Raw genomic sequence first — 118,265 nt, forward strand, 5'->3', positions numbered from 1 at the left:
TTAATGATTTAAGGTAGAGATATTATGAAACTTTGTTTTATGTAACTATATGTAATCTCTTTATTCAGTAAAAAATATCATTTTTTAGCAAATAAATTTTTAAAAGACATTTTTTTTTTTTTTTTTTTTGTAAAATTGACAAGAAACAACTTTCTTGCATTCTCCTTTGAATAACATTTTCTAACGTCCTGATGTTTGCAAAGAAATTCATTTTTGTATTCTTGAAGGCACACCATATTTTGATTATTTTCTGAAGTTGTCCGATTAATTTTATTTAAATTTTGATTCCAGAGAATAAGTGATATCTGACAGTTCAATCAATCAATCCCAATAAAAGACTAATTGCAAGGCTCTGCAAAATTAATAACAGTAAAATTTGTAATAAATGGATGACTAAAGGTTAGATGATACAAAAAAATTTAAAATGTATCAATTACTTCTTTTTCGCTAGTGAAAAGTTTTCTTCAGATTTTGGAGATCAAATCAAGATTGTAGAAGAATGCGTTACTGAAAGTAATACTACAAGGAAGGAAAGGAATTGAAGTATACGTATTGAATATTATTAAAAAAAAGTCCGACTTCTTCATTAAACATTTAAGATACATTATAAATATGTATCTTGAAAATTTCTATTTATTAAAGAGTATTTCCGTGTGATTTAATCGATTTTAAGAAAATGGATACTGTGTCCCTATTAATGTGCCAATAAATCCATTTGCTTAAAAACAGTTTTCATTTCCAGAGTCGAGAGGTTTCTTACATGGTAAAATACTAAGAAAAGTTTTTTTTATATAAAATTATATAAAAGATTACACTTATATGACATTTTAAATGTCTGAAGATCATATCATGTTGCATCAGTTGAGACCAGACTTGCGTGGATGTTATAAGCGTAAGTGCTGCCAAAGATATCGCCTAATCATCTTCATCTATGTTTTTAACGTAAAAGATGTACAAATATTTATTGCAACGCTATTTTCTTTTCTTTTCTCTTTCTGTTGATTATTATTGAAAGAATTCCAAGACCAATCTATCTTTTAATTTGAATCTAACAAACGTGTAACTAGCACAAAACGGATATTGTCTTGATTCTCAGTTTTATAACATTTTCAGAAGAATATAATTATGCCAGACTAAAAGATCCGCCGACAACTAGCAGTCTGACGCAAATACAAAATACGCTACTTGAATATGGGCCAGTGTCCATATTCGAATTGCAACTCTTGTAAAAACCTGTGCAATGATAAATAGGTCTCTTCTCTTAAATGATGTATGTGAATATGTGTTATTTGTATTGTTCTACTGCACTACACAAATACCTTCATGACCAGTTTTGCATGTTTTTCTAAAATGGTGTTTTGTAAGCTCTTTCTCATTTTATATGGTGGATGGTAGAAAGATGTTGAATCGGTACCTTTCCTTTACTTAGTCGTGAACCTCTTTATCCTGATTACACCACAGTGTAATCAGGATAAAGAACCAAAAATACGGAGACATTTATTAAATAACGATCGGAATTTGAAATGATAAAATGTTGCATTGCAATCTTCGATGGTAATTGGGGAAAGAACAAAAATACATGTTAGATATTTATTGATTTGATTTCGCTTATCCATCTGAGTCAGTAAAAACGAAGATGAGTCGAATTTGCTATGGATGGCTTCGTCCTTTTTAGGGGGCTTCTAGTGTCTCCAGATGTTATGGTTTGCGATTCATCAGCTGACGGCATTGAAGTGCGCAAGGATGTCAACACTGAACAAGCCAACTGAAAATTGAGCGAATTGAACAATAAATATCAAAATTGTAAAAGCAAACATTGAAGACTCAGAAAATAAATGAAATTCTGCTTACTTTACTTCACTGGCTCCCTTTTTGAACCTGAAACAGGTCAGCGAGAAATGTTGGGCCACGCCTTGTTCATGGAAGAGGCCACTCTCTATGTCGGCTTTCATCTTGCATGCAGGCCGTTCCTCAGACTCCCGATTCGATTTTAATTTATTTCTATTTTTATATACTTTTATTTGACTCGTTTCATCTTTGCACGGCTGAAATTTTGAAATTAAATTTTTAGTTTAATTAGTTTTGACTTTTTTTACGCTTTACCTTTTTCAATGACAGTATACGATCTTAATATTTTCTGATATAAAAGTTTCTTAATTCATTTCAATTGAATTTTATTTCCTTATGAGGTTTGCCATCTCGGGGAAGAAATTGATTTCAGGATTCCACAATATTTATTATTGATTGTTAGTAAAGTGAGATTTAATTGTAAAATAGAAAATAAATAAATATACTTTTTAGTACTCTAATAAAAGAGTGTTTTCAAAAACTATTTAAATTAAATTAAGTTTTTTAATCATGAAATCCTCCTATGGTTATAATTTTGGATATTTGTGAGCAGGTTATTTTTTTATTAACTCCATAATTAGCGAAACAGTTTTTTATTCAAATCAAATTTGTTTAATATATTGTTTAGTATTATTTATTAGATATATTATTTTATTTGTTATGTTACATAACATTGAATTCGAAATCATTTTTAACGTACGAACTAACAAACAAAAATATTTAAGCTATAATTAATACCACACAATGGCTGTAATAAGAAAAAAAATTATTTTGAACTCCATTATAGGGTTGGATTACACTAAAAAATTACAAGTACTTATTTATGTCCTTGAAACATTTATTTTCTGACTTCTTTATTTGCCAAGGTTTCTAAGCTGATCATGAAAGTTATAACATATTTCAATTGGACTGAGTATCCATCAATGTTATCTGAAAGTTTTTTTTTAGTTTTTTTTTATTTCATGTTGTTGTACAGAAGAAAGAGCAAAAAGGAAATTCTTTGGCATCTGTAAATTTCTGATTTTTGATGTTATACTGACTCTTACATTCCTATTAAAAAAGGAGAAAGAACAAAATACTATTGAAACATGCATAAATTATTAAATCAAGTTTAATCTTGATTTTTCAAAAATTAAATTCATACATATTTGAAATACTGCTGAAAGAATTATGAATCTCATTGAGAATTATGAAGTAAAAACTGATCTTTCTTTCCTCTACTTGGATACTCAGAAATGGAAAATTTAGATGGCGCCAAATTGTGTGGAATCGGCAAGTTTTCAAAATTCCTTTTGGAGAAGAACTTAATTTTTGATATAGGTCTTAATTGCGGAGATTAAACTGTACATGCTTTTTTTTTTTACTTAAGTATTTTTATTTGTATTAAGAACTGCCTATGGTAATTTTAAATACCCCAAATGTCCTAATATATGTGTGTCCATAAGCTTTATTTTTCACCACATGTCATGTGTTTTCATCATTGTTGTCATAAATCAGAAGTTCCATACATAAAAATAAATAAAATTTCACCCACATGTAAAAGTGTTTGTGTACAACGAATATCAGTTTATACCCTCAACGTTTCTTGATTGTGATTCATTCATCCAAAATCAAAGTGTCTCTGTGTTTCGGTGTTAAAAATTATTTTTGTCTCATATGTGTCCGCACAATCTTTACACTTCTTGAGCGATCAAACGCAACTTTCTCAGATGAAAACTACTTTTCCCGTGAACGCTTGATTTTAAGAAAGCTCAATCGATGAAATACTTTTGTAGCAAATCTGTCAAAAATTTGTAGAAACTCATTTCGGCGGTAAAAATAGAAATTCTAATAAGGTTTGCTGCTATTAAAATTCTTAAGTGCAGCAAACGTCTCTGTAACATAAGAAGCTTTTAAATTCGCAGAAACACAAGCGGCAAAATTTTTATACAGAGTCAGCTAACAACTGAAGTCAAGTTGGCCGAAGTCATGTGGGCATTCAATAAATCGACTCGATGATCGGTGATATTGCCAATTCAGTTCCCAACCTCTTTTACTCGGTTTTCTTTCCAGCAATAATACCTGACCTTCATTAGGCATTTCAACTATGTTGTTATGAGGAGCTAGATCCAGTGGCGGGGGGGGGGGAGGCAAGCCCAATTTCTCTTAGTGAGTAATTGGTTTTGCATTAAAAAAACACAAATAAGTATTAATTAACTCAGCAAAATTCTTCTCCCTCTTAATTTTCATTTTTATTCAAATAGTAATTTTTCTCTCGTTGTTAAAAATTTGGTAGGATACTTGTAAAAAAAAAAAAAAAACTTATCTCAATTTCTTTTAATCACTATCAAAAGATTGCGAGTCTTGATTGAGTCTATTTTTTTATATAAAACTCCTGAGATTTAATTGCACTCAAATCTAATTCAAGAAGAACAATATGGTTATATTTCATTCTAGTTTTTAGTATATAGACCGAAGAGCAGGTTGTTTAAGTGAATCATCTAAATTTTTTTAGCCTCATCATGGAAATATTTAATCGGACTTTGACAAGGAATACGTTTTTAACTACTTCGAATAAGGTTTGAATTTAACAAAATTCGTAATAAAATATTTCGCTTCGAACAAAAATGGATAAATCGAATAGGAAAACAAGAAAATAAGAAAATAACCTTATTGCCCAATTCATGTATGATATAAATTTTTCAATTTTCTTATAATTCCCCCTGCAAGTGATAGAAATAATCAATGAAAATAAAAATTTCATTTTTCATAAATCATGTTGATATGTTAGCCAAAAGCTAAAGAACCGGTGACAAAAATGCGACATTTTATTCACTTGCCACCTTGTTGGATATACCTTCAAAAAAGTGTCAATTATAAACTGAGTGAACGATATTTAAATCAGATGTCTGGAAAATCTGAGAAGTGAATGTCTTTGACATTCGTCGCATTGAGTTTTTAGTCGGCCGATGAAAGATTATGAGTAAAATGCGACATCTTATTGATTTTTCATTCTGCCAAATGTCATCTGCTGATATAAATCATTATCACCATCAAAACTTTAAGAAAAAATGTTAAATATCGTATCCATTGATGACCAATTATTCACAGTTGCTCAGAAGATTCGTTGGTGGGGGCAGCCTCTGGATAGATCTCGAAAATGTATCGGCTTTTATTTTCTCAAACTAATAATTATCTACGTGGTTTATGGAATAATAACTGAAACATAGTTAAAGAGGAAAAAAAAATATTTACGTATATTGTGGAACTGAAGTGAAAGAGATTGATTTTGGAGTGCTTTCCTCGCCTCTCTTTTTGTGCTGATCTGCAATGTTGGTGACGCATCACATTTTATTTGGCTGAGGATTCGAGCTATCAGATTTGTATATTCCCAGATTACAAGCAGACACTGAAATGGGTCCAAACTTCGATAAAGATTTACAATAAATCTACTTGCTTCATTTTCTCTGTCTAGACGCTTGCACTTCTGTGCAGACGTAGTTATGGACGGCTCTACCTACGATCGTGTGAAGACGATAATTCTTGGGGACACGAAAGATCCAGAATTTGACAGAAATCTACAATGAGCTGTAAAGGACCTCTAGCTGGCTCTGTTTTTAAAATTTTGTAATAATAGGCATGTTTACGTATTGAACCATTGAGATTTTTTTTTCCAGATTTCGAGACGGAAACTCGGGCAGTTTTTTGTTATTTGCACAAATTGTATATCAGAGAGTCAACACCGAAAAATAAACAATTAAATTTGGATGGAAATGAGTAATGAAACAAATGTGCATCGTTAGCGAATAAAAATGCTTACGTGTAAGATTTTAATTTTAGACGCTCGAGTGTTTTTTGCCGAAGAGCTAAACATCTGCCTCGCTAATAACTTGTCAATAACAGATTAAAAAAAAAAGCAGGAACCAAAATACGTCATTGACAATCAATAAGAGAAGTGTCGGACTTCCATTGCTTGTCGGTCAAATATCTATTTTTGGAGGAAAAAAGTATACTATAAAACACTATTTTTATTTGCATCTTCGTGCCAAATGTAGTTGTGTCCTGACGCAAATGTTTCATCCCAAAGACGATATGAATAAAACAGTGATTTAGAAACCGTTTTAACTTCACTTAAAACTTGAAGTTTTAATGTTTTAAATTGTTGTTTTTTTCGTATATATTAATTTCATAAATCTTGTACATAAGATGCTGCTGTATCGACACTTCATAGAGCAAATTTTACATATTCACAATCTCAAATGCATAAATAAAGTAAAAATTCCTATTAAATTATTATTATTACACATAAATTAGCTTCATAAATTTATATAACTGAATTTTCCTTTTATAAGAGAGCATCTTTGCCAGTATAAATCTTTATAATGACTGGTTTCCTGATCCCCATCAAACGTTACATTTTGTCTCCTGCATTTTATAAGCGAAGAATTTACTTAGCATATAAAATATGGGGAACGATTTTTATTCTTGATATTTTCGTGTTGTATATGTACCTCAGCTTATATGCGTCCTCCATTTGATTGATATTTTCACATTACATTTCATATTTCTCCAAATTTTATATCATGTTCTGATTGTAAAAATAATGATATTTTGCTGTTCTTTAATAATAATTATTATTTGTTAGTCTTGTGCATTCATTTTTTGAATAAAGGTTCTAAATGAAACATTGATAGAGCTTCTAATAATAATTAAAAAAACGCTCCAAACATTGTGATAAGTTATTAGTATCATAAAAATAATTAATGTCTGGTTACAAGAATAAAATTTCCATCGATGTTTATAAAAAATATTTATGTACGTGTGAATGTATCAATTGTGTGCTAATTGTATGCACTGTTGTTGTATATATATTTTTCATAAATGTTATGCAGTATTCTAAAATTGTTGTTACGTGTTTATGTGCGCGTTGTAAGCCTTCTTGAGAGAATAAAGTGGATATTGTCAAAGCTTTACATTTTTGGATCCCGTCTTATATAATTTTCATGGACTTGATTTGTTTCATATTTATGAAGATAGAATTATGAAATCGATTTTTAATGCGTTTCCAAATGTGCCTGAGTTTTGTACATTCTATATCAAACGCTACTTCGTATTTTAGATAATACAACATTTTTAAGAAGAGAAACAACTGATTAACAAATTTTGATTTCATACGAAAAGAACCATCTGATAGTAATTTTGTGAAGATTCCATAATATTTATATTAATGAGTACTACCAGATGATACATGCTCAGAAATATTTCGATTTATGTTGAATAGAAATTAATTTGTAAATTTTTTAAAGACACTTTTTTAATTAACATAGATACAATTGTTATCAACATAGATAGGGTTGTATTATTAATAATTAATTTTATCGTTTTTTATATCTTTTTAGATGCTAATTATTGCAAAAATAAATTAAAAATCACAGTTTTATAATATCATAATTTTTTAGGACATTATTAAAAGTTGGAGAATTTGTTCAACTATTTTTGAAAGCAAAGTTGAATGAAAGACTGTTTCTAGAATTTTGCATAAGTAAAATTTTGAGCGCAAAATCGAAAAAAATCCAAGGAAAAGGCATTAAATCAAAAAATGTTTAATGGCTTACTGATTTTTTAAGAAACTAAAGAAACCGGAGACATTAATATAGAAGAAATGAAAGACAAAAGATTTCAGGAAGTAAATTGAACTTAAAAGTTAATAATTTTCCCCTTTCGCACTTGGATTATTATTTTCAAAATTTACATTCAATCAGTGCCAAGTTGGACGATTTCATCAATTCCTAAAATAAATAGACGAAAAGGAAATTTGTTAAAAAGTATAAAATTCATAATTCATCAGAATATTAATTGACTCAACCTGCGTGAAACGGAATTCTTTATTTCATTCAGATCATTTTTCCAATTAATTGTACACGCATAATGCAAACTGCTTAAAAATAACGGATTTCGATTAGAGTGGAGATCTTTTGTTTTCACTTATTTTTCTAGAAAATGCCATGTTTTATGTTTATTACATTTATCATAGACGTGTGCTGTAAATGACGCTTTCCGAGGTTTAGTTTGCAGTTTTCAATTTCAGCTTTTGTCTACTTCATGTAGAATAAAAGCTAATTATTTTATGGATACCTAAATGCAAGTGCATTTATTTTTATTTTGTAGGAAACATATTGTTAGAAATGTGCTTAAAATTAAAAAAAAAATAATTAAAAATAAAAATTTAATTTATATGTTAAAAAGATGATGTAAAAATCATTTTTGTTCTTTCATATTTCCGAAAGTTATAGACAGAAAAATGATAAAATTTCGTTTTATTTTAATTAATTAAAATTTTAAATGATCGCACACACTTCCTCCAATCTAATCTGCAGAGCGTCAACATAGCAATGGACATCTTTATTACGAGTAAAAATTGCACAGCATCAATCGATACTCTGTCATATCGTACAAAAGGTTTATTGTCTTTCGCGCCATTAGATATCGCGCCAATATCATACAATATTGCCATAACATTGAACTTGACATTGTTGTAATATCGGGGAAATATATAAAATGGTACTTACAATTTTATGATATGGTGTGTTTATGTTATTATATTATTTATGATATTATGGAAAACATAAAAATTATGATATGACTGCAGTAAATTTTCACAAATTGAAATAAATCGAAAGCTTGAAATAAAGATTTAGGAAAGTGTTTGTTTATTTACATCTTGTAGGAAAAACTATTTTTAAATCTTTATTTCGGTTCGCTTACAAACGATACATTTAAGTGGCTACATTTATAAAAATTCGTTGTGAGCGTGCTACAATGACACAAAGAATGAAATATTAAAGTATTCCGCCACAGATCTCTTAATAATAGTTCTCACGAGATTGTATCTTGTTTGGATAAGAAGGCACGAGCCGGAACAAAGATGGCATCGTGGTTTGTTTCCAGAATCATTGAGGGGTTTTGTATTGATTTGGTGTTCATCCTTTTCGTTAATCAGACGCGCATGCATTGAATGACACAGAATCTGTAAGTTAGGAAACTGTAACAATGTTAAAAATAGTGAAGACATGACAGCTGTCGGGAATCATTCAATTCAAATGATAGGCAAAAGAAAAGTTTACTTTCATAAAGGATAAATGGAGTGGCAAAAATTGAAATCGTTCATAATAATAATAAATGAAATTTCTTCACGTTTCTTCTTCCGTGTAACTATCTTTCTTATTGTTTTGTTTTTCGCACTTTAAAAGTGTAACGCGATCACAACGCATGCGGAAAATACTTTTTGAACCATATCCTGAATTGACTGGAATCTGTATTGAACAGTGAATGTCTCCTTCGTTCGTAGTTTGGCCTCAGTTTCTGAAGACGGGAAGAAGGGCGGGATAGGCCGGCAGTCTCCCTCTCCTCTTCAGAGTTCCGTCCTTGTTCCTGGCTGGGTAAGTGGCAATCATGATGGGCAGCTGCAGCTTGATAGGCCGATCCAAGCCCTTCGGCTCGATTACGAACTGGAAAAGAGAAGTTCAAGTCTAAGCACTAATCAAATAATCTATTATGTAGTTACGCAAACAAGAAACATTCATCCAACCAGCGGAAGTCATAGCCCCGAAAGAGTTCGCTTTCTCTCTAATAAAGACGTCATTCCCATGATCTCCGCTTAAAATTGTGGATCACGGATGAGCCACGAGTGCTCAGGTTTTTATTTTCATATATGAGTGTTTTGTGCTTCGTAGTATAATAAAGAAAAACCAGCACTTGTATGCATTTAGCGAACAATAATCATGATTTCTGTTCTGAGTCTAGCGTTTTTACAGATATAACTAGCGATCGTTAAAATCCAATTGCTGACGACAGAAAATTGAATATGCATTTCTGAGGACCCTTTTTTCGGCCGATTGAGACCGAATCTATGAATGTAGTCACAAGATTAAATGCCAATTTTCATTTATGCCTTTCCTCCATGAAAAAGACAAGGATGCATGCATACATAGGGTTCTTTATATATCATGTTCACTATACTTGGATAGACCTCTAAATGTATTTCGTTCCAAACTTGGTGTATAGATCATATTCGAAATTTCATGGGACTTTTTCAACTAATTTTTGAGTTATCGCGTCCGTTAATATAATTTTTGACGGACAAACATAATTCCGATTTTTTTTTTTTTTTTTCCACATTCGGAAAAGTCCGAAACGTGATGATTAGTCAGAATCTCAAGTTCGTATCGTTTGACATCTCTCTGTATATTTTATATATATATATATAAAAAAAAAGGAAATTCTAAACTACTCTGCGAAACATCGTAGCTGATAAGGTTATAAGATTGAATCGAGCATCTCTATAGTACTTTTATAAATTAATTTCATAGAAGCGATAGCTTGAATGCAAAAAAGGTGTATAAATATCAACGCATCCCGTATGTGTAAGAACGCATTAACTAAAACAATGAAAATATTGTAAAATATATTTAAAATTATTTTAAAAATTTCTCATAAACTTCAATAATTTACTGTAAAATAATAGAGTTGATATCACTAAAAAGCTAGTTCATTTTTTAAAAATGATTTAATGGAAATTTGTGTACGTTAATTCCCCAGAGTTATCCAGAAAAAGTTTAAACTCTAGAATTATTTTAAATAAAAAATTAATTAACATTTTGAAAATCCCTTTTAAATGAGCATCTATTGTCCAAGAAATAATTAGGGTCTAAATTTGATGCTTAGTTCCATTTATTTTTCTTACAGAGCGTTTTGAACGATATCTGCATCAAGCATATCACATTAAACATAGTAATAAGCCAATCATGTTACTACGTTAAAATTACTCCAAGAATAAATGCATCAAGAAAAATCACTGGAAGCATTTTTATACAAAATTCTAAAAAAAATCATAGGATGTTTTGAATTTTATATTTATCACTGATTTAATCTATTTTAATTATCTACAGATGCTTGGAATTACTCTCCTTACATTTCGAAACTACTACTCCACTCAAATTCCACTTTTTATTCTTCGGACGCATTCGTCTTCCCACGAGTACCTCTATCGAAGCTTTCATTGGGCAACTACGTATGACGTCATTTAATGACGTGGGTAAGCAGCCATCGTTTTTCTAACTTGCAACAAGCTGTAACTAACTGATGACTTTAGAATCGATTGTTTAGGAAATACCAAAAATCACTTACTTTTTCCTTTTATAAAAAAAGGGTCAGCAACTTTTGGATTTAATATTTTTAAATAATTCCTTAATTAGACATTCCTGGCAACCATTCTATGCTGAGATTTCAAAAGAATCATTTTCCATAATTTCTCACGATGATCCAATCTCTAGGAACTTCAGAACAGCCGTTACCTACACAAAGTGTGGCATCCGTCACATATGTGGGCATTCGGTTGATGACGTCAAAACAAAATAAGAATGGCGCTGTTTCCATGCCAAAAAAAAAAAAAAAAAAAAAAAAAAACACTTTCGTGTCTTAATAGGGTACACTTGGGAGCAAAATCTTAAGAACAAGAATAATTTGAGCATTGTTGTAACCCTAGTTAGGATTTTAAACCCCTTTTTAAGATGGAATTTTGCAATCTAGTTACCGACAAACCTCCTCGTAAATGTAATTAATTTTAACTACATTATGAAAAATATTTTTTTTCAAATCTATTCTAAGTATTTAATATAAAAAACCATTAATATGTTTAAAAATTAAGTGATAAAACATATATTAAGCTTTTGTGTCTTATTTAATTTTTTTTTTAAATTACTTACTCTATCGAAATTTAATAAATGATTTTTACTATATGTCATTAATTATTAATAGATATTTCAAGTAGACATTTCTTATACATTTAGATAATATAATGCTTATCTTAATAGGGTTGTAATAAAACCTTACACCTTATTAAGCACTTTTACACTTATTTATTTGTTTTATATAAATGACTATTATAATACATAAAATTTCAGCCACCTCAATATTTTCTGAATTCATTGTAAACATAGAACTCACAGAAATGTAGACCGACTCGTTATAACAATGGAATAGTTTGAAGGCAAAAAAAGACAGTTGTAACTTTTCAAGAAAAATAAGAGCTAAAATATATCAAAAAGTAAAGAAAGAGAAGCACATTATTCTAATATTAGAGCTTGATATGTCGGTACATCCACGCCAGTTGGGGCAAGTGCACCGGCTGGACGATGTTGATACTAACATTAATAAACTGGAAAAGAATTGTTATGATGGTACCGGAATAGGGTAAAGAAATGGCCGTAACATGCAACACTCGCTTATTTCATTTCAACGAGCCGAAACAATGATGTGAATTCTTCGACGACGGGACCAGACCCATTTTCTTGGAAAGTAATGGCGAGAAGCAGCATTTACAAATTTCTAATTAATTAACATAAATAAAATTAATCTCGAAACAGAGCAATTATCATCTCCGACCTCTCAGTAGTTCTCGATGACTGATAACCGAACCTTGTTTTTATCTAAGCAAACTCAATCTAAATCGCGCAAACTCAAGCAAACTCAATCTAAATGTTGTGCCGAGGCATCATCCTATACGGGATCAGCATTAAGGTTCAGAAGTCGGCGAATGAAGGTCCTGAATAAATTTTCAAAGTTTTTCAGATAACCAGAAGACATCACCAAAAAAAAAAAAATATCACCGATCCTGTTTTTGAGTAAAATGTAAGGGTAGCTCAAATGAAAAGTGGACACTGGAGATTACGTCAATATAACTGCAGCTGTATCAGCGTCACCGAACAGGGATATACAGGGCTGTAGAAGGTGCGCACGAAGTTCAGCAGTGAAAGCTGTTTATGGTAGCGGAAATGGATCGAAAGTAAAGTCATGCTGTACATAGATCGGAACAACATGCGGTAATACTGTTTCTGACTCTTCGACTGCAATGGACCACTCTCGATTGATTTCCTGCCCAAAGGGAACATTGTCGATTCAACGAAATGCTGCGGCACTCTGAGAAAACTGCGGAAAGCAGCCAAAAACAGACGGCACAACAAGTGATCCACCTCCGCGACAACGCCCGCCCTCCCGTGAAACCCAGACGACCTTAAAAAAATTCCATCGGGAACATAAGCCCTATAGTCTGGATTTATCACACTGTGACTTGCACATCCTTGGGCCACATTACAGGAGGCGCGTTTCCATACGGACGAAGCTATGCAGGACTTCTTCAAGAACTAACCACCATTTTTCTACAGCAAAGGCATAGATCTATTATCTAAGCAATGGGACCTGTGTTAAAACGCCCATGGCAATTTCTTTTGATTTCCAATAAAGGTATTCTTTTCATTCAACTTGTCCATTTTTCACTTGGACAACCCTTATATATTCCTCTGTCACAAAGAAAACACAACCCGTTTTTGGCTATGAAACTGACGCAAGAGAACAAGAAAAAGAGTCTGTTAGAATTTTTAAGATTTACGCTAAACTTTTTGATGCAAATATGGCAGTGGGTGAACTGTAAGCTGTTAACCACTTCAAAACTCGATAAAATAGACCATTTAGAAATTACTTCCAGTTTTCTTGTTTAGTTTTCTGAAAAAAGCATCAAAGGAAAATTTTAGGAACCAGGAAACAGTGATGATTATATTTGAACAATTTGCTGTCATGATCCACCGTTCCAAAACTCGATTTTAAAAACTGAATGTAAACGAATATTCTAAAATGAAATCAAAACAATTTAACACTTTTTTGATAAGAAGGTTGAATATGGTTTGGGTGGAACTTGAGATGCTGCCATCTTTTCATGGTAAGTTCTGTGCCATCCCGTAAAGAAGGTAAAAACAGCGAAGAGATGCAAATTTATCCTTATCAAACAAAATATACTTAAAATCCTTCACGTTAAGAAATCCATAAAGAGATCATATTATGATTTAAAATGCTACAGTTTGTCTGATGTAACATAGTAAAAACCTCAATTTTTCAACTAAAATTCAAAACTTTTAAGCGAACTCAAACTGCTACTTAAAGTTTTATATTTTTCTGTCAATAAGCAAGTAAAAATAAGTATTCAGACGTTATTGGAAGCCAAATACTCTAGTATGTTTCTTTTTAGGATAAAGGTAATTTTTTATCTCCTATTTTTACATTTAAGCCATTTACTCGAAATTAAAATTCAAGGCATATCTTTCTCAGTATATCTCCGTTGATTGAAATTAGTGTTCTCTTATCGACTTCTACTCGTTTTTTTCCTTCACTCTTATAAATTATACTTATATTCTGTCAATCTCTTAATAGTTTCCGACATCAATCATGGATTTCTGAATCTTCGTCACAAAAACCTTTTAGAAAGTTGGATGGTTACAGCAATACTGGGGAAAACTTTTATTCAAATAACTAGTTAAGAATAAATAATTTTTTAAAAGTTACAAACAATTTATAACCCCCCCCCCTCCAAAATGAAATTTAATGTCATTTATGACTGAAGTAACCTATATGAAAAAAACATATATAAATATGTATATAAAAACACACACACACATATATATAAACGAAATGTATAAGTGCATTAAAAATAATAAGATTTTAAAAATATAACAGCAGTTATATTTTCCGATTTTGTATAAATGTCTAAGATGGAAAGCACCATAAATATAGTAAATTATAAAAATGCGCTATAAAAGACAAGTGAAGTTTGGTTTCATATGTTTCCATATATTCCGAAATGAATTTACAAAACAGTCCCTCTTCAAAATGGGTTGTAAAAAAGTGGTGCCAATAAAATTAGAACTATGCCGTTGCTTTTTCCTATCTCTTATCTATTCTCATACACTTAGCCTCACACACGTTTGTCTATCTCTCACCATTAATGACAACTTCTTCAATATCTTCAACAGGAGTTGAAATGGCCAAAATTGTCTAATTTAATTTGAACAAACAATACTCCCCTCTGTTATAAGTTAATTTATTTTGTATGATTACCCAAAACATTCATAGTAAAATCTTCAAATTTTATTGTATATGATTTTTTTAGCAGTTGTTTCAGGTGTCATCACGAATTCAATATTTGCCAAATGGGTTTATTTTTACCTTTTTTGGAATTTAAGCAAACTGTTTGAGCCATCGAAAGAAGCTTACAGCTAAATGTCAGCGTTTCGATTCACGATCACGTTCGTCCTCAGCCTTCCCCCCACCCCTCTCTTAAGACATTTTTCTCTAGAAAAATTGGGATTTTATCAAATCCTTGTTTACAGATTTGATACTAGCTTTTTATGCATGTGAAACTGTGGCTGGCTTCGTACCATATTTACGATGACGATTGCGATAATGATAACTGTTATTTTATCGAAGAGTAGTTTAAGTCTCTGGAGAGCAATATTTTTCAAAAAGAACTAATAATTTTGTCATACATTACGGCAAGGTCCCACGTGGGGCACGTGGTAAATGAAGATAGTGACGCTTCCAGTATGGTGGTTGGTTCTCGCCACCCTTGTGAGTACACGAAAAGGTGGGGGTCTGACTCCTGCCATCGATGACGAGCCTACTTCCTTATTGAAGGATTGTACCGTGGCCGGTGATGGCCCTTTGGACTCAACCCAGTTCCCGCCGGTGTTGCTGCTGCCCGGTCATTCAAGTGTTTTCGTGTGCCTTCCCGTGGGTCGGAGTAGCCAGGTGGTTACATTATGACAAGCGCCTGAATTTGAATGCTTATCACTTCGAAAAGTATCATATTGTTGCAGTGTCTGCCATTGATCGTCAAATGAAGCACATTGTCCGAAAGGGACTCCTTGTGGAAGAGCATAAGGAATGAAAACAACTGTGTCATATCCGAGAAAAAGGATATACTCACAATTCAAAATGAGTTATATACAAAAGAAGGATACAAAAAGAATATATATAAAAAGAAGGCATATACTCACGTAAACGTCGTACTGTATACGGATTAAATGGCATCCCCTCAAGTTGGTCGGTGGGAGAGGAGGAATGTGAAGGAGAGCGTTTTGCCACTGGTCACCAGAGCCGGACGCGATTCGACCCTTTTGCAGAGAGGCCAGCTCCCGACTCGTCGTCTGAACAAGTTTGTTTTTGGCTGTGTATTGAATCGTCTGTAAAACAAAATTGGAACTGTTTTGTGTGCAATCAATACTTTTTTTCAATAATAAAATCATATTCTAAGAAAAATAATGATAACTTTAATAATGATTACTCTTTTTTTTACCCCCTAATTTTTCTCTGAAAAGGGGCAACATAATTCTATCAATGTTCTAGTTCTTGCTTCTTATGTGAACATTGCAGTCACTCATAACATCTATACTTATATAAAGCTCAATATGTGTGTGTGTTGTGTGTGTGTGTATGTGTGTATGTTGGCGCTCTACAGGTCAAACCGTTCGACCTACAGTTACCAAATTTGATTCATGTGTACCTTGGAGGTCGGGAATGTGCACCTGGGGTCCCTTTTTTTGAATTTTAATCTGAATTTTAATTATTAATTAGAAACTAACTTTCTCGCCAACAAAATCTTTCCATATTCCCCACCGCCAAATTAGTAAGGCTTCAGTTTTTTTTCCCACGCTAATCAGACTAGGCTTAAAATTTTTCGGCCGATTATTTCAAACGATTCTATTTATTTTCTTAATGTTTGATGCATTTAAAATTAAACATTGTGAATTATTCGATCTTTCAGATTCATTCTAAAGTAATTCTAAATTAAAATAAAAGAAAATAAATAGGAAATAAAAAATTTTAATAAATATTAGGAAAAAAAAAATATTTAGGAAATATTTTTTTATATAACAAAATATTTAGGAAATAAAAAATTTCTAATCTGCGTAGCGTTACCCCAACTGACGTATAAAAATTCACGCATTTGCGTTATCAACTGGCGTTGAAAATTCACGCATGCGCATTGTGTTCTGATTGTTGAAAAGTATTATCAACGGATGCGGACGAGATTTAAATTATTTTTAGGTTAGTTGTATGCTTTTGTAATTAAATTGTATTTATGTTAGTTATAAATTTTTGTATGTGCTTATAGTTTTAAGTACATCGTTTTTTAAGTAGTTTTTTGTAACCTGTTTTCGACCGATTATTTTAAACGATTCTGTTTATTTTCTTAGTGTCTGATACATTAAAAATTAAACATTGTTATGTAATCGATCTGCTCATGATGAATCTGAGAAAATTTTGTTGAAAAATTCTTGAGATATTACATAAATTAAGAAAGACATTCTTTAGTGCCCATAAGGTTTAAACGCTCATCGACCCTTTTTTCAGTAATCATATTATTAAAAAAATGCTTTGTTTCAGTAAAAAATATTATTGCATTAATTGCAGATTAATCCTTTCCACTTTAATTTAAAGCATAAATTCTACGGGAGCTAATAGAAAATTAGAGAGATGCATATTACTTTATGACGGAAGGCCTTTATAATATTATGAGTGAATTATATGAGTATCAAAATTTGAAGCTTTAAAGTATTTTGATGAAGATGCTATTAAAATAGGAAATGCATAAAATATTTAATTATTAAAATTTTAACGAACATTAAGATTGGCGAACCGGCTGGTCGCCAAAGGCAGCTAGTTTTAAAACAAAGGCAAAACTTCAAAAGTGAATCTAAATGAATTTGATATTTCTAAATTCAGATCATTAATTAAAAAAACATTATCTGATTCTATAAAATCAAATAATTATTCATCTTAGTTTGCTAAATGAAAGAATTTAGAAAAGTAGATGAATACATATTGGAATGAAAGTCTTCCAGAAAAAGTAGAAAGGCGTGTATTTCCTGAATATTGCAGCAGCTAGATATATATTACTAGTTGCAATATTTTAAAGATAAAGTGGACAAATGTATGAACTCATTGAAATCTGTAGAAGTTGATGATAAAAGAGCGAATTTTAATTGATACAGCTCCTGTAGTGTCCAAAGCACTAGTTACTTAAATATTGATCTATATAGTTACTTTATATACTAGTCTACTGAAGTACGTAGTGCAATCTTTCAATCTGCAGCATTTGTACGGTTGTTGAACGACAAGTTTTATAGATCGAGACACATGCTACCTCTATCCGATGCGTGATCTATATTATCGAGAGAATGCACGTATTACAGCATCTAATACTAAACGGGTGCAATCAGAGAAGGCCGCATGATTACTTTCTGAGAGTCAATCGCCGTGATTGCACTGTTAATTGCTGTAATTTCATTGACAGATGCTTCATAACCATCGTTATACCAAAAGTGCGAAAATAGATAGAGTTTCCTATTGTGAAAAGAGAGCTTCAGAAAGGAGTATATTTGAAACAGAAAGGGAAAATTATTATTTTTGAAATGCAATATTAGCATTAAATTGCCCGTTCAGAGTTTTAAAAGGCCAGTGCAAATCAGACAACTGTTTAAGGGAAGAAATGGAACTAAATTTATTTTAAAATTCAAAAGCGCACTGGATAAAAAAATCTACCACTAACATGTACTTTGCCCAATAAATACGTTAAAGGGCATAAAATCTCAATTTTGCAAAAATAAGGGAATATAAATTATATTTTATTATATTTATATTTATATTACATTATATTTTATAACTTAATGTTTTCTTTAAAAATTGTTGCTCTATATTAAATAATGTTGATTTAGTTTTCCAAGCCTAATTGCTCTGGAGCTTCGAAAAATAATTCTAAAATCAACATTTTTACAGATAACCATTCATCTACCGAAGCTCTAAAGAGTGCTAACCTAGGATCCGATTTTGTTTATGAGATTAAAAATTGTTCGGCATTGCACTGCGCGGTTAGTGGCCGTCTCCTCAGAGAAGTGGGCTCACTGCTGCGAAACAAGGATTTTTACATCAGGAGAAACAATCGACCCGACTCCCTATTCAAGACACTATAGACAGAATTAAATGGAATAATATGTAAGAGACTAGGGAAAATTTTAGTTGAAGGATAACTCAGAATCTTTGAAGGAATTCATTGAGCATGCTGAAGCGAAATTCTTACTTAAAAAATAAAATTTTTCATGCTCTTCTTAAAGGGGCGTGAGCAGTTCTCTCATTGTTTCAAATGTTTTGAAGTCACTGCTATATAAATATTGTAAGATGGGATCATTATGTTTTCACTGCATCCATGAAATTTATTCTAAATAAATTCTCTGATAATTTTAAAAGAAAATGTGATTCAAAGATTTGCTGTTTATTAAAAATCGAAATTTTGAAACAGAAAAGATATTTCAAAATCAGTAATCAAGACTTTTTTTACTTTTAAAGTTGTATTATAGCCATCATTTTTTTTTTTATAAATGCTTGAAATTTTTATTTGTTCCTATAGGATGGGATAACATGTATTGTGAATGTTATCTATCTGGTTTCCTTAGAGTATGTTTATTTATTTATGTTCCTTAACAAGAGTATTGTGTTTCTATTTAATATTATTTTCGTTCATTTTATGTTTATTATTATTTCTACTTCTATGATACACATTTTGTTACATAATTTCCTTCTACCCATGATTTCTGAAACACGTATTCTGATAAATTTCCATCCTCCGTCAAACTTCGCATCTTTTCAGTAAGCTGAGAAAATGCGCAAAATGAAAAAGGCATAAAATGAAATGCTCTCCTTTTAAAAAAAGTGCACTTTCCTCTCTTCCATTGAACACATCATCTGGAAAAGGATCCCACCTTTTATTTATTATTTTCACGCTATCCGAGTGTCTCTCCCATTGCAAAGGAATGAATCTGATGATCAGAAAGAGTAAACGAAAGGTGGTTTTTTTCTTTTTTTTCAAATTATGGTCACTCCCTGGAATCCGTAATATTTTTGATTCATTTTTCTGAATCCCAAATGTCTGGCCAGAGTCGACAACACTGTTGATTTTTTCTACATTCATATAATTTGCAGTCATTCGGATGGGAACGCGGAGAGTATAAAATACCGACGCCTCATCAGCTAACAATTGAAAGAAGCTGAAAGGCCCGATCCACGAGAAAAAAGTCATTTTCATTGAAGTGTACAAGGAGGAAGTGTTTTAGGGGAGGCAGAGGTTAGTTTCTAAGCAGGTTAAGTCGCTCTATTTAATTCTTTATTTAAAAAAAAAAAGTTAGCTTACAAATGAAATATTGGACAGTAGCATTCATTTGCTCTAGTCAATAATAAAGAGTGATCTACTGTATCATTAAGCATTGTATGTGGAAGAATTACCATTGGCAATACTTCCATTCACCAGGACAATAAGATAGCACTCCTCTTCACCATGCGAAATTTATAAGAACCTGATGAACTACTTAACTCAACTCATTTGAAGCTCTTTTATTATTTTTTTTTCATGGAGTCGCTTCTAGTCTTCTATATATGACACTCCTCCTGCAGGTGTTACCAACGAGTTCAAGAAACTGTTCTTGATGTCACAAATGATGAAACTGATAGCGTGTAATCAATTAATTTTAGAGCAATGCAACAAAGTGTAGGTGTGTAAAAATAAATTTTGGAAAAATTTCAATCCATGCATCCGTCACTGACCACTCGTGGAATTTTACCATCGGAAGGGGTCTTCCCCAAATTTTCTCGCATACCCTTCCATGCATGGCATCGGCGTACGATAGTAAAGCGATATTTGGCGTGAATTTAGCATTTTTCCTAAATCTATCGCTTCATCCGGTTATTTGGCGATGACACCCTGGCATACGTTAATAGTGTCCGAAGATCGAATTTGTGTGTGAGAGACTTCAAAACTGCACTTGCAGTCGCAAAATATCCTACCAAAAGGGATAGATTTCAGTCAGTGCGTCTTTGAATGATGGCGTTTCTTAAAGGGCAGATCGACGGAACGTCAAGCCATCTTCCGATTTCTTCGACACGTAATTCGACACGTGTCTATACTATCTGTGTGCCGAATTTTATCTGTTTAGTTTTCTTCCTTCATGTTCATTTATATTCGAACAGCCGGACAGACAGACTTCCTCTCACCAGATTTTACATAAAATTTGGTAGAAATCTGGAAATTTGGTGTAAAGACCGTATACCAAATTTTAACCATCTAGCACAAAGCGTTTTTGAGTTATTTTTGTCACAGACAGATAGACAGACAGACGGACATTTTCCAAAAATGTGTTTCTCGAACTCAGGGAGGTGTAAAACGTGGAGATTCGTCACGATTTCGAATTCCACCTTTTTGACGATTACTATACTTTCTCTATACTACGTCCACGAGAAAGTAAATATGCGTCATCATTTCCTGATTCATTATCTATAGGGAAATGTTATGAACGCTGAAAATGCAATGAAAGGCTCTTTCAAACACCAGTCAGAAATATGAGAAAGTGGTATGAATCAATAAATATGCCTTTTAATATATATCATTGTATATTTTGTAGATAGAAACGTGAAACTTTTTGTGTTCATAGAAGAATCCAGAAAAATATTTTATAACCCGACATTGTTACGTATAAGGGCTGTATCAACAATAATGTTTTGAACTTTTTTAATTATTAACCTCCAAGAGTTAAAAATGTATTAATACAACTGGGTATTTTATTTAATGAAATTCTGTAATTAAAATTATACATCTAGGTTCAATATTTAAGAAAATAAATTCTTGTTCCACTTTTCTAGAGCACTCTGCGTGAAATAAACACGAAAGTTGGACATCTGCATCACATTTTGTCCCCAATCTTTCAAAAGATCGCATCTTTCAAAGTGACAAGTACAAAGATTAAAAAAAAAAAAAAAAAAAACGCTTTATTTGTTATTAACAACAAAGTTTGAGCCCAAGGGTGCACGTCCAAAATTTATCCTCAATTTTCTTCACCGAATCACAGAACGCGTGAAGCTGTATTAGTTGGTAAGAAAATGGAACTCTCAAGCTGATTTGGTCACATCTAAAAGATTATTCACCGCGGTTTTCAAACAAATTTTGATACAAATTTATAAAACTTGTGTAAAAAGCATATTTTGAATTTTCCTCTGCCTCTTTGTTGAATGGAATCCGTAAATGAACGTCCGAGTGCTTCGACAGATTTTCAGTGGTCCTATTGCATGCCAATATTGATTTTTAAAAATCTTCAATTTTTGAGGAAATACCACGCACTAAACCTATCATGAGTGTTTTGGCAATGTGTTTACAGATAAACTTGCATTTTCAGAATGCGTTGTTGTTTTTTGTCTCTTAGGTCCGAAGTGAGGTCATTCATCATTTAAATTAGTTTATGGTTACAGTACTTTTTTCTTGATGTATTTCTTATACAAAAAGTCTAGATAAAAAAGCAAAGAGCAAACGTTTTAATGAGAGTTTATAAATATTAAGAAAGCTCTCAAGGATGCGCAAATTTCTTTCGTCTGGATACCTGATGTCTCAGTAAGAAATGCAATACGAAAGTGCTTTTCAGCGAATAATAGATGAGGCATGAATGATTCATCACCTACCCACCGAGATGCAGTTTATTAGGCGGCGACTCGGTATGTAGTTGAACATTTCTATTCCCAACAGACGAGCGAGAATTATACTGCAAAGAATTCCCTTTGACTTTATTACTCCGAGCGATGCATTTTTATAACGTGGTGCTGTTGATCATGTATTTAGATACATAAAATTTAGAGTTAAAATCAAAAGTGTGAAATTACCGAAATTAAGCACCAACGAGCTTAATAGAAATTTTGCTGAAAAGTTTTTAAATTTGAACTATATTATTATGTGGTTAAAATTTTTATTTACTTTGAGTATTTTTATTAGCACTTAATGGTTTTAAGATTTTTATATTGATAAAATAATCAATCGCCCTCAGGTTGCAGAAGATTAATTTTTTCTTCTCTTATTAACTTCCTGTTTGAAAGGAGAAGAAAACTCCCTACTGAGTGATGAAGGAAGCTAGAAATTAGCTCAGTGTGGAATGGAGCTCTATGATTGCGCTCACATCACATCATTTGTACCTGCCGCAAGGAAAAGGCTCGAAACATTATGAAACTTTACTAAGAACAATAATTAATAAATGTTTTCTTTTTCTTTCTAAATTTGCAAGCAGAGTCACAAAATTTCTAATGATAAGAATAACAGGAAACACGAACTATAGCAACTTCAAAGTGGTGTTACAGTGAAATGCGATTTTTTTATTGCTTTTATAACAAACAAATATATACCGTTGTAAAACATACCTAAAAACAACATTGAAAATTTTTATTTCAATTTCAATTTTTTAAAAACAATATTGAAATGAAAGAAAAATTGAAAAGCAATTAAAATGACGAAATAGAAAATATAATTTGTGATATTCTAAGATGGCATAAAAATGTTTTGTTTTAATACTTTTGGAAATTGCCATTGGTGAACTGTAGTTACAAAAAGGTCTGTCAGAATGCTATTTTTGGTGCATATTTCCGCGATAAAATGCCGAGATGTTGCGTAAGGGCCAGAAAAATGGATATGTATTTTCGTTCTCTTTCAAAAGAAATTTGACGTAGTACTAAAATAGTAATTATAATCCCAAGATTAGATATAAAATTTGATTTTTTATACAAGCTAGTGCATTTTCGGACTAAAGCATGTGAAAATACAGACAGTCAGACAGACCTCGGTGGATTTGATTCAGGTCCACAATTCAGATGTTAAATTTGTGTATAAACTTCTTTTATCTATCTGGTTCATTTTAACTTTTATCTATCTGGTTAATTTTTTTGTAGTTATCGTGTTAACATATATTCGGATAGCCGGTCAGACTTCCTCTGAAAGGATTTCGTTCAAAATTTGACAGAAAGTACAGTGACATACAGTGACAATTTGACAGTGACATTAGTGTAAATCCATATATCAAATTTCATTCGTTTAGCTGAAAGCGCTTTTTAATTATTGAATTCTACGACAGACTCAATTCCTAAAATGTGTTTTTCGGATTCAGGGAGTTTTGTAACGAGGCGATTCTTTAAAAAATTTTTTGAAGATTACAGTTTTCTTCTTTGTATTCTTCGGATAGGTGAAAGTAAAAATATCGACATGTGGAACTAAATGGATTAACTTTGAACGATGGAATATATAATAGGTATTGCAATGTCTACATCAACCCCTGTTATTAATGTTAATATTAATAAGGGTAACAATAACTTTCATATTCATTTGATATATAAGGTCTTCAGAAATGATCAATGCATACAAGGTCTCACCTCGGTGAGGATGGCCCGCGTCCTCTTGATGGTGACCTTGCTGCTGTTCTCTATGGCGGCGAAGATGCAGACATTCTCCCCGGGCACGTACCCGCCCCTGTCCAGTCGGATTCGGCAAATGATGGTTCCAGACGTCAGGCATGGAATGCCCACCTTTTCTTCGATCTCGCAATGGAAGGGTTGCTGAAAACAGAAATTCAAATGAGAGGGTACGCGAAAGTAAACAAATATTGGGGTGATCTTTTGGGGCCAAACGTTCTCTCGTTAATGTAGTGTGGAAGTTTGGAAAGGGGTGCTCCAGCTCAGGTGTCATCCTCGTCATCAGACCAAAGCTCAAAATTAAGAGGTCCGTCCCAAAATAACTCTAGTGTTGCTTTAAAGTGGGGCGTAAATATATGCAAACTAAACCTGTTTGTGTTAAAACAAGCAAGTTTTTTTGCTTCATTATTAATTGCATACCGTTTTCGAAAACGCCAATATTTCAAGCAGTAAGTTGAAAAAAAAAAAAACACTTTTTGTATTATTTAAGAACTTATTTATACTTTATCCATTCCGTTCATATACGAATTAATATTTTTAATATTATCATAATCATTATATTTATTTTCATATTACTATCGATGTTGACACTGGTTTACCAGAAATAAGTTAAGTAGTCACTTCTTGGGGAAAAGAAACTTTCCATTTTCCTTTTCCAAAATTACATTTTCGAAATTTTTATGTTCTAGAATTTAACGAATCAGTAATTGATATCAGTAAAATAAAAGCCGAATCGAAACCGAATCAGCACTGCCACTATCAACGGCGATTTTTTTAAGTGCTACGTGTAAATTTGCTATTGGGACTCATCCGTACCGGGCATTTCTGTACATGTTATAAGCGTCCAATAACTCTTTGAAAAAAGCGGGTGATTAGTCTAGTTTTTTAGAAGCATATTAGCTGCTGGCAAAAATGTTTGGCAAGAAAATGTATTGGTATTTTAACTAAATTTTAATGCTTAAACATAAGGAAAAAGTTTCTGTGTGTGTGTATGCTAATGCTGCACAAATTAGACCGTTTTATTTTTACCTACAAAATTTGGTAAAATTCTCTAGTTTCTCTTACAACTCATGCCATTTCAAGAATTGCTTTTGCAACTATTTTCCTTATAAATTCATTTCAATGCCACTAACCTCATTGAATTGTACTCAAACTTAAGAAACAACATTTTTTTAAGTGTCTATATTTAAATAACATATTTTCCAGTGTTTTAACTTATTGATCAAACGAATCAAGAAGCAATAAAGCATTAATTGATGAAATCAAAACCCTTTCGTTTAATGCAAATCGTTATATTTATATCATGCACTTGCTATCTAAAATCACAAGAAATTATTACTTTTAAGAAGTGCAGGCAACATTTATATGAGAAGAAATATCATTCGTCCGTGATTTTTGTCATACATTTTTGAATAAATTCATTGAAAAGCGATTCATTTTTTCATCGAAGATAAAATGGAAAGTATTCAGATTGTATCAAAAAGCATGAAATTGTATTAAAGAATATGTCATTGAGTATTCAAAATCGTGTTAAACATCCTGCTAAATTCCACCAAAACTGACACATTTAGATAACGTTTAAAATGTTGTAATCTCTTATAGAATTGATTCAATAACACAACAGGTTTGTAAGACCGTTTGTAAGATTGACAGTTTTATAATCGATACGAAAATGTCCCGTACGGAAAAGTCATACGATCATAAATTCGTTTTCAGTTATAGCGGGAATTCTCGAAACGTTTATTACCACTCTTCCCAGGATGGTAGTGAAAGTGAAAGTAGATTCTCTGGTGTGCATTGTGGATGGGCAACACTAGGTATGGCTAGTGTGAAGCCCTTTGTATCCACAAGATACAAAAGGGAGACCTTCGGCAGATTAAATTTGGACAAATGTTCCATTTTGTCGGAATCAAATCGGAATTTCAAATCGTTTGTCCAGGACTAAAAAAAAAAAAAAAAAATGTTCATCGACGTCCTTTCGAAACAAAGTGAAATGCTCCTATTCTTTGTCAACATTTGCTTTTTAAGAAAATATTAATTAGATTTCATCTTAAAATGGTTAGTTTCTGGCGAATTCTGCCTTTTAGTATTCATTATACATAAAAAAACGGTCGATGCGATAGATTGGTTTAAAGGAAAATTAAAATGCGTTGTTATCTTTTCCTGCTTTTGATGAGTATTTTTACTACTCAATTCTTTTATTTTCAGAGATAGTTTGCCTTGTATTTTATTTTATATTTCGAATTTCTCCCCCAGGTAACTTCTCGAACCAGAATTTAGAAAATTTGGCGAGTTTAACTGAACATCAATACGCACCTCGATATAGTTTTTTTAAGTTCATTTATATTAACGTCCCGTTTTACAATTACACTAGGGTTATTTTGAGCTGCTTTTAGATGACGTGGACGACACCTGAGCTGACACCCTCCTCACCAAACTTTTACACCACATCAGCGGGAGGACATACGTAAAGTGGATTACTGATAGAATTAGTTTCCGAACCTGTTGAAAAACCTATGAATGAAGGAGAAAAACACCGGCTGAAATGTTCTCCCCTCGATATCCTCGTATATTATAGTGAGTAATAAAGGAAACAGAAAGCGCCTTTGGACACCTTCCTGTTTTTATTAATTTTTCTTTTTTCTATTAGTAATAATTTTGGAACTTTTTGGACGTTTTCACAAATTTTCCGCTTATAATCTCAATAGATAACTATTCCTTTATATCACCTCAATAGATAACTATTTCAGGTAATCCCCTTTCTAATAAATATAATTTAAAATTGCTGCGTCATTTAAATATTAATCTTCAAATTTTTTTTTTAGTCGAAGCATTTTTCACTCCTTTTGTCCCTTGGAACTTAATTACCCGTTTGATGACGTCAAACTTGCGATATAACGTTTAGTGTAAAGACTCGAATTTTGAGCAATATGTGTTTCGTTTATTATAAATATCCTTTGAAAGAAATTATTATTGCATACGTGTTGTTGTTTCACGTATTTTCCATTGATTTTCTGTAGATACTATGCATTTTTAGTGCCATTGTGCTAAGATACACTCGTAGATCTAAGGTGTTTTAATTTTGATATCATTGGATTGGATTGGATTGTTAGTTTTAATGGCACAAGAGCCAAAATAGGCTATACTGCGCCATACATATGGTCAAAATTTTGATATCATAGTTGGAAATAATTGAATTAATGCAGAATATGCATTCTTATCTACTTAATATGTATGAAAGATGGTGAAACGTGCACGAAATTTTATTCTTCATTTTTCACACGAGATGAAAATGCATTTCCATAATTATTATTATCGCACGAAACGATGTTATGCGTCCATTTCTTATTATTTTTATCTTTTGATGTCTCATTCTGCACGGTATATTTCTGGCTCTTCGTCTTATGCTTTTAATCATATCAAATAAAAGACTATTACTATGCTACTGATCCGTCTTCTACATCGTCATACACAACGATATATGAAATTTTTTAATCTCCAAAGAATTCGTAAATATTCAACTGCTTAGAAAGCGCGGTAAAATCCTTATTTAATGTTCCCTTTACCTTACCATATATGCCAACAGTGCTAAGTCACCAATCGAAATGGCTGACCAGAAAAATAATATTATGAAAGAATTACAGTTACCCGCTTTTTTTTAAAAATTCCGAATTTCCATCGTCTATCAATTAACTGAAAAATCACTTTATAATATAAAAATTTTTGCAAAAAAAACTCTATTGTGTATCCTGTTGCAATTTGACATGTTTAGTTATGATAAACTGCAAAAGTTAGTTCAACAAAGTCCTCCCCTACAAAACTGATGAAAAGTTTTATCAATGAATAGGATCACAGCAGCATTCATATTTGTACCACTGTTATTCTGCACGCATTTCTGCAATGGAGGCAAATCGGAAGCCACTTCCTTTCTGTTTTCTGCAATCATTCCATCGGGACATTTATTGGTGGTATCGTTAAGCAGCTCTTGTTCGGCTGAAATCCAAGCCACTCTGCCTACCAACTCCATTCATTGGATCTTACACAAATTTATCTGGAGAGACAATCTCTTTGAATGTAGCCAAGCAGCTTCTTCAAAAGCTTTTATTGTAGAAGAGCATTTTAGGCTGAACTCATTTTTTTTTTCAGATATACTTGGTGAATGTAGTATCAGAGAACAGGATACAAAGTAGAAGCAATTTTCTTACCAACACTCGATTTCAGAAAATCATAGCTGTTATTACATGATCTGCTTAAACCGTCACGTTACAGTAGCATGATGGTTTTTGAATATTTCAGTATCCTTTTGTACTTTTACCTCATTATCAAGCATCTTTTCCATCTGAAAATGACTGATTTTGAGTCTCTTTCACTGACAGTATCTAGAAAGGAATATTTTCTTTCATTCTTTTCGACATCTTAACCACTTGTGGTGGAAAGACGAGACCACACATGTCGAAATGTCTTTATCACAAAATCGATAATTAACACAAAAGTAAAAATAATGTCGGCTACCAGTTGACTGAGATTATTTTCCGGAGCACAATCTTAGGTCGAAATTAGATTAATTTAGAAGGTATAAATCTTTTTTCGATTTCTTTAGGGTGTCGTATAATTTGTGTGGTCTCGCTGCGAGTTACAATGGATTGTTTTGACACGGGCATCTGTGAATCTTTTGCCAGAGCAAGTGGTTAAAGTGGCTGAGTTGTAGAAAAGAGTTACTGATTATCTTTTCTGGACTTCATCAAAACCAATAGATTGCTATTGCTATCAGGATCTAAAACAGAGAGAATCACAAAGACGCCTTGCCTTTTCCTATTGCAATTAAATAATCAAACTGAATGTATCTCCCACAGCCTTATTATGTCAGCATCCTCCGCTTCTTACGCTGATAAGATAATTTCATAAAAAAAATGTGAGAATTATAATCGAAAAGAGGCGTTGTTCATTACTTATATCTAAGTGGAATTTTTGCTCCGACATACTGTCGCCTCTTCAAATGCAACGTTTGCCGCAGTCCTTCTCTGGAGACAATGAAAGGATTCCGTGCTTCCTTATACATGCTCACCCGAATAAACCTCAAACAGCACGACTGATTGGATATCAAAATACCTTATTATGTATCCCTAATATTTCTTCGGGAAGCGCTTCTTTCAACTGCGATGTTACTCGGAGAAGAAAAAAATTCTCCATCATAAAAAGCATTTTTCACGTGTAACGAAGTATTCATTGGATAAAGCAGATTTGCGAGATTTTCTTTTATCTGAAATCTCATTCTTTTTTCTCATGAAATGAAATTTTGAAAATAGCAAGTGAATCTATCGACTTCATGCAGACTCGTAGCATTGTGAAACCTCATACCGATATCAGTCTGTTTCTCAAGAAGAATTTCGCTCGACCCAAATTGCTCCAAACTCTGCTTTCCAAGCTTGACTATCCAATTTGGTTTCACAAAGGGCGATTTATTTTTTCATATCTGTTTACTCTTGCCGTCCGTGATGCAAAATGATACACAGCAAAAATTCCCCGCCTTCGGAAGCCTGGAAAATAGTAGAAACATCATGCTTTCTAATGATTCTTCAGACACGATTTAAATCTTCTTTTCATAACTCCTGTCTGTTCCAATGGTTATTTTATATCTAAGTCCTAATTAGAATTTATCAGATGATTAAAGAGCGTTTCGTATTCCTCCAGGATCTAAAGAGGACCCGTATAGCAACTCTTCCTAAAGGTATAAATGGAAGAGAGAGAAGAGATCATCAGAAGGTTGTAGCATACTTTGGGTGATTTATTTCACTTTCGCATTCGTTGATCGTTTGTAAAGGACTTTCACAAGATCTAAAGCGCCCTCTTTGTAATAATTATTTGGTCCAGGAGTGCCCAGAATTTGTTCGCAGGTTGGTGTGGGAAGGAAGACAACATTTGATGAAAATTATTGTTGCTGTGTTCAAAAATAAGATTAGATATAGGACTAATCTTATCTTATAGGACTAATCTGACTTTGAAGCATATCTAAATGGTGATATTTTATATATAAATCATTACAAACCATTTGTCAAAAAGTCCTTTTTGCTAAAAATTTATCTTTCTTGCCCTAACACTGCCCCCACATCATTTTAAAAGAGGAAAATGCAAAGTATTAAATCCATGCATGAGAAATGTATCGCTTGTAAGTTATTGGAGGAATGAAAACGGAAACAGCGAAGTTTTTCATACTCCCTACGTAAAGCAACAGCAGAAAGTTGGTACAAACGATAAACAAGTCTTCTCATGTTTAAATAAAGACATTAAAATAGTTTTCCTCGAATGAAGCGGAGAAAAAAATCTAATTTCCCTCAGCTATATAGCACACAAAAGTATTTTATGTACAACATTGTTGTTTCTTATCATCTGAAATTTTTTTATTCAATTTTAATTATTAAAAATCTGATACTATTATGGGATGTGTACACATATGTCACGAAAATCAAGCAAAATATAGGCATTATAATACACGTTTATTTGATTCGATTTATTGTCGATTCTTCATTTCCATCCCTATACACTTGATTTTACAAATTTTGCGCTTTCTCTTTGAAAATTCAAAATTTAAATATTTCCAGAACATAATGAACAGTTAGTTTGTTGATTTCATTTCAGTTTTACTCCGCATTCATAGTGTCTCATGATGTCAAGTATGAAATTTGATTTTAACGATTCTACAACATTTATAACAGTGAATTATAAATTAAAATCTAAAAAGCAGAAAATATAGGGAGCAAAAATTATTTTACTTTACAGTGCATTAATAAATGTTGCCATTATTAGATGTGAAGAATTAGAATTACAATTGTAGCTATTAGAAATGACGGACATTCAAACAAATTTTCATAAAAGATAAGGAAAATTCGGTCTTATCGAATTCGAATCATAGTCCATGTGTAAGAATGATCATTATGGTGGAACAAAATAGCTTTAAATTATTTTTTTTTCAAGATTTTACTTTGATAGTAGTGCAGAAAAGTTGCCTTTTAGGTTAAAAAACAATATTTAAACATTTGGTTATAATATTACATTATCTTAAATTTGTAAAAAAAATTTAAAAAAAAAATGGAAATTTTGAAAAGGGTTTTTACACTTTTTTTTTTAGATTTTAGTTTGGCAATAGTGGTGAAAAGTTAGTTTTTAGGTTCAAAAAGAATTTTTAACAATTCTGGCTGCAATACAACAATATTTCGAGGTGCCGAAAAAAGTTTAAAGTTTGTAAAAAAATTGAAAAATTATAAACTTTGATAAAATAGTTTTAGGAATTTTTCATTCATATAATATTGCAAAAGATGATTTTAAATACATATATACGAATTACAATTGGAAAAAATTATTAATTACAAAGTATAATAATATTTTTATTTTTTTTATGTTCAGTTTTGCGTTTCTTATTTCTGTATCCTTATTGATTACAAATGTTACAGCTGCAGAAAAAAAAATTTTCTACTTAATTGCCACATTAAACAGTTTTTTTAAATTAAATTTTGAGATATTCACACAGAGGACAGTTTTTCCTCCTATGTATCCTTCTCTTGCGATTGAACCACAGACATTTTGAGCCGATTCGGTCACCAGTCTCACAGCTCTTTCCACTGTTTGCACATGACGAGGAACCAGGAAAAGTCGATAACCGAGTCCCCTATACTATTTGGTTCAGCTTCAAATGCCTTCTATTTAAAGTTTTAACATAATATTAAGTCGCACGGTACTTTTATCGCTTCTTGTCTATTTGATGGATCTGATTGGCTTGCCTCTTTTTGTAAAGAACACTATTATTCTTCAGCGTTGTCATTGTCGCTAGTAATCGTTTCTGATGCATTAGTATTTTTTGCCCGTTCTTGATTAAACAACTATTCTCTGTAGTTCTTCACTCTTTCTTGCTTCTTCCTTCCACAAAGCGCTTGTGGTAGCAATATCAATATTACCTATAACCATTTTTCTGTTAGAGCATTGATCGTTTAGAACCGTTTTATTTCATAACTGGCACTTTTTTTTCTTTCATACAAGTCAGCAATATCAAGTAAACGTCTAGCTTCTTCTCTAAATTCTGTGAGGTTGGAATTAAACTTATCTGAACATTTTCTGCTTTCAGACTTTAATAAATTTCTGTATTTAGCATGATAAGCGTTTATCAATTGTGAAATTCTTTAGCTAGAAGCAACGGGAATAGAAACTCTTGACCATATTTGTTCGATTATGGGAACTAAAAGTGTCGCAAATTTCGCTTACAGAAGGATCCCTCTCTGAAGCAATTTTGAGGTTATGTCTGATATAACAGTAGCACTAGATTCGTCAGTAGCGTGTTCAACTTTAAGTAAATCACTAAATTGCCCAAAATTAGAACACTCCGATATTTGTCTTGTCTTTATTAATTTAGACTGAGCCATTTTTACTTATAGAAAAAGCACACAACCACAAACTAACAAATCAGTTACGTTTATCAGTTACACAATAGAAGGAGGGGAGAAGCCAACTCAATTGAACAGGTAAAGCTACTGGTTTGAAATCAGTAGCTTTATCCTTGTCACCGGATAAATCTCCGTCTTACCTCAATAACAACCGCTCCCGCAACGACTCAGTACCATGCCAGTGTAATAGTAAAACTGTTTTTATACTTTAATTCATATGACAATGCCTAATGAAAGCTTTTTATTTCATAATCGAGGCACTCAAAAATCCTTAAAAAGTTGCAAAAAGTATGTTTTTATAAAACTTTAACGTCTTTGCGGCACCTCAAGACTTACTTCAATATTTTTCATATTTATAATTTCTTTTATCTACACTAAAAAGCAACTTTTCCGCGCTATTTCAGATTAAAAATCAAAAACTGATTTTTTTTCTTTTCTTTCCACCCTAATGACAATCCTTTGCTCGCTATGTGGAAACAAGAAGCTTCAGTGAAAAGAATGTCCGAATGGGAAAAATAGGAAGCTCTTGGTGGCTATCGATAACTATGATTGAATGGATCCGCACAGGGGAAGGTGTGGGAGCGTTGCTCCCCGGATCCGCCCACGTTCGAAAGCTCTGAAAATAGATTTTAATCTCTGGAAAACAGATCGATTTCCCCTAACTTCTGGGTATCGTGGCAAGGATTTCCTCTGCCGAGAACAAAAGGAAAAGAGTGTGGTCGTGATTAGGAAGGATCGGCAACAACAGGTGGTTCTTGCTAAAAGTCTTTTTAATAGGTTTCTTTTTTTAATCAGCAAAACCTTTTATATTATCCCAACCGAAAGAAGTTGATCACAAAGTCAAATACGCGTGCCGTTTTGCTCACATTTCTTTTTTACAAAATAAGCTGGCTAAGAAGAAGAAAGAAATGTAACCGGTTCAGTTTCTTGGTGTGCCATTCAATGCGCACGAAACTTTTCAACGACGACCGAGCATCCCGTAGAGGGCGTGCAGCCTCCGAAAAAAGTATATTGTATGTGTATCGTTCCTTTCCGTTACTTTTGTGAGATTATTTTGCCATGTGCTAAGTTTACATTTTGCTATTTCATATGTATGAAATGCTTCAAAGAGATGAAAATGAATGCCTGTCAATAAATTTATAAAACGAAGTTCTTGTCATCATCAAAAATTTGAGATTTCTCTCAAACAGCGGAATTAGCCATTTTCTTTTAATAAATGGATCCGTTTTGTTACAAATTTCAACGCATCTTTAATTTAACCAACGTATTCATTGCAAGTGATTAGATGATTGACCATGAAATGCCTTTTTCAACTCACTATTTGATAAGACCAAAAGCATGACTGCAAATTAAAAAAATGCACACAAAATAAAACCGGAATTAAAAATCCCGATAATGAGGGTCACAAACATGCGAAAGATGAGTTTGAATTCCATCATCGTTTTTAATAACCTTGCTATAGATAGGCTATCAAATAAAAAGAAGAATATTTTTTGAAATGAACGGAAAACTTATTAGAAAAAGAAATCGGCATCACTTGAAAGATAATTTTGAAGACTTGCGATAGTAAAAAGATCCTTTTTCTGAGATAATTGCTTTGAAAGATATGGACATCATTTTACAGTAGCAATTCATAACTATTACTAATTTTGTGATGGTAAAGCTTGTTTTTGTGCTAGATGTTTCAAGCTTGTTTCTTGATTTTTTTTTTTAATCTTCATTTCTCTGGTTGAATGGTGGCATGGAGAACCTTCTTCAGAATATTTCGAACGATATTTTGCAGTTCTTTCGAAGTAAGGAATTCAATGCAGTTGTAAGAAATGTTCAAAGAAGCAGTCTGAAATTCGTAAAACTGTTTGTTTACATTTTATTATTCACATTCGATAACAAGTAATGTGCGGATTTCTATGCCGTGTACGTAGTATTATATATATATATATATATATATATATATATATATATATATAAAGAGAGAGAGAGAGAGAGAGAGAGAGAGAGAGATGACGGGACTGTATATATATAAACATCAATGTACACCATGTCTTTTGTACATAATTTTGCTTTGCCTCTAATAAAATTGTTCAGGGTTAGGGATTGCAATACCGGTATACCGGGATACCGAATACCGGTATTTTGAGCCATTTGTACAATTTTGTAATACCGGTATTCACAAGTTTAAATACCGGTTTTTGGGTATTTACTAAAAATTTTTTAAATTGCCTCCCTTATATGTTCAGGGATTGCCAACATAGCAAAATAGTATACGTTTTTGTTTTATGTCTCCCTAACGGACGAAATTAATTAGCTAATTAATGGCTTAATTAATCGCTTAATCTAACTTAGCGAAACATGGAATATCCCTGAAAAAAGATATTGTATTCATAATGACTAATGGAGCAACAGCTGTGAAAAAAGTTGGAAAGTTGATTGGTGCAAATCAGCAATTGTGCTATGCTCATGGAATTCAATTAGGAGTAATAGATGTATTATACCAAAAAAATAAAGAATAGAAGAATCCAAATACTGTGGATACAGAAACTTCGGATTCCAACTTTGAAGAGTGTGAGTGATATTGACAATGAAAATAAGACAATGTAATTGTTGAAGAAGACATTGGTAATGAGGATGAAATATTAACACATCAAGAATTGCTTCCTATAATTTATAAAGTTCGAAAAATTGTTAAGATATTTAAAAGTTCTCCTATAAAAAAATGACATATTACTAAAATATATACTAACTAAAAATAAAACAGAATATATGTTAATATTAGATTCTAAAAGACGTTGGAACAGTTTATTCCTAATGATGGAACGATTTTTGAAACTGAGAAATCCAATCCAACCAATAATCTATTTAAAGCTGTAAATTAATTTTTCAGATAGTAAATTCGACTTAATCAGAACTGCATCAGCTCTACTTCGAATAAAACTTACTATTGAGGCATTATGTCGGAGAGATTCTAATTTATTAACAGCTAATGCAATAATCAATTTCATGTTGCAGTCACTGAAAGAACAGCACACATCACTATCTGAAGAATTATATATTACATTGAAAAATCGCACAGAAGAAAGGCATACCGAAATAGAAAATGTCTTATGGTATTTAGATAATTATAATGATTTTAAAAATGAAAATGAAAAAGAGGAAAAGAAAATAATCAATTCAAATCTGATCAAATTTACAGTAAATTTTCTTAAAATTTTTTACCCACAAACCTATTTATATTCGGAAGAATTCGGTTCAGTTATCTAAGATTATGATGACACTAATGTCGATAGTGAAAAGGAATTGTCTCTTGAACAAAAATTAGAATTAGCGATAAATAAAAAAAATCAATAAACCATAATAAAATCAGCTATATCCAAAAACCACCCGACGAGAAATCGATTTGTTTGGAGATGAGGATTTAGAGGTAAATACTTGGAAAAAAAGATATCGCGCATTACTAACAGTACCACCGACTAGCGTAGATGCCGAAAGAGCGTTTTCGACAGCTGGTAATTTTTGCACAAGATTACTTTTCAGGCTTAATGCTGTAATATTTTCGATGCAGTACAATTGATGCAGTATGTTTTTTAATATCACATTTCAAAAATTTGTAATAGTACCACAGACTGAATATTCATATTTACACTTTTTTTTTGTGATTTAAATAAATAAGTTGTTCCTTTACTTTTTTTTGTGATTCTTTATATACTGTTATAATTTATAAGTTATAAATTTTTTTTGTGATATTAATACTCTAATAAAACTGGCAAATAAAACAGAAAAACATCTTTTTTTTTCTTTTTTTTTTCCCTAAATTTTCTAATACCGGTATAAAACCGGTATCCCGGTATTAAGATCCAAAAAATACCGAATACCGGTATTGAAATTTTGTTCCGGTATTGCAATCCCTATTCAGGGTGTAGTGAGTTCCGTTTCATACTCATTTAGCTGTTAAATGAATGGGAATGGCAGTATGGATGTTTGGCAATATTATGATTGAAGTTTAGTTAAAATATTAATGCCCCGTCTTAAAGCAATACTAGGGCTATTTGGGGACGGACCTCGTCATTTTGAACAACTGTCAGATAACGAGGATGAAACCTGAGCTGACAATTCCCTCGCCTAACATTCACACTACATCAGCGAGAAGCCATTTGGCCCCAGCGGAATGAGCGTGTCTCAGTTCTGCTTACACGGCGGTTATTCGGTAGAATAACAGTTTCAGAACAGTTTCTTGAACTGAAACCCACCGGTTCCGAAGCCGAATCTACGTTTCTCTCGTACAGATGAATGAAGTGACGTTTGACATCTTTCCGAAACATACACTCAACGCACATTCTTATAAAAGCTCATTTGCGTTAGAAGGAAATTAATTCAACTTCATTGCTGCAAGCGACATTATGCTTAAGTTCGACTGAGAATTTTTAATCTTTTCACTTTCTTAAGCTCAAAAAAAAAAAAAAAATGCAAACAACTAATATTGCAAATTTCGAAATTTGATTCCCCCCCCCCTCCCCGGAATTAAAGGAATTTTATGTCTCTAACTGACCACAAAATATTGTATGGAATTATCGAAGGAAAAAATTGTGTCTATCTTAAAAGGGCAAATGAGGTAAAACGACGGCAAAGAGTTTTTTCGCCGCATCTGCAGATCGTGAAAATTTCCAACCGAATCCGCTTAAGGTATCCGACCGTCCACTGCTTAGCCTAACCGTGTATGCGTAAACGCGATAATGTAACATGCTACTTAAGTGAAATTCTGTATATATGAAAAGGTAGATATGTAAACACATTTGAACGAAATCCATTAAATAAAAGCAAAATACTAACATGATATTCTTCACTCAGATAAAGAATGTGACATAATGCGTAAGAACATGAAAAGGAGAGTAGGCATTTTTTACAGGCTAGATACTATATGTATGAGGTGATAAGCGACTGAATAATGTGAAAATCATTCAAAATAAACCGGTTCCCAAGAAAGCGTCATTCAAAATTTTAATGAGGTTCTTAAATAAAAAATAAATAACGAAATAGTGTATCTGATTGCGTAAAAGGACATTTTAAAAATTCAAAATGTTTGGTTTTGTATGGCACAAATTTTATTTCTGCACAATTTTATTTTTTAATTTGAATACATTTTTTAAAAATATTTTTACAATAATGCGTTTTTTTCAATATTAGTTACTCAATTTCACGTACTGCGGTGATGTTGAATGCATTTCCTTGTTTGTTTATCCTATTTGCCATGGTTACGTGCCATATTTTAAAATTAAAATGAAGACAAGCGAATCAAGTCGAAAATTTCATTACCCTGCGACACTTCTAAATAGAGGCGAACGTTCATATGTTTTTTTTTCAGTCTCTTACCATGAGCAGGGAGGGCTCCAGGTTGAGGTCGATGGGATTCATGACGATGAACACTTGTTGATTCTTGTGTGTCAGTCCACAGGCTTCCTTGAGTTCCGCTTTGCAGTAGTACTGGACCCATCCGTGCTTGGCGAGGAACGTAGAAGGAAGTCCCAGTGGGAGGCCCAGCTTGAAGGGGAAAGTGTGCACACCCGGCGAAAGGATCATCATGCGACCACCGCCTATTTCCAGATGGAAAAGACATTAATGCATTTCTTTTCTATTATTATGCATAGGACGATAATAATTCTATAGGTTAATAATTATGGTTAAAAAAATCTAGTTTAAAGCGTTTGTGGTGGTGAGTTTTTGATTGAAACAGAAGAAACTAAGACAATAATGCCGAGATATGAATTCTTTCAAACAATCTAATTTTTTTCGAAAGAATGTGTTCCCTGCAGGCGGCATATACAATCGAACGAAAAATGTATTTGAAATAGTTTATGCTGTGAAAAGCAATTATCCGATAAATTCATTTTTATATTCTTATTAGGTATGATGGGTGTGTTGTCAGATAAGATCAAGTACCCCCGATTTAAATCACAGAAAAATTCATGGAACAAAATTCCATATATATTCGGCTCTACTATCGCCTTCTGCTAGCAAGAGGTGGATTACAGCGAGCATTTCAGGAAAATCCATGAAAAACATTGCCTCCTATGTTGCTACAGTTGCAATAATCTCCACTGCTAAAGCTAATGTCTTGTGGTATAAATGCTGGTGGACTTGATTTTAAAAAAGTGCACTGCATGTAAAATGGATACAAACTAAAATGAATAATGATGTTTGGAATGCAAAAATCCCGAACTCGATAGTTTATAGTATGAGTCAAAAGAGAATGCATCCCCTCCTTCTTTGGTGTAGATTTACAATTTGGGTTCACAAAAGTTTATTTATTCACGTCGTTGCTTGCCGGAATCATCGCATTTGTGAAACCTGCAAGGGTCGAAAATTTGATTCAGATCTACGATGTTGGTGATAAGTCCATGTGCCAAATTTCATTCATCTCACTCATAGGGTTTTTTTTAGGTTCACATACATTATGACTGGCAAAAAGAAATCCATGCCGATGGAATCTGCAAACCCGGTATATTTATTGATTGAAGCATACTAAATTTCGTCCCAAAAGTTATTGTGTTCATATGCGGATATCATTTCAAAAATTTTTTGGTCTCCAGATTCAGGGAGGTTTAAACTTAACTCAAAACTTAGAAGTCCCATTTTTTCCCGATTTATATATTTGGCGCATGGAAAAAGAAAACCGCATGTTGAGGAATCCATTAATGAGTAATGCGCCGCTTTGTTCTTATCCGCCATCGATTTTTCCGACAAATTATTCGGGCAGAAGATCTAATTGCATCCGAAAGAGGAGCCGTGATTTCATTCTATCCTATATAAAATATAAGAATAGTAAAAATTATTATCTTAGTTCAAAAAATTTCTGGGAAATTTTACTCCAGATTTGAGGAATCTCTTCATTTTACAACTTCCAACGCACACACACACAAAACTATTTTTGGAATTATGTCTATGAATCAAATGACTTCAAATGCGAGGAATTAAAAGGATTCCATTTGATATTCACATTTGAATCGGTATTGAAGAGGCGAAATTCGGCTCTCTCCGTGGTTTCATCAGGCGTGCCGAAGAATTTAAAACAATATTATAATAACTTTAAAATAAAGGTGTCATCGGCATATCCCAATACAAACCAAATTCCGAAGAACCTTTAGAAACACAACTTCACGTTAGCATGAATGATTTAAAAAAAAAATAATCTATTGAATTCTTTACTGAATTTCAAAGCAAATTGTATATTATTATTATACAAATTAACGATACATAGTTTCATCATTTTTAATAAAATTATTATTATAAGTTACTTTTCTAAGAGAATGAATACATTCCCGATCTAAGTTGAAAAATTTCAAAGGAATGGAAAATCTGTCTGCACGTACGCTTTTAGGTTTCTTAAGTGAATTCTTAAAGTGATAAACAGTGTTGCCATATCTTTATTTCAATATCAGTTTCACGAAAGGCTGCCATTATTAGACACTTCAGAGATCATCGGAAAACATTGCAAAAAGGAAACGTGTCAATATGCCGAAACTGAATAAAAATTATAAATAAGTGATCTAAGACATCAACAATGTCTTCACTCGAACTCCTACATTGTTTATGTTCAGAATGACGGCTGATAGAAGTTTCGATTAAATGATTCAGATTCAGAAATAAGAAGCTATTTAAGCCTCTTCTCTTGGAGAAAAGATCCCTCTAAAAGACAGGAGGGAGAATAAAAAGTTGTGGATTCTCTTAGAGGCGGAACAATGCAGGCTGACTGTTTCATTCCTAATGATGGCACTGATGAGGAAGTTTATTACGTCTGATGGTAACTGAGATTCGGTGCTTGCATTTGTCGATGGGTTTTTATTGGCGGCTATTTATTGATCCTTCTGGAACGGCGATACATTACATTGTAAGAAATTCAGCGACGCAGTCGATATGTTAAGTAAGAAAAAAGGAATATTAAATCGATTATTATTAGTCTGTTCCTTACGAATAACATCATTTAATGGCACATTTGATAAAAAAAAAGATTAATTCAAGGTTCCATAGTATATTTAAAACCGAATCACAAATTACTGAATGAAAAATAAATCATAGTGAAAACTGAAAATAAAAATAATTTTTATTTTTACTTGAAAAATTATTTAAAAAATACTTTTATCAATTTCGTGAGAAAGCGGACACTCACCTCCCGTGGGCGGCCCTTCTCCCAGCATCCTCATTTTGAAGTCGATATAATTCTCCTTGTCATTGTATCCGGAACCGCCCCGCTCCGACAAACGGACGACGCCCTCGCCCAAGATGTGAAAGAAAAGACCTAGAAAAAACACAAACAGAATCCGTCAGGATACTTTAAAACCCAAATTTCGGGAACGAGCGATGGAACATGCTACATTGTTTTACAAAGCTCCTCTTACCGTTCAAATTTAGCAGTCTGACTTGTCTTTATGTCCGAAATAAGAAAAAACAAAGTCTAATTTAATTACATTCGCTTTAAACAGTTGCCCATGCATATTCTAGTATAGGTATGTTATTTCAAATGCAAAATTGCGAGTGACTGTATGTTGTCTAGTTAAAAATTGCAAATTAAATCACCATTTTATTTAGTTTTCTTTTTTCGTAAACAAGTTTATTCACTGACGTTCAAAAGGTTCAAAAACGGTTCATCCGCTCAAAAGCGAGTTTTTGAACTGATGAAAATTGTAACATACGACATTTTGAACAGTATTTAAGAAAATCAAGGCTTATCTTTTTTCGTTGATTGTCCTGTTACGAAAGAAAACTAATATGTATGCATTCCTTCTGGAAAACACGAAAGAGAAATGAAGAAGCTATGTATAAAACAGAGAACGAGAGCAAACGCAAGGAAGGGAATCAAAAGAACGAATGTACACTTGGATGAGTTTTGTTTTTCTATATACCATTTAGGGACGCGCGGTTAACGAATTTTGATACGTTCGGGGAAAATCGGTGTCAGCAGTATATCTCCTATTGGTTGATTCGTTTTCGGGTATCTATCTTTGTTTGATTCTTTTTATCATGTGAGGAACTGATGTTGTTTTGATTTGAGGTTTTTGAGGCCTAAAACTGCAGTGGCAGAAAATTGGCTTATCAATTTTTCGCTTTAAAGGTTATTAGAAAATGATAAAGAAGGTTATCACATTTGGCAAACTATCCCCAACAACAAAAAAAAAAAATACAAAATACTTGGCGTTATCTGATAGTCACGTGATTGTTTAAAACCGGTTTAAGCTGGCTTTACACGAAAATAATTCTGGCTTCGAGAAAAAAATTTTACATCTCGATTGATTTCGAGATGGTCAAAAAACATAGCTTTTCTAAATGTTGGTAATTGCAAAATATGAGAACTTGATGCTTTTCTGTCGGATTGATATTACGTGACTTAAAAAAATAATGTTCTTACATGGTAACTTGAAATTTGGAATAGCAGGTTTCACTTTCTTTTTTATTCTTTCCTGTTTATAAACTTTCAGTGTGAACTAAATATGAATGTAAAAGGAAAAACAGATTTTTACATAATTTTGAAAGGAGGTGATGCATATCTACAATCCTAATGGATCTTTGCAATTAGAAGCAAATTTTATAGAATGACTTGTACAAGTGACGAGTCATGTGATAATGAAAGGTGTATCGGGATGCAGGAAGTCGCTCGCTTTCCAGAGATCAAGTGAAGGGTCGAAGGTCGAGTTCTTCATTTTATCTCCGCTGAAACCGGTTTCTCTTCTTCTCCCGCGTTGGCATTTTTTCCGCGCTAGTGGCGAGCCGCTACAGGTGCAATCGAAGTAGATGGAAATAATCTTCACAGCTTGCTTCAAAAAGTGAAATATTTTAAAACTTCCTCGACTAGTCTTGTGAGATTTGGAATCGGCGTCAACGATAGAATGAACAACTCGTATTATTTATTGAGATTAAAATATAGTATAAGATCAATAAGTTTAGTTCTGTGTCAGATTTCAAAATGAATAAAATGCAATTTCATATTTTTATTGAAAACCCAGTTACTTAGAAAACAAATAATAGGAAATCAGAAAAGTTGGTTATAATGCCTTCATAACGGATGTATAGATTTCAGCCACTAGCTCTTGCAATAAAGACCAGCGAAGTCGATATTTGAAATGCAATAATTTAAAACACAGCGTCATTTCAGATAATATGTGCTAAAAGCAAGAAATGCCAATTTGCGAAACTTCTCAAGTTAGCAATCAATATTCAATTTTCTATAAATAATCTCTAAATTAATAATAAAACAGCAATGAAAATCATTATATTAATAAAAGTAAAGAGAGTGGAAAAAACTCTGAATCTAATAACACAGTAAAAGAAATTTAAAGTATGCAAAAGCGTTTGTAGTTAACGTGCAGGGTATTCCCAATTTATAGAAAAATAATATTGTGCTATAGTTATATATTAAAATGATATTTGTATCATGAAAAATTGCAATTGTACAAGAATATAAAGTCGATCAGGAAAATTTGAGGATAAATCCAGCAGGTTTGAGACGCAACACGATTCGTCCTAGCATTGAAGTTGCGGTGGACAATCAAAATGGCAATAAGGCAGCCTAGTCGGATTTTAGTTTGCATCTTTTTCTGTCGTTTAGAATTGCATATATTTTACAACAATTGGAATTACCAGTTCAAATCAATATTCACATGTGAACTTAATAAATCGCAACAATAATATCGAGAAATTAGTAATCATTCAATTTACCCATTTATGCTCTGCGTTTCTGATATATGCTCTACAAAGTTTCCGCACATTTTTTATCATACTTTGCAAAATCAAAGCAAAATTTCTCCCTTGTGTTCAAAATGACAATCAGCAGAGAATAGAATCATTTAACATATGATCTGTTATTAGAAGGACAGCTAATCATTTGCAAAAATTGGAAATGAGGACTACTATTGGACAACGCTAATTTAGTTGAGACATTTTTTTACCTTTTAGTTTCCAACTTGAAGTGCGAAAATTACTTGAAATGCTTAAAAATATTAGTTTTCGACTGGTTTCCAATTTCTTCAGCACTCATTTTGAATTTCCATGCATAAATTATTGTTCAAGTACTGATAAATAATTATCGAGTTAAGGATCTGTCTCTTTGAGAAGCGTAATGTAAAACAATTGCATTTTCAAATAATACTTTTCCTCATTTGGCACGTACTTAAGTTTCTATTATTTAAGACAGCGTTTCTCAACCTTTCAGTATTTGAGGCCCAGTTTTCAATCATAATTTTCATCGCGCCCCCCGCTTACAATAAAATGTGTACAGAATAATGTATATTGAGTATTTTGGATTCTGTTTTTAAATTATTTTTAACTAACTGCCGAAACAAGAGTAAAAGCAAGCCAACGTTGGCGAGAAACCACATCTTGCATTTTGGACAAGCCGTCAGTAAACAGATGAAACGAATGAAAGCGGGGAAAATTTAAATATTATATTTGAAATGAAAGCCAAAAAGGAAGATAACGTTAAAAGAATATGAAAGTAAAAAAATTCGTTAATGAAAGTTAACCTAGACGGGATGAGCTAAATTTAGAAAATGGGAATACATTTTTTTCGAATAATAAAAGAAATAAAACAGAACCACGACTAAACAAAAGTGAAAAAAATAAGCTATGTTTGTGGAAGGGAATCCACACGACCTATGCCGTCTCGAGCATGCGCGGAGCAAATGTTTTCTCATAGGAAGAAGGAAAATGTTCGATAATGCACGTTTCAATTCCAGCCAGTCTCATTCGAGTCGATCCTTTTATCGCTATCCAATCTATAGTGAATGTGTATGTTATATATGTTTTCGTGTTAATTGCAATTCACCATATTAAATATTCACGGCAGTAGATTTATGCAGACTCATGGATAAATTTTTAAGTGGAAGTAAGCAAACATTAGACGATAGTCAAGCATCAACAAGTACACAGACAAGAGTGGTTCCGAAAATAAAATCAAGAAAATATTCTCAAGAATATTTAAATTATGGGTTTACCAGTGCTGAAGTAAATGAAGAAGAAAGGGCCCGCCCTGTGTATCATTTGCTCAAAAATGTTGGCCTCAGATAGCATGAAACCTAATAAACTTAAACGACATTTGGAAACACTTCATAGTGAGTACGTCAACAAACCCAGAGAATTCTTCGAATTAAAATTAAAATGATATAAAAAGCAAAAATCATTTTTAAAGAAACTTTGTCTGTGAATAAAAAAGCTTTAATTGCATCTTCCAAAGTTCATATAAAATAGCCAGATGTAAAAAACCTCACACCATTGGTGAAGAGCTTATTTTGCCAGCAGTAATTGAAATTGTAAAAACTATGTTTGAAGATAATTTTTCAAAGCAATTGCAGTCCATACCTCTTTCAAATGATACTGTTTCTCGTTGAAATGGCGATAGAGCCGAAGATGTACAGTGTCAGCTTTTCTCGAAGTTGCGTGACACAGAGAAGCTTTGGCTTCGAAAGCAATGAGTCCTGGTCTGAATATTGTGTTAACTACGGCTGTAACCGTAGTAAATTATATAAAAATGAGACCCCTGAAATCGAGAATCTTTTCCGCACTTTGTAAAGACATGGGTTTTAATACATTCAGCATTACTATTTTATTGCGGGGCAAGGTGGTCATCACGTGGGAAATTTTTGCAACGTGTTTATGAATAAAGAGAAGAAATCGCCAATTTCCTAGCAGAAGAAAACAGACCGGAGGCCGAGAATTTTCGCGATGGTTTATTTGTGATGAAATTGAGGAACTTGGTCGACATATTCGAGTAATTAAATAACTTGTATCTTCAACTCTATGGAGCAAATATACATACAGTGGGTAAAAAAAGTTTCCGTACGGAAGACTAAAATAAAAATGAACTAGCATAATTTCTAATCTTTGCTTTTTATCTTTATAAACTACTCATATATTGTTAATATGAGTCTTTAAAAGGTAGTTTCATAATAAATTTGTGTTTTTTACAAAACTCAGCAAGTCCGTTTGCAATTTTTAAGATAGATGACGAAGTATCATGCAAAAAAAGTTTCCGTACGCAATATGCAAATTCCTCCTGACATGCTCTACAACTAATCCACAGTAAATATTCGAAGTTTGATGGTTTGTCAGAGTGAAGAATACGACATAACAACAGTTGTTTAATTCCAATGTTTCGCTGATCGTCTCCAAATGAAAATTCAAAAATCCATTCGAGAGTTAGTCATTCGGTTGCGAGAAAATAGATTATTTATGAAAAAAAAATCAGTGAAATGACTTACAAACCAAAGTCTACAGTGGAGTATATTATTAAAGATACCGTGATGTGTAAACATTTGAGGATAGAGATCGATCCGGAAGAACCCCGAAGTTAAATCGCTTGCATAAAAGAAATATCATATGTAAAGTGCAAGATAATCATTCGGATTAGTGCACCTCAACTTGCGACTGATTTAACGGTTAATTACAACATTAAATTCGCATCTTAAATTGTAAGAAATGTCATTTTAAAAAATGGTTATATTGCATGTGGGGCCCGTAAGAAGTCTGTTATAAGTATCTGCTACAGAAAAAGCGTCTCGAGTTTACAAAGAAGCATATAAGCAAGCCTCTATCTTTTTGGGAATCGGTCCTTTTTAGTGATGAATCAAAACTTAATATATGTGGGTCAGATGGTAGAGTTATGATCTGGAGGGAATCAAAACAGCATATGTTACTTAAGAACTCATGTGGAACTGTGAAGCACGGTGATGGTTGGAATATAGTATGGGGGTGCATAAGTGCTGCTGGAGTCGGATATTTATGTTTTATAAATGGAAATATGTATAAGTATATGTATAAGTATTTTCATCTTGACATTCTAAAACAAAACGTTTTTACCAATGCAGATAAACTGTCCCTTGGAATAGATTTTATTTTTCAACAGGTCAACGATTTTAAGCACATCTCCAAGATTTGTCAAGAGTAATATCTCTATAATGTTAAAAAAACATCTTCATAGCCCTCCCCAGTCACCCAATTTGATCTTTATAGGACATTTATTGGAAGAAATTGGTCGTGAACTAAAAAAATATGACACAAAGAACAAGGTTGAACTCAAAAGGGAGTCGAGTTCAGTTGAAGTTGGAGTCTATTTCTCCAGAAACAACAACAAAAAAAAACCTGGTGGGGATTATGCCACAACATTTGAGAGAAGCGATAAAGGCCAAAGGAAGGCAAATTGGTCAGCATGAAAAAGGTTTTTCATGTACTGTATAAATACCGTACGGAAACTTTTTTGTTCCTTATTAGTGGCATTTTTTTTTATTCTTTCAATTTAAGTATTTAATTTTCATCATAGTTTTTCCTTTATAATATTCATAAATAATAAATGACATTGTGTTAAACCAATTTTAAAATTATCATTTTCATAACAAAATATTTTGTGCCAAAAATAAAACTTTTATTAACAGTCATAGCTGCGTACGGAAACTTTCTTTACCCACTTCATGTTGGATACGAGTTATAAAGTAAATGCCTTTTGTAGAAAATTGGAATTGTGGAGCAGAAATTTAAAGCAAAAAACCTAACAATGTTTACAAATGTCGATGATTGTACTAAAACTTACAAGACTGAAGAAGAACATGTAAAAGTTGTTTTGTAATCATTGAAAATCTTTTAGCCATGCTGGTGAAGAATTTCAAAACGTATTTTCTTGCTGATGACAAACTGATAGCAAGTTATGAGTGTGTTAGGGATCCATTTCATAAGACTTACGAAGGACTCTCAATTGATGAGGAAGAAACATTCATAGACTTCACGATAAGTGACGAAGCTAAAAGACAATTTAATAATAAATCGCTATTTGAATTTTGGGCAGGAGTAAGGATGATTTTTCTGCACTGAAAACAAGAGCATTTCACATTCTATTACCGTTTTCAACATCCAACTTCTGTGAAACTGGATTTTCTGCTGTGGCTTCTTTTAAGACAAAATATAGTAACAGAACTGAGGGTGTCTATTTCTAATATTAAACCTTCCTTCGAAAAACCTTTGCTTTGCAAGACAGGCCCAAGAATGTCTTTAATAATTATTAAATTTGTTTTTAATTTAGTATGTTTTGATTTAGTAAGTTGTTTTACTTAATAAGTTATTAAATATGTCGAAATGTATTTTGTTTTCTATGTTTATGTGTGCATTCCTTTCAGTCAGTTAATCAATTTTTTAAAATAATATTTTATCTTGGATATTCTCGCGGCCCCCTATGGGGGCGTGCACCACAGGTTGAGAATCGCTGATTTAAGATAAATTACTCTCAATGGGTATTTAACCCCTTGATCATATTTTCCAAACACTTACAAAATGTAAAGCATCACTTTCATAAGCTTTTCGATGAGACTAGAGTTCTGAAGGTGGTTGGGCGTTTTTGATGCATGCTTTATATGGTATAACATATGGGTTTGTTGAATTGGAGCAGAGATTATGGAAGGAGGACCGTTTTGCTTTTTCGGTGGCCTTTTTGAATTCGTTTCTTTTCTTTGATTCTATTTCTTTAAAATGTTGTTTGAGAGACCCGTGTGAGTGTTGTACTCTTCTTCTTAATGCCCTGAGCTCATTTTTCTTAATTTCGAGCTCCTTTGTCCACCAATTGATGCTATGCTTAGTCTTGACATTTTTTACCTTGTAAGTTGCTTTGCATGCCTTGTAGATTTCAAGTTGTAAATTAAATGTGGCTGCAGAGAGATCTTCATGATTCTGAGAGGAGGCTATTCAGTTAAGAAGCTCTGGGATTTTTGTGCTGAGTTGCTGAATCATTTTACTTTACGCCATATGCTGTTTTAAAACGGTAGTAGCTCGAGCTTTTGCGTTGAGAGGAGATATGAATTTTGATGTATTTATGGTCACTTAGAGAGTAATCTTCGGGGACTTCCCGATTACAGATTGAGGCGAGGTATGCTCCTTTGACGATTGAAAGGTCTGGCCAGCCTTTTCCATTGTTAATTTCAAAAATAGGGGGAGAATTTTTGCCGTTTAAGAGAAACAAATGATTTGCTGCGATGAGATCTTCCACTAAAGATCCTCTGGCATTATCATCTCTATATCCCCCGATTCTACTGTGAGCATTAAGGTCTGCCCCGATGAAAGCCATTTCCGTTCCGATGCTCTTGAGAAGAACATCAAGGTCTTGTAAAGTTTGGAAATGTTTGAATGTGGTGAAGAATAGGAGGAAATTATTGTCAGTGGGCCTTTATCCATTTGTATTTTAATTGCTGTGGAGTTATCCGTAGAATGAAGAACAACTGGGCTTCGGCAGGAAGGAAGGGCGATCAAACCTGCTTTTTGGATGTTGGAAAGCCATTGATCCCATGAAGATGGAATTCCTGTGATTTTTACCTCATTTATGTAAGGTTCTTGAACTAGTATTATATCTGGAAGATGGGCCATGGCCGTTTTAGCCAGGATTGAAGAAGCTGTTTTTGATTTGGCTAAGTTGATTTGAAGGATGGTTAGACTAAGGTAGGATGAAGACTTAGAATGCCAGTTGAAACTGGTGAAGGAGTGAAGAAAAGGCTGTTGTGATATAAATGGCGTAGAGCTTGAGTTGGTGCAATTGTTGTTATTCATACTGTAGGGTCATCCGGTACCTTGCTATTTCTTACAAATTTGTGGGATATCTGTTGTGTGAGGCCGAATAGTCAATGTTGAATCGTGCACCTTTCTGCGTATTTTCTTCATGGCAGTTAATGCATGATTCCAAGTTGTTTCTGCAGTACTTAGTTTGATGCTCATGGCCACAATGAGCGCAGTAATGCTTCTATGACAAACATTTTGTCTGGATGTGTCCATAGCGTTGGCACTTGAAGCACCTCCGAACGCTGAAGTGTTCTTTAATGGATTGTGTTTTCCAATTTATGAGAACCTTCTTCTGGTTAAGTAAAGTTTTGATATACTCCGGTCTTCCTGAGACTACCAGGTGACTGCAGTCTCCTCTTCCCTTAATTCTAAAGCTCACCTTCAGAGAATCTTTGGGAGCTTCGATGGTGAGCTCCAGTACTTGCAACACCTCTACATCTGCGATCCCATTTGGGATATCATATACGACGCATCTAGGGAACCTGGTCGAGGGTTTTTTGCATTCAATTGTTTCAGCTAGCCACTGGTTTCCCTGAATTATGTGGATTAATTTCTGCGCTCCTCCTTGATCCGAGCAATCGACTGCGATCACCTTGTTCCTAAGAGGCCTAACTGTTTTCATGGCCATTTTCTTTTTCGTTGATTGTATGTTTTCTCCAACCTGCTTTTTAACATTTTCTTTGCTGTTCTCTTTGGGGAGCAGCAGTACTGTGTGGGTTTGTTTGGTGGCCGTGGCTTCAGCGTATGTTTTTGCTGGTTTCGCTTTTTCTTTTGTTATGGATTCTTCTTCAGCATCTTTTCCCTCCTTTTCTCTTAGAAGATTACGTAGATCACTAAGAAGGGCAAAGGCCTTTACCCTTTCATTATCATTTAGCCTACACTTATGATTTGCTTTTTTTCCCATCAAAAGTTTGGAGAGTTCAGCGAAAAGAAAGTCTGTTTTGTATACTGCAGTATTTCCCATTTCTTCGATTGGCCCATTCGTGTAGTTTTCGGTTATGGGTTTATCAGCCAATTGTGATTCAGTTGGGTTATTCACAACAGGGATCACCGACATTGGTATGGACAGCAATTTTGTCTGTCATAATTGCAGCTTTTTCCTGAATTAAATGAAAAGTTCTTGAACATATATATATATATATATATATATATATATATATATATATATATATATATATATATATATATATATATATATATATATATATATATATATATATATATATATATATATATATATATATATATATATATATATAAGTCGAAGATTTACAGAGAGTAGAAACAGCCAGGGCAGAGGCCATCAACTCTGGTAGAAGTGTGCTAAAGAAGTCTCAATTATGTGTTCTGTATAATCTAGGATTATTTTTTTATAAAAATGAGTGGGAGGGAAAGAGAAAAAGGGATATTTCCCCCTTTTTTTGAGAGTTTTAAGGCACGGAAGATCAGATGTGGTGTTACAATTTTTGCAAGGCCCTAACAATGGCTTGAAGCATTCAAAACTTAGATAAAAGGAATGAGTTTATGATAAATTGTTCATGTCGCCGGACATTTGTGAACGGTTTGCTCATGTGTTGGATCCACATTCAGAATTTTTTTTTATTACATCCTGGCCTCTGTTTAGCAATTAGAACTTTTGGGGGAAAAAATTTTGAACTTTAAAATGCTAATAATTTAAACTTTTAGCATGGATGACATGCATGAGCAGGCACGATTTTTGGAGGTGGGTAACAGTCAGAAGGAGAGAAGTAGGGGTATTTGAGGAAACAGACATTACCTGTCCGTAAAGTAAGTTGGGGTAACCCGGACTTAAGATGTACAGGAAAATTTTGAGAATGTAACAAGGTCAAGCTACTGGAATATTACTTGTAATAGTGTATAAGAGAATTTTAAAGATTATGATAGGAGAATGTTATTCGCTAATGAAAATAATCCTTTAATTAAATAACCTGGACTTAAAATATTTTTGATATATTGAGAATGCGTCGATGTTATGCCATTGGAATATTACCAGCAATGGTGAAGAAGATGAATATAAAATGCGGAGTATTAAAAATAACGTAAAGAATAGAATGTAAAGATAATGTTGGAATTATGTATGAGAAACTAAGATTTAAGATTTTAAAAATGAAGGGGGGAAATATAAAGAGAGGAAGAAAATTAAGAAGGAAAACAATAAAATAAAAGTCGCGTGCTTGTTATTTGAAAAAAAGATTGCAAAAGAGAAGGCGAGAGTTTTGATGTGTTTACAGCCTCGAAATAATTTCTATGAGAAAAGTTTACAATATATAAAAAGAAGACTGCAACCTGCTTGGACAGGCGTGTTTCAGGTAAAGCGAATGAAGTGCCCAAAGGGTTAAACCGACGCTCGCATAAGGAGTAAGGGAAAAGGAACGTTAATGCCTGCTACGCCATCTCACGGATCCGAAAGTTAAGCAAAGAATAACAGTGAAAACATAGGGGAGAGAAGAAAACCAAACTTAAGTACTAAGAACAACTAAGTTAAAAGAGTAAAACACATAATTTCCGAAAGTTCATATATATAAAATGCATGTATACGCAAGACTAAGATAGAAATACATTTACGCCTGATTTAAAGCGAAAAACTTGGATTCCTTTGTTTACACGATAGCGTAAAGCGTCCCCTGTGCGCCTCCATTTTTATTATGTGGCGTTCGGGGGCAAAAACAGTACATTACATCGGAAATAAGCAAAGCATTTACATGTAAGTTATATCAAAAGCTCAGACAACATAAATAAGTTGAGTTAAAAGATTAAAAAATGAAGTTCAAGACATGGTGATAGTATAATAGTTGAAATATATTAAGAATGTATATATGATAGTGTGCGAATGCTTTGTTTACTTACGAGGGAGACGGGAATGGGGAAATAGTTAGCCGATGGTTGCCTGAGTAGCAACTTTTCGAAAAATGATATAAAATTAACAAAATTCATAAGGTTAATGATATGGATATGATTTTATTAGGAATCGTACAGAGGTTTGTTCATCTTTTACATTTTTTCAAAAGTCTTAATAGTCTTTTAGTTATAACTGTAGAAAGTGAAACTTAGAAGAAATTCACAAAATATGGTGTATTTTTTCTCGGGAGGCTTTCAGAAAAAAAATTGTTGTGGTAGAACTACTAAGCATAAGTGAACATATCATATACCAAAATATTCTTGAATGTACCCTCTATGTGTGTATTAAAAATAATGAAAAAAATAATAATTAATAAGGACGATGGGGGGAGAAATATTGAAGGGCAGAAAGGGGACTGTGCATTTGCATTTGTATATTAGCATTGTTAAAAAAATATTAAAAATTGCCGAATAATAGTATAGAAAAAAACTTTGTACATTAATATACATAATTTAGCGCACTATTATCCAGCAGTATTAGGAGCCACTTACCCCGGCCGTTCTATATTTTTCTTAGCCTGACGTCATCAATGTAGACGTTTCATGGGATGGATGAATAGAATGACACAAGTAATCCAATAAGAAATGTTCAGGAAACAACACATTTGCACTACACACTGCAGAGAGCACTTTTGCAATTAATATTTTACGGAACACTTGCACTTGTGAAGAAGCGTTCGTTAAAAATGAAGCAAAGAAGTCGCAGACGCATAAAGAAGTGACGCCTACTTACGGAGCTCGCGAATGTACGTCCTGTCTCTCGGACAGTTGATCTCGGACCTAATAATAAGAACTGCATGTTGTTTTGAATCATCAAAATCTCGAGTGCATATCTTCAAACAAAAAACAATATCTGAATTTATTTTTTCGATTGACTCAGCTGATAGACCGCTAGGAACTCATGTATCTGGAATGAGAGTTCAAACGTGTTGCCAGTGAACTCCAAAATGTACACAAAGAGACAGTATTAAAGCAAACTCAGCACAAAATTTATTAATTAAAAAGGAAAAAATTCTTCATTGGGATTACAATACATAAGAAAGTGCTTGTTTACTATTTTGAAAACGCTTGCGAACCTTGGGGACAAGTGAGCGGTAGCATTACTTTGAAAGAAGTGGAGAAAAAATGAATTATACGTATATAACTTAGATCACTTGCTAGGAAAATGACACGCAAAAAAGACATTTTAAAGAGAAACAACGCCTTTTGGACTTGAGTTTTGGGCTGCACTCGAAAAGAAGGATCAGCTTTTATTCGAGAGCATCCCTGAACGTGGGGCTCCTGAACATGGAGACGTGCATTGATAACGAAATGGGCCGCGCTCATTTTAACGGCCACGATAAAGGAAGAAAGTGAGAGAAGTTATTTTTTTACATGAAATTCCCTTCTTTTCTTGCAGAGTCCCAATTTCATTTTCTCATATCGCTCGAACAAGAAAAATTTTCTCTATCGGAAAAATAACATCCCGAAAGCAATTACATTCCGGAATATCTGTCTAATGCAACAGGAAAGGAATCTTGGGTAATAATATCTGCTTCAAAGAAATGAAGCAAATTGGAATATCTCTGGCACCAATGGGACCAGACCATTTCTAAAATTCGATTGTTTTAGAAATTAGACTCATGATTCTGGAACATCAATTGAAATTCAATAGGTCAACAACCGACGTTAAATGGTTTCAATTTCACATCTCCGAAAAAAAAATGAAAGAAGAACATATAAATTACTATTCGTGTTATCACGTGTTTTTACCCAAGTTTAAAATGCATACAATGAAATTCAATAAAGACCGTCACTGACATAGACGAACGTGTCCATTTTGCAAAAATCTGCTCCTTTTTCTTTTTTTTTTCTTTTTTTTTTTAATCCTCCCCTAACCTTATCGTGTGCCTTCTTTCGTCGTCATTAGGAGTGAGTATGTCTGCCCAAACCTATATCACCTTCTCTCTAAATTATTGCAGATATTTTTAAATCTCAAAGGCATTTCGGATTGGAACTGATATCTTCACTCGGTTGTTTTTGATATTGGGTGCATATTTTGAAAGAATTTATTGTATTTTCAATAACAAGAACCTTCAACAAAAATAAAAGAAAAAAAGCTTAAAATCTTATGTCAAAACCCAAGTCAGCTATATTCACTTAAGAGAATACAAATTTGAAGCGAAAATAGAGATCTATTTAACACCATTTAGTAAAATCTGCGATACCGGATTGGCTGAACGTACATTTGAAAAAAATAAAATGTTTAATAAAACAATTCAAAGTATTTTAAAGAATAATTATTTCAATGCACAAGAATAAACTACTTTTTCGGTTTATTAATATTCACCTGACACAAAGAGAACTCGGGATGAGACGTGATATAGTAGTAGAATACATTAAGGATTCTCTCTTGTTAAAGCACAATAGACAGCTATAGTTCCATTTCCATATAGAATTTTAATTGCATATATATATATATATATATATATATATATATATATATATATATATATATATATATATATATATATATATATATACAAAAGTATTAGAATCAAGTTAATAGGAAAAACAAAAATCAAATATATATATATATATATATATATAAGTCGAAGATTTACAGAGAGTAGAAACAGCCAGGGCAGAGGCCATCAACTCTGGTAGAAGTGTGCTAAAGAAGTCTCAATTATGTGTTCTGTATAATCTAGGATTATTTTTTTATAAAAATGAGTGGGAGGGAAAGAGAAAAAGGGATATTTCCCCCTTTTTTTGAGAGATTTAAGGCACGGAAGATCAGATGTGGTGTTACAATTTTTGCAAGGCCCTAACAATGGCTTGAAGCATTCAAAACTTAGATAAAAGGAATGAGTTTATGATAAATTGTTCATGTCGCCGGACATTTGTGAACGGTTTGCTCATGTGTTGGCTCCACATTCAGAATTTTTTTTTATTACATCCTGGCCTCTGTTTAGCAATTAGAACTTTTGGGGGAAAAAATTTTGAACTTTAAAATGCTAATAATTTAAACTTTTAGCATGGATGACATGCATGAGCAGGCACGATTTTTGGAGGTGGGTAACAGTCAGAAGGAGAGAAGTAGGGGTATTTGAGGAAACAGACATTACCTGTCCGTAAAGTAAGTTGGGGTAACCCGGACTTAAGATGTACAGGAAAATTTTGAGAATGTAACAAGGTCAAGCTACTGGAATATTACTTGTAATAGTGTATAAGAGAATTTTAAAGATTATGATAGGAGAATGTTATTCGCTAATGAAAATAATCCTTTAATTAAATAACCTGGACTTAAAATATTTTTGATATATTGAGAATGCGTCGATGTTATGCCATTGGAATATTACCAGCAATGGTGAAGAAGATGAATATAAAATGCGGAGTATTAAAAATAACGTAAAGAATAGAATGTAAAGATAATGTTGGAATTATGTATGAGAAACTAAGATTTAAGATTTTAAAAATGAAGGGGGGAAATATAAAGAGAGGAAGAAAATTAAGAAGGAAAACAATAAAATAAAAGTCGCGTGCTTGTTATTTGAAAAAAAGATTGCAAAAGAGAAGGCGAGAGTTTTGATGTGTTTACAGCCTCGAAATAATTTCTATGAGAAAAGTTTACAATATATAAAAAGAAGACTGCAACCTGCTTGGACAGGCGTGTTTCAGGTAAAGCGAATGAAGTGCCCAAAGGGTTAAACCGACGCTCGCATAAGGAGTAAGGGAAAAGGAACGTTAATGCCTGCTACGCCATCTCACGGATCCGAAAGTTAAGCAAAGAATAACAGTGAAAACATAGGGGAGAGAAGAAAACCAAACTTAAGTACTAAGAACAACTAAGTTAAAAGAGTAAAACACATAATTTCCGAAAGTTCATATATATAAAATGCATGTATACGCAAGACTAAGATAGAAATACATTTACGCCTGATTTAAAGCGAAAAACTTGGATTCCTTTGTTTACACGATAGCGTAAAGCGTCCCCTGTGCGCCTCCATTTTTATTATGTGGCGTTCGGGGGCAAAAACAGTACATTACATCGGAAATAAGCAAAGCATTTACATGTAAGTTATATCAAAAGCTCAGACAACATAAATAAGTTGAGTTAAAAGATTAAAAAATGAAGTTCAAGACATGGTGATAGTATAATAGTTGAAATATATTAAGAATGTATATATGATAGTGTGCGAATGCTTTGTTTACTTACGAGGGAGACGGGAATGGGGAAATAGTTAGCCGATGGTTGCCTGAGTAGCAACTTTTCGAAAAATGATATAAAATTAACAAAATTCATAAGGTTAATGATATGGATATGATTTTATTAGGAATCGTACAGAGGTTTGTTCATCTTTTACATTTTTTCAAAAGTCTTAATAGTCTTTTAGTTATAACTGTAGAAAGTGAAACTTAGAAGAAATTCACAAAATATGGTGTATTTTTTCTCGGGAGGCTTTCAGAAAAAAAATTGTTGTGGTAGAACTACTAAGCATAAGTGAACATATCATATACCAAAATATTCTTGAATGTACCCTCTATGTGTGTATTAAAAATAATGAAAAAAATAATAATTAATAAGGACGATGGGGGGAGAAATATTGAAGGGCAGAAAGGGGACTGTGCATTTGCATTTGTATATTAGCATTGTTAAAAAAATATTAAAAATTGCCGAATAATAGTATAGAAAAAAACTTTGTACATTAATATACATAATTTAGCGCACTATTATCCAGCAGTATTAGGAGCCACTTACCCCGGCCGTTCTATATTTTTCTTAGCCTGACGTCATCAATGTAGACGTTTCATGGGATGGATGAATAGAATGACACAAGTAATCCAATAAGAAATGTTCAGGAAACAACACATTTGCACTACACACTGCAGAGAGCACTTTTGCAATTAATATTTTACGGAACACTTGCACTTGTGAAGAAGCGTTCGTTAAAAATGAAGCAAAGAAGTCGCAGACGCATAAAGAAGTGACGCCTACTTACGGAGCTCGCGAATGTACGTCCTGTCTCTCGGACAGTTGATCTCGGACCTAATAATAAGAACTGCATGTTGTTTTGAATCATCAAAATCTCGAGTGCATATCTTCAAACAAAAAACAATATCTGAATTTATTTTTTCGATTGACTCAGCTGATAGACCGCTAGGAACTCATGTATCTGGAATGAGAGTTCAAACGTGTTGCCAGTGAACTCCAAAATGTACACAAAGAGACAGTATTAAAGCAAACTCAGCACAAAATTTATTAATTAAAAAGGAAAAAATTCTTCATTGGGATTACAATACATAAGAAAGTGCTTGTTTACTATTTTGAAAACGCTTGCGAACCTTGGGGACAAGTGAGCGGTAGCATTACTTTGAAAGAAGTGGAGAAAAAATGAATTATACGTATATAACTTAGATCACTTGCTAGGAAAATGACACGCAAAAAAGACATTTTAAAGAGAAACAACGCCTTTTGGACTTGAGTTTTGGGCTGCACTCGAAAAGAAGGATCAGCTTTTATTCGAGAGCATCCCTGAACGTGGGGCTCCTGAACATGGAGACGTGCATTGATAACGAAATGGGCCGCGCTCATTTTAACGGCCACGATAAAGGAAGAAAGTGAGAGAAGTTATTTTTTTACATGAAATTCCCTTCTTTTCTTGCAGAGTCCCAATTTCATTTTCTCATATCGCTCGAACAAGAAAAATTTTCTCTATCGGAAAAATAACATCCCGAAAGCAATTACATTCCGGAATATCTGTCTAATGCAACAGGAAAGGAATCTTGGGTAATAATATCTGCTTCAAAGAAATGAAGCAAATTGGAATATCTCTGGCACCAATGGGACCAGACCATTTCTAAAATTCGATTGTTTTAGAAATTAGACTCATGATTCTGGAACATCAATTGAAATTCAATAGGTCAACAACCGACGTTAAATGGTTTCAATTTCACATCTCCGAAAAAAAAATGAAAGAAGAACATATAAATTACTATTCGTGTTATCACGTGTTTTTACCCAAGTTTAAAATGCATACAATGAAATTCAATAAAGACCGTCACTGACATAGACGAACGTGTCCATTTTGCAAAAATCTGCTCCTTTTTCTTTTTTTTTTCTTTTTCTTTTTAATCCTCCCCTAACCTTATCGTGTGCCTTCTTTCGTCGTCATTAGGAGTGAGTATGTCTGCCCAAACCTATATCACCTTCTCTCTAAATTATTGCAGATATTTTTAAATCTCAAAGGCATTTCGGATTGGAACTGATATCTTCACTCGGTTGTTTTTGATATTGGGTGCATATTTTGAAAGAATTTATTGTATTTTCAATAACAAGAACCTTCAACAAAAATAAAAGAAAAAAAGCTTAAAATCTTATGTCAAAACCCAAGTCAGCTATATTCACTTAAGAGAATACAAATTTGAAGCGAAAATAGAGATCTATTTAACACCATTTAGTAAAATCTGCGATACCGGATTGGCTGAACGTACATTTGAAAAAAATAAAATGTTTAATAAAACAATTCAAAGTATTTTAAAGAATAATTATTTCAATGCACAAGAATAAACTACTTTTTCGGTTTATTAATATTCACCTGACACAAAGAGAACTCGGGATGAGACGTGATATAGTAGTAGAATACATTAAGGATTCTCTCTTGTTAAAGCACAATAGACAGCTATAGTTCCATTTCCATATAGAATTTTAATTGCATATATATATATATATATATATATATATATATATATATATATATATATATATATATATATATATATATATATATATATATATATATATATATATATATATATATATATATATATATATATATATATATATATATATATATATATATATATATATATATATATATATATATATATATATATATACAAAAGTATTAGAATCAAGTTAATAGGAAAAACAAAAATCAAATATATATATATATATATATATATATATATATATTAATTAAGTTGAACTAATAATTTTAATTATATATATAATTAAAACTGTTAGTTCAAATTATCTTTTCAACAAAATCGAACATATTATCGAAACCTGCCTGCTTAGTTAGAAAACGGATAGTCTGGTAAGCATTCTGTTTCGCAACCTCCCAGAAATCGCAAAAAAATTATTTTTTTGGAAATGGTGGGCAATTGCTCCTTAATAGTTTAATGAGGGAATAACGCAAAGGTACACAATACTATACAAATCTTATTCTGGATGGAATTTCCTCTCTTCCCTTGTAAGTGAATCGCAATGCATGCGTCCCTTACATTCCGGTAATGCACGTTGTACAGGTAGTGGTTCCACTAAAATTGAAATTACAAAGTGTTGAAATACAGTCCTTGGAATCGCTATGAATAGGTAAAACACGGAGGTGCACATTGCTTGTAATACGTTTTTAGATTTCTTTGAGGCTTGCTCGCTATTTATGACTACATCTACGAAACATTGAACTGATTTTAAAAGGAAGAATCACCTTAGAATTATTCTTATTAACTTGATGTCGACGTCCCTAGTCCGCTACGCGGTCGGTTTGATGTGAAGGCTCGCTTGGCAATGATTTTCTTTTGAATGGAGATGGAAACTCTCCGTCCGTAAACAAAAGCTTTGGCAGAGCTGAATGTTCTTTAATCATATCAAATGCATTTTTTTTTTTTACAGGATCTGAAACAACAGGTTTCCTTTCTTATTTTAAATATTACTTTCATTACAAATGGTTGAGAAAACACCATTGCAATGCCGAAGGAAGTTCGCAGGGAAATCTGACTCCTTCTTTGCTTCTTAACAATGAAACAAAATGTGTTCCGCTGTCATTTTTTATTTGTTTCTTTTTCTTCTCTTTTCTAGGGAAGAGCCATTGAGCTCAGCTATTACGAATGATAAGCAAGATGGATTGTGATTCGAGCATAATAGAATTTCCGGATTGAGCTCTTTTCACAAATGTGGAATCTTCGGATAAAAGTAATAAGCTCGTTGTTTTTGACAGAACATCTCAAGGGCTAATGCATCAAGTAGATATTTATTAAAGATATACCGTTAGGAAAGATTATAAAACATCCATGAGTTTAACTACTGAGTAGACTAATCAAGGGGTTTCGAAATGAAATGTGAAGAATAAATAATAAATTCATTGAAAATGCTGAAATTTTGATTATTTCCATTGTTAAAGCGATGATAGTAGTGTCGTTTTTTCCTCGAATATTTGGTATCTTTGCACTTCGTATCATACAAAAGAAAAACAAGCATACATCTCTCACATTTTCTTTTTGATTGATTGGACCTGAAATTTTTGAAGTAGAACCGCAATTTTGGAGATCTCATACTACTTTCCATTCGATTTGTCACTTTTCCAAGTTATCACGTTCCACATGCGCTCGGATAAACGAAGGGTTCTGTCGGTGCGAAGGATTCGGACAAAAATAAAATTCGAAAATTATCCGTCATAGATTTAAAACAAAAGCCAGCAATAAAGAATTGTGAATGGTGATAAAAAAACAACAAATCCCCAGTTAAAGTTTTATTCCCATTAAAGCAGAGTACTTTATAAAATCTGCAATTGACATGATTAAGTTTTTCTCAGTCAAGACTGTAAGTGAGAGTAACTCAAAAAGCCGCTCTAATGGATCCTGTCACAGAGATTGGGGGAAAATCGAAGGCCAAACCGAAGTCTTCCTTCTGTGGACTCGAAATGATGCGGCAGTAACCGGCTCACAAAGAATTATTTCAAGATCCAGAAGTAAGCGTTAAGAATAAAGATTAATATCAATTGTTTATCCAAAGAGAAAAGAAAACAAAGAGAGCATCAAAAGTAAACTTTAAACAACGACGGACCCTACAAAATTAAAAATTGGTATCAGAAATATTAAAAACATTGGTAAGGGTGGAATATTAATAGAAAAAGCAGGAAATAGGAAAAGCAGAAGACATAATTTAAATAAAAGAAGAGAGGAAATAATGAAAGTTTAAAAGAGAATGTTAAAAGGAATGAATCTAAAATGAGTTATTTATAGAATCGAAGAAAAATCTAGAAACTGAAGAAACAATGTAAAAAATTTAACGTTGGAAATATTAAGCATGGGTATTAAACGAAATGACCTGGAGGAACTAATAATGTAGTTTCTTTAGATCTGGCATCTTTTATTAAGATCATAAAGAGAGGGCGGGATAGTTTGGAATGTTTCAACTTAAAGGAGTGCGTGCTGTTTGGACCTCATAATAATTTGGGCATTGCCCGGAGGAAAACTAAATAATTACGGAGAAGAAAACGATAAAAGTGAAGATTATTAAAAAGTGACTTATGCTAATTGTGACACATATTTGGTAGAAATTGAATTTGTTAGGGTATCTTTAAAGGCTAATTTCAAGAACTGCGGGCTTCTAAATTTAAATCATCCATCTTCTGCTTTTAGAGCGAGACATAATGAATCCGAAAATGATAATATATTGGCTATATTGGAGCCGTTTACTTATAAAGATTAATTAAATGGTATCTTAGTAAAATATAGAGGTATTTATTAGGATACAGCAGCCATTATTTTGAATGAAAATTTATTATTATATTCCTATTACCATTAAAAAATACTTAGTAGATTTTATGTTATAATTTAACGAAAAAAAATCATTTTGCACTACAGAACATTGTCCTCCAAGAGTTTCCGAAAACAAAATGATTTTTAAGAAGGAATTTTATCTAAACATTGAATTGTAAATTTTGTAATTCCAATACCAAAAATCTGGCAAGAGGTCCTTGATTGTATAAGATTGGGACTATTAAAAATAATTCTTAGCCAAAATATGGAAAGCGTTCATAAACTCATAAATTATGCAGTCATTTCAGATCTGGTTAAGCACAAAACAGAAAGAATTTGGAACAAGGACGAAATAAGGATCTTTGAGTTTAGGAAAGATTTATGAAAAACTCATTCAATCTTTTAAAAAACAATTTTGACATAAGATATAGAAAAATGGCCAGTCATTTAAACCAAGAGCTAAATATGATTTATATGATAAATCGAAGAAAATCCCAACGGGTGGATTGGGAAACAAATCCATGAAACGAAATAAGGATCTTTGAGTTTAGGAAAGATTTATGAAAAACTCATTCAATCTTTTAAAAAACAATTTTGACATAAGATATAGAAAAATGGCCAGTCATTTAAACCAAGAGCTAAATATGATTTATATGATAAATCGAAGAAAATCCCAACGGGTGGATTGGGAAGCAAATCCATGAAACGAAATAAGGATCTTTGAGTTTAGGAAAGATTTATGAAAAACTCATTCAATCTTTTAAAAAACAATTTTGACATAAGATATAGAAAAATGGCCAGTCATTTAAACCAAGAGCTAAATATGATTTATATGATAAATCGAAGAAAATCCCAACCGGTAGATTGGGAAACAAATCCATGAAACGAAATAAGGATCTTTGAGTTTAGGAAAGATTTATGAAAAACTCATTCAATCTTTTAAAAAACAATTTTGACATAAGATATAGAAAAATGGCCAGTCATTTAAACCAAGAGCTAAATATGATTTATATGATAAATCGAAGAAAATCGCAACGGGTGGATTGGGAAACAAATCCATGAGAAGAGCCGAGAAGCAGAATAGAGCTAGCTATTCGAAGATTTCAAAGAAGGAAAGACTGAAGAGACATATTACGCAGATTGGCTCAATATAAAAGAATGGTCGAACAAACCAAGAAAATTTGTTTCGGACATTTTCATGGAAGCATCATCCAAAGAAACAGTGTCGAAATATTTAAAAAACATTATTATGGAGAAACAAGTTGCACGTAATGTTAGATAAAATTAGAAAAGCAGATGACCAAATTACGGCCACAGTTGTGAAAAGTAAAAATTATATAAAATAATAATTGAGAAGGTACTGAAAAAAGAATAATCTCAGAAGTCGTAAAGTTTTTATATTCAATCCATAAGAGGTTTTAATCTCAACCGTACTTCTCTAAACAAGCCGGATAAAAACCACTTTTAATGTCAGCGTTTGACAAAAAAAAAAAAAAAAAAAAAAAAAATTCTTTCAGTTCCCTTCTATAGAATGTGGCTACGTACCATGTGGTCCGTGAAAGAAACGTGGAGTTTCTAATCCATGGCAGCTTTATTTTAAAAAAAGAAGACAGAATTTGAACTTAAAAGGTTACCAAAATCAAGAGAAGGTAACTTAAAAACTATTTGGTTAGATATTTAGCAGTTTCTTTTTTAAAAAAATAATATCCCGGTTTGGGAGCAAAAAATGCCACGAAATCCAATCAGTGAACATCCATGATTGAAAAGGAATTTGCAAACGATGCTTGCTAAAAGATGTTTTGAAAAAAAATCTGGCAGGGATATTCATTTGTAATTAAGATTATATTTGTATCATACGTTCATTTTTTGCGTTGAATATTTCAAAAGTAGTTCAAAGAAAATATAATCAGTTTTCTTTTAGTAGCTATTGCTTCGCCGGTCCATTTGTGAGAATTTTAGCATTGAAAATAATGAATCAACGTCGTTTAATGAAAAACTACTTAAAAAAAACGGAAAAAATTTATGATGGAAAAAAATCGTTTTCCTTTTATTGGTTGCAGGAATGTCGATAAGCATTGTCATCTAGTCTAAATTTATTTAGTAGGGTCAGAATAATAACTATCCGGGATATTGCACTTGATGATATGTGTTCCCTTATTTTTAAGCCATAGAATGAGCGATAAAATGAAAGGAATATTTCCTAGAGTTTCTTAGTGCTTGCTATTTTGATAAATTAAGTTCATGTTTTGGAACAAGATTTGCTCGCAATAGGTGATAATGTTTTCATCTGTAATCCTTTAGAAGTATGAATTCTACTCCACAACCGCATTTGTAAGGGAATCCGCCCTTTCACTCCCCAAAAATATATTTCAACACCCTTGAATGTAAACAAATACGATCTTTTGGTTAAGGTTTGCTCTAATTGAGATTTTCTTGGCTATTTTTATGAATAAATGTCGGTGATTTGAAGGACAAACTTTCAAGAATCGAAGATCAGAGAAACTGCTTATCAGTGACAGCAATTTTTTCTTCTTTCAGGAACTCAGAAGCCATCAGTGACATGATAGATTGCTAAAGATCCGGCCGTAAAGATGAAATTTTCAACATGAATTCGATAATAGGAGTATTGCCATAGCAAAACATTTAATTGAAAAAAAAAGAAACGTTTTAATACTAACTCCCAAAAATTACAAAATTTAGATAAAACGATAATAGAGGCAATGTCACGGAATAAGAGGCATTGGAAATACCAATGCCATATAATAAACACATAGTATGAAAATATTTTAATTGTGCTCATTTATTTTGCTATGCAATTTGTTCAATGAATTCAAGCGAAAAAAACTAGTAAGAAAAAACTTATGATATGCTAATTGGGCGCATTAAAATATTCAAATTATTAAAATATGAAACGAAATTAGTTCACGCAATTAAAGCATTTCAGTTACTTTAAAACACGTATCAAGCCCTACTAAGTAACAAATTCAACACAAAAAAAAAAAAAAAAAAAAAAAAAAACTGTCAAACAAAAAGAAAAGGAGAAATAACTTCAAAATTGTCAAAAGTGCGGGTGTGATAATTTTAATTAAATAGAAAATGAGCCCGATAATTCAATAAAAAAAGACATTATTATAAAATGCGTTTGAATTCATTTTAAAGATTGATTGAAATGAGAGAAATAGCTATTTAGGAATGAATTGAATGCCACTAAAAAGCTGTTTGCTTCCGATTTTAAGATGATTTAAAAATAATTATTGTAATAATTTATTCAAAAGTTATGCTGAAAATGCATAAACTCCCAATTCATTCTCTTTGAAGAATCGTAAGAAATTTTTCAATAGCACAGTAAAATCTTCCAGAGGCTAAGAAAGGTCTCGACCCAATTTCATTCGTCCATCCCTCGTCCTTGAAGGAATTATGTAAGATTTAAACTTACAAAGAAACGGATTTTCAAATATATAGAGAGAATTAATGTAACAAAGGATTATTAGAAATAGGAAAATATAAGGATTCCATCGTGAATCTGGTAAAGATGTGTTCTGCGCTGATAAAGAGTGGCCTTCTGCATTTATGTTTAGAAAATGATTATTTTTCACAAGCATGAAAATGAACAATAGTTTTGTTAATCTAACTGATCGCTGTTCTTATGACCAGGTTGTTTCTTCCCTCACATAGTGTACGGTATTAAACAAATTAACGACGCGTAAACATGTGTGTTCTTTGGCAAGTAAAAGTATTTTTGATAAAAATACTTATGGGTATATGAGTGGGAAAATACGTGCGGCACAAACGTTAAAAAGTGTCATGGAATTTGTAAATATTGCAAATAAAGAAAAATAAAAACGAGTATAATTTCATTAAATGTGAAAATGCATTTAACATTGTGTGTTATATAAAAAGGAGTTTAAGAACGCTTATAGATAGATTAAATCTAATCGATATTTTTTAAAGAATGAGTTGTTCTCAAATAATGAGGCATGAATATAAAATCAAAGAGCACCTCCGGGTTTCAGCCAGGGGCCAGCACTTCAGTCTATTGTAAATAACGAGCTTCTAAATAAATTGGATGAGAACACTGATTAGAAAGTACAGGCCTTTGCTGACAATGTAGTAATTTTATTGAGGAGAATAACCTCCTTTCCATTTTCTTCATAAAAGGGAGCCAATCATCAAAAATCGGAAGAATGGTCTAAAGAATTTTATTTTGAATAAAGTAGATGATTATGATTATAATAAGATAAGACTGATAAGCTTATTTTGAATGATAGATTTTTAGGCTGAATAAATCTTAACATTTAATATTTAAGTTCCATTATTTCCTATTTCTCAGCAATTAAGATTGATAATGAAAAAAAATGACTTATTCAAAAAAAAAAATCTTGGAATTGTTTTTGATACCAATCTAATCTTTATGGCTCATCTCAATAAACTGAAAGGAAAAATTAAAAGAATCATAGAAAAAGTTTGAAGACTGACGAAGACTACTTGGGGGCTTACCCAAGATCGTTAAGGAAATTTTTAAGATCTTAGAAAAAAATGATTATTTGTTGATGTATTTATAAATCAGATAAAATATCGTCATAAAGTATTCCAGATTCAAAGAATTCGTCTGTTCGCTATAGTCAAAATCTATGGGACTGTTTTGACTGAAGCCAATCAAATTTCAAATGAATTGCCACCATTAAAAAAAGAAATATAATGATTCAATGCAAAAAGAAATGTGCGAATAATTTTATTTTTTTAAAATTTGAATCTGGAAACAGCATAATAGTACATTGGAAGGTTAAAACTGTGCCTTGGCGATACTACGGAAAATGGCAATTATATTTGGCTCCCAGAAAGGTTTGAGAAAAAGCTTGAAATATTTCGTTTGGGAGACAGAGCTACAGTTTTTAAAGAAGCTATTGACTAAGTCTTTCATTTTGCATTTGAAAGAAGAATTTTTTTAATGTATATAAATTAGGATTCTAGATGAACTTTATTGCCCTTAGAGTCAACTAAGAACCTAACGATATTAAAGGATAAGATGTTAGAATAAGGATGGTTTGGATTAACACTCATTATGACTTTGATGAAAATTAAAAAAAAAAAAAAACTGGTAAAATGGCTCTTTCAAAGGTCAAAAGGATTCAGGTTCATAATTAAAGGAGTGATGTTCAAAAGTTGATTTTAAACAAACGGTAAAATTGGTGGACAAGTAATTAATCTTACTAAAACTAAAGAAGTCTTCTCTAAAATTAAAAAAAAAAACGCATTAGAGGAAATTTTCTTTAATCAAGTGTATTTGAAGGGATTATTTCAATCAGGGAGGAGCAAGTCAGTGTATTCTAAAATCGACTATTTGGTCAGTCCTCTACTTGTTAATGTAGGTAAGCTGTAAGAACTGTTGAACATGTGAAAATATAGTGCCAACAGTGGAAATAAAGACACAATAAATTGGCTCTTTGATTGTAGACAAGTCGAAATCCATGCTCTTGTCCACAATTCCAGTGTTGAAAACTCTTTAATAGGAAACCTCTTGAAATTGATTTCTCCTGAATTTTCTTCATTTCTAGCACATCATCATTCATCAATCGTTTGTATTGATCAAAGCAGCCTTTGACAAGTCCCTGATATCTATTCGCACACAAAATTCATCGGCATCAATCCATTTCGCATGAGAAAGTCTGAGGTCGGCGGTAGGGCCAAAAGGAAAAAGTCCTTTTCCTCCACATTCTGCAGTGCTTTGTCTCCTTCCATTCAGTGGGCTAACGGTTATGACCAGAGAATATTGTCAGTAGAATGATGCGTAGAAGCACTTTGCGTATTGCGCACGAAAGAAAAATTCGCGATTGTGAAAGTTTATGACTAAGTCGGTAGAAGGCTGCGATTATGCTGAAAACTTTCCAACGTTTGCTTGACGCCTTGCTACGAAGTCAGGACATGACAGTTTGATATTATACAATGGCAATTTGACGAAAATGGCAATTTGATGCATAAATAGAAGCGACATGGAAAGAATGGGGCTTATTGAAAGAGAGATTTCCCAAAGTAATAGAAAAGGATGAGTGGACTATTGTTTCATGAGAAAGAAAAAAGACTGAGATTACTTTAATAGTGTACTGTATCTTTTGATAAATATTATTCATATGGATGGATTATCCAATGAGGGCTTGACAACAGAAAAAAAATATATATTAGTCTTAATAACTTGAAAAAAACATAATGAATTAAATTTGCATGATTTTTTTTTTCAATTCTGTACATTGTGACGATTTTCCTAATTTAAAATGAATGATACCACATGGATTTTTTTCGAATTTTCTTGTATTCCTACAAAAATTGTATTATTTTTGTCATTTTGGATGTAATGACAATTTGTATGTAGTGATTGCTCCAAGTGATTATTACAGGGGGGGGGGAGTCCACTGTAATTTTTTTACTTGAATTTCTTCTAGTTTTCATGAGATGTACTACTATCCTCAACTCAATTGAAATATTCTTTTTGTTTAAATAAAATATTATTTAAACAAAGCATATACATAAAGTATTATTAAAGAGTGTAACAGATAAGGCTCATGGATTTTGGCCAGGGTAGAATGGAGATTGGTGGGGGTTGTAGTGCTTGGGGTATCTAGTGTGAATGCGTTCTCCTAGAAAGATTTGGTATGAAAGAAGGTATGATTCGAATTTGAGGTATCGCCAAATGCCTAACGCCAAACGCCAAATGCCTGCAAGGTGGGGGAGAGGGGTTAGGTCGTTGCTTCCTAGTCTGTTTCTTCTTGGATGGAGTTTGTTTTTCTTATAACTCTACGGTCCCTCACTAGGGAGCATCCCAAAAATGGAGATGAGAGGGTTCCACTGGAGTGTTTATACAATGATACTTTACATTCCATTTAAACTAGATGCTATGATAGGGTGGGGTAACTCTTTTGAGGCTCTACTTCTATGGTTTTGATGAAAAATAATATGTCGAATTTCACTCAGCCAAGCAGTTATATTTTTCATATGAACACGGGTGGACAGACTTCCCGTTGACGGATTGTATTCTACAAGTTTGGTTCAAAGACAACTATGTAATGATATATTTCATCAGTCCGCCTTTCCCCGTTTTTAAGTTGTCATGCTGAGATATAATTCTAAAAATTGTTTTTCTGGATTCAGACAGATTTATTACAGAAGAGCAAACGTTGACAATGTCAACATATGGTAGCAAGATTATCAAAATAACATGGATCCCCAGCCATAAAGGGAAAGGGGGCGACCAAAATGTCACTGCTATTATCTTAATCTCTAGGACTGTAAAAATTAATTAATTAGTCAAATTAATGTTGTGCATTGTAATAAAGTATTAACTTTCACTTTTTGAGAGCCCAATCTAAATATTTGCAGGAACCCTTAATTTAATTAAGCCACTGTTAGATACCTTAGAATCACAAGATGGAAATAGTTTATGGCTATTTTAATACTTTCTCTTTGTTTACGAGAAAACTAAGAAGGAAAAAAAAAAAAAAAAAAAAAACGAAATCAATCAAATGATGTTTTAGAAGGTTAACTCGCGTGCGATCCATTGTGCAAAGGCAGCGATGCACGCTTCCAAGCCCTAGCATCTCAGATGGTCCATGGCGCAGCAATTAACACTCTGAGAATACGTGCCAGATCGTGCATTATTTCCGGTTTGCTGGCCGAAAAGGAAAAGGGCGAATATTTAGAATTTCAAAGCGAAGGTCACTCACTCACTGTTCCGTTTCCGCAAACACGCACGAGGATCAACCTGTTCTCTCGTTAATATGCAACAGATTGTTGATTTGAGCGTTATTAACCTTCATTAGATTGCATTTTCTAAGATGAAGGTCGTGGGAACTTTGCTTTCAAAATGAAGAGTATTTAATAACATGGTGGCATAATAGCATTTTAGTCTGAGATAGTGCCGCAGCTACAGCACAGACAGTACAAGGTTATCTGGCATCCATAGATGAAAAAAAAAAAGAAAACTTACCAGTACTTACTTGCACATTCACGTGCATAATCAATCATAGCATAACCGAATTTGATATTGTATTTTATGTTAAAGAAACCTTTTGTTTCAACAAAAAGAAAAATCGATTGCATTCGGGACACAAATAATCTCTTCCAATTTATAATTGAAGTTAAATACAATGTTGCGATGCAATATTTATTGTGTGGAGCGGATACTCGACGGGTTAATTCGAAGCACATTGTTGCGTCCATCCTAATGTTAAAACAGACATTGAACAAAGAGACTGTAACTGCATATCTACCATTAAAGGTTAAAAAATGGGCCTCGTTCTAATCATTTGCTGGGGCTCCATATTGCGTAATTACGGCACTGCTTTCAATATATTTTCTAGAAGAATCGCTTGGTTGAAAAAATGACATAACTACTCAAAAGGCTCAAATGCATTGATGACGCTAGTGGCCAAATAGAGCCACTGGTTGGTTGTCCACACTAGCTTTCCTGACCCAGATTAAAAATTTTGATTTTCATAATTTTTAAATAACGATGTTTAGGACATGTTAAAAGCTTTAAATGCAGGAACGATTCAATTAAATTTTAAAACACCATGAATGGTCTTTCCAAAATATATTTCTTTTCTTATATATCTTCCTTTCTCACAAATTCTGGTATTCCGAAAAGAATTGTGCATCTTGAGTAGAAAACGCCTCGCCCCGCGTACAATAATTAAGTTAATAATTAAATATTAAGTTTCGTACTGAATTTAGCATTTATACTGTGATCCTTGGTGAATTGTTTTGGAGGTTAATTCTCAGTATGCAGTTAATAATATCGGAAAATTGAGTTCATATTTCAAAAGCGTTTTCCCCAGTTGATTTAAATCAAAATTTGATACAAAACTACAGATGTGGTCTCAAATCCACTTACCAAATTTGATGTACTTAAGTCATTGTGTTTACATGCTTCTGAAATTACAGACGTTCAAACCCTGTTGGAATGGTTTTAACTCAAAATTGAAAGTATCTTCACTATAGAGGTCCCTTCTGTGTACCTTTGGTTTGATCTTAGATCGGTTTGTAGTTAATTTATATTTGAACAATTGGGTGAACGGTCTCTCTCTAAACAGATTTCGTTTACAATTTGATAGAATTCTAGAAAATTGTTGGAGACAAAATTTCATCCGTCCAGCTCAAAGTATTTTTGTATCACAGACAGAGATTTTTCAATCTCAGGGAAGTCTAAAACTTGGAGATTCCTCAATCTGGAGTTTGAATTTCTTGGAGATTTTCTCTATAATTCATACACAAGTAAAGTGAAAAAAGACTCGGCTTCCGAAGGATTTCTTTGTAATTATTAATTTTCAGAGTACAAAATATATAGTGTTCTTACTTAACACAAAAAGGAAATTTTCGGATTCTGAGATTATATTTATTTTTTATGATCATGAAAAAAAAATTATATCAGCGCACATATGCAAATGAGTACTGGAAATGGATGACAGATAAGAAATAATAAAAGAGTTAACCGTCCAATACCTTGTATTTGGACGAATCACTTGTTTTCAAAAAGCAATTCGATTTTAAAACATTATTTTTCTATTTGCAAAAAGAATAAACTTATAAATAATACAAATTCCCTAAATGATGAAATATTAATACTATATTATCAAATATAATTGAGCGTGATCCTATATATTTCATTGTGTTCACAATTTTTTAATATTTATGAAACCAAACTCTATTTCAGTAATGTCCTATTTGAACTAATCTTTAAAAAAAAATGCAGGTGATTCGTTAAGGTGTATGTATACACTTGAAACTTCGAAAATCGTTCAAAACATCGAATATTTTTTTATTCCTTAATAATGTTCTCTGATCCTTTAGCTTTCAAACGATACCAAGATGTTGTCAATATTCGAAATATTTCTCGAGTTATAATTATTTTTCTTGAGGTGCTTTCATTAAAAACTCTAGTTACAGTGTTTTTAAAATTCATTTTATGAAGAATGATATTTTCCCACTATGTTGCTTCATTCAAACAATCATAACCTAACAAGAAATTAACCAAATACAGTTATTTATATATCAAAATAATCTGTATGAAATAGCAGTTGTTTTGTGCCTCAATCAAAGTTATATTTATAGAAATAAATTTTTAATAGCTGTTTAAAAGTTAAAATGACAGAAAAAATCTCGCTTTTTCTATTGATTGTTGATGAAAAAATTGTTTAAAAAAAACTATACATTTTTATAACTTGTTTGTGGCAGGCAACTTGAAGACTAATATTAGGCATAATTTCCGCCAAGAATTGTGTGTCTGTACAAATTAGAATTTAAGATATCATGTTTCAAAAAATAGGCTAATTAGCTCATTAAATATTATTTAATTAATTAATAATTAGTGTAATATAGTTTTTTCTCACTGAAATGAGTTTAAACATATATTAATAACTTACTGTGAAAAAAGTGGATTTTTAAAGTTAAAATTTAAAAAAAAATCTTCAAGTGTGTATGTACAGTAACAAATCATTGGACGTTTGTCAACTTATGAGAGAGAATTTATTGCTTAGTTACAACTAAGGATTGCAATACCGGTATACCGGGATACCGAATACCGGTATTTTGAGCCATTTGTACAATTTTGTAATATTGGTATTCACAAGTTTAAATACCGTTTTTTCGGTATTTACTAGAAATTTCTAAAATTGTCTCCACTATATGTTCAGGGATCGCCAACATAGCAAAATAGTATACGTTTTTGTTTTTATGTCTACCTAACGGGAGAAATGAATTAGCTAATTAATGGCTGAATTAATAGCTTAAATCTAAATTAGTGAAACATGGATTATCCCTGAAAGAAGATATTGTATCCATAACGACTGATGGAGCTACAGTTATGAAAAAAGTTGGAAAGTTGATTGGTGCAAATCAGCAATTGTGCTATGCTCATGGAATTAAATTAGGAGTAATAGATGTATTGTACCAAACAAATAAAGAACAAAAGAATCCAAATACTGTGGATATAGAAACATCGGATTCGAACTTTGAAGAGAGTAAGAGTGAGAGTGATATTGACAATGAAGATAATGACAATCTAATTGTTGAAGAAGATATTGCTAATGAGGATGAAATATTAACCCATCCAGAATTGCTTCCTATAAAAAGTTCGAAAAACTGTTAAGATATTTAAACGTTCTCCTATAAAAAAATGACATAGTATAAAATATATACTAATTGAAAATAAAACAGAATATATGTTAATATTAGATTCTAAAACACTTGGAACGGTTTACTCCTAAAGATGGACCGATTTTTAAAACTTAGAAATCCGATCCAAAAAGCAATAATTGACTTAAACCTATAAATTAATTTTTCAGATAGTGAATTCGACTTAATATCCAGAAATATATCAGCTCTACTTCCAATAAAACTGAGGCATTATGTCAGAGAGATTCTAATTTATTAACAGCTAATGCAACAATAAATTTCATGCTGCAGTCACTGAAAGAACAGCACACATCACTATCTGAAGAATTATATATTACATTGAAAAATCGCACAGTAGAAAGGCATACCGAAATAGAAAATGCTTACGGTATTTACATAATTATAATGATTTTAAAAATGAAAATGAAAAAGAAGAAAAGAGACCACCGATTCAAATCTGATCAAGTTTATAATAAATTTTCTTACAATTTTTTACCTACAAACCTATCCACATTCAGAAGAATTCCGTAGAGTTATTGAAGATTCTGATGATACTAATGTCAATAGTGAAAAAGAAATTGTCTCTCGAACAAAAATTAGAATTAGCGATAAATAAAAATATTTCAACGAACCAAAATAGAATACTGAAATCAGCTATATCCAAAACCATCCGACGAGAAATCGATTTATTTGAAGACGAGGGATTTAGAAGTAAATGCTTGGAAAAAGTATATCGCGCATTGCTAACAGTACCACCAACTAGCGTAGATGCCGAAAGAGCGTTTTCGACAGCTGATCATTTTTGAACAAATTTACTTTTCAGGCTTAATGACAGTACATTTGATAAATTATGTTTTTTTAAGATTACATTTCAAAAATTTGTAATAGTACCACAGATTGAATAGTGATATTTACACTTTTTTGTGATTTAAATAAATAAGATGTTCCTTTACTTTTTTGTGATTCTTTATATACTGTTATAATTTATAGGTTACAAATTATTTTTTGTGATATGTACATTCTCTAATAAAACTGGCAAATAAAACAAAGAAACGCCTGTGTTTTCTTTCTTTTTCTAAAATTTCTAATACCGGTATTTAGATCTAAAAAATACCGAATACTGGTACTGAAATTTTGGTCCGATATTGCAATCCCTATTTACAACAGTGCATCAAAATTTATAGTTCGTTAGAAAAAAGACAGATCCATTTGCTAAAGTTTAAATTGACAATTTTGGAGATTTTAGTGCCATTTTCAAACTCAACTACTTGAAGAACTGAGTTGTTGTAAAACATTTTGCGAAAACCACACTAGAGAAGGCTTTTGATTAATATATATGTTATATATTTTTAATAAACATGTTTCATTTTTGTAAAGATGGAATTTTGTAATGAATTTTTAATTCATTTTCTGATGATTTGATATTTTGTATATTCATAAATTTTACTTATAACACAAATTTTGAAATTTGCAGAGCTCAATACCCTGTTAATCATTATCAAATTAAATTTTACTACATTCAATGGGCTCCATCTGACAGACTTTCAATAAACAACAGACCTTCAGATTAAAAATCAGAAAATAATAATTTTAAAACATAAAATTATTAAATTGATTAAACTATATTCTCTAAAACTATTTTTTATTAATTTTACTTCCCTCATAAGCGAAATGAAAGATGTCAGTTAAATGCTCCCCCCTTCATCATCAGACCGAAAGAGCTCACTAGAGTAGACAGATGAATACTTTATTGCGAAAAGGATTATTTTTAATTATAGCCCTGCTAATTTTGGTACAACGTAAGTTATTTTCCTTCTGAAATGACTCCCCCCCCCCATCCCATTTTGCTCTCAAGGTGGAATAGAGCTGCAGGAGTTCTAACCTCGGGGAGCGAAGAAGCAGAAAATTTTATCGGGATGGATGCACCCATCCCTCTCCGGTCGCTGATGTTGCGTTGCAGTTGCATTCCAGCCCACGTGCATGCGAATGGCAAAAAACATGCATCTCTTAGAAAACCGCTCGAAAATAGATACTTCGTAATGGTTTCTCAAGCAAAAAATCCCCGACTCAGCATCTCGTTTAACTTACGAAAAAACTCACCCGGCGTTACTCAGGATTATTGATATCTGCTATTAAAAAATAAATGATTATTTAAATGCCACGTTCACTGAAACATTGTTCCTCCTGAATTGTTATTTGTGAGCAAACTACGAAGTATGTGCAACAAAGGCTAAAGTTCTCTCATAGGAAATGAGCAGATATTGTGGTCACATGGTGTACGAGAAAATAAAAATATATCATAAAACAAAATGGATTACGTTATATTCACTTATTTCTGCTAATAAGTAGGAGGTGCGCGCGTCTTGCCGCTCTGCAACCCAAAGCATTTGATCTAGAACTACAAAACTTGGCACATTTCTACTTTGGAGGGCACAAATGTGCAATTTTTTGAAATTTTAATAAGAGTTTTAATTACTTAATAATTAAACGAAAGTTTGGTGTTCTTCCAAGATAACTTCCAAAAATATTACAATAAAAAATCATCTTTAAATTACTTCAAAATTCGAAAAATTATCTTTTCAATAATACCTACTATTTTGCTACAAAATGTTGCAACTTTTAAAGGATGTTTCAAGCGTATTTTTATGACAGTTTATTTCATGCAAAATAAAAATGAAACTTAACATATCATATTTGCAGAAAAAAAATTATCCTTCATCAACGTGCTGCCGTTGCACTGACAAAAGCTCAAATTAGAAAAGTAAGAAGTGAATTCTCACTGGGAATTAAACCAAGAAAAGTTTAATTTTTAGTATGTGTCTGTATGAAATAAAATAAATATGAAGCAATGTTTTAAAGAAAAATAAATACTAGAAAATATATAAAACTGAAGTCTACGATCGCAAATTTCATGTGAGAACATTATTATTTTTCCCGATTATTTTTCTGAACTAATTTAAGTCTTTAACCAGTCAGTTTAAAGCGGTTTGAAACAATCACGAGACTTTTCTATCGGTCTCTCTCTCTCCATATTATATATATATATATATATATATATATATATATATATATATATATATATATATATATATATATAAACGCAAACAACATCATGTTCCCACATGATAAAAAAAGTTTCTGTGATTTTTAAAATATCTTCAATTGTTCTGTGTTATTTTAGGCAAATATAGTTTAATGCATTTCGGATATTCACTTTAATCTGTTGCCTAACAGCTAATTCCTAAATCGTTCCTAATAGGCCTGTGCATCAAGTAGTATCTAAAAGAAAGAAAGAATATTTTTTTATGTAGTTTGAGTCAAAGAAATGTGATGATGAATTACGTATTTCCTATTTTTATACAGATCCTCTGTTCTGTTTGTAATATTTAATAAAATATTATTGAATCACTAATAATTTAAATAAAAAGAAAAGTTAACTCTATTGTGTTTAAAATTGAGAGAGTTATGAAAATCTAAATATTACTATCTTATAAAAATGCAAGATTTAGCCCACTTCATTGACCATTTCAAACAATATTTGCTAATTAGAGACCGGTATTTTTGCAAGGCTGATTAGCCTAAAATTATGAAATTTTCGATTGTCTGAAATTAGCGACATTCAAAATGTATGTCATATTTGATCGCAGAACATGTAAGCCTTTTCTACTTTCATTTAGAGTATCAAGAACATTTAATTGAATACGATTGTTTATGGCAAAAGGACTGTGTAAAATTTAGACATATTATTTCAGAAATACCTTTATTAAGTGAAGCAAAATAAAATATCATTATTTAAGCCATTTAAATCCTTTGGAAGGTGAAACAGAAACATGAATTTTATGATGAATCAGACAAATTTTTATTCAATGATTCTTTTTAATACTGTATAAATTATGAAAAGAAACATGATGCACATAAAATTTCAATATTTAATTATCTCTTTTCTCTACTTATAATTTTACAAAAACATATTTGGTTTTAGGATAAAAAAAGTCTTTGTTTTAATTGAAGTTTAATCATTTCCATTTCAACTTAAAGTTCAAATTTTACGGAAGCTACAAAAAAGTAGAAAGATGAAGTGTAGATGTAGAAAGTATACAGTGAATAGAGCAGCGTAAGGCTTCTGAGACAGGACAACTATCAAAGTTTGCAGGTTACAAATATTTTTGTGGAGGCTCTCTTAAGAGGTCAAGTTACACAAAATATTGAAAACTGTGGTGAGCATAACCACTGTGAATCACCTAGTCGCCAAAAGTGGCTAGAATTCAATAAAGTAGCAATACATTTAATATTATTCGGTGAAATATCAATGCCTAAGCAATGAAACGCATTTTTTAACAATACGTAAAGTATTTTTATGTAAAAAAATACTTTCATATAGAGTAGTATAATATACAAAATTCCTTTAAGAGTCTGCTAATTTATTTTTAATCATTATGAGAATATCAACGACAACTCCCAATTTCTTCATGTCATAACTTATTGAAAAATTACAAAATGTACCAAATCATTTTTCAAAACCACTGAAAACTGATTTTTCTCTCACTTAATGATTTTTAAAGAATGTTCAAAATTTAATAGAATATTGCAAGTGGAACTCGAAAGTAAATAAATAAAATCATTAAGCTATCTGCAATATTTTCTTTCCATAGGAATGACAATCTATTTTTCAATAAAACGGCCTTTAATCTTAGCAGAAAAAATACTTTTAATTATAAAAAGATTAGTGGATTACTTCTGCGCTCGAGAGCGAATTTTGAAGAACATTAGCTTATACTTCGATAACTTTAAGAATTTTCATTTTTATTTTTGAAGGTCCAAACATTTAACAAAGGGATTGTTGTTTTCTTTTTTTCTTTCAAAAATGATGTTTTTCTTGAAACCTGGGACGCAATCCTAAAGGATGGTAAGTTTAAAATCATTTCTGTGGTGCATTGACGGACGTGGACGGTGAACGTCATGAGACACGTTTTCAGTTGAACAGAAAATGGATGACTCGTTTTAGGACGATTTTCAGTAACTTTGTGAAATCGCCTGTGTTCACTTATTTACTATGCCTTCCGTGCGGCTTCAATGTTTGTTCATAATGTTATTTAAGAAGACGTTATAAGTATTGTAATAAATAAATGAACACAGTGAAATGCCAGTAACCGGCTTTAAAATGCTTGACAAAATGATAACAGTATGATAATTTTTACGATTCATAAAATTTTTATTCTCTTCACTAGGTTATAATAACATTTTAATCGCGCAGTTGGTTTGTTTGAAATCTACCACTCACAATTTTGATGGCACATATATCTATGAAATAATGAAAACTATTTATTTTGAAGATAAAGTATTGTTGTTGTTGTTTTTCAATTATCTAAAAATTAATATCTGCGAGAAATTGAAGGAAAAAAGTCTCATTTAAGGTTGTGGGTCAAAATATTTGTGAGTATTTCCCAAGTAAGTATTTTTATATCGGAGACAGAAGGAAACCTCCTCATAAGCCAACATTATTTGACTCGTTTTGTGCTTTGGAGTTCGATAAAATGAGTAAAACTAAACTGAATGCTATCATTTCGATGTAAAGGCAAAATGCCTGATTCTATCTGTCTGAATTAAGGTGTAGACATATAAATAAAAAATATGAATATTATAATTTTTTTCAAATTTAAGAATATCTGAAAGGAATTGATTTATCGATATATCAAGGTCAAACTTTTTACGATGATACGATTTTGTCATCATCAAAACAATTTGTGCACTTCTAATACGAGGAATGAAAGAGAGAGAAACATGCGCACACATCATGCACAATGTCATTCATTGGGCAGAAGAAACAAGACAGTTCGAAATAAAACAGCAAAAGCAGAATGAGCCTTCAAGAGAAGGCTATTTTTTATGGATTCCGGTGGCCGGAGACAAAATTCCTTTTTTCTTCATGAGAATAATCTTTCTGCATCCGATTCAACGCGAAGAGAAGGCGGTTTCTGCACCTGTGAAGCGCGTCATCGATGGAGTTGTAACATTTCATGTTTCGAAAATAAGCCGGAAGTTCTGTCGATTAGGATTACGTGAGAGCCAAAACTCGTTTTTCGCTGCCAGGGAAGCAAAACGAAACTGCCATTTCTTCACCAGAAATCAGGACAGGCGATTTATATCTCTTTCATGAAAATGTTTGTGAATTTCTGGTTGCGAAACAGGAGCAGTGTAAATGCGTAGTATATAAAAAGAAATATTGTAATCGTCAAAAGAATTTCATCTGGATAAACCAAAACAATCATTTTTAGTGCCGTGTCTCTGTTTCTTTTACCCCTTGACATACGAATTCACTTCACTTTCTAATCGAATGACATGCATCACATTCATTGTTATTTTAATTCCTACAATAGTATAAGGGCATTCGAGATGACGTTGCTTTATCTCAAATTCCTGAGAGATTTCTGCATTTTAAATGACAATATTTTTTTAAATGCAGATTTAAAATTAAAAATGGAGTCATTCTATTCGGGAGTCTGTATATGCGAAAGGATTAATACGATAGCATCCACAGAGATGAATGAATTTTGGTATATGGCATGCGGTCTGCGCACCAAAATTGTAGATTTTTATTAAATTTTGGAAGAAATCCGTCTGCTTAAAAACGGTACGTTCTTATACAAGTGAATGTAACTCAAAAATGCAACACTAGGTAGATGATATATAGCATAAAATTTTATCAACAAAAATGATGCATTTGGGTCATATTTAACGCCGAATCCATTAAATGTTACCAGTCTCATAATGCGAAAAGGAACGAAACGCGAAAAGCAGTACCTAAAGCTATGAATTTTAGCATGGATCACACTTCTTCGCATGATTTTTTCTTTTGTTGTGAAATAAATCAGAGTGATATAATTCATGCTCTATATTAAAAGAAAAATGTTTTTAAAAAATCAAATTACAAATGTGGGAAGTGCTGACAGATCCCGTATCCTGTATGGCGCCATGCTGGCCATGTTGCGTCACATCACTAATCATGTGATGCTTTCCCGCCATTATTGGCAGACGAGAGTTGGGCAGTGAGTCTGTAAGACGTATAGCTCACGCTCATGTATTTTCATATGTTTTATGTTAGTATAGTAATGTTTTGTGCTTTAATTATAATAAATATATTTTCGTATTAATGCTGGTCGTTGCCTTTCCCCACACAAATATATAATATAAAATAATTAAAAAACAGCATGGTGGGAATATCCATCATCATGCCAATTGACATGTTACGTGCATCATCATGCAAATCTTCAATATCCCTCTCTTCTAAATTTCTGCACTCATTGTCGCTTTTATTAGCCAAAAAATCTCAGATAAGTTATAAAAAATATTCAAGAAATCGCACGTTTCTTCCAACGACAACAAACAACGGAATGGCAAGACCAAACCCGCTGTAAAGATTGTGACATTTGATTTGATTTTTTACGACTACGCTCCTTATTACGCAATAGTCGTTAAAAAAGTTGCCTGCAACAACCAATTTCAGTACACCTGTTTTGAGTATAATTTTTTGTTCACTAAATGTTATGATGGAAATTTGCATCATCATGCAAATAAGAGTTAACAGACCTCGATCTGATTTTGGAATCAAATCTATTAAACGATATCGGAACTCTTCCAGAATGTGTGTCCAATTCTTTACTATATGAGAAGTGCAAAATGCACGTACTTATGCGACAAAGTCGAATGCAACACGTTGCAGCTGATTTCTATCCTGTTTTCAAATAGATTCACATTTGCAGTAAAGTATGTGCTGGAAAATTTACTGCATTAGCAAGTTACCTTGATAAAATCTGATAAACAAGCAAAAAATTGAGTTACCACTATTACAGAATATGTTTTGCAAATGTAACAGGCAGTAATCAACAGCATAAGACTGTCATTAACTCGCTTTACAAGGAAAAAGAAAACAGGAAGAAGCTAATCAATGAAGCTCCCAATAAAATGATAATATGATCAACTTCTGCACAATGCTGGCACAAAAGGAAGCATCATCGGACAAATTCCCTACAAGTCCAAACTCGTCTCCTTGCTTCGAAGAAGAATCGATTCGTAGCAAAAAATGAATTACAATGAGATTTAAGATATAAATTAAAGATTAAGAACATGAATCTCTAAACAAACGACTTCACAGTATGAAACGCTGAGAACGGCACTTTAAAGGAGCGGTGAATACCGAGATAAAAAAAAAAAAATCTCCTGCATTACTTAAAAATTAAAATATATCATGCGCATGATCGAAATTCCGGTTTGCTGCCAGATTTGTTATTTAAGAAAAGATTTTCTTTATTTCAAAACACTTCTAAATGCGCATTTTTAAAAAAACGTTTTTTGTTGTTGTTTTTTTACATCTATATTGACAAATGCATAATTTAAATGAAAATATATGCAAAATATTTACTAGAATACATTTTAACTCTCCATTTCAACTTAAAAGCAAATTTTACTTTCTGATAGTTTTATTCAATAGGTGAAAGAACGGGTTCTTCTTTCTTTTAATCGCGTTTTAACTTTTAAAATAATATAACTTTGCTTATAAATTACGTAATGCGACAAGCTTTATGAAAAAATGGTTCAAAGCGCTTTACGGAGCCGACTGGCGAACCTAAAGCTATCAAATTTGGCTCATAGTTACTTTTTAAATAGCAAGTGCTCACTAAGAAAGTGTTCTCCAAATTTTTATTAATTAATATTTTTAATAAAAAATTTACCTAATTCGTAACGCTTATCTTGAAATGAATTTGCAGTTTACGTTACAGCATAATTTTTTATCGTTTCAATTACTGATTTTACACTCACGAATGTTACAAGATTTTAAAGCAAATTTTGTGAGCATATTATTGACGCTGTATATATATATTTTTAAAGCCTGCAAGAGTTGCTTCTTGGAAGTATTCTCGTCCTCTTTCTAATAAATGCATCAGCGTTAATTAGCTGCTTGTCCTTGACGAAAAATAGTTACGAAACAGCTAATTAGTACGCCATCTTTGGCAGTGGGATGACTGGATTGTGGGGTTTAGTGGCGCAAGAGCTATACCTGACCATACTGCGTCAGACATGTGATTAAAATATAAAAAGCATATTTTTATGTAAAAGTAGAAACTGATTGATAATATTACATGACAATGTCTCTTAACATTATTAACAAGATGTAAAAAAATGGCAACAAAATGATGATATATATTAGAAGAGATGATAAAGACTAATTGCTTTTAAAAATTTAAAAAGATTTTTGTGGGGACGCTCCCCCACAAGCATTTGAAGTTGTCCACTGTTGAAGCATTAAAAAATCTTAAATGATGATGATTAAAATCAGGACAATCAACTAAAAGGTGAAGAACAGGTAAAATCATTTGGCATCTCGAGCAGAATGGATCTCGATCGTCGAATAAAAGATGTTTATGAGTAAAACGCGTATGGCCAGTGCAGAGTCTAGACAATTTGAAGTCTAGCTCTCGCACTGGTAAACAAGGCCAGAAGGAAATAATAGGTTTTACAGGGCGAAGTGTGTTATTAATTTGATCATTCCATGACTTCTGCCAGAGTGAGTACAAACGACGCTGACCTGCATTTTTCTCATCATTAAATGAGATGTCTCAATGAAAAAGCACCCCTCAGGGGCTCACCTACTATAGGTCAGTACGGGTGTCCCAATCCCGAGGTACCCAGGGATCTTTACTCCCTTTATGTTTTACTCTCCACTACGTCTTCTGCTGTCTCCTTTTTTCTTCTTTCCCTCGAGGGTAGGTGAGGGAGCTCTCCATGAGAAGCAGTCGCCTCTCTGTTTGCTTCCTGCTTCTCATGGACAGCAAATACCCCCACGTGTTTGCCGTGCGTGGCGACCCATTAGACGGGTGGTGCACTGTGGTCCCCGGTGTATCAATCGGCTGGTCGCTATCCACCTGAGTGGTTAGTTTGCTTGGGATCAAGCGAAGGGGCTACTCCTTGGGCTTGGCGTTAAGGATGGTCACTGTCCCCGGGGGTAGCTCCCAGCGTATAGGTTCCGGCCAGCACCAAGGTAAGCCCCGAGGCTGGGAATGGCCAGAGCCGGTGGCTGCCTTCCCTTCTTGGGCTCCGTGGTGGGCGGTGCCGTCGGACCTGAAGTCTTTTCATATCGCATGGGGCCTCGCCGCAATGCTCCCTTCAGTGGGCATCTTTCTGTACCAAAACCTTTTGATATCTTTTTTATTGTAAAGCGTGTTTCAACGGAAAAAGAAACTTTTCACTCTGTATCACCTTTTTTGGTCGAAAAATCTCTAACTGGAAACATTGGAGAGGTGGCATCCGTTCGAAAGCTCCGATCGGGTGACCTACTTGTTGAAGTGTCGTCGCGACAGCAATACCACAAAATTCTAAAGCTGAAATCTTTTGGACCGATACCTGTTACTATTACTCCCCATGGTTCTATGAATTTCTCGAAGGGTATTATTACCTGCGGGGAATTTTTTAATGTTCCTTTGGAGGAGATTACTGAGAAATTACAAAATCAAGGAGTGACGCATGTCCGCCGCATTGCTATCCGGCGAGATGGACAGTTACAAAATACTAAACATCTTATTTTAACTTTTAATTCTCCAAAACTGCCAGATTCAATAAAGGCCGGCTATATGAAATTGCCTGTAAGGCCTTATATACCTAACCCTTTAAGATGCTTCAAGTGCCAGCGTTTTGGCCATTCAAAGACTAACTGCCGCGGGACTTTAACTTGCTCCCGTTGTGCAGTAGTTGGCCATGAGAGCACTGAATGTTCATCGAAAGAGAAATGTGTGAACTGCAAAGGAGAACATACTTCTTTCTCCCGTGATTGCCCTGCTTGGAAATTAGAAAAAGAAATAGTTACAGTGAAGGCCAAAGAGCAGGTATCATTCCCTGAAGCTCGACGAATTGTGAGAGCTAGAACACCTGCATATGGAACCAGCTATGCTTTTGCGGTTAAGGGGCAGCTAAAAACTGTGGGAATTCAATACGATACAAAAGATTTTAAACAGGGCTCTGGATACGATGTTCCAGTTGCAATTGTAGATACCGAATCCGATCATAACCCTGATTTTGTTCCAATATCAACCAAACGCAATAGAAAGAAACTCAGGTCTACTTCTCAAAAATCTTTATTACTTAAGCTTTCGAAGAAAAATAAATCTAAAACAGATGTGAAAAAGTTGCCTTCGTTTACAGTAAAGAATTCTGTCGCTTTGGGGCTAGCGACTGAGGGCTTAGTTCAGAACCGTCCTTAGACCGTCCTTATTTATACCGTCCTTAATAGTCCTGATCATATTTCACTCCATCCGTCAGAAGAGGAGGAGGATTTTTCTATGAGTTGCGATCCTTCGCATGCTCAAAACAGTGTTTTTAAAGACAAACCTCCCATTCCACTTTCTTAATGGGTACCTACATTTCCTGGAACTGTCGGGGTCTCAGGTCCAAAATTGATGATATTAAGAACATAATTAATCACTTTCATCCTTCTTGTTTGGCAATACAGGAAACTTTCCTGAACTCCGAAATTTCTCTAAAACTCCGTGGTTATAATATAGTCCGTAAGGATGCAAACACAGGAATAAATAATTCTGGAGGTGTCTGTATCCTAACTTCTAACATTTTTTCCAGTACACCTCTTAAATTACACACTCCCTTACAGGCTGTGGCAGTTCAGGTTCATACAAGAACACTTGTTACAGTCTGTTCTATTTATTTGCCACCACATGAAGTGATTAATCAACATCAACTTAATAATCTGATTGCCCAGCTTCCTTCACCTTTTCTAATACTCGGCGACTTCAATGGACACAGCACTTTATGGGGTTCTGACAGTACAAATTCTCGTGGGCGGCAGATCGAACAGTTTATTACAAATAACTGTCTCTGTCTGCTCAATAATAATGAGAAAACGTACTTCCATCAGCCTACACTTAGCTTCCATAATCTTGACCTTGCCATATGCTCTCCTGATATGCTACCATTTCTGAAATTCACAGTTGCAGGAGATCTTTATAATAGTGATCACTTTCCATTAATTGTTTCCCATGCTGATAGAGGCGGTGCGACTCCATCTCCTCCGCGTTTTCTATTCCAGCGGGCAAATTGGACTGCTTTTACTCAACTTGCAGAGATCACCGAGGCAATGGTTAAAGTATCAGATATCACAGAAACAATGCAAAAAGTTGTTGATTGCATTATTTATGCTGCTAATAGCACCATCCCAAAATATTCCCCAGGCCTGCGTAAATTTCGAAGACCATGGTGGAATGATGCTTGCCGAGATAGTTACAAAGAACAAAAGAAAAGATGGAATATTTTTCGTAGGTATCCATCAACCGAAAACCTTATTGCTTTTAAACTTGCCAGAGCTAATGCACGGCGAATTCGCCGTCTTAGTCAGAGGGAATCTTGGATTCGCTTCATATCAACAATTACATCCTCAACTTCGAGCAAATTGCTTTGGAAGAAGGTTAAAGCCTCAAACGGAATTTATAATGATTTCTCCTTTCCAGTACTGAAAACAGAAAATGGGACAGTTTCATCTCCCGCAGACGTTGCAAATACTCTCGGGAAGGCATTCGCACAGGTTTCCGCTGCTGAGTCATACAAGCCTACTTTCGTGGCTATAAAGAATCACGCGGAACGAAAGGTTTTGCGGTTTTCTACCCGAAGATCCCTCCCATACAATTCTGAGTTTAAAATGTATGAATTGATTTCAGCTTTCTCTAAAGCACACGATTCCAGTCCTGGCCCGGATGGAATTACCTATAACATGCTTCGCCATTTATCTAACACTTCTCTCTCAAATTTGCTGTACTTATATAATCGCATTTGGGTTGAACAGAAGTTCCCTGCACAATGGCACGAAGCTATTGTCATTCCAATCCTCAAACCCGGCAAGTACTCTTCTAACCCTCTGCACTACAGACCTATAGCGCTCACAAGTTGTTTGTGCAAGACACTAGAACGTATGGTGAATTCCAGGTTAATTTTCGAATTGGAGAAGAGAGCATGTATTCCGCAAATGCAGAGTGGTTTTCGCAGAGGGCGTTCGACATCTGATAATATCGTCTTTCTCGAAACTCAAATCCGCAATGCATTTGTCCGTCACCTAATCATCACCTAATTCCTAATCACCTAATTTCCATATTCTTTGACGTTGAAAAGGCGTATGATCGCACTTGGCGCTTTGGCATTCTTTCAAGTCTTTTAAATTATGGATTTAAAGGAAATTTGCCTATTTTTTTAAAGAACTTTTTATCTTTAAGATCATTTCGTGTTCGAATTGGCAGTTTTTATTCAAACCCTTTTATTCAAGCTGAGGGGGTTCCACAGGGAAGCATCCTCAGCGTCACACTTTTTATTCTTTATTTTAGTCAAATTCTCAAAGTTTTACCTTCATCTGTTCAAAGCACCTTATATGTGGATGATCTCCAGATCTCCTGCCAAGGCAGCAATATGCGCTCAATGGAACGTCAACTGCAAATTGCAGTTAATAAACTTATTGATTGGTGTGGTCATAACGGACATACGATTTCTCCGGAAAAAAGTTGTTGCATTCACTTTTGCCGGAAACGGGGCCTTCATTCGGATCCTGAAATTTATATTGGGAATGTCAAAATTCCTGTAGTGGAGGAATTTAAATTTTTGGGAATAATATTTGATCGTAAGCTCACTTTCCTTCCGCATGTCTTACATCTACGGAAGAAGTGTGACAGGTCATTGAATATTCTCAAGGTATTATCAAGAACTTCATGGGGAGCAGATCGTACATCTTTGCTTCGAATTTACGAAGCAATTATTCTTTCACGCATTGATTATGGATGTATGGTGTACGGGTCTGCAAGGTCTTCCGTTTTACGCAGACTGGATACCATACACCATTCTGCCTTAAGAATTTGTTCAGGAGCATTTCGTACCTCACCAGTGGTGAGTCTTTACGTTTTCTGCCACCAGCTGACATTAAATTTAAGGCGCCAAAAAATGTCTGTATTGTACTACCTTCGAGCTCTGTCAATCCCAAAACATCCTTTACACTCTTTGGTGCTTCCTGTTCATCTTCGGAGATTATACATGGCTCGACGTTCTCACATTCTTCCATTCTGTGAAAGAGTTAAATTACTCCTCGAGGATTCGGAACTACGTGATGTGAGTATCCACACCCTTGATTTATTCTCATTTCCTCCGTGGGATATCCCTCAATTTTCCTTTTTAAATCCTTTTCATGGGTTTGAGAAACCAACAACGGCCTCTGTGATTTTTCAAAAACTTTTTAGTTCCCATCGCTGTCAGTATTCGACTCATATACCAATTTTCACAGATGGTTCCAAGTCAAACGATCATGTTGGATGTGGTATCATTTTAAATACACAAGTAATCGGTTATCGTTTGCATACTTCTTTTTCAGTCTTTTCTGCTGAATTAACGGCTATTCTCTATGCACTACAAACAATTGCTGTCTCTACTGAGCGCAAATTTTGTATTTATACCGACAGCATGAATTCTTTGAAAACACTCTCTCATTTTCATGGTCAAATTCATCCCACCGCCCTGGAAATTCTGGGTCTCTTAAGAACTCTGGAAAACAGGGACTATGAAATTTTATTTTGCTGGGTCCCGAGTCACGTTGGGATAACAGGAAATGAACAGGCTGACAACGCTGCGAAAACGGCGTCTTTGTTTATGCAGCGTGAGGTACCATTTTACGATGCGAAGAACTTATTTGCGCGTCGTATTTATTCTATATGGCAGGAATCGTGGGATCAAGAGAGCATTAACAAATTATATTCTATCAAGCCCACAATTACATTATGGACTGCGCTTCCAGTGCGTGACTCGATGTCAAATTGACTCGACTCCGCATTGGTCACACTCGCGTAACACACAAACATCTTTTATTTGGTGATCGAGCTCCTCTTTGCTCCAGATGCCAAGATATTTTAACATTTTTTCACATTTTAATAGAATGTCCTGATTTTAATCTTCAGCGTTTAAATTTTTTTAACTACTCATCACTGGACATGCGAACGTTGCTGGGGGAAAATCCTCACAAAAACATTTTTAAGTTTTTAAAAGCAACTGGTTTTTACCACTGCATCTAAAACTCTATTTTAATTTCTATCAAACACATCACCGCATTGTTCTACAGTTCTATCATTGAACTTACTGCACCTTTTACGTTATTATTCGCTCTTTGAGCTTTTTATACAATTTTAATTTTCTTATTGACCATATGTATGGCGCAGTATAGCCTATTTTGGCTCTTGTGCCATTAAAACTAACAATCCAATCCAATCCAATCAATGAAAAAGCAAAGACGCATTCTTTGCAGCATTATCCGCGAGTTCATTGCCGATGATTCGGACATGACCCGGAATCCAACTAAATAGTATCTAAAACCCCCTGTTCTGTTGAATCCTTAGAAGACCCAGGATTTCCAAGGCAACCGGATGAATCTGATTTTGAGTATTAGAAAGTACTTTCAATGAGCTCATGCTGTCAATATAGATACAAAATTTAAGCTGAAAGAGAATGAAATCCTCTGAAGAGCATAAAAAATTGCTAATAATTCAGCAGATAGAACAGATAGCAATGTATCTAGACGATAACTGAATGTATCGGTATCAAAAACGATATCGCAACCAACATGATCGTCTGACTCAGAACCACCCGTAAAAAATTTTAAGTAATGCAAATACTGACAGCGATGAGAATTAAACAGATTCTGGTAGACAATAGGAGCAGGTACTCTGCTTCTCAAAACTAGAGAAGGGATTTAAAAAGCAAAACTCAGGAATATTCCACACAAGAAAGAAAAACAGATCACTAGTCAGGATCACCTTACCATGGAGCTCAGAATCATGAAGGAGAGATTTAGCTCTCTCACAAAATGGAAGAAATCGCCGAAGATTAACCAGAAATGTCATAGAGGACAAGGGGTGCTTCGGAACATACAAACCTCGAAGGTAGTACTGGGAAGATACTTTTTAACGTCGTAAACCAAGTGGTATATAATGATAGAGAACATAAAGACTAATCACTGGCAAGGTGCGAAATGCTCCTGAGCAAATTCGCAAAGCAGAATGGTGTCAAATCTGCGTAATATGGTAGAACGCGCAATGTCATACACCATACATTCATAGTCTGTACGGGATGAAACTATTGCTTAATAAATTCGGAGCATGGAAGTGCGGTCTGCACCCAAAGAGATTCTAAAAAGTACTTTGAGAATGTTTAATGACCTGTCATACTTCTTCCGCAGATGTAGAACATGCGGAAAGAAAATGAGCTTACTGTCAAATATTATTCCCAAAAATGCAAATTCATCCCCTACAGGAATTGCGACATTCCTAATATTGTACATTTGCAGGATCCAAATGAATTCCCCGTTTCCTTCAAAAGTGAACGCATTGACTTTTCTCTGGAGAATTCGTATGCCCGTTTTCTTCACACAATTTACCAGTTTATTAATAACTTGCAATTGCCGCTCAATCAAGTTCATGTTGCTCCCTTGGCAGGAGAACCGAAGATCACATAACGTAGCTTGAATAGATGAGGGTAAAACATTGACTAAAATGAAGGATAAAAAGTGTTACACTGAGGGTGCCTCCTTGTGGAACACCCTCAGCTTAAATAAAAGGACTGGAATATAATTTACCAACCCGAACACGAAATGCGCACATCGATATAAAGTGTTTTAAAAACATGGGCAAATTTCCTTTAAATCCTCACTTTGCAAGTGTAGAGAGAATACCAAACCGTCAGATATGGTCATAGGCCTTTCCTATGTCGAAAAAGATAGACACCAGATGATTTCGATGGCATTGCGAATTTGAGTTTCGAGTAAGACAATACTATCAAAAGTTGAGCGACGAAAACCACTCTGCAGCAGAGGGATGCATTATTTCCTCTCCAGTTCAAATATAAGACGGGCATTAACCCTGCTCTCAAGCGTCTTGCGTAGGCAACTGTGAGTGCAATAGGCCTATTGTGCAGAGAGTCCTTGTCAGGTTTGAGGTTTGGAATCATAATAGCGTCATGCCATTGCGAAGGAAACTTCTGTTCAATAAAAATGCGATTAAATAACAGATTGGAAAGTGAAGTGGCAGAAAATGGTTATACGTCATTCCATCAGGATCAAGACTGGTTTCGTAAATCTTCGATAAAGCAGATCGTGCATCCTAAATTCCGAATTGTAAGAAGGCATTTTCGAGTAGAAAAACACAACGGTTTCCGTTGTGCACTATTCTTAATTTCTACAAATGGAGGCTTATACGAATTAGAGCAGAAACTTGTGCAAATATATATCAGAGAGCATTGGTGACATCTAATGGGGCAGATGCCATTTCATTTTCTGTATCCAGAACAGGAATGGAAAATTCTTTGTAAATTCCATTAGCTGCCTTGACAGTCTTCCAGAATAGTTTCATAGAAGTAAAGGCTGTGATGGAAGAAATTAACTTAATCCAAGACTCTCTCTGACTTTGCCAGTGAATACGACAAGCAGTAGCTCTGGCAGGTTTAAAAGCAATTAAATTCTCTTTTGTGGGATATCTACGGAAAATATTTCACTGCTTTTTTTGTTCATGATGAATGTCGCTGCAAGCGTCATTCCACCACGGTCTTGGGAATTTCTTTATATGTAGGGAGGTTTTGGGGATGGTATTGTTCGCAGTGTCAATTAAACAGCCAACAACATTTTGTGCTGCCTCTGTCATATTAGTCGTTCTGACCATATTCTCCGGAATTACTATCTGTTGCATGAAAGCAGTTCAATCGCCCCGCTGGAATAGGAAACGCTTGGGACAAGAAGTCGTGCCGCCTTTAACAGCGCAGGAGACCAATAACGGGAAGTAATCACTATCATAGAGATCACTGTAAAACTGAGCAACGGCAAAAGAGCGGGAGAGCAAATAGCCAGGTTTAGACTGCGAAATGTACGTGTGGGTTCATGGAAAAAGGTTTTCTTGCCATGATTAAGCAGACAGAGAGAATTATCGGAGATAAACTGTTTGCCCACAAGAAATTGTACTTTCCGAACCCGTACAAAGAGCATTAAGGGCATTAAGGTTAGCTACAAAAGCAAAAAAGGAAAGCTACTCGGTCCACTAAACTATTAAGTTCATGTTGGTTAATGACAGCATGTGGTGGCAAATAAATACTACAAACGGTAACAAGGGTCCGTATATGGACTTAAACGGCTACAGTTTGCAAAGAAGTTTGTAAATTTAAATGAGAACTCGGGTAGAGGTTGGAAGTTAAGATGAAAACACTACCAGGGGGATTATTTCCAGTATAGCATCTTTCCGAGCACAGTTATAGGTACAGATTTTCACAGCAATGTTATGTTTCAGGAATGTTTCCTGACAAGCGAAACAAGCAGGATGGAACCGATTAATAACATGCTTTGTGCCAACAATTTTGGACTGGAGACCACGACAGTTCCAAGAAATGAAAGTGCCCATTAGAAACAGAAGTATCGAGTTTATTAAAGCAAATGTTCTCAAGAGTTAGCATTTGTAATTCATCCTCCTCGTCAAAGGAATGAAGAGAAATAGAATCGAAATTTTTAAGTGCGCCAAAAATGAGCGCTAAATCCTTATGTACATTGCCTTTCGTCGCAAGTCTCGAAGCGACCGAATTTCCTGCTGTAGATCTCTTTAATTTGATCTTCGTTCTTTTGGCTAGAGTCTCCGTTTTGAAAGCTTTAGCTTAAGTGAGAATTAGATTTTAATTTAGACGGACTGATTTGTTAGTTTTAGGTGCACTTGATGCTGCATTTTCTACCTCAAAATCAGAAGATTTTTCGATAGTGTTAGTTTGGGAGTTATATTTCACACAACTTGTACACTTACAGTTTACAGTTATAGTACATTTACAGTTTACAACGGAAGCATAACTCACACCAGGTTTGGGTGTCTGAGATAACACTTATTGTCTTGCTTCAGGATAAGAAATACATTCTTTAAATTTAAGAAAAGTTATTTGCTTTACAACTTTACAGCATTCGCATGCTCGAAAAAACGATGCATGACAACCTCCATAGTTCTCGCACTTTTCGGGAGCGTTATACTGTTCAATATCGTGGTCTTTTCCTGCACAGCGGGCGCGTGCTGGTGTCCCGTGGCAATTAACCTTTGAGTGGCTGAAACGCTGGCATTTAATACATTTCAAAGGGTGTGGGATATATTACCGGATCGGTAGTTCAATATATTCAGCCTATATGAATTCTAGGATTGTTGGTCTATGAAATATAAGGATATAATGCTTTGTGGGAAGGAATTGCTCATCCCGCCTAATGGTAATTTGGCTACGTGGGTTACTCCTTGATGTTTCGATTCCTCAGTGATCTCCTCAAGGGCAAAATTGAACAATTCACCACATGTGATTACTCCCTTGGAAAAATTCAACGATGTATGAGAGGCAACGATTACAGGGATGTTAGTTAAAGCTTTCGATTTCATTATTTGCTGTGCTTGCTTTTTGGTGTAGACTTGGATCAACAAGTCACCAGAACGTATTTTACGTGTGGCAGTGACTTCACCAATGGTTGCAGTGATAGACTTCTGCTCAATAAAAGGCGATACAGAATTAAAAGCTTCGCTTTTATCAGAGATTCGTTTTGTTATAAAAAGCGATCAAAATGTTTAAGATCGGTGATTAGATTAGGCACTTTGTGATGCCCATTGAAGGGAGATTTGGTTTTGGCGCCCATGAGACATTAATAAGGATTCAGGTCCGACGGCAGCACCTACCAACAAGGGATGGCAGCCACCAGCTTTAGATATTACCAGCCTCGGCACTTACCATAATTCTAATCGGTACCTATACGCTGGGAGTCACCCCCAGGGACAGTGACCACTCTTAACATCAAGCCCAAGAAGTGATCTCTTTGCTTCATCCCTAGCAGACTAACCACTCAGTTGGCTAGATACCGGTCGATTGATACACCGATGACCACACTGCACCGCCCATCTAATTAGGGCTACGCACAGCCAACACGTGGGGTTTTTGACTGTCCATGAAAAGCAAGAAACAAACAGAACGGCAACAGTTTCTCATGGAGAGTCCTCTCGCTTGCCGTCGAGGGAAGGAAGCAAGACAGCACAAAGCAAAAGACTGAGAGGAGAGGAATAGGGCAGACAGACAAGATCACTATGGAACCTAGGGATCGTGAAGGCCGTCGCGCCTAAAAAGATGCGCCCCTGAAGGGCTTTAGCGGTGGGATGAGAGCGATGCAGAAACTAAAGAAAACCTATTGTACACTTTGAACGCCTTTTTTCCGATCAATTTATATCAATTTTTGACAAATACAATTGACAGACACAAAATCACAAAAGAAATTTAAAATTTTTACGCCGTTAATTTTTTTAGTTACCATTACGGATGTCGTATCTCTCTGGCGGATACTCTTTGGCATATTTGGTTCCAAATTTGATACATATTTATATTTTAGATATTATATGTGCGCGCCAAATCTTATCCATCTAAATTTCTTCGTTTTGTAATTATCGTGTTAATTTACCTTCGAACAGCCAAAAAATAGGAAAGGAATTCTTCTAATAATCCACAAATTTTGTGTAAAGAACATGTACTAAATTTCATCCATCAAGCTTAAAACTTTTTTGAGTTATGGAGTTCACAGACAGGCAGACATAATGCCAAAAATTTGCTTTTCGGACTCAGAAAAGTCTAAAATGCAGACAAAATCTCGAGCTTGAATTTTTCGACAATTAAAATACTTTCTCTTTGTGTACTTGGAGAACAAATAAATAAAAAAAAACATTAAATTTTTAAAATAAAATAAAAGTAGACAAAATCTAAATTAAAATATCATTATATTACGATGCTCCGTACTAAAAGTTTAGGTTTCCAAAAACATGATTAATCTTTTTTTTTTTTTTTTTTTTTTTTTGCGATTTTCAAAAGTCAAAAATTGGACGCATGCACGCAATGATTCGGAATGAAAATGAGGAATCGTCCTTCGGAAGTGTCAGATTTCCGAGAGGAATTGTTAGTAGAGTGGTTTATCGGGGCATTCCCGGATTCTACAATTCATGCAGGGTTTGAATGACAAGGCGTTGAGTACTTCTGTTGTACGCAGTTTTATTAAACTATTTATGTTTATAAAAATATCAGTCTTTAGTTTGATATTCGCTCACTTCCTGGCCGACTGAAGATTTGAAACTGTGCGCTGCGATATGCGTTCAATGCAGTATTTTAATATTTTCAAAGTTATCAACTGAATCTCGTCAATCATTCTGATTGCACACTCGCTGCGATGTTTGGTAGCGATTTCAGGACTGCGACGACCCGAAACTTATTTGCGACTGAGTATAAATAATTAAACCGAATTAAGCGAACGAGAGCTCATCGTGAAGAACAACTTTTGCAGTGAAACTGTTTCGATAGGTGCAGATACGTAGAGAAGTTGCTTTTCAGTCCCTACTTCCGACTATGTTTACCATCCTTCCTCTGTGTGTGAGCGCTACTCACGAAATCTCTACAACGATCCAATGGAAATTCGGTCGCAATAAGAGTGATGCTATGAACAAAGAGTGCCATAGTAAGAGTGAATCTAGAAAGGCATTTTTGGAGTTTTAGTAAGAATTTTGATTTATTAAAAGTTACTTTAAATGTTAATGTGTTTACGGAATAACTTCAAAACGTATTACTGCACCAGAAATATGTATACTGTCTTTAAATTTAAAAAATTAGCTTTTCAATAAATTAGTTTAATTTCAATTAAATTTTTATAGTTTGAAACAGTTGCCTCTATCATTATTATAGGGAAAAAAATTAGCTCAGTTCAGTCCAACTATATTAATGTTCAGTTTTAAAGCAATGTTAGGGCTATTTTGGAACGGATCTAGTAATTACGCACCGCGGTCAGATGATGAGGATGACACCTGAGCTAGCTTGCCCCCTCTCCTAATTTCCACACCACACCAGGGGGGAAGACACTCGGCCCCAACGAATTTAATGTTTATTATACAACGGTTCTTCGGGGGTCTCTTCCGCTTCCGAGGTCGAGACCTTACTACCGGGCCACCACGGCTTGAAAATAATTTCAGTTTTATTCTTTTCCTAAATCATTTACGTATATGTTTTTCCTTTGTTAATATCATAATGAAAGTATCACGTTGCCAGAGATTTTCTCGCCAAATATGTAACTAAACCGCGTTTGAGACTTAAAAGCATCTTAATTGTTGACGAACCGTGTAGTATTCTCCATACCGGATTCATTCATTTCTACCTTTGAAATAACTAATACCAAAACTTTAATTTTAGAGAAAAATATGTGTAATTAGAAATTATTTACTTCTTGGTATTGTATTGGGAAAGCAAAAATTTTGGACTGTAGAGTTAAATGATGCCAAGTTATTGCAGTTTCTCCATGTCCAAATATTTCTGTTCTATTTTATCATAAACCACGACTTTTCATCGCCTTTATTACACTTTCTTTTTGCACATGTGCGTAGGTTCTAATCTGTGGTTTTCCAGCTGAGTTCATTATTTTCTTTCTGTCCAAAAAAGCTGAATGCTATTTCTCCCACAAGCTCTTGCGTATTCAAATGTTAAAGGCACATCATTAATTATTTTATTTAAAAAAAATGAGAAATTCCTTTTTTAGCAGCAAACTTTCCTTTCCCCACCCCACATATTCAACTGCTTACGGACACAGTCATAAACATTATTTATTTTCCAGATGGAAAAAGATTTTAGCATGACTGAGTTCTGACGAGTCGTTGCGGGGAGTGTAATAAACAGTTTTTAAGAGAATAATCAAACCTAAAAGACGGTGTTTCGAAATGGTTCCTGAGTGGCGTGCATCTCTTACTGTCAACGTATCATTTTTCCCACAGTCACATCATATCAATAGCTTCCACTCTTTCTTTCCTGAAGGAAAATTTCAATAGGGAGTTTAAAATTGCTTGCTTTCATTTAAATTTCTTGCTTTTTTTTTTTTTTTCTCCTTCTACTCTAGGAACACCAAGCACTTTTCATGTTTGCCACTTGATACTTTTGGCATATTTAACAGCACTTGATTGGTGCCATTAAATATGCCAAAAGTTGAAATTGGCATATTTAATGGCATATTAAATGGCACTTGATTTTTTTTAACTTACACTGCTAAACGCTTTTCTTCTTCACTTCTTTATCTATCAATGGACAAAATTTTTAGAAAGAAGTAAATTAAGAAACATAGTAGACGACATTTTTTAAGTTTTTTCCCCTCAAAAATGCTTTAAAAAAATATTTTCAACTTCATTGGAACAGCTGCGTGAACAATATTTGCTCGAATCTCAACGATTTGTAAATTGCAGCGCCGGAATTTAATGTGTCGCACAAATCGAGCACCTCCGTTAATCACGTCATTTCCCAAATCCGAAGTGAATAAAAACACACAGGGCTTCGTAACATTCATTCTGACGAAGCGACGTGGGTTCACCTATCAGAGCTAATTAAATCCAGCTTCTGAGCTGAGCAGGGCGCCAAAGACACAGATTTGCTAATCACATTTTGACAAGACCGTCAATTATACTCAGAAAGGCAAAATGAGATGAATTCGGATGCAAATCTCCCGTTCGTACGGAATGTAACTGGAAATTCTTAGTGTGCCTTCATTAGATTAACATCCAGTTTTGAAGTTCCACAAGAGAAATTTTCGGATGAATCTGGTCACTTTCAACCTTGATCAGATGATGAGAAAGCCGTCGAATTCAGCATATTCTCTTTTCCTCGACACATTAGTGGGAGAACATAATCATATCGCGTTTCGAATGCGAAGTGAATAAACCCTATCCGACAGTAACATTGTAACAGCAGAGAGTGTATCCAGAACATTTTAAAAGAAATGTCAATGTCCACATTCTAAAATCAAATTTTTAAATGATGGACAAACCATTTTAAAAAAATGGGATTCGACTGAAACATTGTATCAAAGTAATATTTTAAGCTTGATTCGTTTGTTATGATATTTTTTAAAAACATTTACTCTTAATTTTACAACAAAAACTATTCGCTGTACTCGCGGCTCCCCTTATGTTTATATATGTGCCATGTGTTATGTTCTATATATGTGTAATAAAATGCAAAATACAAATCGAATAAAAATCGAATGTTCTCCCTTAGTGTGGATTGGAAGTTAGAAGTAGGGGTGCTGCTTCAGTTCATTTTGCCAGAGTTCAGAATAACAAAGTAAAATAGCTCTCACGTTGCTTTAAAATGGGATGTCAATCCAATTAAATTGAACAAAGTGATATTGGAACAGTTTGGGAGATGCGAATTCTCTAAAACTCCTGCCGCAATACTGTCTCACGAAATGCAACAGAAAAATAAACTTCCACACACTGTGTCGTCCTGTGCGCCTTTACTACCGGTCACCCTCCCTTGCAAACCGAAAAAAATATTCGGCATGACGTCAAGAAAAGGTTTGACACAAAGAAAATGAGCTTATTTTTAGCCGTCAGGTTGCTTCTTTTCCTCCTAAAGCGGTGCGAAAACGCTTCGCGAATTCAAGGGGAGGCGAAGGGAATTTCTTCTCTGCAGACATTTTCTCCGGATTAGGAAGAAGAAAAGTAAGGCTCTATTAGAGAAGGTGTTGATTCTGTTTTCCCAAATCCTAGAGTTTGTCCTGAATCGAACCGCAGTGCCGAAGATAGAGATTTTTCTTTATTAAGCCAAGCTGTTTATTGAAGCATTTGAGGGCGTAAAGTCTTATTTAAGTTAGAAACGAAATCCCCTTTTTGCAGGTGTAACCAAACACACGCGGGAAGTATCCTACATCACACGTTTCTGAAGTTATCAGATGCAATGGTTTAGCAATGAAACATCTCATGAAGCGTGGCCCTTTTAAAGTCCCTAAATCACCCGAGAATGACACTGCTATATCTTTTATACCTCATTAAACAATCAAATGTTTCTCCTTTATAAAAAAAAAATGCATTATGTTGTAAAAATATGAAGCTGTAAGAACAGCACTGTTTATTTTTATTCAAAGTGGAACATGCTATTTGTTTGTTGAAATAACTTACTTATTTATTGAAATTATTTTTAAGTTATTAAAATTGTTTAGTTATATCTGTTGTTATTTATTTAATTTACTTATTATTGTCCAAAAATTAATTATGCATTTTTAACTTTTTTTAATTAAACAATAAATCTGCAACATCAAAGATTGCTATTTTTAGATAAAATTGTCCTGTGATCTTCTTGCTGGAAACTGGATTTATCTCTAAATCCAGTTTCTTTATTAGTAGCAATTTTCGGATAAATCCTATTTTTATCGTAGTCTCCCCCCCCCCCTGGCTTTGAACAAGTTTCACTATAGGTAGTTAGTTAGTTAGTTAGTTTGGGATTTTTTGGCGCAAGGACCAGATTTGGCCATGCTGCGCCAATAGTATGGTAGAAGTTACTGGTCTAATGGCACGGTGAATAAGTAAAACTCAAATGCAAATTTTAAAATACGAAGTGTTCACTATAGTAAACAAGGTAAAAAGTGTAAAAAGATTTGCTATTTAAATATGATGATAAAATCCAATTGTTTTCAGAAATGTAAAAATATTACAATGGGGATTTTCTCCCACTAAGTCACTGATATTCGGACATGATGCAAGTTTCACTATAATAAAGTACTTGCAAATGAATGTTATTCAATAAATAAATGCTGAATATCGAGAAATTTCTTACAAAATATAAATAACATGAACTATACTGATGAGGATAATCATTCTGCTTTGTTCTTCATTTCATGCTTTTATGCATTTATCCTTTATCCCATGCAAAGTAAGAATTATCCATGTCGCGCAAGACGTTGTTCATAACTAGTGTTTCTAACATAAGCGCTTAGCATTTATCATTTAATATATATATATCAATGGGAAAATGCAAGTTTCTTCTAAAAAATTATAAACTTACTTTTATAGTGTACATATGCTTAATTTTTTTAATACTATAAACACATCAGAACTGTTAAAACTGCTGACAATTTTACGGTTGTTGCGCTACTTGTATGTGATTACAACAAGTACGTTAAATCAGCGCTTACGAAATCAGCGAGACCATCAGATAAACAGCACAGAGTAAATGATTGAGACCAAGCTTCCCACACTGTTCATCTTCCCAGAGAAGATATTAGATACATGTTTGTATATGGAAAATGGTGATTTATCGCACAAGCATCACGGGCGCTTGCCTCTTTCCTCAAAACTTTGAAAGGGTCTATCTATTTGTCTAAAAAGCCAAGTTTACTAAGAATTTATGGTTGAAGCAAGAAACCCAAATCAATTTTGCACCGGTGGTTTTCAAAATCCGACGCCTCAAATCGATCGAATGTTCACATTCACACATCGATCGATGCATTCATCAAACACCAGGGTGTGAATAAGTATGTGCTAAATTTTGCAATCTGCGAGGGGGGGGCAACCTGATTAAGCTATTTCAGGAGGATTCAGCATTTGCAAATCAGAAAAATAGCCACCTTCCAATGCGCTTTTTATCTTTCCACATTTTTCATCTTTTTATATAGGATGATTCTAAAAGCCATGCGACGAACTTTATGGCTGGACAAAACATAAGGAAACAAGTCAGTTTCATTAGAAATCGCAAATGCATTGGATGACCCCTACGGAGAGGATCTTTGGGAACAATCTAAATAGAAGAAGCGGACACATCAAGATAAGAAGGGCCTATAGAACAGATATGATAGAATATGATAACACGACAACAAAGCAGCAAAAGTAGAAACATTACAAGTAGCAAGGCACCATGAAAAATTCTCTGGTAAGTGGAACGAGGACCAACAGCAAATCTTTAGGCATTTAAAGTAGCAACAATTGTTTAAAAGTCTTCATTCACATCCCTTTGTATTATTTTAAATTTGTGTTCCATGCCGTTCTTTTCTTTCACTCATTGGCTAGCAAAAAGCCCTTGTAGAAATCGTTCATAAGATAAGTAAACACAAACCTTGTTGTAAAAATGATTTGCTTCTAAGTGCTTCACCCGTCTTCGCATGAATTTAGAACAATCCCGTATACTTTAAAAAATAACTAGTTCATTTCAACTAACAATATTATTTTGGCATAACAGGACCAAAGGGCCAATAAATTAACATCAAATTAATGAGCATATATGTTTAAAGGAAGGCCTCCATTTGCGAATTTAAATTTATATAAATCGAAAATAACAACATAAATTAAAAAGATGATTTGCTTGTTGAGCATCAAGAACCGATTGTTTTACTTACAGTTGTTTTAAATTATCAGTCTCTACAAATATATCTAATAAAACAATTTGCCAGTATCTAATTATTTATAGTTTTGTACAAAAAAATAATATTGTTTTTTCAAATACTTTGATTTATTTCTAGTAAAAATGCGTTTCCTCAAGTAGTAAAAAGTTTCTAGTAAAAATTAGATTTCTTTTTTCATTTTCTGATGCAAAATTTTAAGGATCATACTGGTTAGTTCTGTTAATACAGCTACTAAATTGTTTCAGTGTTAAATTAAACGTTTCCCCTTTTTACCCCCCCCCCCAAAAAAAAAAGATGTAGATTATTTGGGGGGAAAAGCTAAAAGATTCTATAATAGCTTTCCAGTAGATGAATTAGGCCGCAATCTTTCTGTGGAAGAAGAAATCTGGATATGCTTGCAGTCGTTTTCATTTTGAGCTCGCCAATGAACCTTTTAATCTTATAATTATCGAAAAAACTATTGAGTTTCATTTGACACTCTTTCAAAAGTGCCAGTGAATCTTCTCTAAATATTTTGTTTTTATATGAATACCTCAATAGAAACTGATTTATTGAGAAAAATAGGAAATCTTCAGCGGCCAAAAAATTTTTAATCTTAAAATAAAATTGAAAACAAAAATTTTTTTGGAGTCTTAAAGAGACAAAAATAATTATTCATTTTTTCAGCATTGTCTAAGCAATCATAATTTTTGTTTGAAATACGAGAAGCCTCATTTTATTAAAGTTGTGGCACATTGTATAGTTCAGCATTCCCATTCATAATGCAGCCTAATTATGTTCACATATTTTAATTATGTCGGCAGATTTTATTTAAATTTTTTTGTATATGGCGGAAACTTCTGATAGTGAATTTAAAGGAAAAAATTCCTTTTAAGAGTGTATAATAAGTTTAATAATGAATTATGAAAAAAATTTGGGATAAAGAGGTTTTTAGAGGCACGCCTTTACCGCGTATCATCGTACTAAAAATACGAAAATATTCTCTCAACAAATATTTATGGACCAAAAGTAAAACATAAAAGCACGAGATGTTGAAAACAATACGATATCAAAACAATGTTGCAGTGAGTACCCTAAAAAAAGAATTTCAAAACATTTCAAGATAATTAAAACAAGAGCAATACGGTCGCTGTCATTTCAAGCTAAAATTGTGATGACTGCAGTGATTTTCAATAAAAAGAAAAACGCGCGGCTCTCTTCAAATAAAATTGTCTTAAAATTGTCTTTGCTTTTCATTTTCCTTTTTAAATTAAACATTTCGCATGGCAACATTTTTTATGGGTAATATAAATAAGGAAGACAATTTAGCCATTTTCCTATTTTTCTCAATAAATCTGTTTCTACTTTTTTTTCATTAAAAAAATAAAATGAATGGTAAAAAGGCAAGATCTCATTATTTTTATGAAGAGAAACTATTTATTTTTATTTAAAATACTTAAAGTGTAAAAAAAAAAAAAAAAAGACGAAAATTAAAAAAAAAAAATTGAAGGAATTTAAAACATCAAAATGTGAAAATATCACTAAAAACACACTAAATAAAGCCTTATAAGATTGAAAATTTTGAATGGAAAAATAGGATTCACTTGCTATGGCTACTAGTTATCTTATTTCTCATTCGCTAGCTTAGCTCTTATGATTCATGCAAGAACAATAAGTATTCTAAGAAAATATATTAGATCTTATTGAAGAGCAGTAAAAATAATATCGGGTTAAAAAAGGCATTCAATTAAAGCACCACGAGAGTAAAAAAGATAAAAATGAGAAGGAAAACTTTTGCGTATACAAATTTCTGCATCCTCGTGAAATGTTAATTCGATAAGAGGCACTGCCATAGCATCATAATAACTTTCTTTTACAGACTGCAGAACTTTAATCTTTAGAAAAAGTGGGACTCAAAACACCAAGAGACCATATTATCTTTCAATATCTTATATTACAAACTGCAGAAAAATTAAATTAAATTATTAAAATTTTAGATTCCTTATAATTCTAATCTGTTACTGTAATTAAATTCTACGATTCTACGATTAACTGTATTTAAATTCTACGAAATTCTACGATTTTGTTTTGACTTACAAATATCTGACCAAAAAAAAATTTAGTACAATAAAATATTTCTCAGAAATAGATAAGAGCTCACCGAGCACCGGCGTATCATTCTCCAACTCGACCAAAACACTCCCGGATAAAAAGGAGCCCGGCAAATAGAGCAGCGTCTCGTTATCCAGGACGATAATGAACTTCTTCAACTTCTTGTTAGTCCTGCCGGACGTCGCCTCCGTTCGCACATGACCACTTGTCGCACTGTACCACATGTTGTCCTACAGGAACAATCAACTGTCTGTTGGCACGGACCCTCTGCACGATGTCACTTTCACAAGCTGATCACAGTATAATACTCGAGTAGGATTTTTATTATTGAGTTTAATTTTTTAGTCTTCTGTAGCACAAAAACGAGGATTTAAATCATTCAGGCTTGGATCTAATAAATACGCAACATATGTAGTTCAAAAACTAAGTAAAATAGAATTTTAATTTAGAATTTATAGAATTTTTAATTGTTCATCTAATGGAATTAAGCGCTTAAAATTATGTCTTATATAATAAATAAGGAATAGATTCTTTTATCTGGTGAGCAACTCAATTCTTAGGTCTCAAAAGTTTGCAAAGAAGTAACTTTACTCTCGGTTGAAATTATTCAACTGGTCTATTTTCTGGGTTCAAAAATTTACGGTGAGTGAGCATAATAGCAACACTTTTGACGATTGCAAATGAAGAAAAAAATAGTTTTTTGCAAACATAGTTATTCAATCAGTGTTGTGTAAAGAATTTTTCCATGCAAAAGATCATTCTCCCAGGCTTTAATTCGAAAGTTATTTTGTGAAATAAAAATAATATTTATCAAAGTAATCCAATTTTACCACATGTCATCAAGAAATTTTAGTATCTAAAAGCTCCAGCCAAACAACAGCAGTTTGTAAGCAATTCATCAAAGTCGCACGGAAACAGAAGAAGGAAAGAACTCATCAATGGAGTCTGCTTCGCTGCAACTCGCCGTAATCACTTTGTCAATCATCATTGTTGTCTCCCAAAACGAAATCGAACTTGAGCAGACTTTCGCCGATCCCCTTTCTGCTCTGTTGCACCGCCCGGTTCAATCTGGGAACCAGCCCGATCCGAAATCGTTTGGCACCTCCAGGAGGAACGAAGTCAGTGGCCACCGCAAGAGCGAGGTCAGCCAGTGGAAGACTGGTTCCGGTATGCTCGAGAAGTCGTTTGCTCGCCTGAGATGAGCTGCAGGCGAAATATCCCACTCGGGCGTTCGAAAGCGATGACCCGGCCTCATGCGACGACCCCGCCAAGAAGAAAATTTGCTCGCGGAAGAGGACGATTTTCAAATGGAGTGTGTGGAACAATGAAACACTTCAACTCGTATCATCGCATAGCGGTTAAAGGATGAGGAGGGGGTGGGGAGAAATGCAACCTTATTCGATGAAGCAATGGGTCAAGAACAATTAAATGTCGGGATCCTGAAGCGAATAGCTGAGGTGAAACATACTATTTGTTATTCAAACCTTTGAGCAAAAATCGTCTAGCCTTCTCTCAAAAGATCAACTCACATTCTAGAAAACAGATTAATATTCCGATAGAGAGGTGGCATTTCTTGAATCTCTCATACTTCCCACGCTTTATTAATCCGTTGAAACAAGAAAGATTGCAGGCAGTGCCCCAGTGACAATAAACAAGGACCTTGTTAGAGATTTAGAATAGAGCCCAAAGAAAAACTCACCATCAATTATAAAAATTATTTCATTTTTTTGGAACAGTTACTTTTATAATACTGTTAGTCGATTTAAAAAGGAAATTGTACTTTAGATGGATTAAAGAAATCATTTAGTATAAATTTACATTTTTATATGACATTTTGATCTTTTGCAAATTAATAATAGTTTGCAATTAATCAAAAATCACTTATTTCGAATCATCTGTCATTTTATTATTTTTTAATAAATTCAATTATTGGTTTATAGGATGTTGATCTGACAACATTATCAATTGACGCAACCTCTTATTGAGAAAATTCTCAAGTTCTATTGAATCTTAATAACTGAAATTTTTTTTAACATCTTCACATCTAAAAACTGAATGAAAACTAAGAATGTTTTTTATTAATTACAAATACAGTTCTTTTGAATAAATCCACAAATGTTGTTGTCGATTTTCATCGTCCAAATTGTTTTGTATAGTTAGATGAAATGCAATAAGTTCCTTTACATTCTTTTCAGCATTCCTCGTTATTCTAAAGAAAGATGGAGATGTTCCATGGATTAAGAATCAACGATGTTAGGACCAAATAAATTTTAATTGAAATAGAAATTCTACAAGAATAAGATAAAAGGTTTTCGGTTATTTAATGAAGATATCTGATCGAATTCTTTAAAATAGTTTTAAAAATTACGGAAAAGGTAAGAATATGTATAATCGTTCAACACCATATACCAGTGATGGATGGCCTTTTTCGATTTCCAGATAAAACTTCTTCGAAAAGTAAGATCTCTTCTAGGCATCCTATGCAATATTTTTCACAAAATAATCACCACTTTTGTACCACCACTTTTAGAACCATACTTATAAAAACCCATTGTAAAAAAATAAATGTAATGAAAAAAAACTCATTGTAAAAAAAAATAAATGCAATGAAAAAAAACTCATTGTAAAAAAAATAATCCCGTCATAAAAGGTAGTTGAAATCAATTTAATTCCAGAAAATGGGTAGTGATCAATAAATTCATCCATTCTACTGATTACTAAAATCAAATTAAATGCATTTTAGGCTCGATAAAATCATATTGAACAAATTTTATTGAATTTAATAATTAGTAGAACGGATGAATTTTCTGGAATTAAATTGATTTCAACTACCCTTTATGACAGCAATGCAAAAATAAGAAGATTCGAACATGTCGCATAAATAAGAAGAAGCAAACGGGATACAAATATCCTGAAATTTCAGCACTCTGATGAAGATGTCGCATCCGCGTTACAACGGAAAGGGGGTACAGTAGCTTCTGAGGGTAAAGACCCCTGAGCACCCGAGGGCAGAAGTCTGACTTCTAGCTCATAATTTTAGCACTCTTAACTGGATATTCGTTTTTCACTGGTACCAAAATTATTTTAGTCCTTCGATGCTAAATTTTGTTTTAATAAACTGTCAAAGATAAATAAATCTGATTCTTTGTTTAGCTTCCCCCCCCCTTTTCAGATAAAGCAGTAGCATTAAACGAATATTGAATCCCTGCAAAATTTTAAGCATTATACTTTTAGAAGTATATTTCTCAATCCAGGTGATAACTGCCTTCGAATTCTGTCGCGACTTATCAAATTAAATGAAAGCATATAAATAAAATTATGAAAATCGTCTAATAGCTCCTGATGCCCCGGTCGTGGGTCACTCACTCGGATATATATGTGTATAATGTGATGGATGCTTCTTTTAAGTTCAAAGTAGCATGTGAATTCTTCCAACCCAAAAGTTATTAAAGGAGACTTCCGAAACAAAATTTCGATTAGAAAAGCCATATTTTTTTTTACATTCACTGCCCAAAAACATTAAAAATAACACAACTATTTAATAATGATTAAAATACTAAATTAATTAATTAAATTAATTAAATAACTAAATTAATGATACTAAAAAAGTTCAGAAAAATAAATTAATAGTTTATCCTTCAAAGCAATTCATCTGTATCGTGCTTAGAAAATTCTGATGGCATTTAAATATCAGAAAAAGGATACAGCATGACAATGACATCATCTTCGTTTTCAAAGGTAACAATTCATAGATACCTTGCTCTTTTTAATAAAAATATTTTTTTTAAATATATTATTCTTTGTTTCTTTATTTTTATTCGAGAGTGAATTTGATCAATTCTTCTAAAAAATGAGGGAAATAGAAGACTTTACGTGGAACATAAAACATTACAGCAATATTATCAAAAATATGCCAAATATGAAGAGAAAATGATAGATTTGTTAAAGTTTGAAAGACTTGCATAGAAAACAACACATATTTAGACACAATTTCTATAAGGTGATGAAAATTCCATAAGATTATCTGGATTGTAACCAGCACTGAAATATTGGCGCAAAGCCCCTTCCTTTTGGCGGATTAAATCAAAATCAGCCTATTTAAATAGAAATTTGTAAATCATTTTCTAATTTTTTCGTTTTGTTTTAAAATTTATTTTTATAAATGTGAAATCATCATCTTGAAATAATTTTTTTAATTCACAATTATGTCCTGTCAGTGCTGTGAAATCAAAATTTAATTAATATGATCGATTAACAGTTAGTTAAATTTTTAAAATATTAAAATCGGGCATTGGATTTGAAAACACATAATTGTCAAAATTATGAAACTTTTTCACAGGAAATTGTCGAAAAAATCGACGCTAAAACTCCATTCTTACAAGTCAAATAAAACAAAAAAGTGAAAAATTGTACGTATATTTAACTATGTATTCAGGATATTTATTCCTTTAAAGTATTTTTAATCTAAACACAATTTGTTTCATGTCATTCTTCGATAAATTTAGAGAAATAATGTAAACAAAGAATGACATGTAATAAAGACGTTACAAATAGAAAATTTTGTGAATGCATTTGTTTAAAATCTAAAAGCCATTTTAAATTATCATCTCTTTTCATTTATTTCCAGATACAGTTGGAAATATTTTAAAGCAAAGTTTTTCATTAGCAACGAAATATAACGAAATATTTTTATAGTTTTTGGAATCACGTAATACTGAAATTATAAGGCAAGTGGTTGAATATAACGGATAAGACCTGTTCTTCGTTTATTTTGAGACTAAAGATATTTTGACCAAGATCCGTTTTTGGATATTATGAAGATGCACTAATAATCGCAATTTTTTTATTATTATTGTTTTCACTTTCATTTAACTTGACCATCCCGCTGTATGGGGGGGGGGGCTCAGATGTCTGGATGAGGCTCTTCTGGAATGATAGTTGGTTCTTAAATCTCTGTCCAGTACGCAAATGGGATGGCGACAGCTACCACCTAGTGAGGACGGGAGGGACTGTACCGTGGCTGGTGAGGTCTTAGGACTCATCCGTACGGACATATCCGTACCGGTCATAAAAGTCCAATGAATCACGCGTAACTCTTTAAAAAAAAGGGGGGATAAGAGTGATTAGTCTAGGTTTGCTAAAAAACATGTCATCTGTTGGCAAGAGTATTTGGCGGTAAAATCTATTGGTATTTTAACTAAATTTTGATGTTAAAACACAAGGAGAAAGCTTCAATCCGTTTGTATCTGTCTGTATGTGTTGGCTCTGTACAAACCAGATTTTAATTAGAATTTTAATTAATGAAAAATTAAGACAAATATTGATTTTTTCGTGAAAATTTTCAAAAATTTTATAGTAGAAAAATAGTTTTTAGAACATCTTAAAATTCATAAAAGTATATTTTTAATGATATTAAATTTTTTACTATATGATTTTTCTTTCTATATTTAATAAATTTTTTGAAATATTTTAAACGTATTTTGAAACAATATATTTCCTTGTTGAAAAGAAGCTCAAAACCGATCGCACGAATATTTCAGCTTGTCTTTATTCTTGTTGTTACGAATTTTTCATCTCTTTTTAAATTTTATTATCGTTATGACCAGGATATGAAGATTAGATTTATTTTTCCATGATGAGTAGGTTTCAATATTAGGTAGAAGGTCAGGATTATTACATAGACAAAGTTGGTAGTCGCCAAGAAGCCCCTCATCTCTTGAAAATTTTTAGTAGTTGTAGAAAGGGTTTTAGTTTTATACTTTCATTTGATGACAGAGGGCCGCGCAGTCAAATTTATTCAAGTCAAAATCAAGTATTGATTTAATTAATTTCGGAACTTTATTCTAGTAACATTCCTAACTACCATTTTCAAGTTATTCGTTATACTATTTTATAATTCTAAAATCTTTCTTATTACAAGATATCCCAAAAGGTATGCAGGGTCTAATATTTACAGATTCGAACACGTCAAAACGAGTATTTTGATGTACAACGTATGGGATCCCCGAATATAGCGCCATAGTCTAATGCTTATGTTATGAAAACTTCAAGAAATGAGAAGTAGAAAAAAAAAACCCCAAGTGAAAATCAATGTTTGCTGAAAATTTTCAATACAACAGATTTTCGAAATGTCGGCTGTTCGAACAAAAAAGATAGGGAGAAGTCGCAATTGTTTTCTGCAAAACATCTGTTCCAATTTCCTTGACCTCGGTTTCAATTGCTGCTCTCAGGTCGTCCAATGTCCAGGGCTATGTAAGATGCCCTGCGTCTTTCAGACTTTTCCATAAAAGAAGTCGCTCATGTTAAGATCCGGGGAGTAAGGTGTAACATTGCCGGTTTTTGGAATGGAATCCAACCCGCTCATTCTATCGTGAAAATGTTCCGCTAAGAGTTTCGTTGAGTGCGGTGAGGTCTAGCACCATCTTGCATAAACCAGTAATGACTTAATCTTGTCTAAGAATAGGATGACACATTCAATACACAAAATAAATTTCACCGGTGACATTTTCGATTAAAAAAATTGGCCCAAAGATGCCTTCAGCTGATAACGTACACCAAGCTGTAATAATTCGCATATTCGCTCTGCTTCTCATTCGTTGCCACAAGTTCTCATAGCCACTTAGGGAAGCTTTCTTGTCCAATCGTCTTATGCACCGTAATTTGGAATAAAAATTTTCGGATTCGTAATTAACGTTCTTCGTGAAATTAGACCGTGATGCTATATTCGGACACCCCACATGTTATACATCAAATTACTAGTCTTGATGTGTTCTATCCGAATTTATAAACATTAGACGCTGCATACATTATGGGACACCCTGTATTTACGGCATTTCAAGAACTGTTTTTGCAACTTTTCTCTCCTTATAAATCATTTCAATGCCACCAACCTCATTTAATTCTACTTTAAACTTAAGAAACAACTTTTTCTTAAGTGCCTATATTTAAATAACATATGTTTCAGTGATCGAACTTATTGAATTAAACAAATGAATCAAGAAAAAAAAAAACTAATGAACCAAAACTCTTTCGTTTAATGCAAATCGTTTTTTTTATGTAAAGTAATGCATTTACTAAAATCTAGATTATTGTTTCGAAGTGTGCATCAAAATAAACTTCACCGGTGTGTATTTATATGAGAAAAAATATCATTCGTCATTGATTTTTATCATGCATTTTTGAATAAATTCGTTGAAAAGCAATTCATGTTTCATAAAAAACAAAGTGGAAAGTATTCAGATAGTATTAAAATGCATGAAATTCTATTAAACAACATGTCATTAAGTATTCGAAAGTGTGTTAAACATTGTTAACTTCCGCCAAATTTGACACTTTTAGAAAATGTTTAAAATGTTTTAATCTCTTCTAGAACTTATTCTTATCAGTAACACAACCTCCTTGTAAGCGAGAACATTGATTGGCAGTTTTATAGTCGGTACGGAAAAGTCATACAATGTTGTCTCGGCGGTCTAGTCTTGTACTTTTTTCCGTGGGTCTTCGAGATGGGTCGAAACTGTTATGGTTTTTGTAGGTGGACTTTCCTTATTGATTTCTCATTCGTAACTTTGTATGCTACCATGTTTAAATATTTTTTCACATACGTGTTCTGTATAACAATAATTTATTTTTATAATTTCTGAGCATAACCGCCGAATAATTTACGAAATTTCCATTCCATAAGTGTGATGATATATAGTATTAAATTTGAAAAAAAAACTGAATTTAAGATTTCATGATATTTATAAAAAAATAAAATTTAATTTTCATGATATGCATTTTTTAATGAGCTAATAAAATTGTATTTTTGTCGAATTGTCGAATTTTGTCGAATGAGTGATTCCATCGAAGTTGTGGAATCACTCATTTTAAATCTGTATCAGTTTGTAAGATAAATATGCACATAAAAAGTTATGTCAATGCGAAGAAGAAAAAAATATATCCAAGACACGAAACCCACTAAAATATTTTATTTTTGTCCACTTTTATTCAAAGACTTGTTCCATATTTCCAAATACGAAATTTTGTAATCGACTTTTCACTCATTCTCGCATGTTCGAACATTTGAGTGCTTTCAAAGACAAAACGCCTTTTTAATATTTCCGAAACGACATTATAAGCTATCTATCTATTTGTTTGGTTGCGCTTTAAATCTATATACATGGTATACCCTTGTTTTATGATAATAAACAATATGTTAAAGTCTAAAAATCATTAAATATTTAAATAATAAAATTTTTCTTCTTAGTACACTAACAAAAATTGTGCTTTTAAAAATTGTTTTGTATGAAGATTTTCTTAGACTTTCTTTTTGTTCTTTCTTCATATATTTATTGTTGCTATCAACAATAATAGGTAGTTTTTATTTATTTTTATATTGTAGCTTCAATTCATGAGTTTCATTTAATATAAAATTTTGATTTTCATTAATACATTAAGGATTTCAAATGAAACTTTTAACTTCGCCGTCTGAAGACTGAACGTGCATATGGTGGCCGGTGCACGTATAAATCTGTCGTGGTCACAAAGTCCGCCATGTCGAGAGTAATACCACTGGGGGTACTGGATCAGAGGTGATCGTTCTCTGATTCAGGTCTAAATGACGATCTGTGGTCGAGTGAATGAAATGTTCGCATGAAGTCCGCCCCATGAAAAGAGCTGTGACGCATGAGTAGCTAAGACGTACTTTTGGCCCTAGATGGCGCTACTGAAACAAGCGATGCTAAAACTTTGCTTGTTTAGGACAATTGTCATAAGCAACAACAACAGCGAAACTTTTGACATATCTTTTCGAAAATCAATTTCTCCAATGTCATCATTTTAATTGGAAGCAAGTTTTAATTTATTCAAATCGGTCGATTTGAAGCTCTCGAGAACCTCTTTGTTTAAACAGTGTTCGGATGACACCAGAGTCGGTAAGCCCTTCTGCAACGCGAATCGGTCTTCATGAGAGTTGCAATCTCAGGTTGTTCTCTCCTCCTGTTGAAGAATTACTAGTCATATAAAATAAATCATTGTAAACAAACTATAGGATCATCTGGAGGTGATATCTTTAGAAAACATAAAAGTGAGGAATATACACTTAATACCCCCTGTCAAGAATTATTCTTGATTAATTGATTAACTCGTCAAGGATTATTCTTGACAGGTGTTAAGTGCAAATTGATCCATTTCACAACGGGTCTTTTTGCCAGGCCATTAGCATTTCAAACCGTCACAACACGAACTAGTCCTCATCTCCAGACACATGCAAACTGTCTCTCTCCTGTGATAATCTATAACATCCGTCTGAAGATTTGGCGTCTGTATTGTCCATTATTTTTTCCGTAAATGCATGTATGGTAAATAGACAAAGACTCCACGCTTTTCAGAAGCCCTGGTACATATTTTTCCGTGAAGTCCGCCTGCAAGAATAAGAAACATTGAAATTAGTCTTATAATCATCGGGAAATGCGATAAAAGCATCTCCGATGAGAAAGCGAGCAGGGACAAAACAAAGTTTTCGGAATCATCCTCCAAAGCAATCTATGGTCTGGAGTTAGGTCAAGCTTCTATTCGTCCTGAGAGAGCATCTAAAGTCAAATGTGTCTCAAAAATAGCCGCATGCGGTCATGGACTTCACTGCTGCTTCCCGCAAATCGGAAGATGAAACGAAATGGAATCCTAGATTGCGGAAGAAAATATGAGACATTTTATTGTTTGTTGTGAAGAGTAAAAGATCGTGAACTTTTTCTGATTTGCGACGAGCGCCTTCACGAGATGTGCATGCCATTATCGATGGGGGAAGTGCTTCAGAACAGCTGTGAATGACCGGAAGTATGGTCATTCACTAGTCCAGGATTAAGAATCGACAAACAAATACAATCTGCGCTTTATTCGTTTTTGGACCTTTCCTGAAACTTATTATCACAGGCCCAGTAGAATAAGATTCAGAATTACTCGGTATTTTGGTAAATTATTCATCAACTGTTGGTTTGTCGAAAACGGACGGTGCACTAATGTATGCCACAATGGCAAGAATTTTAAGCAAGCGTTCATTTCCTGAGTATACGGTGAATGTGGATAGGAACATCCTAATTACGTAGCGTTGTGAAATATACTTTACTACCTATTCTCATACCTACCAAATACACATAAAACATTTCATAAAAATCGGTCCATGCCTCTCGGAGAAGTACGACCACAAACACAAAACATGAGATTTTTATATATTAGATAAGTTGGACTCTTTTAGCATTACGACACAGTGGCGATGATTTCAAGCAAGCGGTGATTTCCACAGTGTACGGTGAATGTGGATAGGAAACCCATAATTACATAGCGTTGTGAAATATACTTTACTACCTATTCTCATACCTACCAAATACACATAAAAAATTTCAAAAAAATCGGTCCATCCCTTTCGGAGGAGTACGAACACAAACACGAAACATGAGATTTTTATATATTAGATAAGCTGGACTTTTTTAGCATTACGCCACAGTAGCGATGATTTCAAGCAAGCGTTGATTTCCTCAGTGTACTTTGAATGTATGTAGGAACACCCTAATTACCTAGCGTTGTGAAATATACTTTACGAACTTTTCTCATACCAACCAAATACACATAAAACATTTCATATAAATCGGTCCATCCCTTTCGAAGGAGTACGAACTCAAACACCAAACATGAGATATTTATATATTAGATAAGCTGGACTTTTTCAGCATTACGCCACCGTGGCGATGATTTCAAGCAAGCGTTGGTTTCCTAGGTGTAGGGTGAATGTGGATAGGAACACCCTAATTACCCAGCGTTGTGAAATATACTTTACGACCTATTCTCATATCTACCAAATACACATAAAACATTTCATGAAAATCGGTCGAGCTCTTTCGGAGGAGTACGAACACAAACACTGTGACATGAGATTTTTGTATATTAGATAATCTAGACTTTTTTAGCATTACGCAATAGTGGCGATGATTTCAAGCAAGCGGAGATTTCGTCAGTGTACGGTGAATGTGGGTAGGAACACCCTAATTACCTACCATTGTGAAATATATTTTATGACCTATTCTCACACCTACCAAATACATATAAAACATTTCATGAAAATCGGTCGAGCCCTTTCGAAGGAGTACGAACACAAACACTGTGACATAGGATTTTTGTATATTAGATAATCTAGACTTTTTTAGCATTACGCCATAGTGGCGATGATTTCAAGCAAGCGGTGATTTCCTCAGTGTACGGTGAATGTGGGTAGGAACACCCTAATTACCTAGCATTGTGAAATATATTTTATGGCCTATTCTCACACCTACCAAATACATATAAAACATTTCATGAAAATCGGTCGAGCCCTTTCGAAGGAGTACGAACACAAACACTGTGACATAAGATTTTTGTATATTAGATAATCTAGACTTTTTTAGCATTACGCAATAGTGGCGATGATTTCAAGCAAGCGGTGATTTCGTCAGTGTACGGTGAATGTGGGTAGGAACACCCTAATTACCTAGCACTGTGAAATATATTTTATGACCTATTCTCACACCTACCAAATACATATAAAACATTTCATGAAAATCGGTCGAGCATTTTCGAAGGAGTACGATCACAAACACTGTGACATAAGATTTTTGTATATTAGATAATCTAGACTTTTTTAGCATTACGCCATAGTGGCGATGATTTCAAGCAAGCGTTGATTTCCTCAGTGTACGGTGAATGTTGGAAGGAACACCCTAATTACCTACCATTGTGAAATATATTTTATGACCTATTCTCACACCTACCAAATACATATAAAACATTTCATGAAAATCGGTCGAGCCCTTTCGAAGGAGTACGAACACAAACACTGTGACATAGGATTTTTGTATATTAGATAATCTAGACTTTTTTAGCATTACGCCATAGTGGCGATGATTTCAAGCAAGCGGTGATTTCCTCAGTGTACGGTGAATGTGGGTAGGAACACCCTAATTACCTAGCATTGTGAAATATATTTTATGACCTATTCTCACACCTACCAAATACATATAAAACATTTCATGAAAATCGGTCGAGCCCTTTCGAAGAAGTACGAACACAAACACTGTGACATAAGATTTTTGTATATTAGATAATCTAGACTTTTTTAGCATTACGCCATAGTGGCGATGATTTCAAGCGAGCGGTGATTTCCTCAGTGTACGGAGAATGTGGATAGGAACACCCTAATTACCTAGCGTTATGTAATATACTTTACAAATTATTCTCATACCTACCAAATACTCATAAAACATTTCATGAAAATCGGTCGAGCTCTTTCGGAGGAGTACGGACACAAACACTGTGACATGAGATTTTTATATATTAGATAATCTAAGCTATTTTAGCTTTACGCCATAGTTTCGATGATTTCAAGCAAGCGTTGATTTCCTAGGTGTACGGTGAATGTGGATAGGAACACCCTAATTACCTAGCGTTGTGAAATATACTTTATTTCCTATTCTCATACCTACCAAATACACATAAAACATTTCATGAAAATCGGTCGAGCATTTTCGAAGGAGTACGATCACAAAAACTGTGACATAAGATTTTTGTATATTAGATAATCTAGACTTTTTTAGCATTACGCCATAGTGGCGATGATTTCAAGCAAGCGTTGATTTCCTCAGTGTACGGTGAATGTTGGAAGGAACACCCTAATTACCTACCATTGTGAAATATATTTTATGACCTATTCTCAAACCTACCAAATACAAATAAAACATTTCATGAAAATCGGTCGAGCCCTTTCGAAGGAGTACGAACACAAACACTGTGACATAGGATTTTTGTATATTAGATAATCTAGACTTTTTTAGCATTACGCCATAGTGGCGATGATTTCAAGCAAGCGGTGATTTCCTCAGTGTACGGTGAATGTGGGTAGGAACACCCTAATTACCTAGCATTGTGAAATATATTTTATGACCTATTCTCACACCTACCAAATACATATAAAACATTTCATGAAAATCGGTCGAGCCCTTTCGAAGGAGTACGAACACAAACACTGTGACATAAGATTTTTGTATATTAGATTATCTAGACTTTTTTAGCATTACGCCATAGTGGCGATGATTTCAAGCAAGCGGTGATTTCCTCAGTGTACGGTGAATGTGGGTAGGAACACCCTAATTACCTAGCATTGTGAAATATATTTTATGACCTATTCTCACACCTACCAAATACATATAAAACATTTCATGAAAATCGGTCGAGCCCTTTCGAAGAAGTACGAACACAAACACTGTGACATAAGATTTTTGTATATTAGATAATCTAGACTTTTTTAGCATTACGCCATAGTGGCGATGATTTCAAGCGAGCGGTGATTTCCTCAGTGTACGGAGAATGTGGATAGGAACACCCTAATTACCTAGCGTTATGTAATATACTTTACAAATTATTCTCATACCTACCAAATACTCATAAAACATTTCATGAAAATCGGTCGAGCTCTTTCGGAGGAGTACGGACACAAACACTGTGACATGAGATTTTTATATATTAGATAATCTAAGCTATTTTAGCTTTACGCCATAGTTTCGATGATTTCAAGCAAGCGTTGATTTCCTAGGTGTACGGTGAATGTGGATAGGAACACCCTAATTACCTAGCGTTGTGAAATATACTTTATTTCCTATTCTCATACCTACCAAATACACATAAAACATTTCATAAAAATCGGTCCATCAATTTCGGAGGAGTACGAACACAATCACCAAACATGAGATTTTTGTATATTAGATAAGCTGGACTTTTTTGGCATTACGCAACAATGGCGAGGATTTCAAGCAAGCGTTGATTTCCTCAGTATACGGTGAATGTGGATAGGAACATCCTAATTACGTAGCGTTGTGAAATATACTTTACTACCTATTCTCATACCTACCAAATACACATAAAACATTTCATAAAAATCGGTCCATGCCTCTCGGAGAAGTACGACCACAAACACAAAACATGAGATTTTTATATATTAGATAAGTTGGACTCTTTTAGCATTACGCCACAGTAGCGATGATTTCAAGCAAGCGTTGATTTCCTCAGTGTACTTTGAATGTATGTAGGAACACCCTAATTACCTAGCGTTGTGAAATATACTTTACGAACTTTTCTCATACCTACCAAATACACATAAAACATTTCATGAAAATCGATCGAGCCCTTTCGAAGGAGTACGAACACAAACACTGTGACATGAGATTTTTGTATATTAGATAATCTAGACTTTTTTAGCATTACGCCATAGTGGCGATGCTTTCAAGCAAGCGTTGATTTCCTCAGTGTACGGTGAATGTGGATAAGAACACCCTAATTACCTAGCATTTTTGAAATATACTTTACGACCTATTCTCACACCTACCAAATACACATAAAACATTTCATATAAATCGGTCCATCCCTTTCGAAGGAGTACGAACTGAAACACCAAACACGAGATATTTATATATTAGATAAGCTGGACTTTTTCAGCATTACGCCACCGTGGCGATGATTTCAAGCAAGCGTTGATTTCCTAGGTGTAGGGTGAATGTGGATAGGAACACCCTAATTACCCAGCGTTGTGAAATATACTTTACGACCTATTCTCATATCTATCAAATACACATAAAACATTTCATGAAAATCGGTCGAGCTCTTTCGGAGGAGTACGAACACAAACACTGTGACATGAGATTTTTATATATTAGGCTTTTTTAGCTTTACGCCATAGTTTCGATGATTTCAAGCAAGCGTTGATTTCCTGAGTGTACGGTAAATGTGGATAGGAACACCCTAATTACCTAGCGTTGTGAAATATACTTTGCGGCCTATTCTCATACATACCAAATACACATAAAACATTTCATGGAAATCAGTCGAGCCCTTTCGGAGGAGTACGAACACAAACACCAAACATGAGATTTTTATATATTAGATAAGCTGGACTTCTTTAGCATTACGCCACAGTGGCGATTATTTCAAGCAAGCGGTGAATTCCTAGGTGTACGGTGAATGTGGATAGGAACATCCTAATTACCTAGCTTTATGAAATATACTTCACAAATTATTCTCATACCTACCAAATACACATAAAACATTTCATAAAAATCGGTCCATCCCTTTCGGAGGAGTACGAACACAAACACTGTGACATGAGATTTTTATATATTAGATAATCTAGACTTTTTTAGCATTACGCCACAGTGGCGATAATTTCAAGAAAGCGTTGATTTCCTAGGTGTAGGGTGAATGTGGATAGGAACACCCTAATTACCCAGCGTTGTGAAATATACTTTACGACCTATTCTCATATCTACCAAATACACATAAAACATTTCATGAAAATCGGACGAGCCTTTTAGGAGGAGTACGAACACAAACACTGTGACATAAGATTTTTATATATTAGATAATCTACACGTTTTTAGCATTACGCCACAGGGGCGATAATTTCAAGAAAGCGTTGATTTCCTAGTTGTACGGTGAATGCGGATAGAAACCCCCTAATTACCTAGTGTTGTGAAATATACTTTACGACTTATTCTCATAGCTACCAATTACACATAAAACATTTCATGAAAATCGGACGAGCCCTTTCGGAGGAGTACGAACACAAACACTGTGACATGAGATTTTTATATATTAGATAATCTAGACTTTTTTAGCATTACGCCACAGTGGCGATAATTTCAAGAAAGCGTTGATTTCCTAGGTGTAGGGTGAATGTGGATAGGAACACCCTAATTACCCAGCGTTGTGAAATATACTTTACGACCTATTCTCATATCTACCAAATACACATAAAACATTTCATGAAAATCGGTCGAGCCCTTTCGGAGGAGTACGAACACAAACACTGTGACATGAAATTTTTATATATTAGATAATCTAGACTTTTTTAGCATTACGCCACAGTGGCGATAATTTCAAGAAAGCGTTGATTTCCTAGGTGTACGGTGAATGTGGATAGGAACACCCTAATTACCCAGCGTTGTGAAATATACTTTACGACCTATTCTCATATCTACCAAATACACATAAATCATTTCATGAAAATCGGACGAGCTCTTTCGGAGGAGTACGAACACAAACACTGTGACATGAGATTTTTATATATTAGATAATCTAGACTTTTTTAGCATTACGCCACAGTGGCGATAATTTCAAGAAAGCGTTGATTTCATAGGTGTACGGTGAATGTGGATATGAACACCCTAATTACCTCGCGTTGTGAAATATACTTTACGACCTTTTCTCATACCTACCAATTACACATAAAACATTTCATGAAAATCGGTCGAGCCCTTTCGGAGGAGTACGAACACAAACACTGT

At 33.5% G+C, this 118,265-nt stretch overlaps 1 protein-coding gene across 1 annotated transcript; it reads right to left on the minus strand.

Moving 5' to 3' along the window:
• Positions 1–8,281: 8,281 nt before the first annotated feature.
• LOC129965447 (arrestin domain-containing protein 4-like) lies at positions 8,282–103,224 on the minus strand. The gene is made up of 6 exons (XM_056079317.1): positions 101,978–103,224; positions 40,570–40,698; positions 37,776–37,996; positions 23,941–24,123; positions 15,711–15,896; positions 8,282–9,335 (listed from the first exon to the last, which is right to left on the minus strand). Exons 1-6 carry the CDS (start codon positions 102,150–102,152, stop codon positions 9,183–9,185), a joined length of 1,047 nt encoding a protein of 348 aa, XP_055935292.1. The 5' UTR covers positions 102,153–103,224; the 3' UTR covers positions 8,282–9,182.
• Positions 103,225–118,265: the final 15,041 nt, after the last annotated feature.

This window comes from Argiope bruennichi, chromosome 4, assembly GCF_947563725.1.
Source record: "Argiope bruennichi chromosome 4, qqArgBrue1.1, whole genome shotgun sequence".
Lineage (NCBI taxonomy): Eukaryota > Metazoa > Arthropoda > Arachnida > Araneae > Araneidae > Argiope > Argiope bruennichi.

Excerpts from the sequence above, each read along its gene's own strand:
- LOC129965447 (XM_056079317.1), bottom strand. The coding sequence starts at position 102,152 with ATGTGGTACAGTGCGACAAGTGGTCATGTGCGAACGGAGGCGACGTCC. Across the intron at positions 37,997-40,569 it reads AGAAGGGCCGCCCACGGGAG|GCGGTGGTCGCATGATGATC; the intron begins GTGAGTGTCCGC and ends ATCTGGAAATAG. Across the intron at positions 9,336-15,710 it reads GTATACAGTACGACGTTTAC|TTCGTAATCGAGCCGAAGGG; the intron begins GTGAGTATATGC and ends TCTCTTTTCCAG.